A 110,757-nucleotide genomic window follows, 5' to 3' on the forward strand; every position below is an offset into this window, starting at 1 on the left:
GGGTGAGTAGGGAATGTCTATCTACACCTTGTGTGCACTTTCACTCTCCATTTTAAGATTAAGAATAGAAGTTACCTGTTGTTTATCCGAACATCTACCTTGTCATCAATGACTCAAGCATAAGGATCAATCCAGTGCCTTTTTCTTGTTCGCCTCTCTCTTGTTTATGGAAATTGTAACAAAATTGAAGTATATGAAATACGTATAGGGGGAGCCTGACACTATTCACCGACCGTCAACAATTACTGACTCATAAATACTAGTTGAATCTAAAATTATATACTCCCTCCTATTTATTCATTTTGTCCCCCTTCTATTTTTCACAACAATTAAGAAAATTATTTTGAACCACACAAAACACTCTATTCCCCTCTACCCCACATGTAATTAAATTTGGATCACACAAAAGTTACCAAAAAAAGGAAAAAGGGACAAAAATCTGTCTAGCTTCAATAAGGAAAGAGGGACAAAATGAATGAATAGAAGGGAGTATAAGATAAGGTAAATTAATATCAGCTTTTTTTTGGTAGTATCCCATAAAAGATGAATTACAGAAAGGAAAAGGAATATCAGGCAAAAACGTCTTATTTCATTTATTAAATTTAATTTTTAAATCAGATGATAATCTAATTTTATGGAATATACAAATTATGAAATATTGTATATTTGGAACAATCCTTATTTATTTCCCTTTGGAGAGTTTCGAAAACCACAAATACTATCCTACAATTGGTTGTATAAGAGCTATGTACAACCGCGTCAAAGTTATCGAGCTCTCACATAAAAGTTATTGAGTTATTTTTCAAGTTATTGAGCTATTTTACGAAGTTATTGAGCTTAATAATTATTCCGTTAAGCTCAACAACTTTGTATCATAACTCGATAATTTTGTTAATAGAGCTCGACAACTTTGTAACAAAGCTCTACAACCCTGAACAAGTTGTATATACAACACGTTGTATAATACATTAACTGTTTCGAAAACATAAACTTTACAAAAGAGCTGAAATATTGTATATTTGGAACAATCCTTATTTAATTTTTAAATCAGATGATAATCTAATTTTATGGAGAGTTTCTAAAATTATATATAAAATAAGGTCTATTGTTTCGTTAGATGAGGAATAAAGCTAAGGAGATAAACTATGACTACTTCTTGTTGGACATCTATGTAACTAAAGAAGGTATTTTTATGACTTTGGGACAATTAAGGTTAATATATGATCTACTATTGTTTAATGGTCTGGTGTTTGTACTAAAGCAACAACTAAGGGTGAGTGAGTTAAATTCTTTTAAATTCTTTGGTTTAGTTTGACATTAAGAGATGTGGTACATAAGGAATGAGTCATAATAATTATAGTAATTAGGGGCTTTGGATTTTTGCTGATTGGGTTACTACAACCTTGATTTAATGGGTCAAGTAATCTTGGATGAATCTTTGATACAATGACTCTGAGACGAGTTATTTATTGTGTTTGTGTTTTGATGAAGAGACCGTATCAGGCTAGTGTAATGAAATGGACTATGTAGAGGTAGACCTGGCAAACAGATCGGGTCGTGTCGGATTCGTGTCTGTGTCACATGTAAACAGGTCACAAACCCTCCAACCCAAACCCGACCCAATTAAATATCGTGTCGTGTTCGTGTTGACCCACTTACATAAATGGGTCATCAAGCCTCGACCCTAACCGGTTAATTTCGTGTCGTGTTTTCGTGTCATGTCCATATTTAGAAAGTTTAAGTATACTTATGTGATGGAGAATTAAGAAAAATCAGGATTAATATGGTAAACAGGTTATTCGTGTCGGGTTCGTGTTTAGAGAGCTCAACCCAAACCCAACCCAATTAAATATCGTGTCGTGTTCGTGTTAACCCACCTACATAAATGGGTCATTAAGTCTCAACCCAAACCCATTAATTTCGTGTCCAGTTCGTGTCGTGTTTTCGTGTCGTGTCACTATTTATCAGCTCTATGTAGAGGTTGATAATCTGATGACCTTCATCAACCACATGAATAAATGATGAGCGATGATGTCAATTTAGAGGTTCATTAGCTCATGCTTGAGTAACGAATAAATGATGAGTGGATGTTCTTTAATTTCGGGTTTTGATTCATTGATCAGTAAGTTGGTAATTGATGGGTTTACATCTAAAAAGCGTGTGTTAATCCAACACATGAATAATTAGCAAGGGTAGTTGAGGTATTTTATAAGTTTAATTTGTAATCAACTCGGAAAATAAGTAAAAACATGATCGGTATTGAAATACGGGGTGAGTTGGGATATATACGCTATAAGATAGATGGTAATTTGTAATAAATGAAATACAAGGCGGTATTTTCTAAAATACGAGAAATAATGAGTGGTAACTTACAATTACTTTTGAATATTACATATTGGAATGGTTTCGGCTCAGCCCGTTTTGGAAAAAATTGGTTTCTTCTGGACTAAAAGGTTCAAGGTCGTATTTGACGCCCATGGGATTTCGTCCCGAAAACTTAACTCTTGGCCCTAGTTCATTTGGGTGGGGATTGTCTGGCCCCCACTCGCTAGGTAGTTAGACTTTCTCCTTTCACTACAAGAAAAACTAAAACAGGCGACCGAAATGTGGCGACTGATCTATTTAGTCGCCAAATTGGCGACTGATTTTCAAACTGGCGACTGAAATCAGTCGCCAATTTGGCGACTGTCTTTTTTTAAAAGGGAATAAAGCTTGGCGACCGAGAATTAAAATATGGCGACTGATTTATGTGTAGTCGCCAAATTGGCGACTGAAATTCAGTCGCCAAAATGAATTTCAGTCGCCAATTTTCTTAGTAGAAACCAGGCTGTCACTTTTTAAAAAAGGAATCTATTTGGCGACCGTGTTTTGAAAATTGGCGACTGATGTAGGAGTAGTCGCCAAATTTGGCGACTGAAAGGCAGTCGCCAAATTGCTTTTCAGTCGCCAAATTTTTTTATAGAAAACAGAAGACCTCTCTCTCGCTTTACTCTTTCGAAACAAAAAAAAAAAAAAAAAAAGAGAGGAAAGCAGCGGGCGAAACAGGCGACGACAACAACCACACAACCACACCACCACTTCCACCACTTCCACCACCGTGACCACCGTTCTCATTGCCTCCATCACTCTCTTTAATTAGGTTAGTTTTTTTTTGTTTAATTTCAGTTTAATTTGTTTAATTTGTTAGATTAATTTGTAGTTAGTTTGATTAATTTGTGGTTAGTTTGTTAGATTTATTTGTAGTTAGTATGTTAGATTAATTTGTAGTTAGATTTAGTTTAATTTGTGTTTGAATTAAAAGGGAATGATTAAGGGGTTTGTGTTTAGGTTTAGGGTTATGGGTGGGGGTGGAGGTCGGCCGTGGTGGTGGCGGGGGGGAAGGGTGGCCGTGGGTGGTGGCGGTGGGGGAAGGGTGGCGGTGGGTGGTGGCGGTGGGGGAAGGGAATTATTGTTATTATTATTAGTATTATTATTAGTATTTGTATTATTATTATTATTGTTATTATTATTATTATTATTATTATTATTACTAATTAAACCGCCTTATTATTATTAATGTTAAGCTAAGTGAAACCGTCCTTTGCATTAATGGAATTAGCTAAGTGGAACCGTCTTTTGGATTAAGAGAAATTATCTATTAGCTAAGTAGAACCTTCTTTAGGACTTGATTTTGATAAATTTAGTTTGATAATTCATGTTATTGATGAATTGAGGTAGAATAACCTTGTTATTTTTGTTTTTCTTTTCTCTTTTCAGGTTGTCACCTTGTGCTAGGCACCACCGTCGCGTAGTCGTTGCTTCTTGTTTTCTTTTCATTTTTGCTTTTACTTGATTAGGTAACCTCTTCTTACCAGTTACTTTTTAAATTTACTAATTTTAGTTCAAATTATGTTACGGACTTTAGGATAGAAGCCTTTACTATGTGGTTGAATTGGGCTATTGATTGACTTAATTAATTTAGTACTTGATTGTGTTGTTGTTTGATTTGATGTTGACTTAGTACCGTTCAAGAATTACTCATTAGGAGTAATTCTTGAATAGTCCCCATTTTGGGATCGTTTTGTCTTTGTACGTTTCAAGTCATTTAGGTAGTAAACACGTAATTGTGATTTATTAATGAGGAATGAGTTTGGTGGCGATCCCTTTAATGTTCTCCGAATACATGTATATGTGTATTTGGAGAATCAAGGGAATTGTCGCCAATTTTTTCCTCATTAATAAATTACAAGTGTGTTTGCTAGTGACTTGAAACGTACATTGACGGGTTTAGGTTGGAGTGATAAGGACCCCATTCGAAGATGGATTACTTATTGACAATATTTATATATTGTTTTCATATGTTTATTGTATAATGTGGAGTATAATTTTAAAATTTTGTATTTAATATTATTGTTATTTTTTAAAAATGTTTAAATTTCTTTGGGGTCTTCTTTAGATTAAAATGAAGAGATTGGAACGTTCATGGATGTATGAAGGAAGATTAGACCATTCCAATAAGAAAAGACGTCCTACCGCTAGATTTATAAAGGGTGTTAGCGAGTTTATTGAATTTGCTAAACAACAAGATGAATATGACTTGGTAGACAAAAAACTTAGGTGCCCTTGTGCCAAATGCAAAAACCTGAAATACCAGCTTGACATTGTAGTAGAAGAACATCTCATTATAAACGGGTTTAAGCCAAATTATTACAATTGGATTTCACATGGAGAAGCATATTCTCCAATTCATGAACAAACTCACACCCAACAAATACAAAATGATGAGAACCCATATAGAGAGATGGTTGTTGATGCTATGGATTCCACTATTTTTAATAGTGATGACCATACAACTATTTCTGAAGAACAACCGCCACACCCACAAGCAAAAGCCTTTCTTGACATGTTAAAAGCCTCAGAAAAACCCTTGTATGAAGGAAGCAGAATGACATTGTTACAAGTCGCTTCTAGGCTAATTACCTTGAAATGTGAGTTCAATATGCCATTTGTTGCTGTTGATGGCATTGCCTCGTTCCTTGAGGAATCTTTCCCCGATGATAATATTATCATGACCAAGTTTCTATACTACCAAAAAAGTAGTTAAAGGTCTTCGATTACCACATGAAAAGATTGATGCATGTCCTGAAGGATGTATGCTATTTTGGAAAGATGATGCTTTGCTTGACAAATGTAAAGATTGTGGGGCGGATAGATATGAGACAAGTGAAGGAGATACAGTTTTGGTGTTGAAAAAAGGCAACGGTAGTAAGAGGGCCAAAAAGAGTAAGAAACCAATAGCATGTAACCAATTGTTTTACTTTCCTCTCGCACCAAGACTTCAAAGAATCTATGCCACCAAAAACATTGCCGAACAAATGAGATGGCACAAAGAAAACCCACGTGCTCCAGGGAAGATGAGTCATCCTAGTGATGGGGAAGAATGGAAACGATTTGATCGGATGTATCCCGATTTTGCCAAGGAACCCCGCAATGTACGACTTGGCTTGTGTACGGATGGATTTGATCCTTTCGGTAATTTTGGGAGGAAGTATTCTTGTTGGCCCGTTATGGTCACACCATACAACTTACCACCTTGGTTATGTATGAAAAGACCATTTATCTTCTTGTCACTTATTGTTCCCGGACCAAAAAGCCCGAAACGTAATTTGGATGTTTATTTACAACCATTGGTGGAGGAGTTGAAATATTTGTGGGAAGTTGGGGTGGAAACTTATGATGTGTCTAAAAAACAAAATTTTCAACTTAAAGCTTCCTTTTTGTGGACAATAAATGATTTTCCCGCCTATGGTATGCTATCTGGGTGGACTACACAAGGACAAAAAGCATGTCCTTGTTGCATGGAGGAAAGTAAAGCATTTTGGCTTCCCAATAGCAAGAAAATAAGCTGGTTTGATTGTCATAGATGCTTCTTACGAGAGGGAAATCCACATAGGAAGAACAAGAAAGCTTTCACAAAAGGTAAAGAGGTGCTTGATGCCCCTCCGAAACGAGTGCCTGGGGATGAGATATGGAAGACGGTATGTGATTTACCATCCCCTATTGATGGTACCGAGGAAGAATTTAAAGAATTGAAAAAGCAGAAAAACGGTTGGTTTAAAAGAAGCATTCTTTGGGACCTTCCTTATTGGAAGAGAATGTTGATAAGACATAATTTGGATGTAATGCACATAGAAAAGAATTTCTTTGAGCAACTAATTGACATGATCATGGATGTAGAAGGTGAAAAATGTGATAGCATTGCTTCTAGAAAAGATTTGCAGAAATTTTGTCATCGTCCCAAATTACACATTCGCGGCGACGGGTCTAAGCCAACATCCATTTTCACTCTCGACAAAGCTAAGAGAAAAGTATTGTGTGAGTGGTTACAAAATTTGAAGTTTCCTGATGGGTATGCATCAGATTTTAGTCGATGTGTTGATCTTAAGAAGCTGAAGTTGCAAGGCTTGAAAAGTCATGATTGTCATGTATTCATGGAGCGATTATTACCCGTTGCTTTGAAACACCTCGTGCCAACAAACGTTTGGAATGCAGTTGTTGAGATTAGTCAATTCTTCCGAGATTTATGTGCCTCTTCAATATGTGTTGATGACATGATTCGTCTGGAAGAGCAAATACCACAGATATTGTGTAAGCTTGAAATGATCTTTCCTCCTGCATTTTTAACTCCATGGAGCATCTACCGGTTCATTTGCCATATGAAGCCAAAGTTGGGGACCCGTCAATATAGGTGGATGTATCCATTTGAAAGGTAATTAAGATAATCTAGCTACTTTTAAATTAAAATTAATAATAATAACTAATCTATTTATTATATGTTAACTTTATTATTAATAAAACTCATCATTAACTTTTATAGGTTTCTTAATCATTTGAAGAAAAAATTGGTAATAAAGCTAGGGTGGAAGGTTCTATATGCAATGCTTATTTAACGGAAGAGATTGCAAACTTTTGTTCTCTTTACTTTGAAAAACATATAGAAACCAAAGCAAAAAACTTGAATGTTGAGAAACCGGATGAAGTAGACGGAAGTTTACCCGAATTTTTTCAAACTCAAGATGATGAAGGGTGTTCATCAAAGGGGCAAACACGATATTTGGATGATAAAGAGTATAATCGTGCCCACCTTTACGTGCTATCTAATTGTGACCTCTTGGAGCCATACGAAACACAGTTTGTTAATGATTTCATTCTGAGGAATCCTAATATAAGTAAGGATGATGTTTGGGACAAACATGAGGACCAATTTCCATCATGGTTTCAAAAACATGTAATTGAGTTGAATATTCAAGATGAGTTGATAAGAAGTTTGGCTTTTGGTCCTTTAAAAATGGTACGAACGTGGAATCGATACTCGGTTAATGGGTTTAATTTTCAAACATTCAACCACGGTAAAGGTAAGGCTAGGTGCAATTGGGGGTTACTATTTCTTCTCTTGATGACAACGAATACTATGGTATAGTTGAAGATATCTTTGAAATTAGTTATAGTGGACGTGACCGAGCTTATAAAACTGTCTTATTCAAGGTTGACTGGAAGGATAATTACAGTGGTTTGGAATGAGAGTACATGAACAATACAAGCTTGTAGAAGTGAATCGTACTAGAACATACTCTAAGTATGATCCATTTATACTTGCACATCAGGCTCATCAAGTGTATTTTGCTACTTATCCAAGCACAACAAATGATAGAAATCAAAATGCGTGGTGTGCAATCTTTAAGACAAAGGCACGGTCACAAGTTGATACAACTTTTTTCCAAGAAGAAAACGTTTCAAATGAAACGCTTTTGTCTCCACCCGATGAAATCAACTATGAACATGAGAATAAAGATGGTGAAGACATGGAAGAGGAAGAATTTTATGATGTGGAAGAGAGACTGCCGGGGGAGGATGAGGCGGAGGAGGAGGAGGAGAGAAGGGAAGAAGAGGAGGAGAGGAGGGGGGTGTGGGTAAATATCCGTATACTACCCCTTAAATTGCAGGACTATAACGTAAAATTTAACATGCAATTTATAGTCATAAAACGATAAAACAACAGAAACGATAAGTGTATAGAAATCAACCTCGGGTCCTTTTAATTGCGGCGTAAAGATCAGAAATCTAAGCAGATTCCCTCCTAATCGTTGCACCCAAGACTTGGTCCGAGATATGCCCTTGTGCTAGAACAGTGTTCTCCGATTGCCTTGCAATATAGGGAGAACTGTTGTGAGTTTTGTCGAGATGTGAGATCTCGGTTTCTACAGAGAAGAATACTCTTTCGAAACCCTAATTTTCTCTCAAAATGATGATGATTAGGTTCAACTCAAGGAGGAGGTCTCCTTTTGTTCTCCTATTCGGCCGAGAACCGTGACCCACACAGGGAAGTGGGCTTCCACTTCCTCTTGGTTTTAACTCGAGGTCCGGTTCGTTAATTACTAAAATGTATATGATGCGGTCTGATTATAAACTGTTATCGGTTATCGGAAATTAAGGCATCGGCTAATAATACGGGTTAGCTGAATTATTAATACGTGTCCGACAAAACAGTATTTTATAATTTATTTTAATATACATTTAATTAAATATAAATCATGTATATTTAATTTTACGAATTAACTGGTTAATTCGCCTTAGCCCATGATATTTAATCCGTATTAAATATAATATCTCAACATCACGTATTTGACTAATTACTAGTCAAATAACTCGGACTAACTGGTTAGTCAATTTTGGCATCTACATGACAGTATTTTCATACCGTCACATCTCTCGAACGTGTCCTATAGGTGTGACTTTTAGGGACCAGTTGATCACCGCCATCTGTATGACAATAACGTCAAACTTATCTAGCAAGCCAACCGTTATTGATAAACGTGGATCAACTGATAATAATACCAAAGTATGCCCTTTGATCCTTTTAGAGGTTTATAAGTCCTTGCACTAACTGTTAAGGACACCAACCCCAACAAGCTCCCACTTGTCCGTACAAGTGTATGTGCAATGACGTTATCCGCACTAACTGGAGGACACAAGCTCCAACAAACTCCCACTTGTCCGAACAAGTGTAGGTGCGATAACCGATTCTCATATTCATTTAAAATCTCTCCCACTCAATGTAAAACAATTTGCAGATCCGGATCCACAAAGGTCGTATTTTACAATCGATCTGTATCTAGAGTGGTTTCCCCGACTAGAGAGTAACTTAACTGATAAAACGAATCCGTATCCGAGCATGGCCATGCATTTCAGTTACAGCTCCTCGAGTGGCCCTGAGAAATATCGAGTACCTGATAAAGGCTGAATATTTCCTTCAACTCGACTCCTTCCGATCTAAGCACAGCATGAAATGACCCAGAAAAAATCTACTTGGCCCCCTGTTACGGATGACCGTGAGAAAGAAACCAAAGTCACCCAAAATCTGCCGTAGTCTCAAGAGACAGTCGATAGTCAAAGAATCGACTCTTAGGATCACCATGGAGGTCCTATCCACGACCGGGCAACGAATGTTATAAAACATTTAGGACTCCACGTCGATGTCACAATTGTGTCCTACGAAATATCCGTATAAATCGCCTCTGTGATTGGTCAGTCAACCTGTTGACTTATGGCTCGTTGAACCCACCATCAACCAACGTCACAGAATAATTGCCAGAGTTATCAGCTCATGTGGGCAATTAAGGACTAACAAGATATGATGTTTGTTCAGTTCACTTTGTGGTGTTCAAAATTGTCGTACAATTCCACATGAAAAACAAAATATATATATAAAATATCAAAACGATGATGTCGTATAGAGTACAAAGGAGAATGAATCTGATCCATAAAAGAGTACTACAACTCAGGAACACGTTTGATTCCCATGGAATTTACGTGCCCTTCATGCTTATCTTGTCGTAATGCTTTAGTGAGAGGATCTGCTATGTTATCATCTGTAGCAATCTTTTCTATCACTACTATCTTTTGCTCCACGTAATCCCGGATTAGATGAGCTTTCCGTTGTACATGTCTAGACTTGTTACTAGACTTTGGCTCCTTAGCTTGGAAGATGGCACCACTATTGTCGCAATAGATGGTGATCGGGTCATTCGAACTAGGCACTACAGAGAGTCCATGTAAGAATTGACGCATCCATATCGCTTCCTTTGTTGCTTCAGACGCGGCATAGTACTCGGACTCAGTCGTAGAATCTGCTGTAACAGTTTGTTTCGAACTCTTCCAGCTGACTGCAGCGCCATTAAGAGTAAAAACGAATCCTGACTGAGATTTCGAGTCATCACGATCCGTTTGGAAGCTAGCATCTGCGTAACCGGTTGCGCATAGCTTTTGAGAGCCTCCATAAGTCAATACCCAATCTTTAGTCCTCCGGAGGTACTTAAGAATGTTCTTGACAGCCAACCAATGTGGTTCACCTGGTTGCTGTTGGAATCGACTTGTCATACTCAATGCATATGCCACGTCCGGACGTGTGCATATCATGGCATACATGATTGATCCTATTGCCGAAGCATAAGGAATCCGTGTCATGCGCTCTTTCTCTTCCGGTGTCTCTGGTGCCTGAGACTTGCTCAAATGCACCCCTGGGGACATGGGAAGGAACCCCTTCTTGGAGTTAGTCATGCTGAATCTCTCTAGGACTTTGTCTATGTAAGACTCCTGACTGAGAGATAACATCCGTCGTGATCTATCTCGATAGATACGGATGCCAAGAATTCTTTGTGCCTCTCCCAGATCTTTCATCTGGAAATGGTTCTTCAACCATACTTTCACCGAAGTTAAGAGAGGTATGTCATTCCCAATCAGGAGTATGTCGTCAACATACAATATTAGGAAGACAATCTTGCTCCCACTCGACTTGATATATAGACATGGTTCCTCGACCGATCGTGTAAATCCATTTTCTTTTATCACTTGGTCGAAGCGATGATTCCAACTCCTTGATGCTTGCTTAAGTCCATAAATGGAACGCTTAAGCTTGCACACTTTCTTAGGATTTTTAGGATCGATGAAACCTTCGGGTTGTACCATGTACAACTCTTCCTCCAAAAAGCCGTTTAAGAAGGCGGTTTTCACATCCATTTGCCAAATTTCATAGTCATGAAAAAGCGGCGATCGCTAAGATAATCCGAATGGAACGCAAAGATAACTACGGGTGCAAAAATCTCATCGTAGTGCAAACCTGGCACTTGGGTGAAACCTTTAGCAACTAGTCGTGCTTTGTAGATATCTTGTTGACCTTCCACAGAATGCTTTATCTTGTAAAGCCATTTGCATTGAAGGGGACGAACCTTAGCAGGTAAGTCAACAAGATCCCACACGTTGTTCTCATACATGGAGTCCATCTCGGATTGCATGGCCTCAAGCCATAGCTTTGAGTCAGAACTGGTCATGGCACCTTTATAGGTTGCGGGTTCACTACTCGTTAAGAGTAGAACGTCATCTATGTCATGTTCCTCGACCATACCGATGTATCTGTCCGGAGGAATAGAGACTCTTCCCGACCTCCTAGGTTCCTCAGGAATATTCACCGCAGCCGGGATTGAAGGAATTGGTTCCTCCAATAGTTGCTCGGTATTTGGTTCTGGAATCTCCGACAGGTCGAAGGTTCTATCACTCTTTGCATTCTCGAGAAATTCCTTCTCTAAGAATGTCGCACTAGCCGCAACAAAAACGCGTTGTTCGGTTGGCGAATAAAAGTAATGACCACGTGATCCTTTAGGATAACCTATAAAGTATGTCTTGACCGATCGCGGGCCGAGCTTATCTTCGTGTCTCCACTTGACATAAGCCTCGCAGCCCCAAACCCGTATAAAGGACAAGTTAGGGACCGTTCCCTTCCATAGTTCATATGGAGTCTTGTCAACTTTTAGACGGACTTCGGTTAAGTATTAGAGCGGGCCGACATAAGAGCATAACCCCATAATGAATCCGGTAAAACCGTGTGACTCATCATGGATCGAACCATATCAAGTAGTGTTCGATTTCTCCGTTCGGATACACCGTTCACCGAGGTGTTCCAGGTGGAGTCAACCGTAGGGCAATCCCACAATCCTTTAGGTGTTGATCAAACTCGTGAGAAAGATACTCGCCACCACGATCCGAACGCAGTGTTATTATCTTTCTACCCAATAGGTTCTGCACCCTATTTTGGTATTCCTTAAATTTCTCAAAGGATTCACTTTTGTGCTTCATTAAGTAGACATAGCCATATCTACTCAAATCGTCCGTGAAAGTGATGAAATATCTATAGCCTTCTCGTGCGGTGATTGACATAGGACCACATACATCCGTGTGTATGAGCCCTAATAGGTCAGCAGCGCATTCCAACACCTTTGAAGGAAATACGAGTCATTTTACCGATGAGACATGATTCACACGTGCCAAATGATTGAAAATCAAAGGCCGAGATAGCTCCATGTTTGATGAGCTGTTTTACGCGTTTCTCATTAATGTGTCCCATACGGCAGTGCCATAGATACGTTTGATCTTTGTCACCAACCTTTAACTTTTTATTCATTACGTGTAATATTTCATTGGTCCGATCTAAAACATAAATTCCATTCATGGAAACCGCCTTGCCGTAAATCATATCGTGTAATGAGAAAATGCAAGCATTGTTTTCTATTACAAATGAAAAACCAAGTTTATCAAGCGCAGAAACAGAAATAATGTTTTTAGAAAGACTGGGTACATAATAGCAGTCATATAATGACAACTCAAATCCGCTTGGAAGCTGGATCACATATGTCCCCTTGAGATGGCAAATACTCTTGCTCCATTTCCAACACGCAGTCCACCTCACCCTTTACGAGGGGTTCGATGTTTCGGAGCCCCCGCACATGATTACACAGATGAGAACCACAACCAGTATCAAGTACCCAAGTTCCGGAACTTGCGTGGTTAATCTCAATCATATGAATAAAAGTAGAAGAGAGAGAAGACATACCAACAGTTTAACACGACCGCCTTTAAGTCCTCATGATAAACAGGACATGTGCGTCTCCAATGCCCAGTCTTGTGGCAATGATGGCATTCCATGTTATCACTCTTGCTCTTTGTCATGCCGATGAGTTACTCGACTCACCAGGACCACTCTTCCCCGAACCCGACTTCTTGAACTTCGCCTTACCTCTCGTTAGGTTTGCCGGAGCTTTGCCCTTACCTTTCCCTTTGTTTGACACAACGAGAACATCCTGTTTCGAACTCCCACCGCACTTCATGTCCTTCTCGGTCTGTACGAGGAGGGAGTGCAGTTCATGGGGAGTTTTCTTCAAATCATTCATATAGTAATTCGCTCTGAATTGCGAATAACCATCGTGGAGTGAGTGAAGAATACGGTCGATAACAATATTCTCGCTGATGTTACAGTTAAAGGTCTCCAGTTTCTCGACATTCTCAATCATGCTGAGAATGTGTGGGCTAACCGGTTGGCCCTTCTGGAGTCTCGCATCAAAGAAGCGAGTGGTATGCTCATAGGTCACGATTCTCGGTGCTTTCGAGAATTCCTTAGTGAGCGTGGTGAAAATCTTGTTTGCACCTTGGGCTATGAAGCGTTTCTGCAAATTGGGTTCCATTGCAAAAATGAGCACGTTTTTAATCGCACCCGCTTCCATGACGAAATCGTTATAAGTAGCGATCTCGTTAGCTCCAGCCGTGGGAACTGGGTGTGGCGGCATGGGCTCAAGTAGATATTTGAGCTTTCCGTCGCCAGCGGCAGATTCCGTAATCTTTTGCCTCCCGATCCGCGGTTGGATCCATCATTCTTCAGTCGAGTAGACTGATTCATCTGATTCATGAAGATCCTAAGCCAGGACTCACGGTCCAATGTGGCACTTGGCATTGGGTTATCACTTGAACCAGCCATTTGATGTTTAGCAGTTTAAAACGTGATCTACACTGAAAAAGAAAGAAAAACAAGACGAAATAAGCAACTCATCGAGGTGATTTAAGTCTATTTTAAAATTCATTTTAAACATGTAGACTCTCGCACTTGCATAATTGATCTCCCTCAAGAATGATACAAGTGATCCCAAGACTCAATTTCAGTAAATTGATAAGCCAACTGTTTAGCTAATTCTTCCGGAAGAACTCTTGGTCGATAGATTTCCGTAAATCCTATCTATAGTCCACCATAGTCACAGGATCGTACGAGTGACCATAGTGTTGAGATAAAATAGGTCAATCGGTTCCAACTTACCCGACGTAGAAGGGGTCATAGTATGCCTACCGACGAAGAAGGGACTCATTGGAGTTTGACCTATAAAGACCGTTCTCAATTTTGGTTTATACGAGGAAGATCCCATCAACAAAATTATAATTCATTTTAAGTGAACGAATAACTAGCGTCTTTCGTGAATGAATTTATTTGGATGATGGCTTAAAACGTGTGACATGAGAATGTCAATGAAAACTAACTCGTGACCTCTATATGTGTCGGTTTTCATGCAATAATTAGGTGGTTTGGTTTTTAGGCTGAATATGATGCATATTATCGTTGCGAAAAATAAATAAATGAATGCAAAAACGTAAATAAAAAGTCCTAGTGTGGCCTATCCTAGTAAAAGAACATAATACAACTTTGGAATCCACCGTTGGACCCGAAAAGCTTGTCTTGATGTTCCATCTTGATCCAAGTAGCGGGAGTGAGCATCCGGTCTCCATCTTTGGTCTTCTCAAAAATTACAATTAAAATTACAAATATAAACCTATTTACATTCTAATTAAAACTGTAATTACAAGTGAAAAATCCAAAACGGAGATACAAGATCTCAAAATACAACCAAGACCGTGTTCCATCATTACGGTAACACGTTCTACTAAGGCCACACTAAGTTACAATCGCTTGTAAAATTAAATACGTAATTAAAAGGCATTCACGGCATTCAACAAAACGATAAATAAAAATGCATCAACTAAAACAAATTCATTCGTGACATAATTCTGTAATTATGTTAAATTTATCCAAACCACCTTTTAATGATTAAAATTCTTGTGATAAAACCGCTTCTATCATTTAATTTTAATCTATTATAATCCGTCATTTTAAAAACACTTTAAAACAACTATATGGTACGTGAGTGAACCGATTCACTATTAAGCGAGTGTACTATATCCGGATAAAGTACATATTGAAGCCAAAAGAAAATTTAAATCAAAAGAAACAAATTTTCAATCTCAGAAAAGACGAAATCCCTCGATCCAGGGACATAAGTGCTCGATCGAGGGATGTGGAGCTCGATCGATCGAACTCGCAAGTTGATCGAGAGGAATGCTAATCAGAGGTGCTCGATCGACTAAACCGTGGTCGATCGAGTACCTATATCGACAACACTACTCGATCGAGTACGAGGACAACTCGATCGAGCAAGCCCAGGTTTAGAAAGGGGTCGATCGAGTACAACAAACAGGACTCGATCGAGAAAAGGTTTTTGACACGGGTCGATCGAGTACATCGTGGACTCGATCGAACAAAAACAAGCAGAAAAAACACTCGATCGATTGAAACTTTATTCGATCAAGTACAAAAATTTCAAAAATCCCAAACCCTCGTGAAAACCGATTTGAGACAAAATCAATTGCAAATATGATCAAAAACGCATTAAAACAAATTTGACAATTGACAAAAACTTGACATGTTGCTATAATCTCTGTATAAAATAACAACATGTAAAAACAACATGAAATTTGAAGCAAAACAGCCGTGTAAAACATGACACGGTTTGGTTTTCGAGACAAAACAACAACAAGAGCAACCGTGTAAACAAGACACGGTTCCCAAAGCAACCAAAAACGCAGCAAATTAAAAAAAATTTCTGCCGAGTTAAAAGGATGGCTGCCGAGACAAAATTTTTAACCAAAATACATCGTTTCAACAACGTTTTATGAAAAACACATGAAAAATTCACGTGGCCTCGCTCTGATACCACTTGTGGGTAAATATCCGTATACTACCCCTTAAATTGCAGGACTATAACGTAAAATTTAACATGCAATTTATAGTCATAAAACGATAAAACAACAGAAACGATAAGTGTATAGAAATCAACCTCGGGTCCTTTTAATTGCGGCGTAAAGATCAGAAATCTAAGCAGATTCCCTCCTAATCGTTGCACCCAAGACTTGGTCCGAGATATGCCCTTGTGCTAGAACAGTGTTCTCCGATTGCCTTGCAATATAGGGAGAACTGTTGTGAGTTTTGTCGAGATGTGAGATCTCGGTTTCTACAGAGAAGAATACTCTTTCGAAACCCTAATTTTCTCTCAAAATGATGATGATTAGGTTCAACTCAAGGAGGAGGTCTCCTTTTGTTCTCCTATTCGGCCGAGAACCGTGACCCACACAGGGAAGTGGGCTTCCACTTCCTCTTGGTTTTAACTCGAGGTCCGGTTCGTTAATTACTAAAATGTATATGACGCGTCGATTATAAAATCACATTATCGGTTATCGGAAATTAAGGCATCGGCTAATAATACGGGTTAGCTGAATTATTAATACGTGTCCGACAAAACAGTATTTTATAATTTATTTTAATATACATTTAATTAAATATAAATCATGTATATTTAATTTTACGAATTAATTAACCGTTAATTCGCCTTAGCCCATGATATTTAATCCGTATTAAATATAATATCTCAACATCACGTATTTGACTAATTACTAGTCAAATAACTCGGACTAACTGGTTAGTCAATTTTGGCATCTACATGACAGTATTTTCATACCGTCACATCTCTCGAACGTGTCCTATAGGTGTGACTTTTAGGGACCAGTTGATCACCGCCATCTGTATGACAATAACGTCAAACTTATCTAGCAAGCCAACCGTTATTGATAAACGTGGATCAACTGATAATAATACCAAAGTATGCCCTTTGATCCTTTTAGAGGTTTATAAGTCCTTGCACTAACTGTTAAGGACACCAACCCCAACAGGGGGAAGATGAGGTGAGGAGGAGAAGGGAGGAGGAGAAAAGGAGGAAGGACGAGGGGTTTGGAGATGAAGATGATTATGATGATGATGATGATGATGATGACGATGAGGAAGAGGATGAGGTTGAGGACGAGGGGTTTGAAGATGAAGATGATTAAATTGGTATAATTTTGTATTCCTCAAGAGTAAATTATTAAAATTTAGAAGTCTGTATAATTTTCATTTATCATTATTTGTGTTAATTTTTATTTGTATTATCTGCAGATGGTCGGAGCAGTCGAGGTAGGAAGCGTGGAGGCGGCTCAGGAGGAGGACAGAGTACGCGTCCGGAGCATGAGGAGGAGTTTGTGCGGAGAGATCCGATGCGATGCAGACGGTGACGGTGAGGAGACTGACGCTACCGACGAGACACCACGGGTGCCGATACGGTACACTTTTGGATAATAAGATAATTCTTGAGCCGGCGGGATTATGGTAAGTTTTATTCTTTATTAGTCTACTATTTTGTTGTTTTTTTTTTTTTTTTTTTAAATAATAATTGTTTGTAATTTTACATGTTCAAAATAAATGCAGGTTTATGGACGATTCCGTGGTACGAGGTGTCACGAAAAGCACGAAGACTAATTTCGTGGGTCCAATTCCTACATCGTGGACACAAGCTTCTCCCCGCACAAAGAGATGCGTGGTTCAATAACTTTCGGGTATATATTTTCCGTATTTCTTTGTTTTAATAACCAAGGTTATACTTTTATAAATACTAATATGAAATTTTGTCGCTTTTTTTTGTAGCAAGCATATGCTTGGTCACCGTCTCAAGAACGGAATGTCCGTATCAGTGCACGAGGAAGTCGGTACTCGACGATATCGGGACGTGATTTGGAAGGTAGTTAGGCGCCCAAAGGAACCAGAGCACATGAAAGGTATTTAATTAACTTGTTTTGTTATTTGTATTAATTAGTATATACTCTCTTATATTATAAATAATATCAGTAACTTATTAGTTATGATTTCATATGTGTAATTGCAGGTGACAAGTATGAAGGCTTAATAAAGCATACCAAAACTCCCGCTTTTCAGAAGAAGTCTAAGCAAGCATCCCTCAACAAAAGAGGAGGAAAGGAAGACGCCGTGAACGAGCCAACTCATTACGCGGGTTCACGATCGTTCTGGAATCGTATGTTGGGGGTAAGTTTGTCTATTATTTCACACTTTTTTTTTTTTTTTCAATACAACATGTTTATTTTATGTTAGATTTTTTGTTGATTTTCTAACATGTATGTTTTTTTTTTCATTCAGAGAGGAAAGAAGAAGTCACAGCCGATTGCGACGGTACGTGCGGAACTCGTTTACGACACGCATTCCAGGGTTGACCACAAAGGAGTTAGAACTTGGACTAAGCCAAAAGACAAGCAATTATATGTAAGTTTCCGTAACACTTAATTTTTGTTAATTTACTCTTTTTAAAATGTCGTATATAAGGTGGTTACCATATTAACTTACAACCATTTGTTTAATATTGTAGGAAGCATTTGAACAAGAAAAAGCCGCCAATCCGTAAAACTCCTGGATAATGACATATGGTTTAAGTTGGTGGATGGCTTCAAGAAAGGGAACGTGTATGGTACCGGAAGTTCAACACCGGCTTTCTATGAGAAAACGCGTAGGAGATCGACTTCAACAATTCCCAGCAACACGTATCAACCGGGAATTATTAGTCAACTTCAAGGTCAAATAAAAGAGCGTGATGAACGTGATGCCAAACGTGATGAAGAAGATGCCAAACGTGATGAAGAATTGCGCCAAATGAAGGAAAGAATGGCAATGTTTGAGACTTGGTGGCAAGGTTGTAACCCCGGACCTAGACCCAACTACGATCCAAATAATCCGCATGGTCCACAAGGGGGAGTGGAGCCGGTGTTGGCTTCCAAGTATGATGATTTTAGCATGTAAGCTTGTAAAACTTGAACACTTTAGACTTGAACATTTAGAATAGCTTAGCTTGTAAAACTTTCATTTTCAATATATGAAATGAAGTTTGAGAAATTGGGAGGTGTTGGGTTGAAATGTATGGTGTTGTGTGTTGAAATTTGGGATGTATGGTGTTGTGGAACATCGGTTTGTATGCAGGTTGTAAATAGGCTAGCAATGAAAACGAAAAAACCACCAAAACTTACAAAGAGCTTTGGCGATCGATTTGTGTTTTGCGATCGAAAGGCGATCGCCAAATTGGCGATCGATTGACAAGGTAGTCGCCAATTTGGCGACTGATTGACAAGGTAGTCGCCAATTTGGCGATCGCTTTCATCGCTAAAACACAAATTAGTCGCCAAATTTGGTCGACCAAATCGCTCGTCACCCAAAAAAGGCGACTGAAAAAGCATTTGGCGACTGCTAATCAGTCGCCAATTTGGCGACTACTTTTAATCAGTCGCCAAATTGGCGACTACCCTATCAGTCGCCATTATTGACATTTGGCGACTGATTTGTCAGTCGCCAAATTTGGCGACCGACTTTAGTCGCCAAAGCTAGAAAAGGCGACTAAGGTCCGCGACTGACCTTTGGCGACTGATTTCAGTCGCCAAATTGATTTTGGCGACTGATTTCAGTCGCCAATTTCAGTCGCCTGTTTTAATTCTTTTTGTAGTGTTTGGCGGTTCCATCCTACTGACTGTCCAAATGTGATAGGTGCGCACTTTTATGAGACTAACAAAGCACAGGTGGTTCCTCTAGACCGTGTCAAGGGTAGGACCTTGGCACACAGGTGGTGAAAGTTTTGGTTTTTAAATGTTTTGATAATTGTTATCGGAAATGCAGGCTTCAGAATATTATTTTATTCTTATTCTGGTTTTAAGTTTGATTAATTTATCTTTGTAAACTTAACATTGTTTATTATTTGCTTATAACTCAACTTTGCTGACGTTCTTATGTTTTGGATCGTTCCCCCACTGGAACCTGTACCTATTTATGTTTTGGGTACAGTTGATAGGTACAATTAAGATGTTGCATGGGTGCATACTTGATTCGGGGATTAGCACGAGCGTGGAAGGATTTTGAACAAAGAATGTCTTAATCTATTTATAATTTTATAAGACCGCTGGAATTGAATTTTATTTATTGTTTTAGATTTTGTAAGACTAAAGTCTTCCGCTGCATCGTTTTAATTATTGATAAAGTTTTGAGACATGTACTTTATTTTTCAAAGGTTGACTCTATATTTACCTTGCACTTGGCTATTTCAGCTAAGTGTGGAGTGACAGTCGTGAATTTTCCTTTTCTAGTTTATCGTTTTTGGTCGTGAAATTTTAGGGTTGTTACATTCACTACTCCAACTGTCATTATTATAACTGTCACTACTCCCACATTAATATCGTTAGTTTTATTAATCTCGTTGCTGCTACTATTACTTTTACTACAATTAATTTAATTTATAATTCTATGATGATAGTAATTAATTCCATAAGTGAAGCATGTTAATTTTAAGGAAAATCACTATATTATTGTGTTTTCTAAATTTAATTACTTTAATTTAATGTAATATCCATAAATATTCTTCATCAAGGCATCTTTATATTATACTTTTAACCGAAACTATATAATATTTACATTTAGGTCCCTTTATCAGGTCCATCACATGGTGCTATCGATTTTAAACTATATAATATATTTAATTTGTATAAATTTCTTTAATTATATTGAAGTCTCTTGATTTCTGAAATTAATATATAGTATTGGTATACACTAATATTGGTGCCCGGCTACGCCTGGGCTACATTTATTTAACATTTACTTTCAATTAAATAAAACTACTTTAAAGTTGCATAACTCATAAATTTATCTCTAATATATTTTTCTATGTCGCATCGTAAATTATGATGAAATAAAATATGAGACAAATTCACTACTCCCGCTATACATTAGCTCGTATTCTTACGCGCTCGTACTTACAGTAGCTCATATTCTTATCTTAATAGCTCATATTCTTATATTCTCGTATTTTTTTAACTTGTATTCTTTTAATAATAGCTCGTATGGTTGGTGTAGAAATTTAACTTAAAGTATTTTTAGATGCATTTTTCTTTCTTGATGATGATGTAAATTATTTCTCGTTCACCGAAATATTGTTAGATGCTTTTTTCCCCCTTGATGATGATGTCAATTGTTTCCATATCACCATTTTAGAATCGAAATTAGGAAGATGGGAGGTTTGTCGACTGTCGTTTAAGAGAGAAATTTAGAGAATACAAAGATAAGGTTTGACGATTGAAGATAAAATAGAATTAGGAAAAAAGGAGATGGGTAGATTTTTTTTACTGACCTTTAGATGGTTTGATTTACAATATATAGTCTTGTTGTATAATGCTATGTACTATACAACAAGGTGTAGGATCCTATTTGTGATTCGAATGTGTTTTCTCATTACGAAAATAATCAGATAATTAGAATTAGTAGCGGTTAGCACTAACAAAGCCTAATTCTGTCAACAAACCATCACTTGGAACGGAATTACCACTAACAATAAGGCATAATTGGAAATTCCATCAATTGTAGAATTACAAATTTTCAAATTACTCTAAATTCCAATTCTATCAACAGACCATTTAATAGATTTATGCACAAAAAAAAAACGAAATTGCCTTCAACTTTAAGCTTCATGTCAACCCTAAATGCAAACTCTATTGAAAACGAAATTATTCCATTTAGCTGGTTATTTCGTAAATTCGGCTCATTTACCTTTCCAACCATTGCAACTCGAGGATTGTTATCCACCTACTATTTTCTTATACATTTTCCTATAATAACCGGTTAAAATATATTCTCCCTCCACCCACTGATTTACCCAATCTCTCTAATATATGAGATGAGTATTTTAATGAAATGGGGTGAAAATGAATGTGTGAAGGGAGTAGTATATTTAACCCCATTAACTTACCATCCAACCCCACACAATACATATTATCTTATCAACCGATCGATTGTTAGATGTCAAAGAGAGAAGGTGGAAGAGAATGTGGGAGGAAAAAGCCACCCGAGAAGGTAGATAAACAATCCTCTTTCAAATTCTTGGGACACAAAAATCAAGTAAAAAAATAAAGGGTGATGCTCATTCATGGACGGGTTTTACTCTTTCATGGACGAAAATGACCATTTTACTCTTTTATTTCAACTCCCAAATTTACCATTTCTCTTTCACTTCATCAAATCCTGTCAAATTACTCCCTCCAACAACCACCAATACAACCACCAACCAGACAACCAACCACCACCACCGTGTAACCACCCCCTACCGCCCAGATCGGATTTTGCATGTTTGCTCACTTTCTGGCCATACCTGCCCACTGCACCACCTGACCTTCCTCTGCAAGTCCTTCTTATACACCATCACTGATATATGATTTATTTGCACCGAATTTCCCTTCTTCTTTCATGCAACCGGCTCATATCGAGTCAGTTTGGTGCGCCTTGCCTTGCATTTTATGCCCAATACCCGTACTTGTGATTATGTGTGTCCCTCTTGCAGGAATCAAGGCGGCCGTAGGAGAATTGGAGCAAGAAAGGCGATTCAATGCCTTAGCATGAAGAAAAGGGAGATAAGGAGCTGAAGTGTAGTTCTCTGCCGGCAGGGGACATCATTCTGAGGAAGAAAGGAAGAAATTAAGTTGAGAAGTGTTCTCTGCCGGCAGGCCGGTAGGCCGGTCCACCGGCAGGGAACACACGCCAACACTTAGCCATTTTTCAAGGTTGATTTCTGGGACAAAATTCATAGGACTCGCTACCGGCAGATGTGGTCGGCAGCCGGGGAACCGGCATGGAGCAGCAGCTTTTGAAGAAATGAAGAAGAAGTCAAGAAGGAGGATCCTCTGCCGGCAGGGAATTACACCAGGTCTATTTTCTCCCAGGAATTGAAGATGTCGCTGCCGGTAGCCAGGTGGCCGGCAGCCGGCTGGCCGGCACAGGATGACACAGCACGCAAAATGGGCTTTATCTCATTTCTTCCTTTAATCCAATGAAACACTATAAATAACCCCCCCCCCTAATCAATTGTAAAGAGAACCGTAGATCTAGAATAACTCTCCTAATTAGAACACAAGCCCTTAATCAAAGTTTGAATCTTTCTTCAATTAATCCTTAATCTCTTGTTATTATAATTCACAAATAATTTAGTTGGTTTCTTTACATTTCATATTTGGGTTGTAACTTGGAATTCATTGAAGATTATTCTTCCATCTATTCAAAGCTTGCAACTTTGCATTATTGTTTGGTATAATTCTCCTTTACTTTTGTTATTTGTTCATTTCTTTACATTTAATTAGCATAATTAGTAGTAATTGCAAGTATGTCTTCTCTTTGTTGTTCTATGTTGAATTCTCCATCTTTTGTGTTTGTTTACATTTCCATGAGTGAGTAGTTTTCTTCTAGGATGGAGGGAGGGTCTCACAAAGGGTCATGAGGGTAGATTGTAGCTTAGAGTGGGAACAATTCTTGAGTTAAAACTTTCAATCTTGTTATGCATGCCAACTGTTTGTGATAATGCTTTAATGAGAGTTTGAGTATTCCACTATTTATTCTTACTCGTTAAGTGAGAGCTTGATTTGTGAGTATGATTAGCATGATAAGATTGTGATTAAATTGATTAGGTGAGAACTTAGTCGGTTTGATTATAGGATTAGTCTCTTTTCGAGAGATAGAGTCTCGTCCTTGTTTTTGCTCTTGAATTTGCCATCCTTTGCTTGTCTTCCCTCACCCATGTACCCAAGTGAGTGAACCCGACATCCTAGCCTTCCCCATTGTTGTTAATCATCCATTTTAATTGTTCAATCCTTGTTCTTAGCATCTCTCTTTAGTTAATCTAATCATTCACCCTCCCCTTTTTAGTAGAACTAAACTAGTAGTTGAGTAATTGATCCTAGTGCCAAATATCCGTCTCTTGGGTTCGACCCTTGCATACACAACGATTCCTTGTGCACTTGCAAGGTAAAAGAAAATAAACATCAACCACCCTCCATCACCCTGCACTCTCGTTCTCTTGTCGGCCAGACTTGGCCACCACCTACCACTAGCAACGTCGAACTCTGACCCCTCCCTTACCCTCCTCCTGTCGCACCCACCCTAGCCATCTGAACCACCACATCTAAACCCTAATTGAAAAATTAGGGTAATTGGATTTGTAACTAGTTCATTTTGGTACAACTACTTGATGTATTATTGACGAAATTACTTGTTTAATGTATGAATTAAGTGAATAATTGATGAATTTGGTATGATTTTGATTAACTTGTCAAATAATAGAAAAATAAAAGAGAAGAGATATCTTTCTTATTTTTTATAAAAGGGTATGTAATGGAAAACTAATGAATACGTAAATAAAATGTTTAATTATACAACGTACTGATGTACATGAATGAGCAACGTAAGATAATATGTATTTTAATGAACACAAATTCTCATTTCTGACGGGCATATACGTCGCATGCTTGCGACGGATCAAGTATTATCCATGTGAGATAGATAAGACAAAAGCAAAGTAACTAGGGAGTATCAATTGTTTTGGCTTATCTACCCACATGAGTATTACTTTACTCGTCGCAAGCTGAAGGGACTAGGGAGTAGTATATTTAACCTTATATACCTACCATCTAATAGATATCAAAGAGAGAATCAAAGAGGGAAGGTGGGAGAGAATGGAGAAAAAGGATTACGTATTTGAGGTAGTACCTCAAACCTTGTAATTTTTGAGCATATATACATTTTTTCTGAGCATATTACCATTTATAAATATAATTTTTGAGCAATATTATATTTTTTTAGTGTAATGTTTTAGTAAATGTACTCAAAATCTTTATACTAAAGTAGAATTCAAAAACTTTAAAATAAAACTCCGTAAATAAACAATAAGAGATAGTATCACACATGTATAGTCTATGAACTTGAGAGAATATGGGAGGAACCGAGAAGGTAGATAAACATTCGAACTCTTGGGAAAAAAAAATCAAGTCAATAAATAAAATGTTTAATTAAATTAAAAAAAATGAAAAACCCTAATGATTTAAATAGTATCATGTCATTCAATCAGTCTCTCTAACATCTTTCTTCCGCAACCTCCGAGTGTGAGCTGTTTGTTGCGCTGTTGTTTTGTACTCTCTTCACCTTTTCTCCATTTTTCTTCGCTGTGTTTTTCTCTCTCCTCCACTGCTAAACCCTAACCTAGTTAGGGTTTAGATTTCCCCAATTCAATCACAAATTTCATCAATTAAGTTTGTTAATTCTTGAATTTTGTTGTTTTTTCCCCCCGATTTTACTGTACCATTGAAGTATGGATCTTCCGAGTTTAGCCGTAATTCTTCGCGCCGCACTTAGTCCTAATCCTGATGAACGCAAAGCTGCTGAAGACAGTCTCAATCAGGTTTCGTATCGATTTCAATCAATTTTGTTCGAATTAATTCTTGATTTTATTTATTTATTTTTTGTTTAATTTTGTCGTTGTTTTCTGATCGTCATTGATGTAAGTTGCGATGTGAGGCAAGTTGTGAACTTCACTTGATTTGAGCTTTTCGCCGAGTAATTTTAGTTATTGAGTTGTGTTTTACTGTTTTAGTCGTTTCTTGTTGTTTTTGATTGCGGAAATTAGCGTTCGATTAATAATTCTGGTGAATTGATGTTATTGGAGTGTGTTGACTTGGTAACTGTTCATTGATTCATTGAAATCGATGCGCTCGGTGGCGGAGCAAGGGGCGGCGCGGCGCGGTTATGGAAGTTTCTAGATTTTGTAAGGGAGCTAGTAATGCAGTAGACTAACTTCAAAAAACAAATTAAATAAAGAGCGTATATTTTTCGTTGTTTAGGGGATGAAAGCCTTTCTAGCCAACTCGCCTTGCCGCTGATTCACTTAAAACACCGACATGGATTTGGGCTGATCTATTGAATGAGTAACTAGAGAGTAGAGACGACACGTTGTGAGAAATGTTTTGTTGACTCTGAGGGATCATGGATATATATACTCTCTTGTTGTGTGTCTGATTTTTTTTATTTACTTTTCTTTTGGTTCGTCGTTGAGGGCTAATATAGTCAAAAATAAATAAATGATTGGGAAGGAAGGATTGTTTTTCAATTTCCTTGTGAAATCTAGGAGTCACTATGAGATCCATTTAAGTGCGGGTTTGTGTGGTTATGCTTTAAGTGAGATTATTGGTGCAGTTTGGCGGAATTAAGTAGCTGTTGTTGGAATTCAAGTAACCTGGGCGTGTTTCTACCTGGTTGATGCATAAGGATAATGAGTGTTTTTTTATGTGAGTTTAAGCTGAATTACTATTGGAATGTCCCAAGTTCTCATGTGATGATTGTTACAGTTTCAGTATACACCACAGCATACTGTGAGGCTTCTGCAGATAATAGTCGATGGAAATTGTGATATAGCGGTGAGGCAGGTTGCTAGTATTCATTTTAAGAACTTCATTGCAAAGAATTGGTCCCCCAATGATCCTGGTTTGCATCTTTCTCCTATATATATATATCCTCTTTGTGTTCTTTTGGGCCCTTTTTTTTGCAAATTTTATTGTTCTTATGTCGGAAACTTTTGTTTCGAATATCAGTGGAGCAGTCAAAGATTTCACAAGAAGACAAATCTATGGTGAGGGAAAACATCCTCGTGTTTATCGCTCAGCTTCCAACTTTGTTGAGGTATGATATGCTTTCTCCATCCCAATCATTTGTTTACCCTTTTATTTGTTGGGAGGGGTATTTTAATGTAAGATTCTAAGGTAAAATGATTGGGATGGATGGAGTTTTATTTTTAATGATACGTGACTGTGAATTAGTTTTGGAATGAGCGGTGTTAGGATAAGACACGTGCTGAATATAACTTGACTTGTCATTTTCAGGGTGCAACTAGGTGAGTGTCTGAAAACAATTATCCACGCTGATTATCCTGAACAGTGGCCTGGTCTTCTTCATTGGGTGAAGCATAATTTACAAGATCAACAAGTTTATGGCGCTTTGTTTGTTCTACGGATTCTAGCTAGGAAATATGAGTAAGTGTTACTGTATTATATATCTTGCTTGTTTATGTTGGATAAATAGATTGCCTGCTTGGTTGTTGTCTGTTATGATACAACTTCGGAAGTGGATGTTTCAAATTTGACTTGCTTGTGACTGGGTCACAAAACAACCACAAATGACGAATTATTTTTCTGTGTTGGTTTTGTTTGTATCTGCTGCTTATGAACTAGAAACACTTAAAAGTTAAAACCCAAAGAAAATTCATGATAAAATATTATGCTATCTTGACCAAATAATTGAACTGAATTGGTGGGCTGAAAATTCCTTTTTGCTGTATTTGTTCTAGTTTTTGAAGTCTCTAGGATCTGGCCTTTACATGCCTCATGCCCAGGGCTTGTGCCTTTGTCACGCAATGCCTAATAGCACATCATGTTCCTCTCTTGGGCGCACACGGCAAAGCCTTTCACGATGCTTCATCACATGCATTTCGCGTTTGCCCATAGTCACTCATGATCAGCTTAAGTGTCGTGCCATTTCTGGCTTTAAGCTCCCTTATGGCGCCCAACAAACTCCCTTGATGCGCTTCATTGTTTCATGTCCATGATTCTTCCCATGGCCGTGCAACACTCCCTTACGCTTGCATCAGCCAAAGCATCATGCTATTGATATTTGCTATCCACCTGTGCTTAGCTCGACCATTGTCCTTGTAGTTGCCCATGTCTTAGTCTTGATCCATCGACCCCTGAGGATTAATTAATCTCGGACTACTCTATATGGAGCAACCAACATCAGAATGCAAGCTGAAGTTGCATTTTGTAGGAAATTGACATGATTTTTGGAGTACTTGCTGTGAAGTACTTTGCTCTTGGCATTGTTGGTCTTGTTTGTTATAGTAGTTTCTGAATTTTGATATTATGATAGATGCAAAAACTAAGCTCCGACATGGTTTTTAAGAATTTCCAAGGTGAAGTAGAAGGATTGAAAGGTTTAAAACTCTCTTGACAGTTTGTTATTGGTAGAGGATTGAACAGTGACTGTCAGACGTTTGGTCACTTGGACATAATAAAGATGATATACTTTTGGTGAAAATGCTATATATATTTTAGTTTGAGAGTCTCTTTGGCATGTATCGTTGATTAAGGAAAAATCAACTTTATTCCCATCATATCTTTTCATATTTATTTACCGACAGGCTTTCAACGCAGAATGTTTGAGTAATATATTAAAACGAAAGATACATTTTTAATTAATCGAAAACTCCGAAAAATATCTTTAATGCTGAATAGACAACACTCAAAACTGGATCTCGGATGACCAATGCTTAAGCTCAAGGTTGTAAAGTCGGAATGATTACTTGTACTCTCTCCTATTCATAGTTTTGTTCCCATATTATTTGGGCACAACTTAAGAAAAAGACTAAACAATTGATATTCACCTTTTAAATGTAAAGGGTGTTGAAAAGTGAACATATTTAACACTAAAAGAGGAAAGTCCAAAGAATACCGTGAAAATTCCATTTAAGGAAACTGGGAATGACATTATGAATAGGAGGGAGTATCATTTTAGGTTAGGCTGAGATTCTATGGTGAGTTGATGAACTGCTAGTGGTGCACTGTCACCTCTTGTGGGCCCAGGTGGGCCATGGGTGGCTGTGTAGTAATATCTGTGTTGGATGAATGATGTGAATACATTTATTTTTATTTTTTTCGTTTTTAGACATACTTTCCATCTTTTGCGCTTTAGCATTTTAATTGGCTTCGTTCAGGTTCAAGTCAGACGATGAAAGGACACCAGTGTTTCTGATTGTTGAGGAGACATTTCCTCCTTTGCTTAATATATTCAACAAGCTCATTCAAGTCCCGAATCCTCCACTTGATGTAGCTGAACTGATAAAGCTCATTTGCAAGATATTCTGGTCATCTATATATGTATGTTTTTTTTCGCTGTTAGTATTACACTGTAAATTTGTTACGTGGATTGGGTTATTTACTAGCAGTTTAATCACACTGCTATTCTTTTGTTAGTTCTCACTATAATATCATACTCTTTAGCTTGTCCTTTTATTCTTATTTTTAATTTCTTAGTAATTTAATTTATGAGATGATTGCTATAGTTTCCAGAGACTAATTAAATTGAAAAGGTAACAAGGGTAATTATTGGTTTTTCAGTTAGAGATCCCCAAACAGCTATTTGAACCCAACTTCTTCAATGCCTGGATGGTGTTATTCCTGACCATTTTGGAGAGGCCTGTTCCATTAGAAGGCCAGCCTGCAGATGCTGAACAAAGAAAAACATGGGGATGGTGGAAAGTTAAAAAGTGGACCGTGCACATATTAAATCGATTGTACACAAGGTTAGTGGATGTCATCATTGACGTATGGTTTAACAACTCCGTAAATATTGAACGATCATGTTGTATTGTGGAAGTAAAACTCATCTGAAGGTGCTGATATCTGCTGCCTTTCTGTGAGCAGATTTGGAGACATGAGACTTCAAAACCCTGAGAACAAAGTTTTTGCACAGATGTTTCAAAAGAATTATGCAGGAAAGATTTTGGAGTGTCATTTGAATCTATTGAATGTGATACGTACTGGTGGCTATTTACCAGATAGGGTTATCAACCTGATTTTGCAGTACTTGAGCAACAGGTTTGTGTAGTATTGATCTCAATGCATAACTTAACAGGCTTATGTGTATAATTGATTAATTTCTTGAATAGTTCTTTGTACCTTTCGGCAAGATTTGTAATCCGTTAATTGATGATGGGCTTAATCCATGGTTTATACTTGGCAGTATCTCGAAGAATACTATGTATCAAATGCTGCAACCACGGCTTGATGTTCTCCTTTTTGAAATTATTTTTCCTTTGATGTGTTTCAACGATAATGACGAGAGGCTTTGGGAGGAGGACCCCCATGAGTATGTCAGAAAAGGATATGGTGAGTAGTACAGGCTTCGCGTTGTTTGGTCAATGAATTTTTTCTTTGTGACGAGTATTCCGGATAATTGTTCTTTATACATTGGCCAGATATTATTGAAGATTTGTATAGTCCAAAGACTGCAGCAATGGATTTTGTTAGTGAGTTGGTAAGAAAACGTGGGAAAGACAACTTGCAGAAGTTCATCCAGTTTGTTGTGGAGATTCTGAAGAGGTTGATTATAGTTATTTGAGAGTTCTTTTATTGCATAGTATCTGTTTACATGTATCCAGTGCTTGCTGACATGGTTGGTTTGAAACCTTTGCTATTTGAAGGTATGATGAGACACCTATAGATCATAAACCCTATCGGCAAAAAGATGGTGCTCTTCTTGCAATAGGTGCACTTTGTGACAAGCTAAAACAAACTGCGCCATATAAAAATGAGTTGGAGCGCATGTTAGTGCAGCATGTATTCTCTGAGTTCAACAGCCCTGCTGGACATTTAAGAGCCAAGGTTTGCTAGTTTCTGCTCACTGTCTACCTCTTCTTTTATGTGAAGGGCAGTTCAACACGTGTATACTTTTCATGTCTTGTTTTCTGGTAAGGAGAGGGGTGTCCTTGGCCTGCTCTGTTATCATGTAGGATTCTGGTCGCTTACCCTGTTGTGCTTGTACTCACTTTTCTTTTCCTTGTTATTCAAGTTTTAGACATGTAGGTACCTCGTTATACTTAAGACCTAAGAGATTTTTGCCAATGGTCTACTTCTCAACCATTACCTTAACCTGTTACTACTATACGCTTTAAAGCGTCGTTACTGACGGAGGTTTAAATGTGGTATCAAGGTTATCATATCCTATTTTATTGTTGTATATTGAGTAATTGATTTGTGCATATCCAGAGTGTATGGTGGCACTTTGTTGCTTGGTTTTTAGTGTCCTGTTCACTGTGATGGAGTCCCAATAACTCAAGTTAGTTTCGTAGTTGATGATCTCATCTATGCACTCATATTTCTTGTAATGTCAGGCAGCATGGGTTGCAGGCCAGTATGCCCACGTTAATTTCTCTGACCAGAACAATTTTCGGAAAGCACTCCATAGTGTTGTTGCGGGGCTTCGTGATCCAGAGCTTCCTGTTCGAGTTGATTCAGTCTTTGCATTGCGTTCTTTTGTTGAAGCTTGTAAAGGTAACAGCTTGTTACCATGACTTCAACAGTACTTTTTGAGAATGTTAATTAGTATCCATTGTAATTTTCGATGAAAAACAATCGCTGCAGATTTAGGAGAGATACGTCCCATACTGCCACAATTGCTTGATGGTAATTCTTATATTTATACTCTTTACTTAACAAGTTCTGTTCCTACCAGCAAATATTTTCGTAATAGCTTGTATCCATTTCAGAGTTTTTCAAATTGATGAATGAGGTTGAGAATGAAGACCTTGTATTTACTCTTGAAACTATCGTTGACAAGTTCGGAGAGGAAATGGCCCCTTATGCTTTTGGATTATGTCAAAATTTGGTAATGTTTAATATTAACCTTTGACAGTTTATGCACTGAAAACAGTCATTTTTCTGAGCACTGTTCGTTTGATCAGGCTGCGGCATTCTGGAAATGTATGAGCACTGCTGAAGCTGATGAAGATGGTGATGATCCTGGTGGTGCATTGGCGGCAGTTGGCTGTTTGCGTGCTATTAGCACAATTCTCGAATCAGTTAGCAGCCTTCCTCATCTCTTTGGCCAAATTGAGCCTACCCTTCTTCCTATAATGCGTAGGATGTTAACTACTGATGGCCAAGGTGTGTTTTCTTGTCGGCTTTAATTCTTCTCTTAACTTTCTTGTTGAGCAATCTTTGTCTAACTGTTGATACCATAAAGATGGAAAGTTAGAATGAAACATTCTGAAAAAAGGAAGATGAGAATTCTAGATGATCGGGACTCAGGTGATATTGATGACCCAAATTCTAAGGGTCAAGTTCGTGGGAACCTCCTGAATGGCATTGTTGACATGGTTTATCTCAAATAACTAATGAAATAGGGATTTGTTATACAAAGTTTAAAAATGGATCTTTGTAATAGTTTAGTTTTGAAAAAGGAAATATAATGTTACTTGCATATGCATCAAACAGTGACGATCATACAGTAAATACCCTCCGTCTTGTTAGTTTGATTATGTGCTTTGGTAATTAAGGTTAGTGATCCGAGTTATTGAGCTTTTATTAACATGTTGCTTACTACTGCTGTATGGTTTATAGAGATATTTGAAGAAGTTTTGGAGATTGTGTCTTACATGACATTCTTCTCTCCAACAATTTCGGTGGAGATGTGGAGTCTCTGGCCATTGATGACGGAGGCTCTGTCAGACTGGGCTATTGACTTCTTTCCAAGTAAGTGGCACTCTCATCCAGTTGTAATCAATCGATAGTAACTGGAATCTGGAGAACTCTATGATTACACACGTTTTACATGTCATTGTCAATGTGATTGTATTACCTTTATGAACCTGATTTTCTTTTGAACTAAATGAGGATGGAGGCTGATTGGCATACAATTGATGTGGTTTTATATGCTAGAAACATTTTCGGAATTTCTGTATTCTGACAATGTTTAGCACAAGTTTACATTTGTTTTGCTACTGGCTGATTAAGGAGTTTTACCAGGGTCATGTGATTCGCAGTATGTGACTAGTTATTTTTGCACCAGTTGATTCTTTTATTAGTGGGGAATATTCGAGTCAGGATGGTTTACATTAATATACATGTGTTGCTGTAATGAAGTAGCCTGTAGATCCAACATAGCTTCTATCTGTTTTTGGATTAGCTTTCGGTATCAGTGCCAACGTCGCCTGAAATAGCACCCTTTCTCGCTTGTCACCTTAAAAAGGGAAATGTGGAATTTCATACTAGTGATTACAATGAAAGGATACGGTGTTTATTCTAGCCTGTCAGTGTATCCTGAAAAGATCTTGGGGGTAGGGAAAGCCGAAGAGGTCATTTCAGATGTGAGAAATTAGCCAGCAAATCGCAAGATTTAATATGTCTTGCTGAATGCTGATTACAATGAAAGGATACGGTGTTTATTCTAGTTCCATAAGCCTAGTGAGGATGCAGGCCATGTTTAAAAGTGGCGTCTGAACCCTCGGGACAGCTGGTGGTGGTCTTTATCTGCCTTATGCTATCTAAGAGTGTTGTTTCATTGTGAAACTTAGTCTTGTTATCTGCCGCATGCTATCTAAGAGTGTTGTTTCGTTGTGAAACTTAGTCTTGTTAATTGATGCTGTAATATTTGATGCAGATATTTTGGTACCCTTGGATAACTATATATCTCGAGGTACTGATCGTTTCTTGACATGCAAAGATCCTGATTACCAACAAAGTTTGTGGAATATGATATCTTCTGTAAGTTTTACTTTTTACATCTTATTTATTGTTTTCACTCGTCTTGTCAAGTGACAAATAATGATATTAGTAATTTGTATTTTCTTATAAAATATTTTTAATGTTAAGTTTGTGATGCTTCCGCTAAAGCTTATTTTATTATTTGCTAACAGATACTGAGTGATCAGAATCTTGAGGACGGTGATATCGAGCCTGCTCCGAAGCTTATAGAAGTAGTGTTCCAAAATTGCCGGGGTCAGGTTGATCATTGGGTTGAGCCATACTTGAGAATCACTATCGAGCGTTTGCGTAGAACTGAGAAACCTTATCTGAAATGTCTTTTTATCCAAGTGGTATGTGTGAAATTCTTTTTTACTAGCATATTTTTTAAAGAAGCATATGTCACACTAAATTTATTGCACTTTTATTGTGAATTAGTAACCATCATATGCAATTCTGTGTACGATTTTAATATGGGTCATTAGGAAACACACTCTTAATTTTCAACACATGTTAAATGTTGAGTACAACAAACCCCATTACCTCGTCATTTGCACGAGCATTTACGGCATTTGGGGGATGTTGTATGTAGTGCGCTAAAAGCAATATGGTTCTTTCTATGTTATTCAGTCTTGTTCATTTGTTTAGATATCTCACATTATGTTGAGTGCTGCTAAGGAGTCAAGGACTATTCTGCGGCAGTCACGCAGTTAAATTTTTTGAACTCTCCTATATAGTTTTCTCATAATTTTGCTTGGGACGTCTAGACCACTCTAGTCTAGAGACAACCGTTTTTGACTGTGGCTTTGAGACTGTTTTTTAAGGTTGCAGGGAGTCCTCCAGCGTTCTTATGCTGATTTCATTTATTTTGTCCACAATTTTAAGTGCCGTTGTTTTTTTTTGTCGTTTCTGAATATCATTATGTCGTTTGTACAGATTGCTAATGCTCTTTATTACAACCCAAGTTTTACATTGGGTGTACTGCACAAGCTTGGTGTCTCGGCAGAGATCTTTAACCTTTGGTTCCAAATGATACAGCAAGTAAAGCGTAACGGAAGCCGGGCGAACTTTAAAAGGTGATATATTTGTTCAATCCATTGTACTCTGCTGTTTGTTTTGCGGAGGCAATTACGTGTTATATTGGGTATCTATGTCCTGTGAATTTAGATTCTGTTAGTCTCTTCAGTAATATATCCTTTTTTGCTTTTCAGGGAGCATGACAAAAAGGTTTGCTGCTTGGGGTTGACTTCGCTTTTATCTCTCCCTGCTGAGCAACTACCGGTAGAAGCTCTTGGCCGTGTTTTTAGGCTCACCCTAGAGCTACTTGTTGCTTACAAGGACCAATTGGCAGGTTTGTATACTCTTCTCTCGTGCTTTTCTCGAGTATGTTGAATGAAGGAATAGTTATTATAGTTATTCTTTAGCAGTGCATTATAGTTAAGTTAATTTATATGACAGAAGCTGCTAAAGAGAATGAAGCAGAAGATTTAGATGACATGGATGGATTCCAGTCTGACGATGAGGATGAGGAGGACGGTTCAGACAAAGAAATGGGAGTTGATGATGATGATGATGAAGGGGATGGTGCTGATAGCAAACATCTAAGTCGTTTGGCTGCACAGGTGAACTCTACTCTTGAGCTATATTACTCAAACTTGTATTCTCATCCAAGTGCCATACTCGGCTATTTTTGAGAAAAACTCTCAAGGGTTTCGTCTACAATTAATTTAGGATACAGACATACAAGGTAATATAAAATGTCCAAATAACCCTTTGTTTGGATGACCAGTTTTGGATGTTAGCAATTTGCTTATCTGGATATCCACTGGAGGGATTTATTCTCTCGTTTTCAAGGCAAACTCCATGACCAATCTCCCTCCTTCTCCATCTCCATCCTATTATTGTATCCAAACAAAACCTTAAAAGCTGGTATTTAGGCTAAAGCTTTTAGAGTTTTAGGCCAACTAATGAGGATTGCTTGTATTCTGTTCTGCATTTCTATCCCAGGGCTCAATGTATGAACTGACAATAAATCTGTGTTCAGGCTAAAGCTTTCAGGCCAACTGATGACGATGAGGATGATTCCGATGATGACTACAGTGACGATGAAGACTTGCAGTCTCCAATTGATGAAGTTGACCCTTTCATACTGTTTGTTGATACAATCAAAGGTAAGGAGACATGGCACCTTTTCAAGCCCATGTATCTTTGTATTCACGAATACAAGCAATATAGTTATAGACGGGCTAAATATCCACCCACTTTAAGCATAAGACAAGCAACATGTTGCTTGGTGGGGCCCAAAAATGTCACCATTTTAAGCATATTTGACCTGTTTTTCACTTTAGACGGATATATCCGTCTATAGTGCGATTAATTGTTTCTCTATTATAGTTGACATGGCAACACTACTAGATTTCACCATATGAGCCTCTTTCATGGATGCTAGCTCATACAGTATTATTATATATTCGTCTTACACAAAACGTAAGGTTATGTTGTGTTTTCTAAAATTCCTGTTTAATATTTGCAGTTATGCAAGCTTCAGATCCACCGAGGTTTCAAAATTTGACTCAAACCCTTGAATTCCAATATCAAGCACTCGCTAATGGAGTTGCCCAGCATGCTGACCAGAGACGAGTAGAGATCGAGAAGGAGAAACTCGCGAAAGCAGCTGTTGTGCCTGCTTCCTAGTGATTTTATGAGCCTGGAAAACGGTAATTCAAAACAAGTGTCCAGTGTCAAACGTGTCGTGATAAAGTGAGTAAATTTCACAAGGGTCTTGGCCAAAGAGTGATCCGGCTATATCTTCCCTACATTCACCCGAAAAAGAATTAAAACACTTGGAGGCGCTCGTGCAACAATTTGGGGTCGGATTCCTTGGAATGGCATACAACCATTATCATTGTCTCCGTCATTTCTTGGGTTTTTTTCGATTTTGGGGGCATTTGTTCATCAATTTGTATGGTCTAAAGAGGGAAATTGGATTTTTGAGGGTGTATATTATTTTTTCTTTTTTATTTTTTTAAAGGGGGCGTCAAGTCGTCAACTGGGGGTTTTATGATTGCGTTCACAATTTTGTCTATCTCGGGTCTTTGACCCAATTTGGTCTGTTCCATTCCATACCATCATTGTTTCGGTCTACTATATTCTCCTCCATCTTTGGGAGGAAAGGGTTTCTTTCCAATTGCGTGGTGCAACAAATGGCGAGAACTTGGTTATTGATGTAAGACAAGTTATACATTTATGTCTTGAGGTTGGGTTTGAGATTTTGATATTTGTTTTGAACTCGTGTTATGAATACTATTATACGGTATCATTTAATAATTGTCAGCTAAATAGCTGTCATTTCCGTAGTAATTCTCTTTTTGGAATTTGAATTACCAAACATATAATCCTACTAACAATTAAGATAAGAGGGGGTCTCACACTCTCACTGCACATGCTAATACAGTAATACGTAGAGGTACTAATATTAATCGTGACATTATAACTTGCAAGATATTTACTACTCTCTTTTTCTCAATTATTTATTTTAACATTTTTATATTCCATGTGAAAAGGTTTTTTAATATAAAGAAGTGATTGATATATAGGAAGATAGGATAAATGTCGAGGGTTTCTATTTATTGAATAAGCGTTCATTTCACTCCGTGATTTCTAACTCAAAAAGTTTGGAATGATGATATACCCATTTGATTTCTTCTTGTATTCAGAAGGAGATTGTTCCAACTTCCACATTTGTGATCAATGCCAAAATAAATGTGATTTTGTGATCAATGCCAAAATAAATGTGATTTTATTTACTGTTTCTAGACGTACTACATTTTTTTTCTTCTTAATTTCCTTCAAATTTCATTATTCCTTCAATTTCCTCTAGTGGAACATCATATCAGTATCCATCCGCAAATGGAATCATTCAATTGAAAAGGATCCTAATTGAACAAGGAGATGCTATTTACTCAACAATTGGTCTCCCTTGTGACGGGTCACCATTTGTGGCGGATATTTTGTGAGTTAAAATGGTAACAAAATGGGTTAGTGGAGAAAGGGGACCACATGAATAGTGTTGCAGAGAGAGAAAAAGTGGGATACTTTGTGAGGTAAAATGGTATCCGTCACTCCAGAGTGACGGATATGTGCCGTCACAAATGAGATTTTGTGTTTACTCAATCGATATTAAAATATCATATAAATTCTATTTGTATTATACATTTAAATTGTCACTCTTTAAAAATCTACCTAATATAAAAGTTGGTTTTTAAAACTCTCTTATTGGTCCCCATATTTTAAGAGCAACAAAATTCAGAATTAAGCCCACGTTCTCTTGGGCATTTATTTACCCCTTTGATTGTGTGCATTGTGCCATGACATAATAAAACCAACTAGTTTTAAACCCGTGCAAAATTGCTCGGGTTTGTATTTAGGACGGTATGAATGTTTTTTGATGAATATTTTATTTTTACATTTCTATTGTAATTATCTAATAGTTCTATATCAGTGATCTACATGTTTAATGTAGATCAGTGATCTAACTGGAAATGAACATTCTCCACGTAAATAGGATGCGTTAAAACCACAACTACCGGGTGAATGTTCATTTTCGGTTACAGACGGATTAACATCAGTAAAAGTTTCACCATATTCGGCACATAGATCTCTCACTAAGCGCTCAACAACATGTACTATCTAGTTTTAAAAATTATTTAAGTTATTTAATTTATTCGCATTGTTTGTAATAATTAATTTCATTAATTTATGTAATATATTCTCATTATATGTAATTCATTCCCGTAATTAAATATAATTTATTCTCGTAATTATGTAATTTTATTATTAATTATGTAATTCATTCCGATTATATGTAATTAATTTCATTTATTCCGATTATATGCAATTAATTTCATTTATTCCGATTGTATGTAATTATTTCATAATTTTTTTTAAGACGAAAATTATCGCATGGTTGTATTGGCAACAATTTGAAGAAATAAATTCTGTTCATACCAACGGGACCCACCATAACCTGAATTTCCAAAAAAAAAAAAAAAATTGTGCAAATGACGTGGTACATTCTCCATTCAGTATTGTCTTCTGAATTAATAAAGATAAGATTATCAAGAACCATACATTATATATTACATTATAATTATAATACAATATAAAAAAATTACAAAAATTATATAGTTGTGCCTGGAAAAAGAATGACTATATAATCAATTAAAAACTAGAATCAGTAAAATAATTAAAAAGTAGATTACATGGAGATTATATTCTTAAGACAAATAATATAATCTTAAATTCTTAATATAATATTTACATACAAGTAGAGTGTTATTTGACCTGTTATATTTTTAAGACGGATATATATCTGTTTTCAGAAACAGTAAGGATCCTCTGTCCCACTTTTATGTCACATTGTGTGTGCCACTCCACTTACTTTTTGACACATCACTTGTTGCAAAATAAAATATTGCAATAATTATATTGATTTGTTGATGTGTTAGAAGGTGATTGGAGTGACACACACATTGGGACACCAAATGGGACAGAGGACCCCCACTCTTTCAGAAAGACATATTGTTCTTCTTTTGTCGGTCAATTTAAAATCCGAAAAGATCTTATTTTTGCTTCACTTGATACGTCAAAAACTTTATATAACCTTTTTCGTAACTTTAAGTTGTCCATATTTTTTAAACGATATGATATGGAATACAAATGTATTATCTCTAAGATCTGACATGCTTTCAAAGATTAAAAATTTGATCGAATTAATCGTAATTTATGAATTTAAATGTGCGTATTTGACTGAGTTCCTAAATTGCAATAGATTATTACTTCATATTTGATTATAATTTTTTGGCATTTTATTTTCGGTTTAGACGAATTTAACGAAATTGTTTAATTTTCAATCCAACGCAATTCATATTATAATGGAATTTAAATTTAAATAGCCTCCCATATATGTGTAATCTTGATAAATGGGTATTTTTTTCACTATATGTGAGTCCATACCAATTTACTTCCAAATTCCGCCACCACATGCTCATAAAAAGTAATATATCATAAATACTTAGCATAGTGAGTACCTTTTTAAATTCTAAACAATTTAACTTCTGTATCCAATGATAGCGCCTCCTACTACGACAATATGAACCGTGCATTAAATGCACGGATTTAAAACTAGTTCTGAGTTAAAGCGCCTCTATATTACTCCATATTTATGTTTATTAATGAATGCTATGCCTATATGAGGCAAAATATTACTCCATAAGTAATTAATCGATCTTTTTACAGTTCGACAAAAAAAGGGAAGGCAAACATGTGACTAACATAAATTCCACAGCTGAAAACGTATAACAAGAACCCCTCCTTTTCACTATGATATTCTCTAATAAAGGTCAAATTTTCAAACTTTCGACCTTTTAATATTTTTGAAAATATTCAAGGATTGAATATGTCAATAACATATTTGGTGATAAAATGCTTTCTGAAAATTATATTTTCAACCTCAAAGGTCAATCTGGACATCATAATGAAAAGGCAAGTGTGTTCCTCAGCGAACACTACTGCCAAAAAATGAACATCTACAATCTCGATCCACAGAGCAGTTGATGTAATGTTCAATACTTAAAATGTGCAGACAAAACTGTTGTGAATTTTGTTTAACAAGAATTAAATTATGAAGTATTTGCCATCGAAATTTTCAAAACTTAGACTAACATATCTCGACAGAAGTATTTGGTGTATAAAGCTATTAAAATTGATATTATCACATATCAGCAATCACAAAATGGCAACTTTCCTCGATTCAGCTCAGCAAAAACAAATATGTTTAGATGGATAGGTCAACCAGAACGAACCTGCACGGAAGAGAAGGGTCAAATTACTGAAATAATATTACAGTGTGTAGTTAGGCATAAAAGTAAATATCTAAAAAAAAAATTACCGGCACATTAATCATCTTCTTCCATGGGCACTTCAGGAATGTCGAATCTGTCCTCTTCAATTGGTTTATTGAGAACAGATATAGGAGATGGTAATCATAGGTCAAGGAGATACCCCAATTAAATCAGAAGCATTCGATAGCAATACTAAGATGTGTCGTAACATTTGACTAAAAAAAGATTATTGTTTAATATGAAAAGATGATACATTAAAGCATATACGCTTTTCAACCCTAAAGAAGACACTACAGACACTGCGCAGCTCAAGTAGGCACGAGTAAATGGGTCATTAAGGTCTGATCACTACAGGTTTAAGTGGTTACAGACTTACAGGTCAATTTTAGTGAGCTCTTACGCATCGTATTAGGGTACGAGTCAACACTTACAGGTTAAGACATCTCTGGGACTTGGCTAAGGACGTTGCTTCAAATTGGACCTAGGTGTTTAAGCCCTAACTAGGGGCTGTTCTTTCTAGTCAGTGTCGCATCGGACCAGTTCACATCATATCTACCATTCTACCAAGGGACACACTTGAGACATACATTGTTACCTTGTCAATCTGACCACTGATTTGCAATCTAATGGCTATGAATGAGAGTTCATTTGATCAAACAAAACTCGCCAGATTAAATATTAAAAGCATATGCAACAAAATACTCCCTCCTAGTCTGAGTGTTGGTTCCCTTTTTTTTGGGCATCAAAATTAAGGAAATGAATTTGGACCACACGAAACGCTCTACCCCACATGAAATTGAATTTGGACCACACAAAGCTTACCAATAAAGGAAAGGGGAACCAACACCCGACTAGCATAGAAATGGAAAGGGGAACCAACACTCACACTAGGAGAGTAGGAGGGAGTATTGCGCAAGAAATCCTGACTACATATTACGGTGAAGGATATTTATCAGCATGTTGTCCTCTTTTTCACCCCGAATGCGACTACCAGTAAACTCTCTTATGATATCAGGAGTAACCTGTGGAACAAGAAGAATGATAGAATGAACTACTGTACAGCCAATCAAGTAAAATTTCAACTTCTTGTTGCAACAAAGAGAATGTTCTTGCCAGATAATGTCTTTGTATTTGCATTAGATTATGAAGGCGCTCTTTATCTTCCTTTAGCAGCTCGTGTTTGCACCTGTTAAATAAGAAAATTTTCATTAATGGCCTCAATGTAGTTTAAAAACCACATAGCAAAGTTGGATCTGGCACCGAGTTGTTCATGGCAATTTGTCCAGTGGAAAATTTATATAGTTGCCATAAATTTGAAAAAAAAAATATGTAACAGATCATACAAAAGATAATTACAACAATTCAGAACACACTTGAAAATTCATAATGAGAGACAGATCATAAAAATACATCACATTTGAAAAAAGAAACGATTTGACCAGGTTTGCACCCGAAGTACCAAATCAGACAATTTAACTCGAAAGACTCCTGATACACATGGAAATTGATAATTAGAGATTATAGTGACTATAAAAACATATAAGGGAACTTTCATGATTTTAACACTATGGCAAATTGGCAAGTCATACCATCACACTGTCATATCTTTGATCTTGCACAGCAGATAATTATTACATAATGGAAGGTAACAAGTTCAATCAGGCATCATGGGGCCATAATTACTGGAATATGAGAATGGACTCTGATACCTAAAATGGAAGAATGATGTCTCCTGTTCAGATGTATGAAATGAAGTTGCGGTTTTTGAAGAACTCCACTTCAAACATAGAAAAAGGGGAGGAAAAGATAAGAAATTCACTAATTGCATAGAAAAACAAAGCAAAGAGTCAAAATCAGCCAAAGTAAGAGAAAAAAAAAATGATGTGCTACAATAGCGTATCATTGACAGAGAGCACAGCAAGGCAGTGGATGAAAGAGCACAAGTTAACACTAACCTTATAGCAAAAGCAAGAAGAGTCTGATGCCAAATTACAGGCATTGTCCTTGGATCTTCTAGGAATCTCATGAAATGAGCAACAAGAGCATCAATTACACGGTACGGCATACTATACTTCTTCTCAATGAGAATCTTTATGATGTAGCTGTCAATTGAGAGTCCGAACCAAAATATGTTAGTATCAGCTAAAAAATACGTTATATCGACCATGTCAGTCATAAAATTTGGCATTAACAGCACCACATTAGGATTGATGGCATGGGCGCATGGTGGCTAATCTATCTAATACTGTAACATTTAAGTGATATTTATCATTTATTAACTGGAAGTAATAACTAGTAATAAACAAAGAGCAAATAGCAGACTACTGTATCCAAATCTTAACCACTTTCAGACAGCTTCCAAGTTCCAACTATGCAATAGACATGGGAAAGAAAATTTAATGGAACTAAAACGCAACTGGACATGACATTATGGAAGGTGATTTGTATGATACTTTACACAAAAAGCACATTAACCAACTGCGAGAAACACCCTCAATCCAAAATAAAGGATCATAATTACAATGCCATGAGAAAAACAAGATAACTTTACACTTCAGTTAATTTGGTTGTAAATTTTCATGAAGTCGCATAAATTTCATGTAACATATGGTTAGAGAATAATAGATTATTGGTTTATAATTCAAACTTCACACATGTCACACAAGAACACAAAGAATATATCATAATGAGAAAATCTCATTTGCGGCGAGTGAAAAGCTTATCTACATTCTATAGCTTAGCGGTATTTCCACGTTATGTGCACATAATAAGTTATATAATAAATATTATACAGCTCAATACACTTGTGTTTTGAGTGACTTATATAAATCTTCTACTGTGCATTAGACTTACGTTCTAAGTGAATCAGAATAAGAACAAACCATCTGCTAAATACAGGATTCACACCTCCGACTAAAAAAAAACCAAAAACCTGATGAAGAATAGCAAATCTATACATAAAGACAAACAAACCACCGAGCAACAGCACAAACACAGTAGGATAGTGGCCTAGTGGGATGCACAGAACGCGATACATAGTTTGTAGATAGAACACAACAGTTTTTTTTTTCCTTGGGTAATATTTCCATACCACGTTGCTAGCATAGAGAAAGAAAGATGTTGTTAAGTCATTACCTGGTAGTCCCACAGTAATCCATCTCAGCTAGCTTCATCAAAACAACACTGCGTAGCCATGAAAGACAAGTTGAGAAAGCAAACAGATAATGACATTTCGGTTTTCAAAGTTGGCCATAAATTAAAGGAAATTTGAAACAGATATGGCCAATCTACGAGGCACGCTCAAGAGTATGACAAAGTTACAAGATGCAGAACCACATAATTTGAAGGTTATAGGGAAAGAAAAGGGATGCCAACAATAGAAGATGTACCTTGCATGATGTTGAGGAATGGACATTTTTTGGATGATACTACCCACAATAACAGCTTCCCTGAGATTACAGTTACCGGACTGCAATACAACAACAAAAAAGTCCGACACAAACAATAGTAAGACTAACAAATCCAACTGGGGTCAAAGCATGGCCAAGCAAACTCTAATAATCAAAGATGTGTGGAAATCAATAGACAAAACTCAATGACAATCAACCACGGGATTATCAGGGCAGCTATACCTTAAAAAGAGGCAGCAAGATCCCCTTGTTGAAAGCAGCAGGCTTGTACAGAGACTTTTTCAAAGCCTGATATAACTCAAAATGCAATCTCTTGTGCTTCCTAATGTCTTCCCTCACTCGAGGAAGGAGCACAAGCAGGTAAAACCTTTCGGCCTTCTTCCTGTTCATGTTAGAAGCAAAAATTCTTGTGGCCTGGAACACCGCACCAGGTGACCATTTCTCGGGCTCAGTCAAATAAAGGACTTCCTCCCAACACTCCATAGCAGGAATGTGTTTAAATGATTTGGGAAGTTTACCCGAAGTATATACGCTCAAAACCTTCCCTATCCTGAACATTTAAGCAACAGAATACCATAATTATCTTGTAATGAGAAGCCAGAACAAACTCCAAAACATTAAATATATATACATTGGCAAAACACGTACGATTTGTAATGTTGTATAAGCTTGTCATCCAATTTAGGTGTTGGCTTCATTTCTATATCAAAGAAACAACATAGACTTAGCCAACGAGCACAATCGTGTATGCTATAATAAATAAAAGGAAAGCATGTGTGGTAATACCAGTTAGAGTAGCATCTTGAGCTTTAATTCGAGCTGCAATTACATCCCCAAGAGTTTTTTGAGGACCAGCATCCTTGGACAAAAATGCGTCTAGCAATCTCTCATCCTCTTCATTAACCTAATAGCATTAATTCCAAGACAACCATCGTCAGAACTGTAGTCAAACATAAAAACTCAAATAACACTTATGTACGCCTACAACACCCCGATACCACGTTATTCACCTCAATTGATGATAGTGTTACTAACCATGTTGTATGCATATGACACCCCTATTCAATGTTATCCACTTCATTGAAAGATAACTTTAATAAACCGTGTTGTATGCCTACAATGGCCTATTCCAGGTTATCCACCTCAATTGAAGTTAGTGTTAGTAAATACAGAGTATGTTTTAAGTATACAACAGAGTCCAATTCCATGTTATTCACATCATACAGTGATAGCATCGCTACTCATGTTGTATGCATACAGCAGTCCTATCTCATGGTATCCACCTCATTCAATGATATTGTCACTAACCACATTGTATGCATAACAATAGCCATATTCCATGTTATCCACATCATTTAGTGAGAGTGTCCATAATCACATAATATGTGTACAAACGCTCCTATTCCACGTTATCCACGCCATCAGTAACCACATTATATGCATACAACTTACAACACCCCAGTGATAGTGTTTGTAACCATATTATACGCAAACAACGATATTCCAGAAGACTAACCATTAAAACACGACTAAAAACGAACAGAAAGAAGATTAATTCAAACAAACAACCTTATAGTCTTCATCAACGCGACGTTGAGGATCCGTCAATCCAACATAATCATCAACATCATTCTCCTTATCCTCCAAAATTGTCGGCACCTCCTCTTCAAGAGAATTAAATGCGGCAGCTGTAGGATTCCGCTCTAGATTATCCTCGTCTTCAACCTCTCTCTGCTGCTTAAACGCTTCTCTCAGAATCTTACCACTCATACTCTGCGAAATCGCCTGAACAAAAAATATATCAAAAATCAAAGACATCAAAGTTAATTCCAATTCGATATTCGCAAAACCAGTAAAAACAATCAAAAGTGGTGAAGATCAAACTTAATTCGAATTCAATTACCGCAAAACCAGTAAAAACAAAAAATAATTGTCGAAAATCAAACATATCAAACTTAATTTGAGAACAATGAAACCAGTAAAAACAATCAAAAGAGGTGAGAATTGAGGAAAAACCTCGGCATGTTGTTGATGAAGTTTGGGAGTTTTGGAGCGTGATTTGGAAGTTGCGGCGGGATGTTCGTCGGCGAGGAAAGGATTAGGGTTAACTTTTCTTTGTTTTTCGTTATCTCTTCCTCTTTTCTTTCCCATGGCGCCGGCGGCTGTGGTGGTTGTTGCGGCTGTGGTGGTTACGGCGGCGGTGCTAGGGTTTAGTGAGGAATGTGAGGAAATGGAGGAGAGAGAAGGTATACTGGGGTTTAACGGGTTTTATCTTTTCTATTTTTTCATTTAACGGGTTTATTATACGGAATTCTTTTTGTTAAGCTGTTTAGTTCATATCGTTCGGTCACGAGTTCGAATTTCACCCCGACTTATTTTTTTTTTTTTTGAAAAATCCTATGGTAGGATTATACTCTCATAGATAAATCGGTTTTAGCAACTTCAACGATGTGACGAGGGATAGACTCGCCATCGAGGAACCTACTTTCACCCACAGTACAAGAATGAGCGAGCATATGAGCTGCTCGGTTAGAAGTTCTACGAATATAAGACCAGGCTACAGAAGTAAAATCTACACACAAATTTAAAATATTACTAATAACCATATGAAAATCACTTCGCCCAGAACGACGACATTGAAGGGCTTCAATAACCCTCTTGCAATCACTCTCCACACGGACGCTTGTGTGCTTCATTCTCTGAGCTTGTCGGAGCGCAATTAGAACTGCCTCTGCTTCCGCCACTCTTGCCTCATACTCCTCTCTACGACGCCCCTCTCATGCCCATAACAAACTCCCAATCTCATCCCGACATATCGCACCCAAACCCATTCCTTCACCCTCCTTCACACCCGCATCCACACTGATGAGAACCTCCCCTGGCACCACCCTTCTATCCCGCGCTCCAAGCTCCCTTCCCCTGAAGCTCCCCGACTCAACCACATCCCGCTTCTCCCCTCCATTCTCCACACTTTCCAACTCACCCATAAGTCCCTTCACCCGCAGCACCACGTCCTCCACCCGTGCCACCCTATTCTCAAAAACTACCTTATTACGCATCTCCCAAATCGCCCATACACCCGTAATAAACACCTCAACATCCTCCCCATCGAGCTCCTCCAAAACATCCCCCACCCATTCCTTCACCCTCTCATATCCCCATATCGGTCTCAAGTTCACTCTTAACCCCTCCCACACCCCAGCCGTATATCCACACCCTCCTGCAACATGGAGGCAGTTCTCGACATCATTCAAACAAACTGGACAAATAACATCAACTTGCGACATCCGTGATGCTAAATTCCATTTCGTAGCAATTGCCTCACTACAAAACTGCCAAGAGAACATTTTAACCCGCGGCAACGTTCGAGACCGCCAAATTTTCTTCCACAACCATCCACACTGAGCTCCATCCGACTGTCCCTCATCAATACCATAATCACCCATTAACGCCTTATATGCAGACTTTACCGTATACACCTCATCCTTCTCCAAATCCCACATCCATTCGTCCTCCTCCCCATTCCCACTAATTCTAGTATTAAGAATACGTTGATGCTCAAACGATTTCACCCCGACTTATTTGATACTGTGAAAATATTCTTCAGTGACATATGGACTTTGGCTTTGGTAATACGGTTTTGCAAATAAGTGGTAGAAATTCTCTTACGATTTTTGTATTATGGCATTGCCAGCGTTTTAATACTCTTCTGTCCTATCGAGTTTATTGAAAATGCATACACTTATTTATCTTAACGTTTTCAACTAGTGATTGTATACTTCTTAAATTGTGTATGTGTTAAAGGAGCTAAGAAAATATGATAATTGTAAGTTGGGTTATCGCATTTTATACATATGATCATCTTGTATTTTTACTAATTATTAGTAATCTTAATTTGAGTTTTGACAAAATAAAAACTCAAATTTATTTGAGATATATACTCCAAGCTCTAACTAAGGGAATAAAATTTGTTAATTCTCTTTGTACACTTGTATAATGTACCCTTCTTTTACCCTCAAACCACCACCCTCGTTACCACGACTACCCACATCGCCAATTGCCTACATGTCGCAAACTCCAACATCCACCATCAAAACCCTACCATCACCTTAAAATCAACCGATACCACCCACACGAAAACCGCCGACACCTCTTGCCACAATCACTTCCCATACTACCATAACTGCTCACCTTTATATGAATCCCCATAATAAACATCCTTTAGGGAGTGTTTGGTTCACCCATTCTAGGTATAAGGTATGGGTTTGGAATGAGCTAAACCCATACCTTGTGTTTGTTTGCAAAAAAATTAGTTTTCATACCCATACCGCAAACCCATGAGGTATGGGTTTCTCATACCCAAGGGGGAGGTGGGTATGAGATTGATACCTTTGGTATCAAATAAAAAGAAGAGAATTCAAAAGGAAAATGTGGAAAAATTCATATTTTTTCTTCAAAAAATGAAATATTCATAAAATTTTATTTTTTTCAAAGATTTTTTTCTGGGAAAATACAAATAATGATTTTTTTTCGACATTTTAAATACATTTAAGAACAAAAATATTATATCTAAAAAAAATAACATATATAAAAAAAATTATACTATAGAAGTTTAAAATTAATACACAAAAATTTAATTAGAAAATTAATACATACGAATATAGGACAAATTTTATCAATAAAATAAACATACAACAAGATTCGATTCCTCATTCCAGAATTGAACCAAACACAAGGTATGAGGAATCGAGTTCCAAACCCATACCACCCTGGTTTGATTCTTGATTCCATACCGATACCTTTGTGCGAACCAAACGACCCCTTACAAATCTATAGGGGGTGTGTTGATAATGCTGAGGTGGGGTTATATACAAAGTAAAAGGTGGACCAAAGAGGCTACTGAAGAGATAAGTGTCACTAGCGTCTAACAATCTTTAAAGGTGAGAAGTCAACGTTGTTTTGGCTGTTGTGAGGGTGCTTCATGGTGAATATAAAATGAAAAGTTATTCGAGTTATTCTTACTCCTTTTGATGAACTAACCAACCAACAAGATAAAATTAGGGGTAACCCTAATCTCTTCATCCCCGTTCCTTTTCTTAATTTCATCACCTTTATTTAGATGGATCAAACACCTAATCAATATTCACAAATTTCAATTATTTCTAAACCGTCAACATTTACTCTTGGTTAAATCGTTGTTAAGATTATAGAGGGAAGACGATAATAAGGGAGAATGAATTATTGATTGATGTTGTTTTACATCGATATGGTGAGTATTTATAATACCTCCCAACTTAATGGCAAACCCTAACCCTAATGGCAAACCCTAATGGTAGTCGGGCCTAGTATAGGCCCAATCTCCTAATACCCTCCCGCAATCGTAAAGGCAGTAAATAGTACGAACTTTACGATTGGAGAAATACAAAGAAAATATAAAAAGAAAAAATGAAATCTTCAATCTTCATCTTTTTCGATCTTCATCAATCATCTTCGTTTTCGAAAAGTGGTAAGATAAACGAGTATAAAGACTCGTTAGAAATTCCTTCGAACAAGAACGTTAATTTTTTCGGACTTGTCGAAAGTATGAGTTATTAGGAGATTGAAAATAGCTTCTTGGCCATGAAATCTCACGGCAGAACTTCTTGTTTTCCTTTTTTTTTTAATAAAAATTAAAATTAAACTAATCTTTATTATTAGATCAACGGAGTAACTCCCGCCGGTAGAGCTGGCAAACAATGACAACAACAACAACAACAACAACATCAGAGCCTTAATCCCAAAATGATTTGGGGTCGGCTGACATGAATCATCCTTTCGAACCGTTCATGGGTGAACGCACGCCTCAAAATGCGAATAAAAAAGGGAAGATGAAAAACAAAAGGAAGAACGAAAATGTAATGGAAAGTCAAGGTAAACTTAGGAGTTTTAAAATCGAATTCCGTCTTTCTTTTATAAAAACTTAAAATTTAAATCGAGAGAAAAGATTAAAACGATTTTTAAAAACCGAAAATAGAGTTAAGGATCCGGAATGAACCAGGTAAAATCTATAAGAAAGGTAAAATCTATAAGAAAGTGGTTTGTAAAAAAGTGTAATAAATGAGAGAAGAATAAAATCTGTCAAAAAACATCAAATACTAAAAATCCACGTGTATCCCTTCCCTCCATTGTGCCCTCTCCGTCACCATACTCTCCTCAAGCCCCAGAACTCTCATATCGTGCTCTATCACTCTCAACCATGTCTGTCTCGGTCTTCCTCTCCTCTAGGGACCTTTTTCTGTTCTCCAAGTCTCCACCTCCTAATCCGGTGCGTCCATAGGTCTCCTTCTCACATGGCCAAACCATCTTAGTCGGTTTTCCATCATCTTGTCCTCTATTGGCGCCACTTTTACCTTTTCCCTAATCACCTCATTCCTTAACCGATCTTTCCTTGTATGTCCGCACATCCACCTCAACATGCGCATCTCCGCCACACTCATCTTTTGAATGTGACAATGCTTCACGGCCCAACACTCGGAGCCGTAAAGTAGGGCAGGCCTAATTGCCGTGCGATAAAATTTTCCCTTTAATCTTTGGGGCATATCTTTATCGCAAAGAAACCCTGAAGCACTCTTCCATTTTAACCATCCCGCTTTAATTCTGTGAGCCACATCTCCGTCTAACTCCCCGTCTTTTTGAATAATAGATCCTAGATATCTGAAGAAATCCGAACCCTCAACAACATTCCCATCGAAAATAATACTCCCCGCCTCTGTCGATCTCAATCCCGCCACCTTAGTGAACTGACACCTCAAATACTCAGTCTTACTCCTGCTCAGTCTGAACCCACGAGTCTCTAAAGTCTGCCTCCACAATTCCAACTTTCTCTCCACCCCCTCTTTTGTCTCATCAATCAACACAATATCATCAGCAAACATCATACACCAAGGGATGTCGTCCTGAATATCCCTTGTCAACTCATCCATAACTATAGCAAAGAGAAAAGGACTAAGTGCGGAACCTTGATGCACCCCGATGGTAATAGGAAATTCTTCCGTTCTCCCAACATTAGTGCGAACACTTGCACTAGCCCCCTCATACATGTCCTTTATGAGGTCAATATATTTTCGCGACACACCCTTTCTCGCCAAAGCCCACCAAAGTACTTCTCTTGGTACCCTATCATATGCCTTTTCCAAGTCAATAAAAACCATATGTAAGTCCTTCTTCTTGTTCCGATGGTATTCCATAAACTGTCTCATGATAAAAATCGCATCCATAGTCGATCTCCCGGGCATAAATCCAAATTGGTTTTCCGAGATGTCTACACATCTCCTAAGCCTTTGCTCGATTACCCGCTCCCATAACTTCATCGTATGACTCATAAGTTTAATTCTCCGATAATTGGAACACTCTTGAACATCACCTTTGTTCTTGTACAAAGGGACAAGAGTGCTTCTCCTCCAAGCCGATGGCATCTTGTTGCTCCTCCAAATCTTGTTGAAGAGCATGGTTACCCATTCGATCCCTTTCTCCCCGAAGCACCTCCAAACTTCTATGGGTATACCATTCGGTCCCTCTGCTTTCTTTGACCCCATCTTCCTCAACGCCTTTCTAACTTCACTCTTTTGTATTCTACGCACAAATTCCCGATTAACCATGCTTGGTGTTACCTCTACATCCCCAAAACCTTGTTCCTGATGCCCATTGAATAAATTATCAAAGTAAGAACTCCATCTAGCCTTTATTTCGTTATCCTGAACCAGAACCTTGTCGTCCATATCTTTCACACACCTAACTCTCCCAATATCTCTAGTCTTTCGGTCTCTTATGCGAGCCAGTTTATAGATATCCTTCTCTCCTTCTCTCGTGTCCAACCTGGCATACACTTCTTGGTTAACTTTTGCCCTCGCATCCCGTACGACCTTTTTAGCGGCTCGTCTAGCCTCCTTGTACTTTTCAACGTTCTCATCACTCATGCATTTCCCCAGAACCTTATAGCATTCACGTTTAGTCTTTATCGCTTGTCTCACCACATCGTTCCACCAAGATGTGTCCTTACTTGATGGTCTATTCCCTTTAGATTCCCCTAACACCTCCCTCGCCAAATCCTTTACAACATGCTCCAATTTATCCCACGTTGCATCAATATCTTTCTCCTCGCAATCCGACCAAATATCGCTACTTCCAACCTTATCCAAAAACGCTTGTTGGTTTCCCCCTTGTAGCTTCCACCACTTGATCCGTGCCTCACCGATTATCGTTCTCTTCCTCAAGTCTCTCTTACCCCGAAAATCAAGAATCACTAGTCTATGTTGTGTTGCGGCACTTTCCCCCGGTATGACCTTACAATCGGTGTACTCTTTCCTCCACACATTCCTTACCAAAAGGAAGTCAATTTGACTAGCATTACCTCCACTTCTATAAGTCACCAAATGAGAATGTCTTTTCTCGAACCAAGTGTTCATTATACCCAAGTCATATGCCAAAGCAAAATCCAATATGTCACTTCCTGCTTCATTTCTCTCCCCGAACCCAAAACCCCCATGAATGTTCTCAAAGCCAACTCGACTAGTACCCACATGCCCATTGAGGTCACCACCAATGATCAATTTCTCTCCAATAGGGACTCGTTCTACAACCTCTTCCAAATCTTCCCAGAAGGCTCGTCGAAAAGAAGCATCCAAACCTACTTGAGGTGCGTAAGCACTTATAACCGTCACCACTTCATCCCTGACTACAAGCTTAATGCTCATAATCCTATCACTCTTTCTCGATACTTCTACCACATCATCAATGTAATCTTTATCAATGACAATACCCACTCCATTACGACTTTTGTCCTTACCCGTGTACCAAAGCTTATAACCCCAAGGCGCTATCACCCTTGCTTTATCTCCGACCCACTTTGTCTCTTGTAGACACATTATATGCACTCTCCTCCTTTTCATAACCTCCCCTACCTCAGCTAATCTCCCTGTCAAAGAGCCAACATTCCAAGTACCAAAACGTAACCTACTACCCTTCCTAAAGTCATGTCCTGATTTTTTTACCCGCTCTTGACCATGCTTCCTAGATCCAAACCTATTTGACACCACACCCATACTTCGAGGTGGCGCGCCGCTTTTGGGCGACGACCTAACAACCCTTGCATATTTTTCACTACACCCGGGTCTAGAAGATGTAGCGTACCCTTGCCTATTTGACACCACCCCCAGATGTAAAGATGGCGCGTCGCTTCCGGGCGACGACCTAGCAACCCTCACATACTTTTCACTACACCCGGTCTAAGAAGTGCGGCAACGCCGCTTCCGAGGAGACGCCCAACGAAGTTCAAATTCGATTCATGTCCATAAAATGTGACTAAGTTTTTATCTTTGTTGGGCGCCACGACCCTACCGCAACCCTCCTCCTTTATCCGGGCTTGGGACCGGCAGCGAATGCCCGAAAACACTCACTGACACGACACGAAAATACGACACGAACCCGACACGAAATTAATGGGTTTGGGTTGAGGCCTAATGACCCATTTATGTAAGTGGGTCTACACGAACACAGCACGATATTTAATTGGGTTGGGTTTGGGTCTCTAAACACGAACCCGACACGAATGACCTGTTTACTAAATTAATCATAATTTTTCTTGATCTTCCATCACATAAATATACTTAAGCTTTCCAAATATGGACATGACACGAAAACACGACACGAACCCGACACGAAATTAACGGGTTAGGGTTGAGGTTTGATGACCCATTTATGTAAGTGGGTCGACACGAACACGACACGAGATTTAATTGAGTCGGGTTTGGGTTGGAGGGTTTGTGACCCGTTTACATGTGACACGAACACGAACCCGACACGACCCGATCTGTTTGCCAGGTCTACCCGCCGGTGGGTGTTTTACATTATCGACCCACCGGCGAGGTAGCGGAAATTTGTTTTAGGCCTCAAGAGCGTGAGACTCTGATACCATGTTAAGATTATAGAGGGGATACGATAATAAGGGAGAATGAATTATTGATTGATGTTGTTTTACATCGATATGGTGAGAATTTATAATACCTCCCAACTTAATGGCAAACCCTAACCCTAATGGCAAACCCGAATGGTAGCCGGGCCTAGTATAGGCCCAATCTCCTAATAATCGTACTCTTTCAACATAAATACCAAACTAAACCAGAGAAAAAAAATCAGCGAGTCTCCGTTGTGACGGATCATAAGACAAAATAGATTGCTGCTCTCTAGACACTCTTTTTGTCTTATCTACCTCACATGGTAGTACTTAACCCGTCACAAAAAATTTACGACGAATATATGTCCGTCACAAATGAGAATTCGTACCAAATGAGTTTGCTGTGGTGGTTGCTCACCTCATCTCTTAACCATGAGATTAGAGAGGGGATTATACACTATTATCAACGGTGTACAACCCGATTTACACATTAAAAAAAAAAAAAAAAAAATCGTGGAAAAAATTGGGGATATTCATTTTAAAGGTGGTCCTACACTTCCCACTAGCACAAACGGTATTTTACTCTCCAAAAAAAGGCACACCAAGTTCCAATAAAGCCCGCCAATAATCCATCGCCATACACACAAAAAACCATTAACAACCTTGTGACAAAACAATAAACAAAAAAAAAAAAAAAAAACATTAACCTTTTTAAAAAAAACCCACACAAATCCCTCAAAATACCAAGCCCTACCGTCTCACCGCCTAAACCTTGAAAGGTGTCCAAAAATGGCGGAAGATTGTTCATCACAATGTGGGAAATGGGGAATAGAGCTATTAGGGCATTGTTTATGTTTTACAAGAGAAGGAATTTCATTATCTTTGGGTTTAGTAAGCGTTGCTAGTTGGGGTGTCGCTGAAATCCCACAAATCGTCACTAATTTCAGAACTAAGTCTACTGAAGGGCTTTCTTTTGCTTTCTTGCTTACTTGGATTATTGGGTACTTTCTTGTTTTTTGAGATTTTGTTTGTTTGTTTCGTGTTTTGTTATCGTACATCCTAACCAATGAGAATATTTGAATTGTTGCGGTACCCGGGATACCGGTATACGGAAATGTAGTGGTACACCTGCTTCGAGTAATGTGAGATTGTAATGATTGAGTTATACAAGGGTGTCTGTGTGTAATTTGAGTTATTGGGATACATGCAGTGGTGGAGCGAGGGTTAGTTGGGGTTTTCGCCCCTCTACAATGAAAAATTTGAAACTTTTAGTTAAAAGTTTTCGATTTTTTTCTTTTAAGGTCGCTATATTGCTTTATTAATTGGGGTTGTTGGCTTATTGGCAATGAAATTTTTGATACTTTTAGCTAAAGTTTTTGATTTTTTTTTTGTAAAGGTTACTCCGTTACTAATTGGTTTAATAGTTTGTACCCCTGAGATTTTCGATCATATTTCAGCCACCTTTAGTCGAATTTGACCCAACAATGGATACATGCGAAGTCAAGAGAGGGGTATTGCTGTTTTTAATTGTATTGCTAGTAGCCTAGTATGATATCATTGAAGGCGGTTTAATGAAATTTGAGGTGGTTTGATGATAATTTTGTTTGTCAGCTTGAATGTTCTTTGACTCATTGTGACCGCGCTTGTAATTTTGCAGTGTTGCTAAATTTTCAGTAGTTGGTTTTCTATGGATATAATTAATAGGTGTAAGTAGTTTGCTAGTGCCTATATTGCTTGCTAATTGAACATCATGACCTCTAAAGAAAAGTAGCTTTTAAATGTTTTACTGCTGCATGTGGTGTTATGTAATGGGTAAACTGTGAACGGAAGACATACGGAGCTTTAAGGCACTTAAAAGATGGTTAGCTCTATTTGATTGTTAGATTCGTCCAGAGGTTTCCCGTTTGCTCTGTTGCAGAACCTATGGTTTAGACGTTTAGTAGATTTAATTTGTTTTTCTCAACATTAGACATGTATAAAATGATCTACACGTAGACTGAAATGCTGAAGGCATGAACGGCGTACTTTTAAGGAAATTAGAATGCTGCTTCCAATGTTCTATGGTTTTTACTGCCTATTTGGTAGATTTGATTAGGGCAGTTGGTACTTTTTTTTGGGATTTCCTCAAATTAGGTGATTGATAAATATCCACTAAAGCAATGCATTATCTCATAAATCGAAGTAAAACAGTGAGTCTTGATGTTAAGAGCTGCAAAGGATGTCCCAACATAAAATAAAAGAGTAGTTAGCGTCTTACCTCCTTTTACTGTGTTGAAATTTTCTCACAGTGGTTGTTTTCAGTGCTTGTATACATGTATGCACATCTTGATACTGAAAATTGTAAAATAATATTGCTGAGTGTCAACTAGATACACAGAAATTTTCAACATTTGGACAAGTCATATGATAGTCCATGAGAGTGACATAAAAATCTGAACATCCTACAATGCTACTATTTAGATTCTGGCTTTCTAATTATTGGTATCTATCCTGGAGATGCGTGGCCAGTATCTTTGATGACAGTAGTAATGAAACTCGTAGGTGAAGCGGACAAAATAATTTCCTTTTGGTTTCATTCGGATTGTTGGAGTGATTTTCCTCCCCACCTTGTAACTAATAAAGCAAAAAGGCCCTCTAATGTTATTAAGTTCCCATATCATGAATTTGCATTCATTCTCAGTCAATTTTTATCTCGCCATAGGCTAGAATCCTGTAGGCATTGGGCCACCAGAGTATTGTTTGTTTTGATCTCGAGGTGTTAGTCTGATTCATCTTCTTAACCTTTTACAGGGACTTCTTCAACCTGTTTGGCTGCTTACTTGAACCTGCCACTGTGAGTTCTTGAGCAATTTTCACTGCATGTTTGTCTTTTTGTCTATTTGGCATATGTTTTCTGAGTACAGTCAAACACTTTAGTTGTATTAGTTGTTGTGACCGTTGTGAGGCATCTGATTTGTGCTCTTTAAGGGAAAAATTGATGATAGTCATTTTTTATGTATTCCACACCGATTGAAGTATCCTGATTGGTTAAACTTTTAACTGGGCATCTCCTTCTGTTCCTATCTGTGTAGATGATGATGCACTACTTCTATTTGCATAGTATTTTCTGTTGCTACTTCGTCACTGGTCTATTAACAAGCCTAGAGTTAGCAGACTTGTATATATATTATTACACGTGGTCTTGATTTTTTTTTTAATGATAATTCACAGTACTGCACTTTCCTCTCTGGTAGTTCGCTTGCCTGTTTTTCAATCTTTAATGTGCGGATGATCTTTTGTCGATGTATAATAGTTCTCTAATTGTTGCTTTTATCATGGTGCAGCTTCCTACACAATTTTATATGGCCTTGGTATGTGTAATCCTCATAATATATACTTCATGTCTTCCTCTTGTTGCTTTCCTCTGAATATACTGTTTTAATTTGCTGTCAATATTTTACAGTTGTACACGATTACCACCTTGACTCTTACATTGCAATCTGTGTATTATGGCTACATCTATCCTCGACTAAAATCTGACAGGCTTTTATACAAGGTTTGTCATCTCTCATCCTTTTGTATGGTTACATATCATGATTTTTTGATTTGACATTTGATTTAGTCACTGTAATTTATGATGAGTTGCCGACCGTGTCTATTTAAGTTTGTCAATAAATGGTCTTCCAATTGGATGACAGAGAACAAGTCCAATTGACCCCATTTTGCAAGGACAAGTATTTCCCCACTTGATATGAGAATCACAACCTGGAAATTAACCAGTTTCTGTTCCCCTTTTGCGGATTTTCTCATAAAACTGTGAAACGGATAGGTGGCGCTAAATTATCTAAGTGCATTTTGGATCAATACAGTTGCTGTTTGCTGATTTAGTTGGCTAGGCTTAATTTCATATATTTCACTAAGTTAATAGACACTATTCAGCTAGAAAGTTGTTTCACTGAGTTGATAGGCATTATTCAGGATTTCAGATAGAAAGTTAAAGTATATTAAATGGTTGACGAGGTTTCTGTTTCTGAAACACTTAGTAGCTATTTGAACCTTATCTGATGGCTCGCTGTGTATAGACTATAGAGTTAAGTTAGTTGCAAATTGAACTTCCTTTATCCTTTAACATGCAAGAAATCACAATGGTCACATCCGTTGTGCACTGTACTAAACAACTTCGTTGGGATTGAAGGCAAGATGGTTCACTTAATTTTGGCGAATTCAATACAAATTTGAGGGAATCAGTTCGCTTATTCAAGGCAATTTTGGCTGAGTCGATTCGCAAATAAAACTTTGCACGCGACGTACGATTCGATTCACGACTAGTAGACTACTGCGGGAATCCGGCTAATAGCATCAAACCGGGTTGTTAACTTTATCTGTTTTGTGTAAATGGTACCGGAAGTAGCAAAATATGCAATATTTCTAATGTTCCTCTGTTCTGCAGAATGGAAAGCCTATTCAGAGCCAGTCTGAGACAGTAGAACATTACAATCAAGACGACAATCTTAGCGGAGACAATCCCATTAATGGCAGACAAGGCCAAATACCAATTTCTAATATGACTCAGAGCAGCAGTTCTATGAGTTCACCAATTCCACTTCCACCTTTTCCACGCAGTCATTCTGCTGACCAGGATTCATTTTACTTGTAATATCTCCATCTCCTTTAGAAGATTTTGTTCTATCTCTGTTGCCTGCACATAATTTATGGGCATCTAAGTTTCAAAGTCTGGAGCTTTTGTGAGGCTCAAGTGTGTAATCTTTCATGCCTTCTTACTTAGTACATAAAATTTTGATTATTCGTGTTTGATTGGTAGGGTCAAGAGTGTTCACTCCTACATGGAATGTCGATTAGAACACTTCTAACCTCTATAATAACACTAATTCCAGTATAAAGGTTACAGAGTGCTCGACTGCTATATTTAATTTATACAGTGTTTCTTTTTCATTGGCTCTCGAGTAGCTTTTACCATTCCTGGTGTATAGTGAAAAGTAATTTGCATTTAGAATGGGGTGTCAACCTCATTTCCCCCCCCGGATCTTATGTTCATTTTTTCAGTATTTTTTTTTTGTTCGAACCCTTTTCGTTTTTTTTTTCTTTTTTTTTTCAATTTGCATTTGTTTTAATACTTAAAATGTTCAGCAGGACCTTTTTACATTGAGTTTTCTTCTCACATATTTCCCTTTTAAATCTTTTGTTAAAATGTTCCAGCACTAGTTTTGCCTGTTTTCCTCACTAGTATTCCCACCCCCGAGAAAAGAATATTCTGGTACTCTCCATAGTAGGCAGTAGCTCATAGAGTACGACTTGTTCAAAATTGCGTATCTAAGTGTTATAGAATGTCTTATTGCAATCTGCTCCTGGATATTTTTGCTGAACTTCAGAACGGTTTGGTGGTTGGGATGTAAGCAGCCTTATGTATATGACCCATGATGTAGAGAATCGCATTGACAGCAACTCACATTAAAAGGAACTCCAATGAGTTCAGTGGTTCGTTTTGGTTTATTTCTTCAAAATTTGGAACCAAAGAATACCGAGGCTTTGGATCGGAATAGAACATTCCTATGTTTTGTTTTGCTGGTAAAATGTTGTATACTTGGTGAAAACTCCTTGCTTGTTATGTTTGTTAATATGTATTCTACTTCTATCAGGTCAGCCAGATCTCTTTCTACAAGTCATACACCAACGAGAAGCTCATTTCTCGCTCCAAGGAGAGGTCCTATGCTAGAAGATGTTACAGATTCTTTTGAAGCGCCCTTGCTTGGCGGGTCTTTGCCTACTGGAATTATTCATCCTTCAAAAACAAAAAATCTATGTTGTGTGGTGAGCTACAAGCTTTCATTTGTTCCGCTTTAACTTAAGGCCTATTATTCTTATGTTTTGACGGTATGGCCTATGTCTTACTCTTCAGGTGTCTGCTGTCACTTTTATACTTGGAACACTAAATTTAACTTCCTCAAAGGTTACAAGGCATGGTTTGATTTTTGATCTTTCAGAAACGAGAGCAAAAGGATATGAGAGTAGAAAGCTTTTGCAGGTGAGCTTATTGTTTACTTATATGAACGTCATGTACTTGATTTTACAAGCTTACCTTTATATTGATCAGTTGCTGTGATCATTATCAGTGTAAGATTTTCCAACTGGTACAAGTTTACTCTGTACAGACGTACAATTATAGTGAATTATATTTCTTTAATCTTCTTGCTTAGTGGGAAACGACATCTAAACAAGCTTGACATGGCTTATCATAAGCAAAACATACTAATGCAGTAATACAAAGTCATACTAAAAATTGTTGGAATAGGCTTTGTATTGCGGTCCGCTCCTTTTGAGCCGGAATGGATGTGTAATTGTGTACCCTTCCGTCTCACGTTACGAATGCAAGCTTTGTATCAAAATAATAGCAAGGGATCACACACTACCACAAGCTGCCAAGGGGCGTGTGTATATGTCGGAATTTCTATTCTAGTTCCATGAGACAGCACAATTAATAAAGGAAAGATCAAAGATCGCATTGACGCCTCTAATTTTGAGAATGCAATGAGCTTCACGAAGCTAGAAATGGAAAATGAATTTGATTCACTAGCACTTCTAAAGAGAGTAATTTGATTTTACAATATTATTGCCATTAAACGATGAGTATGCAGAATAACCCATCTGGATCTAAGAAGCTGAAAATTAAGAAGAAATTAGTGTAAAAGGCTTCCAGACGACCACGCAAAGAGATTCCGTCAAAAATGCCTCGGAAATCACAATCTAGAATGAAAATAAAAACTTAACTGCATTAAACTAAAGACTAAGCTTTGGACTGTGCTGGAAGTCGTACTTTGCCTATTTGCGGTTATTTATTATCCTGTTATTTGAATTTAGTTTTTAAATGCTTTTCTCATCTATCATCTCCTTCTATTTACTTTTAATCAAGGGTATATTATGACTCTTTTGGCATTTCATGTTAGCTGGCCCATCGTATTTTGGTACCCACGTTATTATCGCTGTTGCTGCCGGGGTTCTTACGTTAATGTAGATGTAGATGTAGCTGTAACTGGTGCTATATGCCCTTCTCAGCACTGGTGACTTCTGAGATGTGTTAAGCACATTATGTCATTATCGTAGCGAGATATCTCATGTTGTTAATGACCACATATTTTCAGGTGAATCAGATGATAAATTCAGATGCTGTAGGACATGCTACCGTAGGTACATACCTCGGCTGGGCTATGGCGGCTATTTACATGGGAGGCCGACTCCCACAAATTTGGCTGAATGTATGTTTTTCTTGCAACATGTATACTTTTACATTGTTTGCCACCCCTCTACTGATAAAATACGCCTTCTGCTCTGATAAGATCTTAGTAACATTCTGATACTTTCATCAATTCTGAACTTGCAGATGAGAAGGGGACATGTCGATGTGAGTATGCATATAACAGGCCTCATTTTCATCTTGGCAACAAGAATTTACCGATCAATATCTTGTTAACTTTCTGTTGCAGGGTCTTAATCCATTTATGTTTATTTTTGCGTTACTGGGAAATACAACATATGTGGCCAGGTAATAATGAACTGCGATATGTTTTAAATCGTGTTTTGTGTATTTCAAATAATCTTCTCACTCCTACATCATCTGACTGTTTCTCTCACAGCATACTCGTGAATAGCCTAGATTGGTTAAAGATAATGCCAAACTTGCCATGGCTGGTGGATGCAGGGGGGTGTGCGCTCCTTGACACATTTGTATCCTTTTGTCACCCGTGCAGTTGGTTGTACTCACTCCATCCCATTTATACTGTCGCCTTCGACGTTTTGTGTATAACTTGATACATACTTGGGAAGATTCATGGCCCAAGTTGACCATCAAAGTCAATAAATAAGGGATTGTAAATGGGATGGAGGTAGTTTAAGTATTACTAAATATTTGATCTTTAAATGTCTCACTTTGAAAAACCGAGTCCAATTCTTGAGAAATAGGATTGGTAACGCAAAAAAAAAAAAAAAAAAAAAAATACTCTCTTTTTCCATTGTTGGTTCCTTAATCTCTTTAATAGATACTGCTACAGTTCATATACTTTTATTATTGGCAATCCAAACATCTCTCCAGTTTTCGCCAAGAGTGAGATTTATATACGACAAAGAGTATTCGTAACTTGATTCCAAAGGTATGTTTCTTGATTATTTTTTATGCCTTGTATGCTTGGTCTTTACAAATTGGTGAATTATACCTGTCAAAATAAGTTCGTACGAACATAGGAAAATGGATTTGGAAAAAAAAAAACACCGAGACTCCCTTCCACACCGACTAGGTCCTCCTTCATTTATAATACGGAGTAGTAGTTTCTGTATTTTGCTATCTAGTTTTCTCCGGATTCAAGCTCTCTTTTAAGTTTTAGTATCGGTACATTTCAGGGATTTGAACTTCAAAAATTTGTCGAACTAATTAATCTCCGTCATTTGATCTTTAAGTACTCGCAAGAGTCACAACGGATCTCTCTTTTTCAAGACAAATGCATTTGTTTCTAAGTTTTGAAATAAATCTGGGGGTTCTTAGGGTATTATTAATCATTCTGATCTGAATTTGACAGGAAATTGTATCAATTCCGGAATTTTGCAGTGATGCGTTTGCTGGGTCAATTCTTCCAACAATTATTGCAACCATCGGTCACATTTTGTAGTCGCTAGTCGTTACACCCTCTAATTTTAGTCGTTTAGGCTTATTAATGTCGAGCAACTGTAATTCGTTTTATTTTGTTTCAAAAGAAGCAATAAAGAAATATTTTTTGTGTTATCAGTTCAGGTCGTATTTGATTCACAACAATTCATGGACTATACAACCAGATGTATATGTTGTACGGTGTAGAACCTGAGATTTTTGTCAAAGTATCCGAGCTTTATATTAAAGAATATGAGCTTTATTAGAAAGTATTGACTTCATTCATTTACACATTAAAAACATGAAATTTAAATTAAATTTCGCTGGAAAAGAATACATATATAGTTCTAATTTATATCTTGGTTGTCACGCTTGTACATAACCTGATGTATAATCCTATTTGTGGATTCACAAGCCCCATCTTCATATCAAGGGCAACACATTATGTTCGTTCTTTTTTTTTTTGACAGCTATGTTCGTTCTTGAGCCGTACAAAAAAAAAAAAAAAAAAGAGAAAATGTTCTTGTTTGTTGTAAATACTTAGAAGTGATCAAATGCGAGTTTGGGCCGGATATGAGCTTGATTCACATTAAATATTTGGCGCAAGGGAGTTAGCGAGCCGGATGAACCAGGTTTAATGAACAGGATGAATCATGAACCCGAATACACTCTGTATTCTTATCAACACATTCTTGCTTCATTTGTCTCTATATTTTTTTTAGGGATATTCTCTCGTGTACCCCTGAACTTTTTCGTTTTCTATGGTGTACCCCTCGTTTTTCGCAAAAAAAACTTTGACCGACAATAATTCTATGTTACGAGTTCAGAAAACGGTAATTTTTTTTTTAAACCAATTATCTCGTCAAGGCCTTCAATTTAAAAAAAAATTCACCGTTTTTTAAACTTGTAGCCGGTAGTTATGGTTAGTCAAACATTTTTTAACGAATAAACTTTGACCGACCATAATTCCCGACTACGAGTTGAGACGTCGGTGAATTTTTTTTTAAACGGAAGACCTCTTAAAGACGACCAATTTGGAAAAAAAATTTATCGTATTCTGAACTTGTAGCCAAGAGTTATTGAATGTCAGTTTTTTTGCATGGAAAGAGGGGTATATCATAGAAAATGAAAAAGTTGAGGGGTACACGAGAGAATATCCCTTTTTTTACCTTTGATAAAAATTATCATAAGAAAAAAGTAAGCAATTGATTGAAACAGAAGGAGTTAAAAGTAGAAGGATGTCATAATCAATACCATTATCTTATCATACAACCTGACCAAGCAACTACTAGAACTATCAAGACATTCACTTGGGTTGAAAAGGAGAAGAATTGTCAAGAACATTCAGGGCTATACATGCAACATCCATAACCTCCTCTATATATACTTGTGCAAATTAACTTAGGATTATGTATTACATACTTCTAATATTCAATAACCACCAAATTTACATAAAAAATACAAAAATACTTGTATAAGACGATTTTACACAAATATGTCAGCGGTGAACAACTTAGTAGACAACTTAAAGAACATGTCTCTTGATAAGTGGGACCCAATGTATTGGGCCACACAAGCATGTCCAGTATTGAACAGCCCAGTGGACTGGAAAGAAACCGAAAAGGCCCATATCTTCATGGTTGATCTCCCTGGGGTGAACAAAGAAGAGGTTAAGGTAGAGGTTGATCAAGAAAGAGTCCTTGAAATTAGTGGGGATAGAGGTGGAGTTACTAATCATGAGGAATCGGCTAATGATGGCGGTGTGTGGCACCGTGTTGAGAGGGCTAGGGGTAAGTTCTTGAGAAGGTTTCGATTGCCGGAGAATGCTAAGGTTGATGAGGTTAAGGCTGAGATGGAGAATGGTGTGCTTAAGGTAGTTGTTCCTAAGCAGGAGGTTAAGAAGGTTGAAAGGAAGGTTGTTGAAATTGAGGAGAAGTGAGGTTTATGTTTTACTCATTAGAGGAAAATATTAATGTGTGTTTGAATAAAAAATAAAAAAAGTTTGTATCATTGTATGAAATTTCTCGTGTGATAATATTAGTACCATATTATTTTACTATTAAAAACTCGTGTTATATTATGTTCTGAAATACTATTATTTGTGAATTTTATGGTTTTTTTAAATAAAGGTAAGAATTTCCTATATTTCGTGTATGTAATATTGAGTTGAGCAAAATAATTTACTAAACTTTATAAATTCAATAATGTAATTCAATATGAATTATAAGGCGATATGTTAAGGAACACCGATATAAGTCGCTGTATCCACCACGGCGATATGTCAAGGAACACCTGAACTAATCTGTTGGGGAATGATCAAATGCAGTCATGCAGCTGAAAGTTAATTGAACTGTTTCAGCACAGAATGATGCAAGATTCAATGGTTCCATTTTGTAGTAAAAGCAATCATTCATTCATAAAATACAATTCGAGTTTCAACAAAATCGTTTTACACATGCAAAATAGTATAATGACATAATTACATCATAATAAACACAATTTAAATGGAAATCAATCTTTAACTATAAATGTTCATATCAAAGTTCCACACACTAAGTAGTCCGTCTCACAGAATATCAAGGACAACCTTCGGCTTATTACTGATATTGCCTTTCTGGAGAGGATCAACTGTAAGAAAACATACAAGCAATGGAGCTTATAATGCTGCTGTCGCCGGAGTGCTCTTGGTAGGATTGAAAGCCTTCTGTTGGCCACAAGAGACGTTGAGTCCAGCTTTCTCTCGGCCAATACCCATCTTGTCGGCGTAGTATAAGTAGTGAGTGATAATAGTGTTCATCTCCTGAACATCTTCACCCTGACCACAAAGTTGATCCCCATATAAGACATTCATGGTGGTACCAAAACCAGTGATGCGGTGTGACAAAGTATCGTTCTTGGTAGGCTTCCAGCCTGCAGCCTCTCCGCAAAATGCTTGATGTGCTGACGGCTGTCCCTTCTTGATGGGTGTCATCCATCTCCATATTGCAGCCTGGAAGGCTAGTGTTGCATTCTGCTCAATGTATTCGGGATGGTTTAGTAGATCCACCTTCAGTGCCTCCCCTGTCGCACCATAGTTCACGTTCCTGCGATAAAAGCAACAACCATCATCAGACTCTCATCAAGAACTGACCTGAACCGGATCCGCTTTTTTCCAACTAATTCCACAAACAACAACATCAGAGCCTTAATCCCAAAATGATTTGGGGTCGGCTGACATGAATCATCCTTTGGAACCGTCCATGGGTGATCGCACACCTCCAAAGAGCGAAAATATAGAAAAGGAAAAGTGAAAAACAAAAGGGGAGTGAAACATGATACAAAAGCCAAGGTAAACTTACAGGTTTTAAAATCGGGGTCCGGAATTCTTTTATAAAAACTTAGAAGTTAAATCGAGAATAAAAGATTAAAACGATTTTGAAAACCGAAGTAAAAAATAAGGGTCCGGGATACCTTAAAAGTGAACCAAGTCTTAATATATTTGATTAGCTTCACAAATTTCTTATCTTCATTACACATAATTAGACAAAAACATTACCATTCTCAGTCATCGTGTTTTCTATATAACAAATGTTCTCTTTTCTCTAGTGTCATACAGCATTAGACTAGGGCGCTGAATCATAAGACATGCACAAGGAACGAAAACAAGAGAAACTATGACGGTCTTAGTGTAAAAAGACAGCAGAACATTAACTCATACAGTCACACATCACATAACAAGCAGCTTCATAGCATGCCTCAAGTTGAAATGCATAGGCAGCCTAAATAGCAGAGTGAATACGAAAAGTCTTCGTACCAGTATATAGGCAATGCCCCTCGGCCGAAATAGGCAACTCCAGGAGTGCATGGATATCTGTACTTGTAAAAGTCATCACAGTAGTCCTGGCTTGGGCTCAATTCCCTGTTGTAGCAAAGTCCCCAAGCTGATGGTCCACCCTCGACAACGTTATAACCGCCTGAAACAGATAACCGCGACGTCATGTCAAGGTTACAAATACCAATTTTGTAATTACAGTACTATACCCAAGCTTATTCAGGAGATAAATGACAAATCATAATAAACATGACCAAAACTGACAAACTCAGACTAGAGAGACCCAACAATCCAACATGTAGCAGCCCAACCCCAAAGTACACGAAGTTCCCGAAATGACCCAACCCAACGAATCATACCCGTAACAGACCAAAATCAACTGTCGAGAAGGTCTCAAAAATTTCACCATTCGTGCCCATAATTTTTTTGAGGTTCACCCAAATTACCAACACAAATTCTCATTGAAGACGGGCATATCCGTCACAAGCTGAAGACGGGTCACGTAAGACAAGCTGAATGCTTTTGTCTTATCTACCCACTTGGGTATTACTTGACCCGTCTTCAGCTTGTGATGGATATGCCCGTCTTCAATGCGACTTGCTGACCAACCAATCTACCACCAAAAACAACACCATCAACAAAAATCACCACAAAAGAAAACTTTTTCGTCAAGTCTAAGACAAGAATCTACCCAAATTACCAATCTACCACCAAAAACAATACCATTAACCAAAATCACCACCATAGCCTTAGTCCCAAAATGATTTGGGATCGGCTGACATGATTACATGAATCATCATTTGAAACCATCCACTCGTCCAAGGCTTCCAATAGGGCTTGATAATACCGAAATTGAAGATAAAATTACCAATACACCACAAAAAATAAAACCTTTAAAAACCAAAATCACCACAAAAAACAAAACTTTTTATCTCAAATCTAACACAAAATTACCAATCAACCACCAAAAACAATAGCATTAATCAAAATCACCACAAAAAACAACTTTTTATCTCAAATCTAACACAAAATTACCAATCAACCACCAAAAACAATAGCATTAACCAAAATCACCACAAAAAACAAAACTTTTTATCTCAAATCTAACACAAAATTACCAATCAACCACCAAAAACAATAGCATTAATCAAAATCACCACAAAAAACAACTTTTTATCTCAAATCTAACACAAAATTACCAATCAACCACCAAAAACAATACCATTAACCAAAATCAGCATAAAAGAACAAACTTTTTATCTCAAATCTAAGACAAGTACCTACCTAAATTACCAATCTACTACCAAAAACAATACCATTAACAAAAATCACCACAACAACAACATCATAGCCTTAGTCCCAAAATGTGATTTGGGATCGGCCGACATGAATCATCATTTAAAACCGTCCAGGGATTCCAAAGGGCTCGACAATATACACAAATTGAAGCAAAAAGATAAAAAGAAGACAAAATTGAATCTAAAATCAAAATTAAAGAAGACTTACAAGAAGTTTTAGCACCAACATGACCCAAAAAAGCAGCAACTTCAAGCATACTCATAAGATTACCACCAGTAGTACCAAACCCAAGATGTTGATACCCAGCTGAAGCAACTATAAAAGCTTGATAATCCCAAAACCCAACAGCATGAGCTGTTGGCCAATTCCTGTACTTATACAAATCTTCAAATTGATAAACTTGAAAATAATCTGAAATTGTTCCATTACAACAATACTTAGACCATTGTTCACATTCCCATCCTTTAGTACAAACTTTCTGTCCCTTAACTGTTTTCATTTTAACTACTTCTGATAAGTCTGAAACTGCAATTTCCGCCATTAATGCAAGTGTTAGAGCTAGAAAAAGCACCATTTTTGGGGATTTTTTGGAGGTCATTTTGAGATGGGTAGTGTTGTTTTGGTGAATTGCAGATGGGTTTTTGTGTATTTGAGGTGGTGTGTTTGTTTTGCGTCGGTGCGAAGGAATGATTGAGGAGAGAAGGAGAAGGAGATGGACGGTTGTGATTTGATGGTGAGGATGATGGATGGTGGAGATTTGATGATGGTGGGGTTTGGTTGTTGAGGAGTTGTAGTTTGGGAATAGAATAAGTGACAGGCTGGAGTGTGATGAGTTAACTTCCTATAGCACCGACAGTTAGTCAGATACTGTTGTCACAAACGATTGTTTAAGACGGTAATATCTGTCTTAAATTTAAAAGGAATAGATGAGATAAAAAGAGAATATCGATGGTGTATAAATTAACAAATAATTTGTCATATATATTTAAGACCTTGTTTATTTAGGCTGAACAAGATTAAATTGAACTGAATTGAGTTGAAGTGAGTTGAACTGCGCTAGGATGAATACAGTTGAAATAAACTGAGCTGAAATGAACTGAATCAGAGTTGAGAAATTAAGCCGAATGCTGAACTGAACTTATAGGAGCTGAACTGAACTTATAGGAGCTGAATTGAACTGAACTGAACTTATAAGAACTGAACTGAAATGAACTTATAGGAATCGAATCGAACTTATAAGAAATTTGACTAAACTTATATGAAATTTACTTATAGAAATTGAACTGAACTTATAAAAATTTTACGCTTTATATATATTATTTTTTCTTACAATTACTACAATACATTACAATAAAAAATAAATTACATATTACATTTTTTTTCTAACCATCTATTTCCATATTATCATCCTACTCGTCACTTTCATCTTCATCTTCATTTTCACTGACATCATCGAATTCATCTTTTTTTTTTTCCAACCATCTATTTTTTTAAGAATAATGTATATAGGATAATTTTAATATTGGATTTTTTTTGCATTGATTTTAATGAAAAGGGAACTATTTTTTTCAATTCGTCAATATTAAAAAAGCGGGTATAAATTTATACTCCCTCCGTACCACACCAAAGGTAACGTAGGGGAAAATGAAGTATTTAAGAAAAAGTGGAAAAAGTAAGGGTAAAGAGGTAAAAAAATAGGTGGGGTATGTAATTGTGGGTTTAATTGTGGGTTGGTAGGTGGGGTATGTAATGGCATTTTGTGTAAATATCAAATGGGTATATGGATAACTAGGTAATGTTGTGGGCCAAATAAGGAATGTTACCTTTGGTGTGGTACGTCCGTTTATAGTAAGTGTTACCTTTGGTCTGGTACGGAGGGAGTAGTTAATAATACGTTGTATGAACTTGTCTAAACTGAACTTATAGGAGTTGAATCGACTTATAAAATCGAATCGAATCGAACTTATAAGAGCCGAATCGAATCGAACTTATAGAATCGAATAACTAAACTTATAAACCGAATCAACTTAAAAGCGAATAGAAGTCTAAAAGAACAGGGTCTAAGTGATGAATATTTAACCCATTTTTATATTGAAGTCAATGTTTTGAGGGAGAGAACTAAAGTATAATATTAGTAAATAAATAAATAACGTCACGTTTGATTGTTGAGATGCTTTTGTCGGTCAAAATCTAAAACTTACTCCATGAGTTAGGTTTATGTATTTAAAATTGTCTTTTAAGTATATGATAAATGATTGGAGATATCATTGAGACGAAGGGTAATTGTAGGCTGCCTTGTACCCGTATTCACCAAGCAAAACTCAAATCAATGACGGCCCTATTACTTATGGCAGGTACAAGTTTTCAAAACCATATTTGTTCGGTTGTTCCAGGCTGGGGGAAATTGGAATTCATACCTGTCTCATTTAGTCATTAACCCGCCAAACCATATTTTATTCGACAATCTTTTCCAATAAAAGTAGTTCAATTGATTGTTGAATTGTTGTTGTCAGTCAAAATCTATAATAAGTCGTGAATAAAGTGAAAGTGAAAGTGAAAGCGAATTTTTTTTCTTATTAAGTACTCCGTATTTACTGATTATATCCCCATATAACCTAATCTGGTTGTACAACTCGGATAATACACCTAAAAAAACATACTAATAAACCGTCCACTCGATACTTTTCTTTGCAAAATTCTGGACGAAAGCATAATTACAAAACTCCTGCTAATAAACGGGCTATTTTGGAAATTAGGAAATAAGGATAACAAAGAAAAAGAGATTTTTATTAGCGATTTAAATAAAGGTAACACTATATTAGATTCGTCACTATAACCACCAAAAATGTCGCCTAAAAAAAATGCCATAGGTATCCGAACAGAGTAAAATTGCACATAAATACCAAGGCCTTAATCCCATAAGCATGATAATGAGAAGCTTTTCAAGGCTCAAAGCAATGCTTGACGGACATTTTCAGTCGTACAAACTTTTGAATTTGTAAGCACATTAAGTGGCATAAAAGAGATAAAAATGAGAACAAAAGTCATTCTGACCATTTTATGCCGATTACTTCTACAATTAAAAATCTGATCAGGTTCAGGCGGGGGTGGCAGCTTCTGTGGGTTCATCAAACGTAAATGGAATAGGCTTAGTTGGGGCGGGTAAGCGTCCAATACTGTCAACCTTATCTTTGATCTTTGGTGGAGGCCGAGCTGCTTTAGGTAGTAATCTACCTTTCTTAACAAACCATTCTGGCTTAAGCAATGCTTTGAAACCCAACTTATTGTAATGGACTCTCCTGACAGTTCCCCCAGCTGCTTCGACAGCAGCTTTTGCTCTAACCGTCACCCTAGATACCTGTATCAAATCCACATCAGCTGTTATTATAGTTGGGAGCGAGAGATTAAAGAGAAGTAACAGTAGCACCCTAGATACCAGTATTTAAGAACCAGGCTCAAGAGCAACGGTAACATCAGGAGCATGTCCGAAACAATAAAACATCGGTGTGTAATTGGCCCAAAAAAACAACAACATCAGAGCCTTAATCCCAAAATGATTTGGGGTCGGCTGACATGAATCATCCTTTAGAACCGTGCATGGGTGAACGCACACCTCAAAATGCCAACAAAATAGAAAAGGAAAAATGAAAAACAAAAGGGAGAGTGAAACATAATACAAAGGTCAAGGTAAACTTATACTTCGTAGGTTTTAAAAATCGAAGTCTGGATTTCTTTTATAAAAACTTGAAATTTAAATCGAGAATAAAGATTTGAAAACCGAAGTAAAATTTAAGGGCCAGAATACCTTAAAAGTGAACCAAGTAAAAATATACTCCGTATAAGAAATTAGTTGGTAAAAAAGGTGTAATTGGCCTCTTTAAGTTGGCAAATAAAGGTTCTCGAGTTCAGGGGTTGGGTGACTAAATATTATTTCCCCTATTTTTCATAAATGTCATATTTTTCCTTTTTTTCGCCTAATCAATGGGATTGCGCCATCTCTGAATTTGTCAAGCTTTTTGCAGTGAAATAGTTTTTAGTTTCTCCCACGTTGTAAATTTGAGCCAGGTATACCATTTCTCTTACGGCACACCAGTTCAACGTACCTCTACGCTTATATATTTGTGCCGCAGTAAATGAAAGAATTCCACAGAATAGGAAGGAGTACCACCACTTTAACCTTTAATACAATCACATACGACAGGCAAGGAAAGAAGGGAGATAGAAACAAACAAAATGATAAGGAGTCTGGGTAAATTAGAAGCATTTTCGTATTACCTCCAAATGAATAGGCCAGACTATTTGTTCGCAACCACGTCCCATTAGCCTGACTCCATCTCCTATCTGCTTTCCTATGGCTCCCACATCCTTCAAGAGTCAAGGCATATGGACAAGACCAACGAATATTAGGCGGGGGAAACAAATATTTGAGCACAGCTTGACGTAATTAAAAAGGCAAACCTTCAGCGTTTTCATTGTAATCAGTTCAGATGAGTCAATCATCCCCATGTTTATGAGCTTGGCAATCTTTCCTAAGCCACATGGCTGCAAAGAAGACAGCAGCAATACGCAAATCAAACAAAGTTTAAGATTTTGATTGTAAACAGAAACTTGTATGAGACGATCTTACGTATAAGATGACTTAATTAACCATATTAAATCATAAATGATGATTATTTGGGTTGGTCTGACATACAAGACCGACTCATACAAGACTCACTGCAGATTGTCAATACCAAAATGGAAAATTTGTTGGTACAGAACCGTGGATACCAAAATCAGATGACAGCCAATCTCAGTAAACAAAAAATTCAACCTTTATATCGAAATAAAAATAACAAATCGGGCTCAGAACAATACAATAACTCTTGCGGTCAATACAAACATCTAAGTTATAATATAACTCTCAAATTACCATTAATGCAGTCACGCTAATTATAAGAAGACATTAAGGTTTCCTCAAATGTTTAAGTTTCTCCAAGAACACTAATGCGTGCTTGTACTTGCAATATTTTATTTTTACATCTAACTCTCTTTCATCATTTCTTCACAACTACCCACCTAAACTTCACTTCATTCAATCCTACCATAATCACTCCTACAAGTGATACAACTATGGTTTCTAACCATCCCCTCTCTCCCTCTCGCTTTACGCTTACTGAAAATAGCTTCAAATATCAATATTGATGTCTATTTATAGAGAAAAGAAAAAGTAAGTTGATATAATTTTTATTTGTATATCCGTCCCCTCCCTACCCCGCAATTTGCGGGAGCGTTGTTGTATCGTTTTAAGTCTTTAACCATGAAAATGTCATCAAAAAGAAAAAAAAAAAGAAAAGGTCTTTATCTCTTTGATAGATGAACCATCTCAACCAAACCTTAAGGTGATGGTTGAGGCTCAATTATTATATTTAATCCTATTACGCCCCCCTCACTCGAATGTCCATTGGGCTTGAAGAGTGGTTAGTGCACAAGCCCAGTTATTATATTTATTCCTATTATCTTTCATCTCCATTCTCTCATCGAACTCCTCAAATCCCTAATCTCCATTGTCCATATCCCTAGTAAAATCCCCATTTTCATGAATATTTCTTCTCCCTCATCCTATCATCCATGGCCATGATAGGATAACCTATCATAGTTATTCATGCTATAGATAGCAATGTTTCTGGGCGATGTACATGAGAAAATAAAAGATTTATGAGGGGATAAGACGATAAATAAGAGAAGCACACAATGTTGAGAGGATTACGGATAAAAATCATGTTCAGCACCACAAAATTTCGTTGTCAACATTTTCAATAATTAAACAATCAAATAAAATAAAAATTAGACCAAAATTGTTTATATTATTTTTCTCTATAAATAGAGATCAATATAAATATGATTAGAGTTATTTTAATAGAGATAACATTCATGTCTAACAATGATCCCACGTCACGCCAATTAACCAAACTAAACCAAAGCCCTTGTGAGTTTCACTGAAAGATTTGAAGCAACACTAGTAGGAATAGTGGAAAAGTGAGTTTGGTCCTTCGCATCCGATGCTCAAACGTGGGCTAGAACATACAAGTAGTTGCTGAACCACTAACTCTAAAACTCGATTACCATGTTTTCACCACATCAAAGGAATCTTCCATCTCAAGCCAAAAATTTTCTAATTTGAAGAGTCTTCTAGATGTGCAAGGATTTTTAACCCCAACAATTATAGATAATCAAGCCAGCTTCAGTGTTTGAGAATGCTATTAACTTTCTAGAATCATGAAACAGGTCGTAATCAAGTTTCATGAAGTATATAGGATGTGTGAGTACACTAAAATGTTTCGCTACCATCAGTAATATGAAGAAAGAAGTTAAGGACCACCGGCCAGACATCATGTATTCCATAACTCAAATAGTATCAGACGTGAGTCATCAAAGTTTCTTTTAGATAGCCTTTGCTTAATTCCCCTTTGTGCATTCTCAAAGGCCTATAAGTTGGCCTTTCTCACTATGGCTTCCTAGCTGTAAACCATCCTATATATCATCTTTCCAGAACTTTTTTTTTCTTTATTCTTTCACCTGCTCCCTAGACATTCAACAGGAGTAAATAGATTGACGACTCCAAGTAGCATAGGTTTACCAAGGACGGCTAGAAAGCTGATTATCATTACCATTATTAAACTTGTGCCTATAAAGAGCCTCCTGTTTAAAGCAGGGTACGGCAACTCAACACAAAATTAAGTCCACTTTTTAAGAATAATATAGCTAGAGAAATGATAATCCACATTAACATCAACACAAAATCATAGTTCTAAAACTCGCATCATCTAATGGCAAGAAAAGATAAATTTATGTCACTGCTCACTAGATAGTTTACAGGGTTACCTAATTCGCTCCCCCGACGAATTGCGAATTAATTCGCAATTCGTTTTCATCTTAATTCGTCCCAATTCGCTGAGATGAGCGAATTATACGATTATGCTAAAAACCAAAAAAATCAGGAAAAATTGAAGTATAGACAAGATACCTGATTATTTTGAAGTTTGAACTTTGAAGCCAAGCACAATGATTTGATTCACTATTGTAGATTTGTAGATTTAGCTTTAATTTGATTTTCATTTCTGACAGGAAGATGATATTTTTTTAGCTTTGTTGATATAAAAGGATAATCCTTTTGCGAATTGGATTCGACGAATTACCGAATTTTAAAATAATGTAATTCGCCAGCGAATCGCGAATTAGAATTAAGAAAACGAATTGAACGAATTGCGAATCCGGTAACCCTGAGTTTAATTGCTCCAGGATCACAAGGCAACTCTCAGAGCAAAAAAAAGTAGACAATAGATTCAGATAAAAGCAACCAAATAATACGCCATTACAATTATGATTTATGAACACAAACATTGCTCTTATTCAAATATTAGGGGGCCTATTAAAACCTACAAAAGTTGGTGGATTTATAACCTACTAAAGCAAGTAAAGCATATTTTTCAATAACCCAAACTAAGCAAAGCTTTAACTTCACTGAACTCGTAGAGTCCCGGGTACGTGTAATATCGTATGTTGCTTTGGAATGTCAAGTTAATTTATCAAGTAAAAGTACCACCGGGATACATTACCTGGTAAGTATGTTCTCATTTCATTTTATTTTACAGTTTTGGCCTTTTCTTGGACTCGGCCTTCAGGAAGGAGGAAGGTTCTAAGACTGAGAAGCGAAAGAGGAAAAGAGAGGTGCAGCAAGTTCCAGATCAAAGGGAGTTTGTGCAACAACCAGTTCTTCAAAAGTGGGTATTAGTCACTCTCTAGTCACATTCAACCTAGTTGAAACATCGAAAGAGTTGCATTAACAATCCTAAAAATTATCCCTAGAATATCTCACAAGAACCTCTACTTGCTGATTGTGAAGTAGTAGATCACCAGTAGCTTTCTAGATCAATATTGTAGCAGAAAACCGCTCAGAACAGCGATAATGTTCAAGAACACCCTCCCTTTCTCGGCCATATGCAAGACATTAAGGTAAGGACAAATTGACAATTGAAAATAATCGAAAAAACATGATGGTCTACATTAAGAAGCAGCCTATACACAATCATGCCGAATCTCAATAATTGGCAATCCCAAGCAACACTCACACAGAACTACAGAAGGCAATACGCCAAACAGAAGGAAAAATGAAAAAGGTTCAATCTTTCTCTTCCATAGTGATCATATACATTAACACTTGAATATTTCTCATCTCTATAACAACAAGAGCACCATCCAAGCTTGTAGCTATTACCCTTGCATCAAAGAGAACGCCTTTCAAACCCGTGATCACACATCATTTCACCATGAACATTACCCCAAACAAATCTTGTCCTAACATTGTTCCCTAAAACCCGCGTCTAATAGATATCAACCAAGTAGTCCAAACAATTCAACGAGTCATTTTGATAAATACTAGTGGCGGAACTAGGGGATTAGTAAAGTTGCTCACTCGCCTTTGGACAATGAAAAAATTGAAATCTTGCCTTTGTTGGAGAGAAGGGGAGGGAAGGGAGAATGGAGGAGGTGATTTTCCTTCCAAATCTTGCCTTTGTTGGATCCATTTTCCCTTCCCTCCAAATCCCTCCACCTCCATTTTGCTAACCAAACAATGGATTTCCCATCCCTTCAAATCACTCCCTCCCTTTCCTTTCAAATCCTTCAATCCAAACATACCCTTATTACTTAAATTTTCGATCTTTTTTCCAGTTTACCTTATATCACTACTAGTACTCCCCCCAACTAAAAATCATGGTTCCGCCATTGTTATTACTCTTATCATACGATTCATACGCAATCAAAAACAACAATTTAGCTAATCAAACACATTGTAAACACCAATTTAGATCAAAACCCTAATTCCAATGCAATCAACAAAATCAAAAACAACAAAGTAGAGAAACATAACCTGAAATTCAAGACTAAAAGGGTTCTTAAACCCTCTTTTAGGAAGCCTACGCCGCAAAGGAGTCTGACCGCCTTCGAACCCGAATTTAGCAGTACCACGAGCCTTCTGACCCTTATGCCCACGACCAGCAGTCTTACCCAAACCCGACCCAATACCACGCCCTTTCCTCTTCTTTTGTTTGGTGGCACCCGGGTTATCCCTTATATCATTCAGCACTAGTGGACCACCAGTGTACGCCCTTTTCGACGAATACCCGAGATCGAAAAGGGAACCATTGAAGGCAGGGATTGGTGGGATTGGGGATTTGGAAAAGAGGGTATGTGTGATGGAGGGTGGAGAGGGGGAAATGTAGGGTTTTGTTAGGGTTTGGATTGATGTTGAGATTAGCCTTCTTAACATTGTTGCTTGAGGTTGGAGGTTGAAGAAGCAGGAGAGGGAGGGGAGAAATGAGGGAAGAAGTGTGTTGAATTGTGGAAGTGAGGAAGAAGGGTTTTAGGCTTGGTTTGATTTCGTGTTCATTGCCTTCGCGGTGCGCACCGTAGATAGCGGCTACGGTTACCCAGGAAAAAAAAGAAAAAAAAAAGGTGTGTTTGCGTTGGTGAGGTCGATTTTGCTCGTACCTGATTTAGATGGATGAATAATTCCCGAAATTGTATTAATTAAATAGAACGTGGTCAGAGGAAATGGATTTGGACAACTATTTTAGTACGACGAAAATATATATCCCTCACAAAGACTCTCCACGCCAATACGCCTTCCTCGCGTTGAAGTTACTCTCACCCCTTGTATTGGTGTCATCTTCCACATCAGCCAATCACCATATTTAATCTACTCACCATTTGTAGACAAACAAAACGCACAACCCTTAAAAAAAGTTAGCATATAATAACTTAATCAACAATTTGAATTGAGCTATAGTTTGGATTAGAGGTTATCATGAGCCCGGCTGGGTTTGGGTCGGGCCCAATAAATAAATTAAGCCCAAGTGGACGGGCCAAGTCGGGCCGGGCTATAAGTGCAGGCCTATTTTATCAGCCCAAGTGGCCTTAAGCGGGCTTTCGGGCTGATTTGGGCCAATTCGGGCTAAATATTTTTCCTCTTGAAATAAGTTTAGAAATCCCCATTATGAAGTTATATACTTTGTGTATTTGTTATCAATATTTTCGTATAGAATTGTGTGATTTTTTTCGAGTATTGTTAATTATGAAATAGTAACCTAATGTAGCTTTTATGAACGTATTGTTTGAGGTGACTCATACAAACTAAATACACAATTTGTAGTAGTGTAATAACACATTTGAGTGTGGTGCTCACTCTATGTTGTAGTGTTGTAATTGATTTGATATTTGTTGTTCTCTAAGCTCAAAAACATTGACTTAACACGCCGATAATGGTAAACAATTTATCGGCATTAATATGATACAAAATCATTAGCTCATTTTTTATCATATAAATACTAGTAAAGGAAAATACTAAGCCTTATCAAACTAATACATGTAAACAAGTTATTACGGCTTATTTACAATACAACATTTGATTGGTTAATTATTTTACTAAATGTTTATTAATGTTCTTAAATTGTACATATTCGTAAATTTTGCATATGTTCGGGCCGGGCCAAAGTTCGGGCCGTGAAGGCGGCCCAAACCTGGCCCTATTATATTAAATCGGACCGGGCCAAATTTCGGGCCGTGAAGGCGGCCCAAACCTGGCCCTATTATATTAAATCGGGCCATGGACCTCAGGCCGTGCTCTTTTCGGGCTTAAAATCGAGGCCCAAGTCCGGGGAAATTGGGTTGGGTTAAGCCGGGTCGGGCTAACGGGCCTGGACCATATGATCAGCTCTAGTTTGGATTTGTTGAGTGATACAGAATGGATTTAATACATTACAATGTTTGGTTGAGATGTTTTGGAATGAAGTTCCATAAATTTTAACTTCATTCCAATCTGTTAGAATCCTTTACTCCACTCCTTCCAAGATTCAAACTTCATTATCAAACTTTATTATTATCATATATTCAATGCTTGAACTAAAGAGCACAAATAAGTATGAGACTAGATTTCATGCTCGGGTGTTGCCCGGGTAATATCTTAATAGTGACGCTGAGGTAAGGTGGATTAATATTCAATAAAATAATGTATCTTTGAAATACTTTTGTGTTCATGCAGTAATCAAATACTCCCTCTGTCCCGGTCATTTGTTGTCCTTTTCCATTTTGGGTGTCTCAGTCATTTGTTGTCCTTTCTATTTTAAGAATGAAAACGGACCAAAATATAACGATGTTATTTTGGCAAACTTAGTTATAAGAGGAATTCTTTTTTACATTAAACTTAGTTAATGTGCAAATGATAATTAGGATGTTTAGAGCATCCACAATGGTAAGCAACAACCCAACTAGCTTAACTTTCCACATCACCTTTTTGAGCTATAACACTTTTAAGTTACAAACTCCTCCAATGGTTAAGCTATAAGAGTTGTTGCTTAAATGAATTTACAAACATTTATTTAATTGGCATATATCACTTTGTGGGTCCATTTGAGCTACTAGCTCCATGGAGCTAGTTGCTCAAACTAAGCTAGTTCATGTGGAGCTCTCCAATGGTTGAGCAACTAGCTTAAAACTTTAAGAATTTGCAAGCAAGTCATTTTACTCAACCATTGGAGATGCTCTTACCGAGTTATTAAAAAGTGATTTCACTGAATAAGGAGCTAATATATTTCCCCTGTTTTAATTGACTTCGTTTTTTTTTCGAAGAGAATTTTGATTGACTTTAATATGTCGTGGTATCGTCATAGTCCTCAATAGATATTATTAAAACAAAAAGCTATTTCATGGTTAGATTATACATCGTTTAATAAGGCAGATTAATATACTATAGTGTTCCACTTAACTTTAGCTGCTAGCAACCAAATTTTATGGTCGGTATCATTAGAATTAGTCGTATTCATGATAATTTTAACCAAACTCAAATAAGCTAACAACTCGTCTATCTTAAGATAAAGGTATATGATAAAACGGGTCAAATATCATCCCATGGGTATATATGACAAATCTTTTGTTTTTCTCAATGTATTTTGCTTTTGTCTTATTCCCCCCGTATAAACGTATTTAACCCGTCATAAAGTAAAGTTAAGACTGATATACCCGTCACAAATACCTTCAAAGGAATATGCAGCAATAGAGAGGTGCATACAAATTGACAAAAAACATAGGATACACTCTAAGATCTAAAGCATTATTTGCTCCAAATTGACAATTGAGTAGAATTGCAGGTGCCCACACGACCTGCAACTAAAGAGGAAAAATCATTAGATCGTTACTTATATGTATCATGTATGTATGAAGAAAGCCAAACGAAAACGAAAATACTTCTAAATATAAGGCTTGTTATATATGTAGTTATTATGAACAGTACTCCGTAACTTTAGTTTCTCTTCTATATATACTTTTTATGCTTATGCGTAATAGGATACTGATAACAAAAAAAGCTTTCCCTAAAAATCTAGGAAGCAACAAAAAGAAAGCTTAAGAACACCGAAATATTTTTCGTAACTCGGTTGATGTACGACAGTTTCAATGCGGATAATTACCTTTGTATATGTTGAATCTTAGATTCTTAAAGACTATAGACAACGATGACCGCTAATAACAATGATTGATTTGCTATTCCTTCCTGAAAAGTAAATAAAGCAATTAAAAACGGATGTACACAAGACAATAAATACATAAACAATAAGATGCCAAATTTTCAACAATATTAATTGCAAATATAAATTTCAACAATAAGGTATCATAAGTTCACAATAAGGATGAACAGTACGAACAACACATGCAAAAAAATAAAATGAAAAAAATAAAAATTAATGTTGTTGTGATTGAAACCATCCAATATTATACGTATATATAGTGCAAATTATGAGCTTTAATATACTAAGACAGATTAAGAGTCCAAGTTAAGCTCAAGGACCAACATTTACCTGCTTAAAAAGATATTTATCTTTTTATAATTTTTTACCCATCTAATAGAAAACTTTTCAATAGTTTATAATTAAGTACTAATATATTTATCTTATTTCAATATTTTATAACTTAAATAATTTACCAAACTTGAACCAATAATAATTTATTCAGCAAAAGATAACTTATTCAATAAAAGCAACGGCCAATGAAATCGCTTCAAAACAATAGCCAATGAAATAGCTTCAAAAGTTCCTCTTTTAAGTATATACGGAGTATATTGATTGATATTGATATTGATTCTAAAAATTCATACCTAGATAGATAAGTATGAGATTCTAAAAATTCATACCTAGATGATATCACATCCCATTTCATTCTAATTTCTATTCATATGTTTTGAACCAAACAACATTTTAAGACCTTTCTCCTCTTTAAGCTAAGTGTATGTTTCCCTAAAAAAAATCATGGTAGCATCAAACTTATAGGACAATGACGCCGTCGTCGTAAAAATGATAGTGAGTAAAAGTTATTTTCAATGAGATTATATAAGCTTGACGCTTTACAATCACACATTTGAGTAGAACACTTTACACCAAAAATTGTGTAATAATAAATCATGTAAAATTCTATAAATGAGTATTATAACACTGGTAATCGTTGGAATGTTAGAAAGCGTTTTTAGAGTAACTCTCACATACGCGTAAAACCACCCAACCCTGACCAGGGCCACCAACCCCGATTGGGGACGTAACAACTTACTTCGACCAAATGCATACAAATAAGTAGAGCAAGGATGCCCCGGTAGGGGCCACTTAGCCCCGATCGAGGTCGTGACTATTTACACTCGGATGCAAAAACTTTTGTATACAAATCCATCTAAGTGTTATGTAATATGTCCCTGAACATCAAACCCGGATAGGGGATGATAAAAACTCCGCCAACACTTATAAGTAAATATCCACTTAGAAGTCTTTAATGGAGCACATGACAAAAGTCATTTATCATAAATATATCCACATAATTACGAACCCAATATTCAATTATATTGTTGGCGCAGTTTACTGCATAGGGAAAATCTGAACAAAGATAAATGTACTCTTGCTTAAGATCCGAGCTGAAATGATAGAAATAGTTATCATGTCGATTTTCAATTATGTAATTGTCCTCTTGCTACCGGAGATAGTTGGCATGAGCTTTCACTGGCCAGACAGTGACCGCTTATTTGTAGACGACAATGTATTTCGACCGTTAGTGTCGGTCAAGGCAGTTATATTTATTCAATCTTAGTAGCTTACTAGTTTAGTATTCACATTGAAGAAGATTGTCTATATTATGTTCTTTCTGTATTCACTCTAAAATCCAAATCGAATCGGAATCAAGACTACTGTTGTTGACATTGTGTACAGTTTGTGTGCGAAGAAAACTCGTAGGTTTGTATTTTTGTTACTACTCATTTCCCACAATATAATGCCAAAACGAGAAATCTATTGCTGAAAATATCGGCGGTACGCTATATTCACGCTTACTCTCCTACTCCGGCTTTACGGATCCTTTATCCCACCGTTGTGTCCCATCTTATTTGCCATTATTTCGACTTTTGACAGATGGAGTATGACTTAAGGGATGACCCTTAAGCGTAAAAAAAATTGTCTGAAGAAATTAGTATGAGACACAAAAATGGGACAAGAATCCGCTGATTGCTATTGTTAGTTACAAACTTTTACCGTAGAGACATTATTGAAGTATTGACCAACATGATGAAATGTCATGGATTTAAAGCCCAACTTGAACACGAATGTTTGTTTGAATTATAATTCTCTAGATGTCATCTCAACGTATAAATGCAATAAATACATCATATTCGTGGTGCATTGAATTAACGAACATTTTACAGTATTATAGTTAGATATAGTCGTAATTTAGAAATAGGATTCAGAATAATTTGAACTCGAATATTTTCAAACTTTGAACATCTATACTAACGCATATTTCTTAAGCACAAATTCTTATACAAATACTATCTTACAACCAGTTGTATACTAGTATTATACAACCGTCTTAAAGTTGTTGAGCTCTTATACAAAGTTGTTGAGCTATTTTACAAGTTATTGAGCTATTTTAAGAAACAATTGAGCTTAATAATTATTTTGTTAAACTCAATAACTTTGTATCATAACTCGATAATTTTGTTAGTAGTGCTCGACAACTTTATAACAAAGCTCAATTACATTAAATAAGTTGTTCATACAACCCGTTGTATGATACATTAACTGAAATTCTTAAGATAAATCATTGTAAGTTTTGCAAGTCATTTCTATGACGCTCTCTAAACAAAAATTTACGGACTACTCATTTTACTTGTTCTTTTTACATCTTTGATATCATGTAAGTAAATTTTCACAATTTTCATTTGGGATTAAAATAAAATAAAGTGAGTTTAACCACTCTCAAAAAAAATAATCCAAATAGACTTTTTAAATTAAAGAACTCTACATTTTAACTTACTATGGGTGTCTTTGGTTTGGGCTGCTGCGTTTTTGTGAAGTCACGGTTGTCTCCGCCACCGTTTTCGTTTGGAGTGAGGTCTGTTTTTGAGGGTTACTTTTTTCTATGTTGAGACTGGTTGGAGAAGGTAGGGTCTGGTGGTGATGGTGGTTGTGTCGGTTGCGGTGGTTCCCCCTTTTTCTAATGCGTAATCAATGTCTTTGTCTTTTATTTATTCAAATAATAACCTTCTTTTGGTTGAGGGTGTCTTGTCCCTCAGCCATTCGGGGACTAGTTTGTCATCTTATTAGGGAGTCAAAAACAACAAATGTAATTTTACGTTCGGCTGGTGTTGGGTCCATCTCTTTCTGGCTTTTTGAGATGGTTTTGGTTAGGGGTCTGTGCAAGTTGCTTACTTTATTGCTGGTTACATCCTTTCTCGCTTTTCTAGGCTACGAGTTTCTTGTCTATTGGGATTGTCCTCTAAAGTGCAGGAGTTTTTGCTCCTTTGGAGACAGATTTTGGTCTGCTTTCCGCCTTTTCCTTCTACGTCCTAGTGACGTAAGTGCACTTTGTGCTTTCCTGATGGTTCAAGCTACTCGTTGGTCTTCAGATGCCCTTTTTCATAGCCAAGGGGATGAATCTCCGAGACACATTTTTGTGTCTTGTTGCGAGTATTTCCCGGCTTTGTCTCATTAAGATGAGTAAAGGTATGATCGACCATTTGCCGCTCTAGCCCTTCAAGGATGATGGGGATGTTGAAGATCTACTTTGTGTGCAGACAGTCGTACGCCATCAACACTCTTATGTTAGCGGATGTAGCTACTATGTGGTTTTTGCTTATGGTGGTATTCCTATAATAAGTGCATTTGACCAAATGAGTCAAATGCCATTTGTATAAACCTAGTTAGGTATATCTTTATTTACAGCTGCAAAAAAAAAAAACTTACTATAAACACCCTTTTATCGTGATATGTCTGATGTCTATAATAAACTAATCAGAATTGTCACGCAATTCAATATACCTATTCGGATCCGCAATTAAAACACAATCCATGTGAACACAATCTACATCACAACTTACTAATCATATTTAAAACTTGAAAAAATATGAATAATAATGATTTGGCTTATAGCTCCAAAATGTTGAAAAGATTAGTCAGGATGACATATAGATGAGGTAAGCATAGTAGTTGGTCACTTGGTCATACGGTATTAAATTAGGAAATACGTAAATACTTTATGTAATAAATATGTGGGTCCACGTCATCCATGAATTCATGATCCCACCCAAATATACGCACACGCTTCTTCCAACTCATTTACCACAAAATCTCATGAAAACGGGCGATATTTGTCATAAACTTATGACGGATACCGTTTTCTCTCGCAAAATACCCATGAGAGGTGAATGGGGAGCACATGGGGTGCCCCACCTTGTCCTCTCTCCCTTTTTGTAAGAGGTCTTCAGCTTGTGACGGGATTAGCCCATCACAGTTAGAGTAGGATCCACGGTTTCATTTTCGTATCGCATCTTCTGTTTTATTGACTTAATTTACTAATATCTCACCCTTTTATGATATCTAAATATTACGAATTGTTTAATTTTAACGTTTAATGTTTATATTTCAAATGGAGAAATATTAGAACACAGAATGGATTATGAAAATAGGACCGAAAATTCGGATTGTATTCTACATTTCTACCTAATAAACCAACTCCCCTATATAAATAATTTCCTTTCACACTCGCCGCTTTTTTTATTATTAAATTCATTATTATAGAGTATTACTCATTATTAGTTGTTTTCATTTTTGTTATTGACTTTTAATCATACCAAATCAATTTTCCCACATGTATTTGTGTTTAAAATATCTTGAGAGGTATTTTCTTATAACATACACTTTAGATTAGTTTGACTTCGAATTTGTCATTGTATATGATTATGTTAAAATAAAGTAAAAAAGTTATTGATATAGTTTTTCTAATGTAAAAGGAGGTACTGGGGAGATTTTTATGCTAATGATTGATATAGTTTTAACTAACTAAGCCAAACGAATTACGCATATTGGATTTTATTAGTGGGTTCGCAATCTACATACATATATAAGTAAATATTTTCACGTTTCACTCATAAGAAATTGAAAAATGAAATCATTATAAATTTATTAAGTACCATTTTAATGAAAGAATCATGAGAATATGTTACATAAGTTTTAATTTCGTGCCTTTAATGTACACGTTCAAAAATCTGGACTTGTCTGCAAAAGCAATCTCGTCAGGCTATATATTCTAGATTTCTAACTCGTCACCTTATAAAAAGAGTGATTGACCTGATATATATAATTCACATACTGTCACATATACTTAAAAATTCATCCTATATACCCAAAGATATCGACTGTGGATTTCCTCGTGGTAAAAAAATCCGTACTTATTTCATTCATTAATTATAGGGTCAACATATTTTAAGTCCCAACTAATCTAAAAAAGCCTTTGGAACTAGGAAGTTTATTGTGATTAGTTCTTTATGTCATGCACATGTAATTTGGTCCCTACATTATCACAAAAAACAACTCAAAATCTTCTAGAAATCCCACAAAATAGAACATTAAAATTTGGAAACATTCTTGTTTCTTCCATTCTTGTCACCTCACATAACCATATATAAACAACCAACCCATAACACACAATTCATAAACCCTTACACCAAAAAAAACAACTCATATTATTTTGAATGAGAGCTGGAATTTTAATTAACAGTTTTACACAAAATCTTTTTAATCTACAAAAATCATCACCTAAAAATAAATTAATATTTGGTAATTACTCCAATTTCAAAAGAATTATTACAAGCATGTCTGCATCTCAAATTAATTGTGAATTTAACAATCCTAGATTGGTTGCCAAGAAATTTTTGGCTGAATCTCAACGTGAAGGTGATGGTGCTACCGTTCGTCGTAGCATTGGAAGGTATGTATTCCTGTCGCATAATAAAGTAAACGTAAATTATTCACTGGAACGACAAAATGGGCAAAATTTAACGAATGCATAGAGAAACTGAATCGTCATTTCTGTCTACGTCATTGTTTGTTGCCCATTTACTATAGGTGGATAGGCGTCTAATTTTTACGAGTTGACGTTACAAAGGGGTCATCAAATAGTCATTATTTTTATTTTATACACGGTTGTCGACGGTAGACACCTGTTCACACCGAAAAGAAAAGAAAATTATGACTTTTTAGATTAATTTTCTAATGATGGTAATAAATTTGATATAATCAACATAATTATGGAAATAAATTCAAATGTTATTTCATGTTTTTATGAAATTAAATATAATAAAAATTGGATTTTGGTGAAATGCAGGCCTGGATTAAAGAATTTTGATCCCTTTCTAATGTTGGATGAATTTTCAGGTAATTTTTAATGCAACAGTTCATCAATTTTAGCAAAGATATTGTTTTTACGTGGGTAATTACTCATTTTTTATATTATTTTTTATTATTACTGCAGTTTCGAAACCAGCTGGATTTCCTGATCATCCTCACAGAGGTTTCGAAACTGTTACCTACATGCTGGAGGTAAATATAACTTTTCTAAGTAATTCTTTTATATGTCGAATATTTCGAGGAAATTGATCGAAATTTGAAACTTTGTATTGTCTCTGAAAATATATGAGTAAATAAATATTCAAAACATATACGCTTTAAACATTTTAGTTACTTTGAGTTTTCCAATTGTCTTTTTAAGGAATGACTTTAAAATTGTAAACGTCACTTCGAAAAAAGGAAAAAATATCATATGTTAAAAAGCGAATAACTTTTTTAATTCATATTCCGAGTCAAACATAAATTTCATGCGAGTAATATGTTACAATATCAATCATTGAATTTTTCGGAGCTAGCTTTGTATGAGACCATTGTATCAGCATAGGAATAAAGTCATGAATCCTGTTGTTAATACGACTTTACAAGGGTCTAACATAAAATGAGACGGTTTTATAAGTGTTATTTAATCGATTTTTTTGGTTGAGCAGGGAGCATTTGCACATCAAGATTTTTCAGGACACAAGGATGTAATAAAAACTGGGGATGTACAAGTAATAACAAATATGTTCTGTTTAAAACCGTCTTACTTTAAGTATGGTGTTTGAAAGACTAAATCAAAGGGGTTTGAATTGTTATTTTTTGTAGTGGATGACAGCAGGAAGAGGAATAGTCCACTCTGAAATGCCTGTTGGAGATGGAGTCAACAAAGGATTACAACTTTGGATCAATTTATCATCTAAGGATAAAATGTATGTTTCGACAATTTTCATTTTGGGTCATCTGTGAATACGTTTTGTATATCCGAGGTTCAATTACTAAAAAGCACATTTTTTGGATTTAGGATTGAGCCAAATTACCAAGAATTGTTGAGGGAAGACATAGCAAGAGCAGAGAAAGACGGTGTGGAGGTACGAATAATTGCTGGGGAGTCGATGGGTGTTCAATCACCCGTTTACACCCGGACTCCAACAATGTACCTTGATTTCACACTTCAACCAGGGGCGGAATTCGCTCAACCTATACCCGATTCCTTTAATGCATTTGTCTACATTGTCGAGGGAGAAGGAGTATTCGGAGTGTCCAAGTCAAAACCAATTCCGGCTCATCATTGTGTTGTTTTAGGCCCCGGGGATGGGCTATGTGTTTGGAATAAGTCATCTGATGTCCTGAGATTTGTCCTAATTGCCGGTCAGCCGATAAACGAGCCGATTGTGCAATATGGTCCATTTGTGATGAACACACAAGCTGAAATTGAGAAGACTTTTGAAGACTATCAACTTTGCAAGAATGGGTTTGAAATGGCTAAGTATTGGAGGTCCCAATAATAATGATGACAAAATTAAGATTAATTAAAATGTTTATTTTATCTGTTTTATTTTCTTTAATTTGGATAATAAAGAACAAAAATTGGTTGGCACTAATGTTGTCTATTCAATTTCTAGTATATTAAGTAATATGATCAATGATTGATTATTTGTTTTCATATTCAATTTTGCAAGTTTTAAGATGTAGTATGAATGCCTTGACCTCTACACATTCTCAGTTTCCACTTGATCTCCATTACTCATTTTTTATATGTTTTTTTCCTTGGTGCGAAAGGACTGACAAATGTAAGATAATACGTGTTTCACATTATGAATATTATCGATTATAACTTTGCCGAATAAGCGATTTGATATTTAATACTCCCTCCATATCAGACCAATGGTAACATTGACTTTTTGACACTATTCACGGTCGTAGTCAATCTTCGATATTATTCTTAATCTATAAGACAAAATATAGTCATGTAAGATTTTGTTTGATTTATCGTATATCAAATTTTTATAATTTTTAATAATGTGTAACTAAAGATTTTGCGTTGTAAAACGTGTATCGACAAGTGTGAAAAAGTCAATGTTACTAACTTACTATGGTATTGAGGGATTACTCCTTACTTTGTGTGTGTCATGTTGCCCAACACCATTCATTGAAAAAAATCTTTGACTGTGAAAAAGTAGTGTTAGGACTTGCAAATGATTACTTCATTCATTTTTTTTAGTAGTGAAGTTGTCACTTCTGAAGATAAGCTAATGATAATTGGCCAATTTTATAAAAGTTAAAATGCTTTTACTCGTAAAGAAATGATATCGTTATGTTACTTTTGTTTCATTTATATTCCCGAGTTTTTTCTATTGTCCATCCTAAGTTAAATACTTCGTATCATATGAAGTGTAATTAGCGTTTGTATTTGTGGACTTTTCAAGACTATGTGTAACAATTATATTTTGAATTAAAACTCAAATATGACTTATAGCGTAATCTGAAAAACAAAAAAAGATGGAGGAATTACGTGGTAGATTGATAGTATGGAATGATTTGAAAGATACGGGTCAAGGAGCAACCAAACAAGCCCTTTGCCTAATCAAAAGGCGGTTTTTTTTTAGTTTGTGTAGGGAGACACAAGATCAATATCATACCGTAGTACAAACAAGGAGTATTCGGATTACCACCTAATTAATTTAAATTGTACTCTTTTTTAGTGTACATTTTGAGAAGTGGTGATGGTTGACCATGGTAAAGTTACCTTTTTAGGAATAATGCACCAAGCAAAGCATGTATCAACCCTCTAAGTGGTTAAAATGGTTGAAGCACTATGAACAATGGGAAACCATGACAAATTAAGGATACCATTTACATTTAGTAAGTGGAAGTGCAAAACTGTTGCAAATTGTTTAAGGAATAGCAAATTCTTGTTCTATCTACCTATACTAAATTAATATTTTACCTGTTTTATTCTTAAAACGGTTGATATAATGTCTTAAGGGACACTAATTGTTTGAAATTAAGTGATGGTTGACCATGGTAAAGTTACCTTTTAGGGTAGTATGCACCAAGAAGCATGTATGAATTAAGTGGTTCAATGGGTTGAAGCACTATGAACAATGGGAAACTATTGTGAATTAAGGATACCATTTACATTTAGTAAGTGGAATTGGAAGACTATTGCCAAATGCATACTTTATACAAGTGCTCAACCCATTTGCCTTAACTATATCAAACCTCATAAATTTTAAATGTGAAAATCTAAGTACTACAAAAGTACTCTATTGACTTTATTTATCCAATGATTAAAGAACTCTTTATAAATGTGATTTGCTCACATTTGCATCAATAAATTTAGGAAGATAACCTAAAAGGCTGGACCTTCAAAAACCATTGCGGGTGGTAAGGTTTGAACACGCGACTTTTTTTCCTCCGTCTCATTTACATTGTTTTCATCTTTGTTGATTATCGAAACAAAGAGAGTACACAATGGACTTTCCTTGTTAACCTATAATAGCATTTGCATTTGTTTTCTTTTTCGGTACCAAACATAACTCCATTGGATTATGTCATTGTTATACACAGGGAAAAGACTTCACCAGACACCAGTTCACAATTTCAGCAAAAGAAGGCCTATATTACATTGAAATGCTGATATTTCCGGTATTACATGATCCTGAATGATTTCGATACTGGAAAATTTAAGCCATCGAAGCTACCTACAATCATACATTACTACTTCCTCTCAAGACATAAGATTTCCTAGATACATCAGAATACATGCAATACATATTACTATTCTAAGTTACTCCAACTCAGTTCAAAAGGTAAAGACACAGGTGCGTACCCAAGTGTAGGCAGTTATGATATGAAAAATTAACAAGCTTTCGGTCTAAAAATGAAGTGTGAAGTGTCATACCAATGTCCAAGGGCCGAGTGTCAGATGCGGGTACATGAGCTCATATGAAGTGTTGAGGTAGTTAGGATATAGTCATGTGAGTTGAGCATTGTCAACAAAGAGCACTTTCTGAGGGTGGAATGGTCCATGCTCACTATGGGAAAGCTGGCTCTTCCATCCCATTATTTCCATTATATCTTTCACTTTTATAATGACATCTACATGATCTCTCACAATTACAGCACCATGAGGTCTCAGTATCCTGTACATCTCCAACAGTATATCAAGAGCATCACACCTGTCAAAACACTAAGCTTAGTTTCGTTCTAGAATGACAATGACGGTGACTGAGACTGTAGTCATGGAGTTAGGAATTGAAATACTCACTTTCTCATGTACATACTAAATACACCATCAGCATGTATGAGGTCATACGTACGAGGGTACGTTGAGAAGGCTTCGCACCTGTGATAGTCAGGACGTTAGTGTAACATCAAACAGTTTTCCTCTCATTTTACGTTTTTTCATTTTCGTGTATGAATAGGATGGCGAAATTTCAAAGATTGCATGATAATTGCATGTCAACATCCAATATGAAATGAATGTAACATATGTCACTGAGGTGGTATCAGACTGGTTTGTGACAACCGGTTGTGAAATCAATACTAAAACCGATATTTAATAACGAGATTAAGCACCATGGATCATACCAGTTCATGTAAGTCCCGATAAGGCCACGTTCATATATAACGCCCAGAGTGTTATTTTCCGAGTCAAATGGAACAACATTCATGACCCAGACAGGGTAAGCAGACATTGCAGAAGCAAATCCTCCTAAGTCAGCATTCATGTCCATGATATTCCTATATCCACCATCGAAGAGGGAAGTGAGAACCCCTCCGTAGTGGTGAATTCTCCGTTTCCACAATCTATTATCTTCGTTAAAAGTTTTGGAGGTAATTACCCCAATCATTGAGTTTGGTATTCTTGGTGGCACAACATTTAACCTTTTAGGCCATTTCTCAAGAATTCCCCCAGATGTATGTTTGATGTTTCTGACATGCGGAAGAGGAGTTATGCATGACTCCATCTTTTTATACCTGTGAGCAAAAGTTTTAACAAAAACGATCAAAAAATTGAGCTTCAGAGAGTTACTTTTCGACTAATGCTACAATGTGACTACAAATCCGGAAAACATGCTTTCATCAGCAAGGAGGGGATATAGACAACTACTATAAGATATAAGAAATCTAGAAATCGGTGTAGGCATCATAGCATTAAATCTCAATTTGAGGATTATCTAGAAATCGAAAGCCACAATTTCATTTTGGTCATTGCGCTAAACCGGCTGATATTTAACCCCTCAAGTCTCAGATTTATGTCATTTATCATGGGTGTCACAATTTTCTCTCTATTTCTAGTATGCTACGGATGGTAAGACTTCCGGATCAAAGAATAGCGAGTCTTTGGCTTGGACTCGAATTCAGACAGATATCAGCTAACCCAAGACAAACGGTAGATTAATTCGTTGGCAGTAATTAGTTTCTACTCCCTCTGTCCCGGTCATTTGTTGTCCTTTTCCATTTTGGGGTGTCTCAGTCATTTGTTGTCCTTTCTATTTTAAGAATGAATTTGATGAGTAATTTGATCATTCCCACTCAATTCATTCCACTTGTCATTTAATAATTGGCCTCCTCCCCCTTCCTTGGTGTTTGTGCCAAAACCAAAGGACAAAAAATGACCGGGACGGAGGGAGTAGTTTCTACCTTAAGCTCCATAAATAGTTATAGAATGAAGTGGAAGAAAAGAACTCACCAAGCAAAGTCGGGGTCGTTTTCTCCACAGAATTTAAGAGATTTCAATTTCTTCAACTTCTTAGCACAAAGAACATGATTGGTTGGTTTTTGCCACACTGCAATAGCCCCTTTCTCTGCAACCTTTTTCCAGCACAATCTATTAGCAAGGTTTTCCAAGTCTGTTTGTTCTTTCTCTAAGTCACTAGCTGATCTCTCCCAACCCTTGAAACTAGTTCTCCAACTAATCGGTGGGCCAGATAATACCCAATAACCACCAGGACGAAGAACACGGTCGACTTCCAACAGATACAATCCATCTACAACAGCATTTGCCAAAGGTCACATAGCAATAAAGCATGATGTAAGAATCAGTAAAGAACAACAGCCGATCGATGTAAAGCAACCAAGGTCAAGTTACAGGTTGCTGCTCGGTACATTGTCTACATTCTGAGTCGTAGATATTACTCTATCCATCCCATTTATATTCGTTCCCCATTTGATTTTGGTGGTCAAACACATTGACCTTGACCAATAATTTCTCACAATATACAACTACTTTTTCAAAATGATAATACAAACATGGTTATTTTTGTAAATCGAATATAACAAATTCTACGCCATTTTTGTACATATTTCGAGATGCTAATGGTCACAGTTGACATTGGGATGGATGTAGTATGGCGTACATGATAACAAGTCTCGGTAATTAGCTATGATGTTCCTAGAACCACATTGAAGTTGATGTCCTAGCTAGCAGATATCCAAAGTCTACAGATTTAAACACCAGACAAGTACGGAGTATTTCAGAAGGGGGCACAAGTAGAACTATTAATGCACCTATATAAGCAAATGAGAAAGAATTACCATTATTAGTCCAGTTCACAAGACATCTAGCGCAATGAGCAAGGTCAAAAGACCGTGATGGAAATGGCAGTCTGTAGGTACTTAGGATTCCAAGCATTGCTGGAACACCTCTCTCTAATGCAAACTGCACCTGAGCTTCATGTGTATCTAATGGTGCAACCGAAACTGTTAAGATGTTGTAATCCAACAACGCAGCTCCAAATGTCGCCACCTAAGATTAACAAGAAGGTTATAGTTGTCAAATTCCATCTTCTAATTAACTTTGACACAGACATTTCTTCAATAGCCTATCTAACCTTCCCCTTCACAAATGAAATGAAAAATCCTACACTTCAATAGTAACTGCTATATAGTGACAATAGTTTACAAGTTTTGATCTTTAAAGGTTACTTTCTAAGACGACACCTTTTAAGCCGTCTTACACAATGAGGCGCTTGGTCTCACGCAAGAAAAGTTGCACCCTGGTGAAAACCACCCAATGCCTCTAAAGAGATTCTCGCCTAGACTACCAACATATTGCAAACGATTTCTAACACATAGAAACCTTGATCAGAGATGCTATTGAAATAGTCTCCGTTGTGTGATTTAATCTATGAGAACTGATATACCCTTTTGTTTGGTTAGCAAATCATACAAGAATTCGAATGAAACGAGAGCGAATTAATGATAGTATAAGCTTTTTGTTTGTTTGAAATTCACTAATTTAGGAGGAAATGAAGATTAGGATTCTAATACAATACTCTCACCGTCCTAGTCATTTGTTGTCCTTTTGTTTTGGTACAAAGACCAAGAAAAGAAGAGAAAATCAATTACTAAATGTCATGTGGACCAGATTGGGTGTGAATGAGCAAATTGTTCATCAAATACATTCCTAAAATAGAAAGGACAACAAATGAATGAGACACCTCAAAATGGAAAAGGACAACAAATGACCGGGACGGAGGAGTACATATTAACAAGAATCCTATCATTTCTTTAATCTTTTCCTTCCAAATTCAACGCTAATATATCAAACAAACATTGGAAATTGCATAAAATACAATTCCTTTCCACCCAATACCTTGTAACCTAAACAAGTTCTAATTTCGACGGATTTCAAACCTGAATGACTTTACCAACTAAACTAGCTAACACCTACTTAGCTCTAACTTTGCAAGGTAGGTACCAGTGTAACTACTCGGCATTACCGGCTAAACTAGCTAACATCCTAAACAAACATATCAATGCTATTACCATAACCTATCAATCAATAAGAAAAATGCTCTCTCCGTCTCAATCATTTATTTACTCTTTTCATCATCTGTGACGCTGTGAACGGTATTTTAATCAAAGGTAAACAAATGACAGAGACGGAGCTGCTACTAAAATCCAAGAAACAGCAAAACATGTAACATACCCCACAACCAACATCAAGAGCAGTTCTAATACTACCAGACTTAAAATCCAAAACCTTCTTAATACCATCAATATAACCCTTAACACCCTTACGAAACGACGTCCCGCCACCTGGAAAAACAAACCGATCACCTTCCAATCTAACCCAATTCTGCTTCTTTTTATCCTCAACAAGCCTCTTAAAAGGCACATTATTAAACCAAGCCATATCCCTGCTTTTCGGCCATGGAAACGGGTTTTGATACCCGGTTGGGACCGGAACCAAGCAGTTGAGCTTCTCATACTCAAAGTCAGGGCAATGTCTCTCCCTATTGAAGTAAAGGGTACTCGAAAACCGCCTTATTCTTGCTGAATCTTGACATGGGCAGTAAAAAGTGAAGTTCTTTGAGCATTTTTTGATGGGTGTTAGCTCGTTTTGTGAAGGAATGATTAATTCAGTTGAATGGTGTGCTGCAAAATCTAGAAGGTTTGAAACAGGGGAGTTTGTTTCTAATGTGTCTAATGTTTTAAAGTTAGTCTCTTTTAAGACGGATGTATTCGTCTTAAATAAGAATTCGTGTTTTAAGTTGGTTTTTGTTGTTGTTGAAAAGGTGGAAAAGAGGTAGAAAAGGGAGAGGATAAGGGAGAATAAGATGAGGTTGAAAATGGGTTTTGGGAGTTTTGGGGGAAAAAGTTGGAATTGAAATGCCATGATTGTTGCTTTTGTTTGGATTGGTGGATTATTTGTTTGTAGGGGTTTTGATTAGGGTTTAAGGATGGGGATGAAATTAGGGATTGTAATTTTTGGGTTGGGAATTTGGATAGTGAATGATCAATGGTGGAGAGTGGGAAAGTGGGGAAATTGGGAATTAATTGGTGGAGGTAAAGTTTGCAGAGACTGATGCAATAATTTTGCATTGGACTGAGCAATGGGATTACATGTTGGACTCTTAGAGCATCCACAATGCTTACCTTTGCTACATAAGATTTTTAAGCTATAATATTTTTAAGCTACAAACTACTACAATGGTAAGCTACTAACTTAGTGTTGTGGCTTAAATGCACCATATGTCAACTAACTTCCACAACACTCTTTTAATTAATACATTTACTTATTTTACCTAGAAAATAAAAATTAAAAATATTTAAGTGTTGTTTTAATTGATAGATTTTTTCGCCCTTTCAAAAAAAAAAAATTGATAGATTTTTTCTTGTAGACCCATTTGAGCTACTAGCTCAGCTAGATGCCTACTAAATTTCAATTCAAAATAGTATGTAAAGTCTTTCCGATGGTTAAGCAGTAACTGAAAAAAATTTTTTATTTGCAAGCAAGTCCTTTTCCTTAACCATTGGAGATGCTCTAGAGGTTTCTTATTTTTATTTTTTATTTTCAAAAATATTGTCCTTTTATAGGACTTTAAAATCGGACTAGAGATCATGGTCGAGTTGAGTTTACCTTAGTTTAAGGGTCATGCTCTTTCATGTACAAGATTTACTCTATCACGGACATATTTTACACAATTACCCCTCTCATTTTTCCATCACTTTCACTAAACTAGTGGGAGAGAGTATCACTCTTTCTCCTTTCCCTCGCAAATGAAAACTCATAAACCCCTTCATCACCACCAACGGCCACCACCCTCTACCACCCACCACCTCATTCATCCCTACCACCAGTCCACCACCCCTTGTCACAAACCCTAATTACAAAAATCAACAGCAATTGAATAAATAATTATTAAATCAATTTAATTCAAACAAATTAATGTAGTTTATTAATAAATTAAAGTAATTTTTTATTCAATTTGAAAATTGATTAGACTTATGATCGAAAATTTGGGGAGAAATTGATCATTCAATTGTTTAACTGTTAGCATCGAACAAAGAAGATAAGGGACTCGGTAAAAATGCGAAAATGTCGAAGCCTTTGCGACGCAACATTTGCAATTGAATAACAAGTTGCATCACTATCGACAATGGAATCCCTTAGAGCCAATTAAACAAACAAATGGCTACTTTTTTTAATGTTCACGTTTAACCTAACTCCCACAACCTGATTTCACTTATAACAAAGAATTTTTCAGTAACATCTAGTAAATTATTCTCACGTTTGACGGTCATCGGATCAACAGGCATATAAAATCAGTAACTTAAATGCGAAAATGTCAACCGGAAAATTCACTTATGGTTTGAGGTTGAAGGAGAGAGAATAGTTGGTTTTTTTTTAAAGAGAGGGTAGAGGATGAAAATATTATGAAAAATAGTTCATGACCGAGTAAAATGTGTACATGAAAGAGCAACTACGTAGTTTATTTCAGTTTAGTTGACTGCTCTATCCAGTTTAGTTCAATTCAATTTAGTTCATTTTATCTCTTTACAAATTAACTTCTACTTTAATTCAGTTCTGTTCAACTCCATTAAATCCGTTCGATTAAGCTCTTTTCAGTCGAAAAGAACACGGCCTTAAGTTAACTTTTGGAGAATCATGTTACAAAGGAGAGGGAAGATTGAATCAATAGTATAAGTAGGTAAAAAAAAAAAAAAACTTACTCAAATCGTGGATTACAGCACAAATAAGATATGGAGTACAAGTTAAAAACATTTGTATACCAGTGTGGTTTGTTTTGTACGGAGTATAAATAGATATAGTGATGACGAGATTGAAAATCAATTATGTGTAAACCATCGTAACTCTATCAACTAAACAAATTGACATTTGATTTTGATGGGGCATATTCTGCACCCGCTGACCAGTCAACATATTGAGCAAGGTCAAAGATATCCACAGCAAATCAACAACTTGGATAGCCTAACCGACGCAGCCTGTCGGCCTGTCTCTTGTGCCTCGGCCACGGCGAATACCAGAGGGCACATATCCGCGAACTCATATCCAAGAACCCTCGGCGGCGAGTCAACAGGGCCCGCCGGCCTGCCATGGGTCCCTCGGCCGAGGGTAGAACAGACTTTCCACATGCTCTGCCACTTGGCCACTACGTGACAAAAGGTGAAAGTCTATAAATACTCCTCAACTCTCATTGAGGAAAGGAGGCAATTGATCCACAATTTAACCTAAGAATCACTATTCATCTGGTAATATATTCCTTATTTCTCTACAATACATCCTTAGCCAAGTAACGACAACTTACCTCTCTAAGTTTACTGACTTGAGCGTCGGAGTGAGTTCGCTCGGCCCAAAGCCGAGCCCTCAGTTTGTTCATCGTTTCAGGAGACCGCAAGGAGGATTCAACTAAAGACGTCATTCTACAAGCACGGGTGGTAACATATAACTGCTCTGGAATTACACCCGGAACAGATTTGTTTTTACCGTATGCTAACCTTAATCATAATTTAATTGGCGAAAATTTAATCTTAATATTTGGAAATTACGGATTTGTTTTTACCGTATGCTAATCATAATTTTCTAGTGATGAGAGCTCTACTACCAATAGCCCTCCCCAATTCAATACCACGCATGCATTACGCGAGATCTAAACTAGTAATTGCTACTAACCACCAATTTACCTCCTTTGCGTCAATTAGCCTAATTTAAAACCGTTAAACCCCCTCACTAAGTCACAACCCCCAACTTTCCATTAATTCCGAAAAGGCTACAAGTACACGGGGTGTACAAGTGCCTTGGTACACAGACCAGTGAGAGCACGCCAAGTGGAGTTTGGTAGGGACCATATGGAATCTTTTTCAAATGAGTTTTTAGAGGGATAAATTTGAAAATTTTGAATTTCAAATTCAAAAAGAGACAACCTATTAATTGCTACACTTTCCAAAGATCATTAGCAATATTAATCTAATTTTTTTATACTAATCTCTATACTAATTATTTTTTGTTTCTTATATTTATTTTATGTTCTTATTTATTTTAACCTCATTTGTCTATCTAAAAAAAATCGTTTCTCTCACTTAAAAAAATCAGTATATTCGTTTCTCTCACTTAAAAAAATTAGTATATTATTTTCCCCAAATCTAATAATCCATAAAAAAAATCAGTATATTTTTTTTCCCAAATCGTATAATTCCTTAAAAAAAATAAGTATATTTTGTTTCCAAATCTAATAATCATATTTAATTATTAAAATCTCATACTATATTTCAATTGTATCGACACCACTATCATCTTTCAAATATGAGTTTTAATCAATCTTGTTCTTGCGATTCACATTGTTATCATAACTTGGTTCCAATCCGTCAACTCGTGAAGAAAAATGGACCTAACAAAGGAAGGTTTTTTTATCGTTGTCCCTTATGGAAGGTATATTTATGTTTATAGCTCAAAATAATATAATTAGTATAATATCTATGTTTATTGCTCTAATTAATTTGTAATGCATCTTTAGACTGAAGATTGTGGTTACTTCGTATGGGATGAATGCGTGGAGGTTGATCGGAACATGAACAGGTTGATTGATCTAAACAACTCTTTGGAGGATAGGTTACGGCAATTGACATCGGAAAATATTAAATTGAAATCTCAGAAGTTACGTGCTACTAAATCAGAAAAGTTAGCTCGTCGGTTATTGTATTATTCATGGGTTGTATTTGTATTATTATTATCAATTTGTATTGTGATAATACTACATAAATAAGAGAAGAAGCTTTAATTTGTTATTGATTGTTGATCTAAATTTGTAATTTGACGATAGTTGTCCAGTATTCGTTGTCGATCAAAAATAATTTCGGTCTCGGTTTGTTATGCTTGATTATTAAGGTTTTAAAAACTTAAAATGAATCAATTGCAAAAAGAAAAACATTTAATTTGTAATGTGTTAACTTCGCAAATTGCAAATTGCAAATGACATCTAGTTACTGACGGCCCAAGTAAATGAATGGATGAAAATGGCCCAATTGAGGAAGTAAATGGGTCGACGAGAAAGAATGGATGAAAATGGCCTAATTGAGGAAGTAAATGGGTAGAGGAAAAGTAATCCATGAAAATGGACCAATTGAGGAAGTAATAATGGGTCTAGTTACCGAAGGCCCAAGTAAGTTAGTTGATAAATAGAATGAGCCCAAATTGTTATATAAGACCTATATTTTGATTGGGCTTTTCCCCTATTGGGGCCACATTCCTAATGGTCTGTTTTTAACATAGAAACATGGAAAATGAATATTAATGGCCCAAGTGAATAATGGTCAGTCCTACCAAGTTAAATTGCATAATTATTTGTAGCAGCATAAGATCTCGTTGTGGCGTTTGTTACTCGCTTGGCCGTGTTCTCCTCATGTGCCGGATTTATTTTGGATTAAAATTAGTCATCACACATTGGTAAAATTACGGGTATTTTTTTAACGAAGAACGTAAGATAGTAATTAAAAAAAAATAACAGGAATTTGAAAAGGAAAATGGGTAGTTGATAATCATAGATCCATTGGAAAATATAAACCAACCTTTTAATCCTTACAAAATACGTACTATATAAACCATATTTAACCTAACTAAAAACCAAGAAGTTCAAGTTGATGAAGCTCCAACTCAATTTTCTGGATTTCAATCACCCCTTGTTCACGATTAGCTTTCACTTCATGTATAAGAGCTTCCATATTTTCCTGCACGTCGTTCATCCCTCTACTTATTGCCCGCTGCTTTATCACCTCCGCTCGGTCTATTAGATCGGCCAACTGAGTGTCAATCTCTCGCAACCGAGTGAGTTTGATTCTGCGATTGATAGTGTATTGTACTAATATAGGAATGAACTGTCTAACCATCCAAATTCATACTAGTTAATTAAATTAAAAATAAAACGTTATGTAAAAGGAAAATTGGATGAACCGTTTATATTCAATCAAAAAATAGTTATGATTGACGGGTTATTAAATTGATTGTCACATACATGCAAAAATCGTTTACGGTTTTAAACTTATACAAACGATTTCATTTAAAATAAAGAATGGTTAAATATTTTGATGAAATGAGCAGTAAAAAAGAAAGAATGGTTAAAATACCTTGATGAATGATCAAACAATTAGTAACAAGAGTTGTGAACAAGTTTGGAGTCCTCCTTACAAGTATATATGAGATCTAGGGGTTGTGTTGTAAAGGGAGTTTTATTTTTGTAGATGAATGTAAAATACTGCCATATTCCTTTTATAATGGGGAGAAAGACAATTTTTTAATTTTTGTAATTAGTGATGTATAAAACCGTCTATATTCAATTAAAAAAATTAAAGCGTTATGTAAAAAGAAACAAATATAACAACCTTTCATACCACATAAACCGTTTATATTCAACTAAAATATATTTATGATTGAGGACTTATTAAATTGATTGTGGCATACATGCAAAAATTGTAAACTATACAAACGATTTAATTTAAAGGAATGAATGGTTAAATACCTTGATGAATGAATTAGTAACACAAGAGTTGTGAACAAGTTTGGAGTCCTCCTTACAAGTATATATGAGATCTAAAGGTAGTTTTATTTTTGTAGATGAATGTAAAATAGTGCCATTTTACTTTTATAATGGGGAGAAAGACAAATGTTTTTATTTTTCTTATTAGTGATGATGTGTTTAAATCCTGTCAATTGGAAGTCAAATCAACATGCATGCATGCTAGATTTCTGCCTTGCTTGCTTAGACGACACACATAATCAAATCAAATCAATTGTAATTCTTTTTGTGTTGTGTTTAGTCAAATCAAAATAGTTTATACGGACTACTTAATAGGAAAATCAATCCACATTTTTAACTATTAATAGATATTCATATGTTATATCGAAACCAAATGAAATCAATAATAATAAAACTGATTCAAATGGAAAATATTAAAAACCCACATTTAAAATTTACATACTTAATATAAGTGACATCATGCATGCCCACTAAATTAAATAGAACTTAAACGAGAAATAGAAGCTCTTAGTGAGGCATTCTCTTCCATGATTTTGATCTTCACCTCCTTTGCTAGTTTGAGGTCTCGTAAAGCAGATGCAATATCTCGCTGCATCTTCTCCAACTCCGGCATAAAGCCACGATCTTTGGCCACCTTGAGTGGGATCTGAACATTAACAAGGAATAGGTTGTTCTTCCTTTCGATTTCCTCTAAGCGATTTATGAAACATTTGTTGTACTCGATTGTAATCAATGTTTTGGTAATGTTCCGATCCATTATTTTGAAGGAAGTTTTCAGTTTAGGTTTTAAAGGTTTAGGGTTTGAAATATTGATAGACAAATCAAATTAGGTAATGGCTTGGGTAGTAGATGTGGTTAGGATTTACTGAATATACAAATGAATCATATATATAAATAAAGTGTGGGTCGTGTCTTTTCATATGCCACACAGGAGGATTTTTAGTTATAAATTAAAATTAACAAGTGGAAGTTGAATTAAAATTAATATGTTTATAGGAAATGACAACTTGTCCTTTAATCTTCCGGTACAATGAATTGTATTTTAATAAATCTTACGTAATTAATATAATTCCGAGTATTTAAAAGCGATATTTATTTATCAGCTCTTGTTCAAGTACAAAATTAAAATGACGTCACATAGTTAACATTCAAAATCGAACAAAATATAAAAGGGGTAGAAGAGAAAACCCAACCATGATAGTTAATATTAAGATAAACTTAAATAAGAAAAGTACAACATAATAATATTATAAAAATACATGAATATCTAATTAAGCACTTCTTTTAATCCTTACTAATTTAAGGATTTTAAAGCCTTTAGATCATCCTCAAGTTCTTTCCTAAGGTCGATGCATTTTCCATAAGAAACAAACAAGGATTGTATGAGATCATCCGCTTCCTTTTCAATCTCCTTAACGCCTTGTACATAACAATAGTTCCGAGTTTCAATCGCACCAACAATCATCTTCATCGTTCTCAACTCTTGTTCAAGTACCGTTTGAATGTTTTTTTCCAAATTGGCGATCAAACCCATTGACATACCACTTAGGTTTGGCATTTGAAATCTTTTGTAGTTTTAGTGAGAAGAAAGAGATAACTATTGTTATTTTAAATTGTTTTCTTTTAGAATGATGTTAACCACCTAATATTTATAATTGTATTTATGACCTTTGGAGAACCGTGCGTTGAATAGTTAAAAAAAATTGCCACTTGCGTTTTTATTTATATTTTTATTTTTGACAAATTGGTTCATAAATTATGACTGTTGGTGATTGCCAATTTCATTTACCTTGCAAACAATGGCCACTTGCATAGAAATCAAATGAATGATACACCTAATGTAAGAGGTAGAAGTAGAGAAAACCCAACAATGTTAACTAATTTAGAAATAATACCAGGATAAACTTAAAAAAAAGTACAACATAATTATATAACTAAATATCAAACAGGAATAAAATAAGGTCTCCTAATCCTTATTAATAATGAACTTTAGAGCGTCAATATCCTCTTCAAACCCTTTTCTAAGATTGTTAAATTTTTCATACGTCCCCAACACGTATTTGATGAAATCATCCGCGTCCTTTTCTGTTTCCTTAAGGCCCCTTAAATAACAATCGTTACGAGTTTCAATCGCCCCGACAACCACCTTCATTGCTTTGAACTCGAGTTCACGAAGATTGGAAACTTGTTCTTCTAAAAATAGCAACGATTCAATTAACAATTCATTAAGGTTTCTCATTCTAAAAATTTTAGTTGATTTATTTAGAGAGAAGATCAAAGGTGAAATAGTTTATAAAGAGAGGAATAGTTATGTTTTAGAATGGCTACTTTGTGTTAGCTCCCCACTATTTATAATTAAGTTGGTGACTGTTCTACTACCATGACATCAAAGAAATTAATTAAATTAAATTAAATTAAATTAATATAAATTTAATTTAAAATTACTTTTTAATTACCGTTGCTTCACCATTGCTCTATTAAATATAAAAAATAAGTTGGTGACTTTGGCGTACCATTCTTTGTATTTTGATTGAAATTATTTAAATAATTGTAATTGGCATAATTTTTAAATACTTTAATTTAGCACATTTGAAGGTAAATTAAAGAGTGCAAGGATTTGAAACGTAAAATCGAACTGGTAGATAAGACTTAATACTGAATTGAAAATAGGAACATAACAAATTCGACCATCTAAAATCCAAACGAGACTATGAATCTACTTGAAATTAAAAGGATCCATGACAGTTATTTAGTAAACTCTTTGATCCACCCTTGATAAAATTCTTGCAACCCTATCCTCTATTATGGCAAGCCTTTGGTCAAGATGAAACAAATCTTTTGTTCTTGGGTCTCTCATCCCCAGCATAGACAATATTCCTTGACTAAATTAGTCCCTCTTCTTATAGTAAGGATACCAAACTTCACCTCTCGGCGTAAGGACAGACGGTAATCTCTTATAAATGATGGTTCATGGTCTCCAAGAAGAAACCATTTAGCCCAAGCTTTGCATACCTCGCTACATTCTTCTTATCACCATGTGGCCAACCTACTGAATATATGAGTACTCATAATATCCACATTGCCGAGGACTTCGGTAATAGGTGAACCCGTTCCCCGGTTTCTTTCAACACTATATTCAACATCGAAATCCATTTGCATGGAGCGCTTTTTGTTGGCGATATATTCTTCTTTGAACAATTGTTTGTCCTCTTCCAATCTATTGATTGAATGAAATCGACAGTCAACAATTCTCATATTTGAATATTTTTTTATGTTAAATTATGTTTAATTTAACTTGAGATAGTCTTTTAGGTTGGAAGCATAAGGTATTTATTTAAGATGCGTGACCGTAATGGGTCTGTGGCCTTAAATACACAAAATTGTTTATTTGAAGAATGTATCAGATAATGAAAGGTTACATGAAACTAAATTAATTGAAAAGATACCAAATATAATATTATGATATCTATTTTAAGTGAACAATACTGATACAATGTTCGTTTATACAACTTAATTGATCAACTATTTTTTGTACGAAGTAGTAGGTCTAACTTATGGCGCTTTGTTTCTAGGTTTGGTTTATTTTAGGGTTGGTTGTTTTAGGGTTTCTAGTGTTTTAGGGTTGGTTGGGGTTGTATTTAGTGTTTGTTAAGTATAATTATTTCTACGTCACGTTTATTTTAGGGTTGGTTTTGGTGGTTTTAGGGTTGGGTTTATTTTAGGGTATGGTTATAAAAAGGGTTTGTAGGGTTTTTTTTACTAGGGTAGGTTTATTTTAGGGTTTGTTTTTAAAAAAAAAGTTTTACTCATTTCGTCTCGATCTTAGGTTTATGTAACTATTTCTCTGTCAATTGATATGTAAATTACCTTTTTGGATGTATTACTCAAATGTTATTTACTAAAAATAGATTTTGATAACTATTGAGTCATAGTCCATATTTGTCTGTCAATTGATATCTAAATTTCCTTTTTGGGTGTATTACTCAAATATTACTAAAATTATCATAATATAACTATTGAGTGATACTATAAATTTGTCTGTTAGTTGATATCTATTTCCTTTTTGGGTTCATTACTGAAATGTTATTACTAAAACTAGATTTAGATAACATTTGAGTCATACTCCATCTGTCTCGGTCAATTGCTATCTATTTCCTTTTTTGTTGTATTACTAAAAATAGATTTAGATAACATTTGAGTCATACTCCATCTGTCTCGGTCAATTGTTATCTATTTCCTTTTTTCTTGTATTACTCAAAATAGATTTAGATAATAGTTGATTGATACTCCATCCGTCTCGGTCAATTGTTATCTATTTACTTTTTTCTTCTATTACTCAAAATAGATTTAGATAACATTTGAGTCATACTCCATCTGTCTCGGTCAATTGCTATCTATTTCCTTTTTTGTTGTATTACTAAAAATAGATTTAGATAACATTTGAGTCATACTCCATCCGTCTCGGTCAATTGTTATCTATTTCCTTTTTTCTTGTATTACTCAAAATAGATTTAGATAACATTTGAGTCATACTCCATCTGTCTCGGTCAATTGTTATCTATTTCCTTTCTTTATTAGGATTAAACTTATGTTTTATTTTGTTACAAAATAAATTATTGATGAACAAAATTAGGTATACTAAAATATTAAACCTACTACCAAAAACGTACGCATAAAACTAGGTTAATAAACACATTACCTCGTAAATAGATGACATAATAAAGATTACATAGGGAACTTAAGAAACACAATTTACTTGCAGCTTAAAAAAGAACAATATCATCATGAAATAACATTGGAATATTAAAGAAATGTCAGAACTCAATGGCCTTTTAGATTAAAATATAAATTTATGAAAATCGAATTTAAGGAAGGTTATTTATATGTATATATTGTATATCTTATACTCCAAAAAAAAAGATAGTGGTTAATTTTCTTTAAATTGTATCCAATATTTTAGATTTAATGTTATATGTTACTTTTAATTTACTATATTGGCCTTTAGTTTTTTGGAGGGAAAGTTTACTACATTAAGTGTAATTTTGGAGGGAAATTTTACTACATTAGGGTAATTATGGAGGGAAAGCTTACACTATAAAATAATCACCTCCCTCCATTTTTTATACACACAACTTAACACTCAAGTCAAAGAAAAATCCTTTTATTACTCTATACAAAACAATGTCGATGGAAAGAAAGGCCCACATGGCTGATCTTCTTTCTTTAAGGATGTTCATGAGGGAAATGCTCAAGGAATCTGAAAATTGCAAAGATTCAACGCAATTTCTAGAATCCCTAGAACTCCAAATCGCTTACTAGATAACATGTACGAGGAGGAGTTTAACCTAATGTTCGAGTCAAAGCCGAGAAGAGATCACCAGACACGAGGGAAATAAACGGGGTCGTTGATGTTGCAAGGCCAACTGATGAAGATGTCATTCTCTACCCGGTCAAGAATGATATTGTTGAGACACCAACTGCTAGAAGGAGCAACCGTGTAAGGTTAGCAACCCCAACAGTTAACACGCCGTCACCAAGGCCAAATGTTCTTACGAGAGGAATGAAAAGGAAATATGGATCTGAAAATATAATTGTTAGAAGACTACACTTCTAACAAGGTTTAATCTAAGGATTAATATTAATTTAGTTATGAGGGGGAGAGGGGGGGAGAGGGGTTATCAGTATCTTTCGCAATTGCTGTACTTCTATTTTGCATGCATAACTTTCATTAATGGAGTTTATTTTCATATCAAGTGGATTAATTGTCTAAATCGTTATATTTACGTTTTAAATTAAGTTAATTTCACAAACCAATATATTTGTAGAAGTTTACGTCTTAGAGGTATAATCAACAAAATTTAAGCATCGGTAGGGTTTATTATAAATTCATTTCAAATATATTTTTATTGTAGAAGTTTACGTTTTACATGTATCTACATTTAAAAACCATTAGATATTAGAATTCACTAGTTTCTACTATTTTGCATTAAACATATGATTCAATTCCATCAAATATTAACAACGTTAGAAACTCAATATTACATAAACAACATTATTACGGACTTAATAGATTACTTCATGGACAATATAATTTTCCATCATATACGCCGTAAAAGACTTTTAATAACTAAATTGAAGACTTATAATAACTTAATTATGAAATCCCAAAATATTACAGACTTAATAGATAACTTCATGGACAATATAATTTGTTGTGGGGGATTTCTAATGAAATCCAAATAATCTTTCTCAAGCCGTTGACGTTGTTCCACTTTTCTCTTTTTCACTTCTAAATACCATGGTTCTTGTCTTATGGCCTTTTCTCTCCTTTTATCTTCTTCAAACTTGTCACGGAGGCATCGTTTATCCGCCATGTTTTAAGTTAACTTGTGGGATTTTTTTTTTAAAATTAAAAATCAATTTAATATGATTAATGAGTAAAATGGGAAATGTGGACCATTGGTGGAAATTGTAAACCAATGAGCCTATTAATAGGGACGGCGCGTGTAAGAACTTTTCAGAAATTATCTTTTTATTGACCAATGACGGTTGACGTGTACGGGGAAGTGGGATTAATATGAACCGTTTAAAAGTAAATACTTTATAATTTTTAATTATAATAAATCAATACTGTTATAAGAAAAGACGTTTTGGGACTAAAATATCACATTTGATATGGATAATTGTGCAAGACAGAGTATTTATGAAGATGTCTCATGATTACTCAAAATTTTTTTAATTATAATTAATTACAACCTGTTAATAGAGAAACCTTTCGCAACTAAAAATAAAGTTTATATGAAGATGTCTTTCATTACTCGGTGTCTTTTTCAATTGGTCCATTGATATTTTTGTAGTTATTTATTTTTTTGATTAAAAAAAATATCATGAAATTTTAAAATTATCATCGAAACGATATTGAAATATTTGAAGCTTGATGACTTGTTTTGATTATTTCTTCAATTTTTTAAAAAAATAAAAAATTGTACTTCTGAACTTAAGTCAAATTTATATAATTCGATAATGGATCAGAAAATAGAACGATATTCATATTGCATAAACGATAATGTGAACAATACATCATGAATTGAAATTCAAACATCGAAACGATAATGGAACACAAATTAAAACGATATTTGAAATTGCATAAACGATAATGTCAACAATACATAATGATTTTCAAATACAAAAGAAGACAATAAAACCATCATATTGCTTCGAGATAAGGGACTTCTACATCAACCCAGAAAATCTGCAAAACAAATTAACAACAACAGATAAGAAAGAGATATTAGATAGGTTCCCATAATATGCATGTCCTCCAACTTAATTAAATTATTAATCAAAATAACTTAGTAATTGTACTCTCTGATGAAGATGGAAGCTTCTTTTGCTGTTTTCTCCGTTCATATAATGACAGAGGCAGTATCTCTTAACATCTAAATCACCTCGACTAACGACTTGCGTTCCTAGCCGGAGTTTATATGTCAAACTTTGATCATAAACTCTGTCAAGCCTAGGACCATTTGTTCCAATGAGGAACCATTTTGCCCAGGATTTGCAAACCTCGGCCATATTCTTCTTATCTCCCAATGCTAACTTATTAAAGATTCCATCTCTCACAATCTCTTCCAGATTGAGAATTATGTTACGACTTTGATTTCTCCTTACACCATCTTCTTCAAGTGTGTGGGTACGTTTAAAGAGCCATTCCATTGCATTTTTTTGGTCCTCTACGTGATTTTCCTTAAAGGACTTCCTATCTTCATCCATTATGTCTATCTGGATTACTGGACATTCGTCACTGTCGACATTGAACATCATCTTCGGAAGGTAGCTGATAATATATTTAATTTGGATTTAAATATTGGGGTAGATATGAGGAGTTGATAATAAAGTGTATGTTATGTAACTATTTAATAGGGAAGGCAACTAGGTTACATTATATAGAACTATTAAATAGTTATGACGATAAATAGGTCATTTACTACGGTTTCTAGGGTTTATATGGTTTAATGGTTAATATAAGTAATTTTAATTATATTAAAATAAATTATACTAAATAATGATTTATAAGTAAGCTCAATCTAATTTGAGAATTGTAACATCACATGTAGATGATTAATACAATGTTGCCACCCTTGAGCCGGTTTCTTCGTTTAGTATGATTCCCGTGTAGGTAATCCCTACGCAGGTTGGTACAGGAGGTTGTCCAAAGTAGTGTATATGTCACCCCCATAATCCATAATGCTTCATATTTGAGGATTGTAACATCACATGTAGGATGATTAACACAATACAAAATTGGTACGGACGTTGTCCAAAGTAGTGTATATGTCAACCCCATAGTCCATAATGCTTCATATTTGAGGATTGTAACATCACATGTAGGATGATTAACACAATACAGGTTGGTACCGGACGTTATAGAAAGTAGTGTATATGTCACCCCCATAATCCATAATGCTTCATATTTGAGGATTGTAACATCACATGTAGGATGATTAACACAATACAGGTTGGTAACGGACGTTATCCAGTAGTGTATATCAACCCCATACTCCATAATGTTTCTTCGTTTAATATGATTCCCGTGTAGGTAATCCTAAACCCTAATCCCTAAACCCTAAACCCTGAAACCCTAAACCATAAACCCTAAAACCCTAAACATAAACCCTAAATCCCTAAACCCTAAACCCTAAACCCTAAACCATAAACCCTAAACCCTAAAACCCTAAAACCTAAACATTTTTTAAACAAAATTGGTACCGGAGAATGTCCAAAGTAATATGGTTAAACATTATTTAACGTAATCAAATTATTTGGTAGAAATAAATATTTTAAACAAAATGTCGATGACAATAATGCCCCTCAATTTCACTAAATCCATCCTCCATAGTTGCAATATTTCAAGGGTATAAGTGAAAAAATTTATTTAAAAATTAAAGGGAAAATAAATAGGGAAAACATTCATTCAAAGTACGCCGAAATGAAAAATCGAAAGAAGACACCCCCAAATCCAGAATTCAAAACCCTATTTGGCGAAAAATTAAAAAAATTAACTTCCCTCCAAGTCGAAAATAATGGATGTAGGCAGAGAATATTGGGGAAATGTTCTAGATTGTTGTCAAGATATCAATAAGGGAATAGACATGGGTGACAAAACAAAGAGAAGACGAAGTAACATGTTCGACCAAAGCAAATCAAGACGTCAACGATAACGTATTTCCATACTTTATTTACACTTTTTCATTTGTTAATTACTCAATATTTTAGATTTAATTGAACAACCGTATTCACCATGAAGCTTAACAACGAGGGAGAATCGATGGCGAATATGAAGAGGATGAATCAAAATCCGAGACGAAATCAATCAGATGTCTTTAAATTAATTTCATACTCATGTAAATCCTTGTGCTAATTAATTGCAGGAGATGTACTAAAATTAATCTCACTGGTTCTTTTGAAGGACACCCATTCGAAGGATAGAAGCATCGATAAACCCGAAAGCGTGGAAGGCCAAGGAAGCTTCACAAATCATCCGCCCCGGAAAGGTAATATTTAAATTTTAAAAACCCCTATTAGTACTCCCTATTAGTACTCCCTATTAATTCCAATTTGTTCGATAAAAACCCCAATTTTTTATCTTTAATTTCAGTATCCTCCAATGCGCCTTTATCCTCATAAAGTAATGGAGCTCATTGTCAACTTAAATAGTAATCAAATCCAGTGGGTAAAGCGGCCATTTTTCCAGACGATCCTTGACCTCAAAATAAACAAGTCACTGGACCGTTTTTTCCTGGCATGGTTGAGTCGTAGGTGGAACCCTAGATCCTGTGAACTGAAAATTCGTGATGATTATATTGTTAAAGTTGATGAGGAAATGATTGGGTGGGTGCTTGGTTTACCATATGGTGATGACGCCTTCGACTTTGAAGAAACGTCTTCAAGGCGTCTAGAGTTTAAGGAATTGAAGAAACACTATGAATGTTATGGTGGTGTCCCCTACAACTTCATCTACAATGCATGTATATCTGAGGTCAAAAGTAGAGTACTTTTCTTGCGGCATTTCATTTTTTATGTATTAGGTGTCCTTCTCTGTACTACGAAGAGCAACTTTGCAAGTCCAGAGCTGCTACGAGCGGTTGTTTACGATTACGTTTCTGAAAGTTGGAAATGGAATTGGTCTAAGTTCATTTTACAGTGGATGGTGAAATATACTGGTGAAGGTACATGTGATGGTATTTCAGGCTGTGCATTAGTCTTGATGGTAAGTGATTCCTCATTATTGTGAATAGCTTCAGATATGGTTGTTAATTTTCCCTGAAAGTTGCACTCCATAACTCGTGCATTGTCTCATCACGTGTTGTACTTGCAGATTATTTATCTTGATAGGTTGAACTTTGAGGGTAAGGGCCTTAGGTGGAAAGTTGATGAGCCAAGATTGGGTGCATGGCAACACTGTGATATTCAAAAGGCAATAGCTGCTGATAGGGTAGGTGATTCAGAGGATCATTTTGGAAGGTCTGATGTTGTTCGGAATGTCGTTTATGGCCAACCTTAC

General features: G+C 36.2%; 8 protein-coding genes and 2 long non-coding RNA genes across 12 annotated transcripts; 6 read left to right on the forward strand and 4 right to left on the reverse strand.

Annotated features, from left to right (window-relative positions):
- The first annotated feature begins 17,749 nt into the window (after window positions 1-17,749).
- Window positions 17,750-18,241, forward strand: LOC141647464 (uncharacterized). Its single transcript, XR_012545749.1, has 3 exons — window positions 17,750-17,829; window positions 17,937-18,094; window positions 18,206-18,241. It is a non-coding gene; the product is annotated as an uncharacterized LOC141647464 (long non-coding RNA).
- A 6,617-nt stretch (window positions 18,242-24,858) lies between these two features.
- On the forward strand, window positions 24,859-36,555 carry LOC141595096 (importin beta-like SAD2). Of its 3 annotated transcripts, none has more exons than XM_074415070.1 (22): window positions 24,859-25,310; window positions 26,254-26,389; window positions 26,497-26,584; window positions 26,785-26,934; window positions 28,668-28,830; window positions 29,071-29,255; window positions 29,377-29,550; window positions 29,696-29,841; window positions 29,931-30,054; window positions 30,156-30,336; window positions 30,846-31,005; window positions 31,096-31,137; window positions 31,221-31,339; window positions 31,416-31,617; window positions 32,074-32,205; window positions 33,113-33,216; window positions 33,369-33,548; window positions 34,132-34,271; window positions 34,407-34,546; window positions 34,654-34,817; window positions 35,240-35,366; window positions 35,729-36,555. In XM_074415070.1, the coding sequence occupies exons 1-22, from the start codon at window positions 25,221-25,223 to the stop codon at window positions 35,887-35,889; spliced, it is 3,108 nt and encodes a 1,035-aa protein (XP_074271171.1). In that variant the 5' UTR covers window positions 24,859-25,220; the 3' UTR covers window positions 35,890-36,555. The 3 variants fall into 3 exon arrangements, with proteins under 3 accessions (XP_074271171.1, XP_074271177.1, XP_074271182.1); XM_074415076.1 differs by having other exon boundaries at window positions 24,899-25,310; window positions 34,657-34,817; XM_074415081.1 differs by lacking the exons at window positions 35,240-35,366; window positions 35,729-36,555 and adding an exon at window positions 35,133-35,233 and having other exon boundaries at window positions 24,984-25,310.
- A 3,117-nt stretch (window positions 36,556-39,672) lies between these two features.
- LOC141595113 (bystin) lies at window positions 39,673-45,801 on the reverse strand. Its single transcript, XM_074415089.1, has 12 exons — window positions 45,524-45,801; window positions 45,077-45,292; window positions 44,294-44,411; window positions 44,156-44,207; window positions 43,730-44,057; window positions 43,487-43,566; window positions 43,233-43,280; window positions 42,053-42,199; window positions 41,211-41,283; window positions 41,047-41,119; window positions 40,145-40,234; window positions 39,673-40,058 (listed from the first exon to the last, which is right to left on the reverse strand). The coding sequence occupies exons 1-11, from the start codon at window positions 45,656-45,658 to the stop codon at window positions 40,152-40,154; spliced, it is 1,353 nt and encodes a 450-aa protein (XP_074271190.1). The 5' UTR covers window positions 45,659-45,801; the 3' UTR covers window positions 39,673-40,058; window positions 40,145-40,151.
- An 8,280-nt stretch (window positions 45,802-54,081) lies between these two features.
- LOC141595122 (vacuolar lysine transporter YPQ1) lies at window positions 54,082-62,370 on the forward strand. The gene is made up of 13 exons (XM_074415097.1): window positions 54,082-54,439; window positions 56,229-56,271; window positions 56,762-56,788; window positions 56,881-56,973; window positions 57,868-58,070; window positions 59,075-59,246; window positions 59,335-59,460; window positions 60,575-60,688; window positions 60,814-60,834; window positions 60,917-60,975; window positions 61,067-61,157; window positions 61,469-61,579; window positions 62,003-62,370. The coding sequence occupies exons 1-12, from the start codon at window positions 54,228-54,230 to the stop codon at window positions 61,535-61,537; spliced, it is 1,230 nt and encodes a 409-aa protein (XP_074271198.1). The 5' UTR covers window positions 54,082-54,227; the 3' UTR covers window positions 61,538-61,579; window positions 62,003-62,370.
- A 972-nt stretch (window positions 62,371-63,342) lies between these two features.
- On the forward strand, window positions 63,343-64,134 carry LOC141647519 (18.1 kDa class I heat shock protein-like). Its single transcript, XM_074455770.1, has one exon. It carries the CDS (start codon window positions 63,566-63,568, stop codon window positions 64,007-64,009), a length of 444 nt encoding a protein of 147 aa, XP_074311871.1. The 5' UTR covers window positions 63,343-63,565; the 3' UTR covers window positions 64,010-64,134.
- Window positions 64,135-64,459: 325 nt separating this feature from the next.
- On the reverse strand, window positions 64,460-68,057 carry LOC141595127 (chitinase-like protein 1). The gene is made up of 3 exons (XM_074415102.1): window positions 67,388-68,057; window positions 65,864-66,023; window positions 64,460-65,153 (listed from the first exon to the last, which is right to left on the reverse strand). Exons 1-3 carry the CDS (start codon window positions 67,776-67,778, stop codon window positions 64,727-64,729), a joined length of 978 nt encoding a protein of 325 aa, XP_074271203.1. The 5' UTR covers window positions 67,779-68,057; the 3' UTR covers window positions 64,460-64,726.
- Window positions 68,058-70,026: 1,969 nt separating this feature from the next.
- Window positions 70,027-76,697, reverse strand: LOC141595131 (uncharacterized). Its single transcript, XM_074415108.1, has 4 exons — window positions 76,092-76,697; window positions 71,639-71,722; window positions 71,456-71,545; window positions 70,027-70,538 (listed from the first exon to the last, which is right to left on the reverse strand). The coding sequence occupies exons 1-4, from the start codon at window positions 76,488-76,490 to the stop codon at window positions 70,278-70,280; spliced, it is 834 nt and encodes a 277-aa protein (XP_074271209.1). The 5' UTR covers window positions 76,491-76,697; the 3' UTR covers window positions 70,027-70,277.
- An 8,481-nt stretch (window positions 76,698-85,178) lies between these two features.
- On the forward strand, window positions 85,179-87,532 carry LOC141595139 (pirin-like protein). Its single transcript, XM_074415113.1, has 6 exons — window positions 85,179-85,510; window positions 85,907-85,956; window positions 86,054-86,121; window positions 86,577-86,639; window positions 86,734-86,837; window positions 86,930-87,532. Exons 1-6 carry the CDS (start codon window positions 85,275-85,277, stop codon window positions 87,411-87,413), a joined length of 1,005 nt encoding a protein of 334 aa, XP_074271214.1. The 5' UTR covers window positions 85,179-85,274; the 3' UTR covers window positions 87,414-87,532.
- Window positions 87,533-89,509: 1,977 nt separating this feature from the next.
- Window positions 89,510-94,681, reverse strand: LOC141595144 (putative methyltransferase PMT19). The gene is made up of 6 exons (XM_074415117.1): window positions 93,848-94,681; window positions 92,452-92,662; window positions 91,607-91,904; window positions 90,502-90,891; window positions 90,179-90,256; window positions 89,510-90,089 (listed from the first exon to the last, which is right to left on the reverse strand). The coding sequence occupies exons 1-6, from the start codon at window positions 94,535-94,537 to the stop codon at window positions 89,885-89,887; spliced, it is 1,872 nt and encodes a 623-aa protein (XP_074271218.1). The 5' UTR covers window positions 94,538-94,681; the 3' UTR covers window positions 89,510-89,884.
- Window positions 94,682-97,917: 3,236 nt separating this feature from the next.
- Window positions 97,918-98,448, forward strand: LOC141647593 (uncharacterized). The gene is made up of 2 exons (XR_012545772.1): window positions 97,918-98,092; window positions 98,178-98,448. It is a non-coding gene; the product is annotated as an uncharacterized LOC141647593 (long non-coding RNA).
- Window positions 98,449-110,757: the final 12,309 nt, after the last annotated feature.

This window comes from Silene latifolia, chromosome 1 (assembly GCF_048544455.1).
Source record: "Silene latifolia isolate original U9 population chromosome 1, ASM4854445v1, whole genome shotgun sequence".
Classification (NCBI taxonomy): domain Eukaryota; kingdom Viridiplantae; phylum Streptophyta; class Magnoliopsida; order Caryophyllales; family Caryophyllaceae; genus Silene; species Silene latifolia.

What these genes read in the sequence shown, in the direction of transcription:
- LOC141595096 (XM_074415070.1), top strand. Translation starts at nt 25,221, where the DNA reads ATGGATCTTCCGAGTTTAGCCGTAATTCTTCGCGCCGCACTTAGTCCT. An exon ending in CTGGACATTTAAGAGCCAAG is followed by an intron (nt 30,337 to 30,845) that starts GTTTGCTAGTTT and finishes TTGTAATGTCAG; the next exon opens with GCAGCATGGGTTGCAGGCCA. An exon ending in AGCCGGGCGAACTTTAAAAG is followed by an intron (nt 34,272 to 34,406) that starts GTGATATATTTG and finishes TTTGCTTTTCAG; the next exon opens with GGAGCATGACAAAAAGGTTT.
- LOC141595113 (XM_074415089.1), bottom strand. Translation starts at nt 45,658, where the DNA reads ATGGGAAAGAAAAGAGGAAGAGATAACGAAAAACAAAGAAAAGTTAAC. An exon ending in TCTTGCTGCCTCTTTTTAAG is followed by an intron (nt 43,567 to 43,729) that starts GTATAGCTGCCC and finishes GTTGTATTGCAG; the next exon opens with TCCGGTAACTGTAATCTCAG. An exon ending in ATTCCTCAACATCATGCAAG is followed by an intron (nt 43,281 to 43,486) that starts GTACATCTTCTA and finishes ATGGCTACGCAG; the next exon opens with TGTTGTTTTGATGAAGCTAG.
- LOC141595122 (XM_074415097.1), top strand. Translation starts at nt 54,228, where the DNA reads ATGGCGGAAGATTGTTCATCACAATGTGGGAAATGGGGAATAGAGCTA. An exon ending in GACCAGGATTCATTTTACTT is followed by an intron (nt 58,071 to 59,074) that starts GTAATATCTCCA and finishes TACTTCTATCAG; the next exon opens with GTCAGCCAGATCTCTTTCTA. An exon ending in CAAAAAATCTATGTTGTGTG is followed by an intron (nt 59,247 to 59,334) that starts GTGAGCTACAAG and finishes CTTACTCTTCAG; the next exon opens with GTGTCTGCTGTCACTTTTAT.
- LOC141647519 (XM_074455770.1), top strand. Translation starts at nt 63,566, where the DNA reads ATGTCAGCGGTGAACAACTTAGTAGACAACTTAAAGAACATGTCTCTT.
- LOC141595127 (XM_074415102.1), bottom strand. Translation starts at nt 67,778, where the DNA reads ATGACCTCCAAAAAATCCCCAAAAATGGTGCTTTTTCTAGCTCTAACA. An exon ending in TGTTGGTGCTAAAACTTCTT is followed by an intron (nt 66,024 to 67,387) that starts GTAAGTCTTCTT and finishes TATCTGTTTCAG; the next exon opens with GCGGTTATAACGTTGTCGAG. An exon ending in GGGGCATTGCCTATATACTG is followed by an intron (nt 65,154 to 65,863) that starts GTACGAAGACTT and finishes CTTTTATCGCAG; the next exon opens with GAACGTGAACTATGGTGCGA.
- LOC141595131 (XM_074415108.1), bottom strand. Translation starts at nt 76,490, where the DNA reads ATGTTAAGAAGGCTAATCTCAACATCAATCCAAACCCTAACAAAACCC. An exon ending in CTTTTAGTCTTGAATTTCAG is followed by an intron (nt 71,723 to 76,091) that starts GTTATGTTTCTC and finishes TCTTCTTTGCAG; the next exon opens with CCATGTGGCTTAGGAAAGAT. An exon ending in TCTGGCCTATTCATTTGGAG is followed by an intron (nt 70,539 to 71,455) that starts GTAATACGAAAA and finishes GATTTGATACAG; the next exon opens with GTATCTAGGGTGACGGTTAG.
- LOC141595139 (XM_074415113.1), top strand. Translation starts at nt 85,275, where the DNA reads ATGAGAGCTGGAATTTTAATTAACAGTTTTACACAAAATCTTTTTAAT. An exon ending in GTTCGTCGTAGCATTGGAAG is followed by an intron (nt 85,511 to 85,906) that starts GTATGTATTCCT and finishes GGTGAAATGCAG; the next exon opens with GCCTGGATTAAAGAATTTTG. An exon ending in TTATCATCTAAGGATAAAAT is followed by an intron (nt 86,838 to 86,929) that starts GTATGTTTCGAC and finishes TTTTGGATTTAG; the next exon opens with GATTGAGCCAAATTACCAAG.
- LOC141595144 (XM_074415117.1), bottom strand. Translation starts at nt 94,537, where the DNA reads ATGGCATTTCAATTCCAACTTTTTCCCCCAAAACTCCCAAAACCCATT. An exon ending in AACGACCCCGACTTTGCTTG is followed by an intron (nt 90,892 to 91,606) that starts GTGAGTTCTTTT and finishes TTTTGCTCACAG; the next exon opens with GTATAAAAAGATGGAGTCAT. An exon ending in TTTAGTATGTACATGAGAAA is followed by an intron (nt 90,090 to 90,178) that starts GTGAGTATTTCA and finishes GTGTTTTGACAG; the next exon opens with GTGTGATGCTCTTGATATAC.